The sequence below is a fragment of the Pelmatolapia mariae genome, linkage group LG4, assembly GCF_036321145.2.
Source record: "Pelmatolapia mariae isolate MD_Pm_ZW linkage group LG4, Pm_UMD_F_2, whole genome shotgun sequence".
In the NCBI taxonomy this organism is placed as follows: domain Eukaryota; kingdom Metazoa; phylum Chordata; class Actinopteri; order Cichliformes; family Cichlidae; genus Pelmatolapia; species Pelmatolapia mariae.
In genome coordinates this window covers 11,337,531-11,478,071 of record NC_086230.1, presented here as the reverse complement: position 1 = coordinate 11,478,071, position 140,541 = coordinate 11,337,531, and the positions used below count along the sequence as shown (strand labels likewise).

Below are 140,541 nucleotides of genomic sequence, written 5' to 3'. Positions count from 1 at the left end.
ATAATAATATATTTTGCATTAAAATACTATATAAGTTTCTACATTTATCCAAATGTAACACCCGAATATTCACATGTTTAAACATGTTTAATACAATTTAGATAAGAATATTTGAAACATGGTTACGAACCCCTGATACCGTTTTGGTTCTCAGAGGTGAAATGTTTCATTTTAATTTTCTTATATTATGTGTGGTTGGTGGACCCCACAGATTGGATATAAAAGACAGGCAACATGTCCACCATGATGTGAGCAGAGCTGTTATAGAAGAAAGCGATATGGGGTTATAGGAAGTGTCACCCATTTGCTAATCAGAGGGTTGGTGGTTCAAAAAGTCCAAATTTTCAAAAATTTCCTTTGTGAGATTAATTAAGTATCTGTAACTTGAAATAACTGTCCAAGTACATGTCGAGAAGCATTTCAAGATAACTTCCAAGTGGAAAGACTAGGTGAAAGCCATTGTTTCGTGCATTCTTGTTGCCATAAGTGACCATGTTTGGGTAACAGCTTGGAGTTATCAGCAAATACTACAAATCATAGGCCTTGGCCACAGGCTTTGAGTCTGGTTAGCAACACCCTGGTGAGCTCCACTAGGGAAAAATATATTTCGTGAGTGGTTGCTGGATATTATTGGCTGGCACCGGATGAAATTGGTTACTAAAAGATTGCTGCACCAAAACTTTCTATCTTTTTGCCTTGGTCACTAACAAATTGCCATGATTACCTGCAGTTTGCATAGAAGAGGCTGATTTGTCTGCAAACATTTGCTGACCACAGGCCTATTTAGTGAAACATGAAAAAGCATGATGCAAACTAGAAATGGACACTGTTTACCTTCAAAGTAAAAGTTGGACCTTTTGGCTACAACACACACTTTTTAAAAGGTCTAACTTTACTTAACTTTGAAGGTAAACAATTTCTTGCAAACTGCAGGTGACCGTGTCAATCTGCTAGCAATCAAAGAAATCTCCAAGAGGTTTTCAGTGCATCATGTATACCTCTCAGCAACCAGCTACACATAGCAATCTGTACTCCTCCATGAGGAGTACAGATTTTAGACTTGCAGTCGGTGGCTCCCAGATGATCACTGACCAATCTCTAGACTTGTTTGACTTGAGCCTTAGTTTGCACAGCGTATTCTTGTACGGGTGCATCATGCAAACACTGACATACAAATGAAACAAAAAGTTTCATTGACCCAAATTGGAGCAGAGGTTTGGTGGATGGTTTGCAAGTTAACTGCAAAGACACCGGTGTCTGTGTTTATTCAACTATTATTTGCTCTAAATACAAAAACAAGAGCAACAGTTAACTTGAGTTAGATAGTGACACTTCAACACAGTTTTTATTTATATAGTGCCAATTCACAACAGCAGTCATGTCAAGGAGCTTCACATTGTAAGGTAAAGACCGACAATATTAGAAGGAAACTTTTTCTTTTACTACCTGCTGAAAATAAACCTGTGACTGCTTGATGGAGTTTGATGTGCATTTAGCTTTAGCATTGCTCTCCATGTGGGGGTTAGCATGATGGATAGTAACATTTGCTTTTGCAAATGCTCGGTGCTAGCTAGAGTCTTGTTAGCATAGAGGTGGATAGCCGTTTTTGCTCTGCACACACTTTGCACATTACTGTCACATTCTTGTTGTTTTGCAAAACAAATTCAAAGTCATGTGCGTATCTCTACTCCTCTGCTATCTTTGTCCTGCAGAGGAGTTTTAACTTGCCTACCCATCAAACAGATTATGGATAAACTTGTGCCTCTCAAGTAACAACATGATTGTATGATTAGGAGCTGCAACTTTATATTATAGTGTTACAGAGATATGTAATGTGATTACTCGTTACACCCAGCACTGGTCAGCACTCGTCAGTCAAAGAAAAGGCATTTAAAAAAATCTAAGACCAGGTTGTAAAAAAGCAGCAAAGGTTTGATTTTTGTACTCAGCTTCAAGTAGACATTCGAAGAACTGCAATTTTTAGCCTTTCCACTTTGTCCTAATTTTTCAGTCCTGGAGAATGGAGCTTGTTGGAGCCCCCAAAAAAGTCCCCACCTCGTCGTCACATATCACATTCTCTGATCCCTGCCCTGCCACGGAGTGAAGGTCATTCTATCGACCCACTATTATTCTCTATCGTGACAATCTGGTCCTAAGTGCCGCAGCTGGAGCACACACACCCCACACACACACATTCTGCCGCTGCCTCCTCTGATAAGGCCAAACTCTCCTCATTGTCTGATAACGTAAATATGACACACCAACACACCATCTGAGGGTCCCTGTCTGCCACCAGCCAGCCTAATTATATAATTATCCCTTGTCTGATTGTGCCCGTGCAGCTGAGACGAGGGAGGGCCTTTGTGTGGCTGCTGGAATGTGGTGCACTTGGCATTTTTCAGCGAAAGGGCAGTTTTCTGGAAGACGGTGCCAAAGAGTGGAGCAGAGGGTGAGAGCATGGCTGCTGGTGCCCACTCTTATTTTTCCATCTTTATCACTCACACTCCATCTTTCTGGGACTCTCTTTCCTGTCACTAGGTCTCTGTATCTGCTTGTGGATCTCTCAATTCTGGACAATCCCATCTCTCTTCTGTGTCCGTCTCCCTTGTATTGGACTCACCAACTGTTCTCCTCAAACAGTTTACTCCCAGTCCTTTCCCCGAGCCTTCATCTGGCAGATTCTGCTGTCTCGCTGATAGAGCGAGCCTTTTCGATGTGAAGTGCACAGGATTTGGCTCGTCGATGATAAGGCCAGTGTTAAAGAGAGACCGGAGCGTCCGAGGGTTGCCGGTTGCGTCTGATAGCGAACTTGGAGGCAGCTACTCCGCTCCACGATAGGAAAGCAGTGCTTTTGTTTCTGCTCAAGAGGTGTTGCCGGGATAAGACAGACTAGGGCATAACCAGGTGTTGGGGGAGATTACAGCGCGGGCCTTGAGAGCATGTGCGCTCTTACCTTCTTCTTGACTCAAAGTCAAAAGCAACAAGGCAGGCGTCACATAAACCATGTTATCCCATATTACAATAGAGGATTCAGACCTTTTTTTCTGACATTTACATCAAGGGCCTCCCAGTCTTTGCATGTCGCTACCGGTGGTTTTATGAGTTTTTATTACTTTATCAGGAGCCTTTTATACTCACTAATGAAAACAGCAGGGTTAAGGGTGTTTTGGCACCAAAAGGCCTCCTTCTGAATTCCTTATTATAAGCAGCAAGAACTCAAGAGCATTTTTGTCATTTCGGCATAAGCAGACAAAGACCGGCATAAGGGGTGAACTTATTTTAAATCATGCACTTTGCAGTAATGTCAGGAAGCTAAATCTTCTTTCTAATCTGCCCTGGACATGAGACTGTAATGTTCAAACCCTGCATGCTGCCTGCAGCAGGAACACTGGTAATGAACAGCACTTTGAAAAATTCCCATAGAATTCCGGGCTTGTCCGTCTGCTCCCTGTGCCCGCTCATCAAAGCCCCCCTCTGGTTACATCACACAGTGTGGAGTATGTGAAAGAATGCTCCCGAAACATAGCAGGACACCGGGGGCCCACTATTCCCATCTCGACTATACCCCTAGTGATTTTTTGTTGACATAAATAAAGATACAAACAAAATTAGATATGTTGATGTTCACAAAGCGCGACCAAGACGTTACCAACAGACCCTGAGATAATATTCTAAAATAAATAAAGAACTTGGATGAGAGAAAGAGTTTGCATGCTGGAGCCAAGAGTAGGACCTCTCCCACTATCAGCATCAGCTATGAGAGCTTCATTGTTTTGCCCGCTGCAAATACCCCTGACAAATTGCAGTGAATGCGAAACCTCCTTCTAAATTGGAGGTATCTTCCAAAAAAACATGCTTGGCATTTTCCCAGCAGCCAAATGATCAGCAGCCAGAAATGCTCAACAACCCTCGCTGGCCGGTGGTTTTTCTGATAATTATAAAAAAGGAAGTTTAAAGTGCAGGTATAACTCAAGAGTGAACCATTTTAAATGTATCTTACAGTACTCTCTCATGTGTTACGTCATATGAAGACCATTTTATCTCTCGTTTTCTCAATAACCCAACATTTCCTATATACTGCCATCCTTCTTTTCCAGTTTCCTCTATTGTGGCGGTCCCCAACCCCCGGGCCACGGACCGGTACCGGTCCGTGAGTCATTTGGTACCGGGCCGCGAGAGTTGAGACTCGGGTGTGAAATGTATGGTTTTCAAGGTTTTTATCGGTTTTCAGCGTTATTTTGTTATCGTTTTTATCGTTAACTCGGTTTTCCTGGGTCTTTTCACGTGTGTTATGAATAAATCTTCTTTTTTTCGGTACCGGTACTAGTTTTATTTTGTTGTATTTATCCGCGACACCTTGGCCGGTCCGTGAAAATATTGTCGGGCACAAACCGGTCCGTGGCGCAAAAAAGGTTGGGGACCGCTGCTCTATTGGATTATCCAGCTGACAGGTGGACAGTGCTGCAGAAAAAGAGCTGAGTTTCCCTGGTGTTCACTGCGTGCAGTCACCAGTTGATTTCACATCATGAAGATGAAAATTAGAAAATGCAAGAAGGGACTCAAAGTTAATCAAAGCCATCAGGAAAAGAGGGTATATGAATGATTTTAAGAAGTGGCTTAAATAATAATAGAGTGATCATGTAGAGGCCGTTGTAGCAGATTAAGATTGTTAAACAGCGCCATCATGTGTTAGTCTGTGGTTATTGCTATTTGGGACGAAGCTCTTACTGCAACTTCCGCTGTTTTATTAAAGTGTCTGATTTTTTCTATTTTCTGTATTTAACATGAGAACAAAACCTAAAAACTAGCATTCACAAAATTTTCAAAAAAATAAAAGGATAGAAACGCATCTCTGTACCCAAGTTATTTATTTGAAATTCTTCTAAAAATATATAAATAGAAAATGCTGCCTGTATGGTAGTTGACTGTGTAATAGTAAAATAATTTAATAATAATAGTAATGACATAAACATGATGAATCGCATCAAAAGATGCTGTCATAGATCATGAAACAGATCTGCCATACTGAGTCTTCAAAATGGAAAACATGCAAATAAATTAAAAAGCAGTTCTATATATAATAACTGAACATAATGCATTCTGAACCATGTGTACTAGCACACAGATCCAGTACAGTGTTTTTAGCTAATTGTATTTATAACATAACCGTTCATTTCTATTGATGCGTGGCTGCGGTCATTCGTAAACATTTGCTTCTGTACAGTGAGGCTGTGGCAGTCGATGTGTCTGAACTCGGCTGCAAAAAGGCCAAAGAGGCAGAAGAACGACATCACCAGAATCCATTCACACGCAGCAGCTCCAGAGGAAAAGCCTGTGATGTGGAGAATGGACACTGAAGGAGAGAAGAGCAGTTAAGGAGCACGATGCTGAACAACCGCACATCAGAGTAAATTCAATAGTAAGCCTAACACTAGTGTTGCTGCTTCATTGATGCTTTCAGACACTATAGTGTTTATTCTCAGTTCAAACACTGTCTGTGTATGATTGTGTATAGTCACAGCAGTGAGAGGGTTCATTTAAAATGCATGTGAGAAATAGCTCTTCACACACAGTACGGTTCGATATGAGCTCAATTACAATTCAGTCATTTAAAGAAGTTCAAAGAAATGGGAAATCACAGTCACAACAAATACTGCATGTATCAGTATTTTTTTCATGAATCTACAGCAGTCCTCAGCACTTATTGCAATGCACTAGAAATATAGTGTTAAAACAAACGTATCAACACTCACTTGCCACTCTGTTAGGTACACCTTGCAAGTACTGGGTTGGACCCATTTTATCCGCTTAAATCGTATTCATAGTACAGATTTCCATATTGACATGACAGCATCACACAGTTGCTGCAGATTTGTCGCTTGCACATCCATGATGTAAATGTTCCTTTCCTCAACATGCAGTGGTGCTTTATTTGATTCAGATCTGGTGATTGTGCATGTGTTTTGAGAGAATTGATTGAACAAACCAATTATTGATGATTTGAGCTTAATGACATGGCACTGGTAGGATAACGTGAAAATTGGTATGCTGTGGTCAAAAAGGGTAGACTGTAGGATTCAAATGATGGTCATTTGATACTAAGGGGCCCAAAGTGTAGCAACAGAAACCATTACATCACCCCGAAACCATTACATCACCAGCAGCCTGAACCTTTGATACAAGGAAGAATTAGGCCATGCTTTGATGTTATTTGTGCCAATTTCTGACCCTACCATTTGAATGGAAACAGAAATTGAGACCAGACAACGTTTTTTTCAGTCTTCTGTTATCTATCTTTGGTGAGCCATGTGAATCATACCCTCAGTTTCCTGTTCTTAGCAGATCATCGGTTCCGAAATACTCAGACAAGCATGTTTGGCGCCAACAACAATTCAATGTTCAAAGACATTTAAATCACCATTCTTCCCCTTTCTGATGCTCAGTTTGAACTTTACAGGTTGTCTTTACCGTGTCTTCTAAATCCATTAAGTGACAACCATGTGATTGAACAACTGGATAGTTGCATTAACAATAAGTTTTAAAAAAAACTAAAGAAAAATCTTAATTTAATAGATATATTTTGAAGTTAGGTGATATAGAAATAGGTAGCACATTCTGGACACATTCTTTAAAATTAAAATCACTGAAAATGTTCTTAAAATGTAAAAAAAAAGAAAAAAAAAGAAAAAATACAAATGGAAAAATTCTCCACAACTGAATATTCTTACTATGGGCAAAAGCATATCTTGGATTTGATATTTGCATGAAGCAGTTTGAAGACAGGAAGGATACTAACAATGACCGTGATGGTACAGATGATGCAGACAGTCGCCCTGACAGGCCCCACCCACCATCGGTCCTGCGATGGTTGAGCCCGATAAGTTAGATACAGCTGTACCCAGAAGTAGGCCAGGCCAAGGAAGAAAGCCAGGACTGCTCCCACAGTGTGAATAATCATTAAAACTGATTGCTACACAGGACAAGCAGAGGGGAGTGGAGAGTTTGATTAGCATACAGTCATCTTCATGTTATTTTTCACGGATAAAGTTTTAATCTTTAACAGAGTAAAACAAGTTGACAAGATAAAAGTGCTACCTGGAAGTTCCCAGTGACGGAGATCGATATGGAGGAGGTGAATCCTAAAACAATGCTGGCAATGTTGGCTTTTCCATGATCACCATAGTCTCTGACCTGCTGGAAACGGATCGCCACAACCCACAGGGCTGAGAAACACGGAGAGAAGGTGGTTACGAAACAAGCGAAAAATGACAAAAGCTGCAGAGAATCAAAGTGAAACTACAGCTCTGACAAATGGCAGCTGCTGTTGAATTTAAATGAACTAATTAGGGAAATCAGATAGCAAGCACTCTTCCTCTATACTGGGATATTTATTTGAATAATTTTTACCTAAAAAGCAGCAGATGTTGCAGACCTGGGAGAAGAGACAGCTCTGCGGGTTGTAAGTGCCACACTGGCTAGCAGCAGAAAGACAAATTAGTGAATCATGAGGTTCCTTTAAGGCTGTGAACATGATGACAGCAGCCTGCCAGTTCACTGTTATTTCAGTTTAAGTCCTTTATTCTTTACTCGGCTCTCGGAACAGAAAGGATTTACACCGACCTGATGTACGGGATTCCCTCTGTTAGGTTGACTGATCCATTTGTTACAGCTATTGCAAATCTGATGGAAAGAAATAAGGCTGTTGGTGACTGCTGAATTTTTGTGCCTTTGCAAGGGTATAATTAAACATTTTTTGTATACATATATAACTGTTTGAGAAGCCAAGCATACTTATTATTGCAGATTCCCAAACTTGAGTAAAACTACACATCAGCTTGTGACCATGCCAAGCTCTTGCACAGTCTTCATTTTAATGTCATCCACAAATCTGATAGGTTTAGTCATTTTCCCTTATAGTTGTCGTGCCATTCTGTTAAACTCAGTGCACACACAGACAGATGTGTAAACACCTGAAAACCACCAGGTCTGAGTAGAAAAAAATCAAGCACCTAGGCATGCAGACTGCTTCTACAAACATTTGTGAGAGAATTTAATATAACATAAGGACATAAGGACATGTTCTCTGGAGATACGAATCACACTTCTCCGTCTGGCAATCTGATGGACAAGTCTGGGTTTGGCAGATGCCAGCAGAACGACTGTGACTGCAATGTGCCAGGTGCAAAGTTTGGTGGAGGGGGGATTATGGCATAGTTATTCAGGAGTTGGTCTCAGGCCGTTAGTTCCATTGAAGGAAACTCATAATGCGTCAGCATACCAGGACATATTGGACAATTTCATGGTCCCAACTTTGTGTAAACAGTTTGGGGATGGTCCCTTCCTGTTCCAACATGACTGCACACCAGTGGACGAAGCACAGTCCATAAAGCACAGACATGGGTGAGCGAGTTTGGTGTGGAAGAACATGACTGGCCTGACAGGAGTCCTGACCTCAACCCAACAGAACACCTTTGGGATGAATTAGATCAGAGACTGCAAGCCAGGGCTTCTCGTCCAACATCAGTGTCTGACCTCACAAATGTGCTTCTAGAAAAATGGTCAAAAAGTCACATAAACATGGAGAGACTTCCCGGAAGAGCTGAAGCTGTTATAGCTGCAAAGGGTGGGCCAACATCATATTAAAACCTATGGATTAAAAATGGGATATCAGTCAAGTTCATATGAATGTGAAGCTAAATGTGTAAATACTTTTAGCAATATAATTTATATTAGCTAAACTGTTGCAGTAAGTATGTGTTTATACATTAGCTAAAGCTAATGTATAATGCATCTATACCATGAAGACCCTAGGCAGTTCTGAGAGTAAAAGTTGGTCCAACATGGTGGTAACCAACTAAATAACTAACTGAGGGGTACCTAACGCATGCATATACTACAAGAAAAAAAACATGTAATAATTCTTATTTTTAGTTTTAATGTGGTCTTGGTTAGATTGGAACACATCTTATAAAATATATTTTAATCAACAGTTGTATAGCTGACATCAAAATGAAAGTTCACAGAGAGATGTAGTGCAAATCCTGCAGGTGTGGAAGCAAGATGTTTAATATAAAGTACCTTAAGGCACCTCTCCTAAGACAAATATGTACTTTAAACTGAAGACAAGCCTTATAGATAACCTATACTGCATGTTTTATTTCTTTATCAGTTTGCTTGCCCACAGCTTTTCACAGAGGCATGACTGAGCTCAACCTCAAGGCACCAATAGTGGCATTTATTGACACCAACACAACACATGGGTTGTGAATACGTCCACATTTGCTGTACTGATTTACACAGACAAGAGGTCTGCATAAAGACCACTGCCCATGTGTTTGGGTTTGAGAAATAAGGTAAAACATTTTATGAGAAGTGAGTTAAGAAAGGAGATGAAACACTCACACAGTCCAAATGCCCGCAGTGCCAAAGAAAGCCAGGCAGACGGGGAGCAATGCCCACAGCTGCATGCTGCTATAGAGCATGTGGAGATAGATACAACAAAATCAAAGCACCCTTCTCTACAAAACAAAGTTTGAACTGTAAAAAAGAAACCTATTAAAGAACATATCGACTACAGCAGAAGACGTGGCTAAAAGTAACAGTTTTACAACACAAAAACATTAAGTTAGAGTAACAATGAGTGAAAGAGGAGGCATTTGTACTCACTCTGTGAAAAGGGATGACTGATTGCAGGTTGAATGGTAGCTCTCTGTTAGCTTTTAAATAGTAACTCAGTAACTTCACCATTCCCCTAATGACCCTAGGACATGACATATTGGACGCTATTCCATGACATTGCACAATCAAAATCATGACTCAACTTTCTCCAACCACATTCAGCAAATACGATCACACTGGTTATGTAGAATATGTGATGTGTGATATGTGTGGTCCCTGGGGAGGGATGAGCAAGTCAAAAATACTATTTATATAATACCTAAAAAAAAAAATATATGAACAATTAAAATTATTCTGATCATTTGTAAATTATATAGCGGGGCAATACGTCATGAGCTACGGTAACTTGACTGCGTCGATTTTAAGGGCTGGGCTGAACTTCATCCCAGTGGTAATTTAGATTTACAACCTCTTGTAAAAATTTCCTCTCATTTCTAGCAGCGGGTTTCCTCACCGCTACAGTTTCCCTTTTCCTTTCCTGAAAACAAACCCTTAAAATCTGTCACAGCAACCACATTCAGGTCCTGAATAAATGATGTGGAATTAATTAGCAGTACTGAGATAAAATTATTCAACTGATCACCAGTGCTGTAAAATGCCATCATGGACACAGAGCCTTTGCTTTCTGTTTTTAAAGAGGGCAGGAACTTAATAAATTGATTTAACCCTTGCAGTGTTTTCAGTCATAATGCTTTATTTATATTTATTCCGCATTTTTAACTTCAACAATATGAAATGAAATACTGTGATTAGGAGAAATTAAAGGAATGCCAAGGAGGCACCACAATGAAGACTTTCTAAGATTGATCTATGGGAGGACGGAGCAGAGAAATCCCATCAGACAGAAATGACAGTGAGGACGAGTAGAGTGGAGAGGTTGGAGCAAAATAATATTTTCTTTTTTATAAAAACTGAAGACACACGTGGCAGTGAAGATGATGATTTGTATGAAGATGACAGCAGTTCTTCTAAAACCCCTCAATGTCAAACATGCCTTTCAAGTATTGCTTGAATGGCTACTTTGATCCATGATTGAGCAATTTTTAGCCATCAAAATGTGTTCAGGCGAGGCTTAATAAAAAAAAATAAATAAAAAAAAAAACAAGCGCACAAACAAAATCCAAGTAAGAAAAAGTTTTTAATTGTTAAAACCACAAATAAAAATGATTTGTTCAATAATTTAAAATGTGATTTTATGGGGGCTCAGCCCTGGCGCAGGATGCCGCCAGTGCATCGAGCCACCTGGGGGGCTCTTCAACTGGTGGGGGAGGCTGTTATATCTTGCAGGAGGTCTCCTCTCTCCAGGAACTCACTCTGCAGGTGGAGGAGACATAGGAGAGGTGGAGGAAGAACTCAGCCTGGGTGTCTATTGTCTTGTGTAGTCTGGAAGATACGTGGATGATGGGGTGGGTGCAGTTTTATGGTGGGGTCGGGTGGGCTGTCCCGGGCTCTGTGGGGCCGGGCAGCGCTGCTGAACTGGGCCCCTTGCCCTGGTGGGTTGCAGAGTATGGGGGTGCCTACTGGGGTCAGGGGGGGAGCTGGCCCCAGGGAGGGGCCACTTGCCCCTCCCTTCCTTCCCTCCCCATCTCCAGCTGCCTCCCTCTTCCCGCTCCACCACAATCACCCACACATGCAGGGCCTTGGGGTAAAGGTGTGTCACCAGGGTGCAGGGGAGGCATCCCCCCCCTCTGTCCCCTTCTGGCTGCCTGTGCCTCAATTTTATCCCACAACTTAGACATTCACATTACTCACACTCTCATAACGCATACATATAAGACCTTGGGGGTGGGCACGCTATACGGCATCCAGACCATCAGGGTGTACAACCTCACCCCTGGCGCCGTTCCCGCCCTCTCAATTTTAAATACACGTATACATTGAGGGCTATCAGGAGGGGCTACGCGCTTACCTGCTGCTCTCTGGCAGGTAGCTCCATGCCCTCCTGGGCTTTAAATGCACCTTAGAACACACATACATCAACACTACATATGAGCGGGCGGAGGGAGGTTTGGAGTCTTCACACACCCCCGTTCTCTGTTGCCTGTTGGGGCGGGGGGGCTGGGAGGAGGAGTTGGCCGTCCGATTGTGGGGCCTCCCTGCTGCTGCAGAGTCGGGGCGGTCTGCTTCTCTCCACCCCAGGGAAGAGGGTAACACTACCTGGGTCTGGGTGCAGTTTCCCCCTCCAGTGGCAAGGGTACCTAGACCTGGGGTATAGATAGAGTACGCTTGGGGAGTGTGATTGTGTGTACAGTGTCTATTTATGTCTGTCTCCAGACGCCCTCAGACATCGGTGCATTGGTGGTTCTTTGTGTCCGGGGATGGGCGTCCAGGTACGCACCGGTTCACTCCTGGTGGAGGGTGCCCTGCTTGTCGGGGCCTCAGGCTCCAGGCCCCGACAAGCAGGGCACCCTCGGCCTCTCGGCCTGGCGCTTGGTCCCTCTGGCACAGCTGGCTGCCAGCGGAGCTCACGGGCACGTCACTGCAATCAGTCCATTCCCTGTCTGAACAGAGTTTCGTCATGGTACTTTTGCACTATCATGTTCCAGCACATGTTGTTATTACATGGCTTGATTAAGGTACACATTAGGCCAGGGGTGGGCAATCTCAGTCCACGAGGGCCGGTGTCCCTGCAGGTTTTAGATCTCACCTTGGGTCAACACACCTGAATCACATGATTAGTTCGTTACCAGGCCTCTGGAGAACTTCAGGACATGTTGAGGAGCTAATTTAGCCATTTAAATCAGCTGTGTTGGTTCAAGGACACATCTAAAACCTGCAGGGACACCGGCCCTCGTGGACTGATATTGCCCACCCCTGCATTAGGCTGACATCTGGGGCCAGAGCTGAATCCACACATGGGCCATCACAGGACCTCCACTGTGTCTGCAACTGGCCTTGTGATGGCCCATGTGTGGGCCACCAAAGGGCTGTCATTTTTTGCGTTATGTGGGCCATGTGTAAGCACATTGTGTGGGCCAGATCCGGGCCATACCAAGTTTCGCTATGTGGGAAGGAGACATGTGAAAAAATTGAGAAAAATTAAGGTGGAGCTAACTTTAACAGCCATGTTGTTAGGTCTCCAAGTCAAGTCTGGTTATTGGTAATCAGCTTCTTGAATTAACCCTCTGGGGTCCAGGGCATAATTACCAGCTACACAGTTTACAAAAAGTCTTATTTTCCTTCGCATCAAATGTGAAACGTGTACATATGTCTACTCTTCTCTTCCTTCCAAGCATTCACATTTTTTTGCATTTTCATGAGAAACTGGGAGCATGGGAGTTTCCACCACCCTGTTTGTCGGCAACAGATCAAATTGTGCACGGCTAACTTCTAAAATCACCCCGCTTCTCTACACAGTTTCAATTCTGATTGGATCTCATCCCTGTAGAATATTCTCATCTTTTTTTTAAATCAGCGATAGAGTTTCATCATAGGTTTTGTCCTCGTACATTAGTATTTAACTATCGTCTTGTTTTTGTCAGGAAAAAAAAAGAAAAAGAAAGAAAAGAAAAAAAAGAAAGAATACTGCTGTTGCTACTCCAAAATTTAAGGGATACATAACTCAATGTGTGTGCATGACTTCTGGGCAAACAGGTGAGTCTTACCTTAAGACAAGAGGATGCTGAAACCATCATGCAGTGCAATGAGATCCAGAAGAAAACAAACAACAAACATGATAAGCTTTAACTCCAACTCGTGGCTTTAGAGAGAACTCTGAAGTTCTAAAAAGAACTCCTCCCAGTACCTGGAGTTCAAACTCCTCTTGGCTGAGGAACTGATAAATACATTCTCTCCAGAAATCAAGAAAAGGAAGCCCCAACCAGATGAGAGTGTAGGAGAATATGATGCAGTCCACATGCCTTTCAGGCCTTTCAGGTGTAGAATGCTCGGGTGCATCAGTAAAACAAATGTGAGATGTGTGAAGTACCAAATATTCTTCTGTGTCTCCAAAAAAATCAGTGCTTCCACAGATATCATAGATGAATGGACTTTTGTGAAATAGAAAGCCCAGTGTAATCATTTCTTCCTAGACCAGAGGCCTACAGCTTGTGAACTGTCAATGACTTCTAAGTTGACCCATGATCTACTATTTTATGATGTTGTTACTAGGGGTGCAACGATACACAAAATTCACGGTTCGGTTCGGTTCAATACTTTGGTGTCACGGTTCGATATTTTTTCGATACAAAAAAATGTTCATGCCTTTTTAATTTGTCATTTATTAAAATTATAAATATATATTTTAACTCAAAAGTACAGTTTTTAAATTTAATGTTGCTGAAATGACAAAGTAATAAAAAAATAAATATCTGATCGAGAAATCCCTCATCTTTGGAAAAGAGAGTTTATTACAGAGAAATGGCTCTTTCCAAAATAAAAGCTATACTATACGCTTCTTCTGGGGTATACTTTCAGCAGCATATTAAACATATCAGGTCCCCATAAGGAGAATCATGTGCTAACGGCTGTCTAAATGACTCGGGTAAAGTCTGTAGCATGCGTGCTTGTTGTTTTTGTCTGCTTCCACTTGTCTTTGCACTAGGATGATGTCGGAGTAAATGTGCAGTCATATTCATTGTGTTCCCACTAGTGCTGTCAGCGTTAATCTGAAATGACGTTAACGCCACAACACGGCAAATCTCCGTTAACGAGCTACCGCGGATCGCCCCGTGCGTGGGGCTGGACAGCGTCAACACGTTAACGAGCAAACTGCACTAACGCAGTAGTTCCCACCAATGTAATTGAACACTGCGTGGCACATCCGACATACTGTTTTACTTTTGTCCATGATGCGCTTACCTTCAGGGTCATACTTCACATGAAGACCAAAATAGTTCCAAAGGCCAGATCTGAATGAGGGTGGGGGAGGTTCAATTTACCATGTTGCAACGAGCTAAGCTTCTGTCTTGCTAGCTTGCGCTGTGCTCAGTGGATCTGCGCTCGACAGTGCAGCCTAGGCGGAGTAGTCGAACGCAGATCCACTGAGCTCTCAACACAGACAGCATCGTCAGAAGAAAAGTTGATAAAATAAATTAAAAATCTTGTATTGATCGATACACATGCGTACCGAACCGAAAGCACTGTATCGAACGGTTCAATATCGATACGAGTATCGTTGCACCCCTAGTTGTTATTTAAATGTGTTTTAATATCCTGCTTACAAAGATTTCAGTGGAGCATTTAATTTTCTTAACCAGCTCTTAAATTTTGTTAGTTTCACATTCGTGATCAATGAACTCTTCCTGTGCACTGAAGTGCACATGTTGTAAACTTTAAAATTAGTTAAAAACAAAAGTTTTTGCAATGTGGTTTTTAACATCCTGCTACTTGATTTATATGAGAAAAAAAATCAAAATACCTTTTTTCCTGGGTCTGAGGAGAATAAAGGAGGTCTTAATAATCATGTGCATGCTGTTAAATGGTTTAGCAGCTGGAAGTAGTAGATTACTGGTTGAATTGGTGAGATTATAACTAAAACATTTAACCAGCTATAAGTGAGACATGCTTGGCTGAGCTTCAAATGACGTCATGATTGTGTTGATGAATATGGAGTCCAGAGTTGTTGTAAATCTCTACAATTAAGGCTCGAATGATTGTGATACAGTGTTCATTGCACAATGTTACCCAGGATTCAGTGGTTGAGTAAAAAGCTGTTACTTGTCGTTACTGATGGTTTCTTCCTTCATTTCCCTGCCTTGCTCCTGTGCAGGAGGATCTCCCTGCCCGAGTCCTTCCTGACAGCAGACATCATCCTCAGCACGCTGCATAACATCACAGAGGGTCTTGTGGTCTACCCCAAAGTCATTGAGAGACACATCCGCCACGAGCTGCCCTTCATGGCCACAGAGAACAATATTATGGCGATGAACAAGTCAAAAAATACATAATAGATACAAAAAATGAATTACTGGCAAATTATGTAGTGGAGTGTGAGATAAAGCAACTTGACCTCATCTGTTTAAAGGACTTCGAGTCAGTGTTATGCTAGATTTGGACACAAAAGGATACAGCTGATGACGAATGTTGTTAAACCCCATCATGCACTCAGAACGTTTGCTTCCCGTCTATAAAGAGGGCATAGCTTTAATAAATTCACCCCACAAAGTTTTAGCATTCATGTTTTATTTATTTCAAGCAAACAATAATACTGCGTCAATGACAAATGAAACACCCTAACACAGGCACCGGCAGGCACCGGCAGGTTGCAATAGCACCAGTTGGCTATCAATGTATAGTCAACAAGAACAAATTACTGTTGTGCTAATAATGTCATGTGATTCTTTTAGTAACACAAGATTTCATCAGTTGTAAATCCACTGTGAAAATACACAGCGGTTAGCTCATTAATGACCGGCAGCTGGAGCATTGTGCAGCTGATGCTTTCTACCTTCTTCCCAGTAACAAAAAAAAAAAAGAACATACCTTCACAGAGCTTCCTGATTGGCAGAGCCATGACTAAATTTTAGCTCATTAGTTTGAAATTTTGAAATGCATGACTTGAAATTTCACGTTATTTCCCCCCCCCCCAATTTACTGTTTTTATCAATCTTGCTTCATCTCATCTGTTATAACTTCACTCTCCACTGTGGCTGGTTGACCAACAACAGTACAAGCAAGAGCGGCCCACACACTGGTTGTACCACACACTTTGTGCGCTGCCTCCATCTGACAACAGAGCTCACTCCAGGCAGACAGACGGTCAGTCCCTAGAGTGGAGTGGACAGCAAACTCTGCTCGACCATAAAACCAGCTTAAGACATCACTGATGTTTTAAAGCACAAGCTCAACCTTGACATCCATATTGGCCTTATACGGCTCCAGTAGGGGGCGTACTTCTTCAGCCAGGAACGTTTTCACCTAGAGGAGAGGAGCAGGAACAAGAAAAGAAACTGTCATCAAGGGGGGCAACAGACACAGCTGCAGTAATAGGGGAGCTGCGGCTTGGCTGAAAACATTCATCTGTTGCCAGACTGAACAAAAATAAGGCTGTTCATGCTGTACCTGCTGTGGAGCACGCCCAATAAAGGTCTTGGGGTCCAGCAAAGCATCCAGCTGCCCTAGAATGGGTGCAAAGTAGGGGTCTCGCTGGATTCTGGCCAGCAGGTCATTGTCTCCACCTTCCTGTTTAACCACAGCTGCTGCCTCTTGGGAGAGAACACGGATCTTCTCGTGGCACTCCTGAAGGAGACACAGGAAAAAACAAACAAAAAAAAAACAAAAAACAGAGAAACATTAAGGTGGAGCTGACTTTAACAGCCATGTTGTTAGGTCTCCATGTCAGGTCTGGTTATTGGTAATCAGCTTCTTCATTTAAATTGTCAAAACACTGGTTACTAGTCAGTAAGATGATCTCATTTCAGTCATCTGTTTTTCTGGTTACCACTGGCATTTTCTGCCCAGTAAACCATCTCTCCTGATTAAGCAAAAATGCATTCATCCAGTTATGTTCAAAACTTTTATTATTGTGTCCATTCTGACTCACAGAGGAGAATTCCTCACAGGGTATTTTCTCCTACCTGTCTGTTGCCTCCTGCCTTCACTATCGCCATAATAATGTTCTCTGTGGCCATGAAGGGCAGCTCGTGGCGGATGTGTCTCTCAATGACTTTGGGGTAGACCACAAGACCCTCTGTGATGTTCTGCAGTGTGCTGAGGATGATGTCTGCTGTCAGGAAGGACTCGGGCAGGGAGATCCTCCTGCACAGGAGCAAGGCAGAGAAGAGAGGAAAGAAACCATCAGTAATCACACGTAACAGCTTGTGAAAAAATGAAGGAGAAATCCACTTTTAAAAACAGTCTCCTTAAAAAAAGTGGGCAGTCACTGTGGCACTCAACTTGGGCTACTCACTCCTAATTGCAGGGTTCATACGCATTTTTCAGGGTCAAATTCCAGTACTGTCAAGGTCCATTTTCAAGCTTTTCCAGTACATTACAAAAAAATAAAATAAAATAAAATAATGCATGTTTTACTTAGCATCACCTCAGTAAGACCATGTAAAAATTAAAACAAATCATCTTAGGTTGACTTAAATGTCCTTTTTTTCCCCCCTTTAAAATAGAGAAAAATGCACTGCACAAAAATACTGAGAAAGGAAATGGTTGTGTTATATGCATATAGTGTACAAACTAAAAAAAAAAAAAAAAACATTTCTCTTAATAATTAAGATGTGCAAATGTGAACAAATCAACTTGTAAAGATATTCATCTCCACTTGAAGAAAAAAAAAACAAAAAACACACACACACACACACACACACACACACACACACAGCTCAGAAAACCCCTGGAGGCCTAACAGGTTAAAGTTAAAGTTAATTCCCAATAAAACTAACTGTAAGTTGTTTAACTACATTGCTGTCTGTATTATTGTTAAAGTCCTAAATGATTATCTTTAAAGTGTTTGTGCTAATAACATCATGTACAGTAAGACAGGATGGAGAACAGCACTGTGCAAAAGTAACATGACGAAACTCCGTTCAGACAGTGAATGGACTGATTATTATATAACTTGACCTTGAAAAATATTAAAATTCAAGCATTTTCAAGGATTTCAAGCACCCATACAAATCCTGTAATTGGGAATCATTGTTCACTACTATTTATTGTACGCATCTACACTGATGTGATATCTACTTCACAGAGGAGAACTGCATCATACCAAATTCACAGCAGTGTAAGTGTGTCTGTGTTGGCTGACCTGTTGGCGCTGTCATCCAGAGTCCTCTCCAGCCACTGAACTGAGGCAGTCTGCAGGGGGTCGGCCATCAACGCTATCAGATGTCGGGCCAAGCTACAGCAGCGTTCTGCACGCATGGGGTTCCTCTTGTAGGGCATAGCACTGGAACCTAGAAGAGGAGCAGGCAAAGCTTTAGGCTGAGGCACAGTTTAACAGGTAAAAAGTGCTTTTGAATGAGCGAACGTACCAATCTGCTCCTTCTCAAAAGGTTCCTCAATCTCTTTTAGGTTGGCCAGCAGGCGGATGTCTGTGCAGATCTACAGCATACGACAGTATAAAGTTTAGACTCAGTTACATCAGCTTTTTGAAAATCCTGAGCTCAAGACCCAAGTTTCTTTAACCACCACTAAATGGAGACATTTCCTCACCTTGTGCACAGAAGCTCCCAAACTAGCGAGCGTGGACAGGCAGTCTATGTCCACTTTACGACTGTACGTCTGCCCAGTCACCAGGTAGGCTCTGGATAAGAATGAAAAATTAGTTATAGCCCGTGTTTCAAACTGTTCCTGCTTGGACCATGTTATAAAAACATGTCAGTCAATATTAGAGACAGGAGTTTGATACTCACTTCTTAAAGCCAGCCATCTCTGTCACCATCTTGTCAAGCTCTTCCACCTGGTGGCACAAAGGGAAAACTGACATTAAAAAGTCATCACAATACGGTGCTGTGGGACTTCAGAAATCACCCACGTGGTTCTTATGGTTGTTTATACCTTGTCATGGTCCCCTTGAAAGAGCTGCAAGAAGCTGGCCTGGGTGCCTGTGGTCCCCTTGACTCCACGGAAACGAAGATCATCGCGGGTTCGCTCCAGGTTCCTCACATCCATCACCAAATCCTGCAGCCACAGACACGCTCGCTTCCCCACTGTGGTCAACTGGGCAGGCCTGTACAGAGAGGAGGAGAGGGGCACAGTGAGTGTGTTTGACATCAAAGTTAGACAGCTCCATCAACCTGATGAAGGCCTATGAAAACACTGCAGCTGCAGTCGGACTCACTGGAAGTGTGTAAAGCCGAGCGTGGGGAGATCAGCGTATTCCTCTGCAAAGTTTGCCAGCCGGTCGATGACTCTGGCCAGCTGCAGGAAAAACAAGCCTTTAATGATGCAAATCAGGGTGTCAAACTTATTTTACATCGTGGGCTACAAACAGCCAACTTTGATCTTTAGCTCCCAGAAGCAGTGAAGATGCATAATAAATGTGACCAATGTTGCAAAGCCTGTCCTGTAATCTTTAAATATATTTTTTCATGAATTCAATTCAATGAAAATGTCCTGTTAGTTTTTTTTTTTTTAAATGGACTCACTGTAAAAACAAAAAACTAGCTGACAAGCTTGTTTGATATTAATATATTCATTTGCACTGTTTTCATAGAATTTCTGGACAAACAGGTGAGTCTCACCTTAGGCAAGAGGATGTTGAAGCCATCATGCAATGCAATGAGATCCTGAAGAACAAAAACAACAAACATGAGAAGCTTTAAAGAGTCAAAACTCATCACTGCTGGGTTTATTTGTGCAATAGTCATACTTACAGTATTGTCTCCCACATAGCATGACGTAGCTCCGAGGTGGATGATGGGAGCAGCTGTTGGGCAGCAGTGTGCAAAGGTGTGGACGTGCGCCATGACATCGTGCCTCAGCTTTCGCTCTTCTTCAGCCGCCATGGCAAAGTCAATGTCCTCTGCATGGCTCTCCATCTCTGCAATCTGAGCATCAGTGATGGGCAGACCCAGAGCCTGAGGAGGAGAACATTGAACACAGAGACATGATGACAAACAGGAATGGAGGTGGAGCTTTTTGTGGAGCTTTTTGACTCTTGATAATACAGTTTTTTACTTTTAAGATATTCATTTATTAACAGTTACAAATGCAAATACATGTTTTATTATAAATACACATATTTGCAGCATTGGCTCTTCTGTTGATGAAAAGGATGTTTGGGTAAAAGTCACACAGTGACTTGCATTGCTAAGCTGATAGCAAACAGCCTGCTGTTTATTAGTCATTAGTCTGTCTGTCTGCTTGCCGTTTCTCCAGTTTTGATCATCATGTGCTGTCCTCGTGAGGAGGCACAGGCGCTCAATATGCTGATTAGACTGGACTATATTCTGTTGGGACACCGTAGTCACGTGATCATACTTGCCAACCTTGAGACCTCAGAATTAGGGAGACATTCAAAAGGGGGGGGGGGGTATACATATATATATACACAAAAAACTTGAATTTTACAGTGTTTATTTATCGGATAAAATAAGTTGAGTTGTCACCGTTATTATTTTCCGGCGGACCCGGCCTTCGCGGTCTAAGTGGGCCAGGTCCTCTGAAAGCCGGGTAGACCGGAAGTGAGCAACTGTAAAATGGTACGGTCTAGCCTTCAGAAAAACATGTTTAAGTTATTTAAGTGACTTATATATCATGTTATACATCATGTCAAACCCCCGCGAAAGACCGCGGGGGTTTGAAAACGATGTGCCGGGAGTTTGCGGGAGTTCTCGCCGGCTCAGATATTTGAAGTTTACACAGCTACATTCTCACCTGGAAATATGTTAAAAGTTTATTTTGCGACCCAGAAAGAGTAATAAGAGTAATATTAAAACTAAGTAGCTGCAGTAGTAGTAGCCATTGTTGTAAACTGGAATTGGCTTGGCTAATCTGGGATATGGTTTTTCCAATTTTGTTGTCCGGGTGGAAAATCGGGAGAAATTCGGGAGAATGGTGGACCCGGGAGATTTTCGGGAGGGGCACTGAAATTCGGGATTCTCCCGAAAAAATCGGGAGGGTTGGCATGTATGCCCGTGATTCCTACAGCACTACAGATTGGTTCCAGACAATCAAGTACCTCTCTCCTGTCAAAGGGGTCATGGGTCAGACAGGTAAAAAAAAAAAAAAACCTCAGTAGAGAAGATACCACAAACACAACAGCATTTAGCCAGAGTAACTGTTACTAATTTTCCCACTTGAAGAGCTTTTCGCTTATTTCGCTCTGCGATGGGAAAATACAAACTGCAGATTTTCAATTTTAGAATCTCATAATAATGTTAACAGATGTTCATTTAAAATATGACCTATGACTTCCAGACACCTTTGACGCTGCGTTTTCTCCGTTTTCCTCGTCCACACATAAATACAAAAACGGAGTTTTCGAAAATATCCACCCTGGCAGGCGTTTTTAAAAATCCGTTTTCAGTGACCGAAAACACAGTTTACGTGTGGACGAAAGGAGCAAACGCATAGAAAAATCTCCGTTTTCAAAAATACCCGGGTACGTGTGGACGTAGCCAAATGTTCATTTAAAATATGACCTATGACTTCCAGACAAAGACACTGATTACTGTATGGTAGCAGCCTGCTCAGTCAGCACCGGGTAGCTTGCGCACGACTCTTAAGACCTCCTTATAACTATGTTTAGAGCAGGAAACTTGATAGGGCTCTGTAAAGGTCGCGGACTATATCAAACCTTCTCAGCTATGGCGAGATAAATCCACAGCTTCCTCCAGGTGGTGAACTTCTTTTTGTCGCTGAAGTTGTAGCTCATTTCTTTGCTGGCGTATCTGGACACCAGAGGTGAGCGATACTTATTCATCTCTTCTGCTCCGGCCATGGTTGCTAGAAAAGTGAACACTGTGGGGGTACGGACCGGGTAGCAACAGGGTCTTTAGCTTCTTTCCTCCCCCCGCCCCGCTCTTTTTCTTCTTCTTCTGTATAGGGTTTATTGGCGGTTGGCAAACAGCAAAATGGTGCATTACCGCCACCAACTGGTGTGGAGTGTGGACCGAAATGACCAAAAAAAAAAAATAAATAAATCGCTCTTTTTCTTCTTCCTCTGGGGTTTTTTATAGCAGTTGAACCAACTTACAGTTGCATTACTGGCCCCTACTGGACTGCGAAAGTAACACCTACCTTATTTCGTGTAATTTGACTGCATTTTGTGCCAAGAAGTCAGTCTTTGATCTCGTAGACTTTTCTATGTGAAACGGCTCAGCTTCTTCTTCTTGGCCTCAGCACCAAGCTCTGGCATCCCGAGTGGCACTCTCACAGCTGTTTATGATGAGTCCTTGAAATGATGCCACAAGATGCTGTGGCACATGGCACAAGATGCCATGGCTGCATTTTTAGATAACTAGTTGTATATGTTTACAACAAGGGCGTAGATTTGGCATGGACGGAAGGGACGTGTCACCACCAATATCCAGCGATTATTGAATTGTCCCCACCAATAATTTGATCTCTTCGAGTAAAGAAAAACAAAACCGATAGAAAGAAAAAAAACGATCTGTCAATGTCTCATTCACCTATCGGTGCAGAGTTAAATTACGTTCTCTACTGGAGTCCTACCTCGTGTGACAAATATGGCCAATGTGATTGGCTGTGCCTTTCAGGGAGCTCTGTTTAGTTTTAGCAGCGGCAAGCCTGCGCTGGACCTGCAAGGAGGAGAGGAGGATGGCAGCAAAAAGGAAGAACCTGGATATAAGATAGTATTTTTCAAAGAAACCTGTAAGTCACTTAAAGTCAAGTTCGCTCATAAAGCTGCGTCCGGCTTTCGGAGGCCGGGTCCTCCGAAAGCCGGACGCAGCCTCTGAATTTGGACACCCCCGGCCTGTTTCCGGCCGGACAATAATAACGGTGACATTTAACTTATTTTATCCGATAAATAAACAATGTAAGATTCAAGTTTTTTGTATATGTATATGTATACTACTCCTCCCCCCAACAGCCCTTTTGAATGTCTCCCTAATTCTGAGGTCTCAAGGTTGGCAAGTATGTGCTAGGCTTTGGCCCACATCAGTCTAAAATTGTATGTAACCATGAATAACGTGTTGACATTTCCACCAGAAGAGACTGGACAGTATAGATGTAAAACAAATATGCTAGCAGTTTATCTCAGTTAACGAGAGGAGAAGGCTGCCTCCTTCACATAGTGGACATTGAGTTGTTGTGTGGGGCACCAGTAGTCCATGTCTGTTGCTGTAACAGTAGTTCATGTTTAGAATACAAAAATCCCAGCTCACTGATTTAACCGGGGCAATAGTATGCATAAAATGTTGCACAATGTTGCTGAGAGATCTTTTAATTTGTGGTAATCTTAGATGAGTAGTTTTATGGACAAAAACCACCAGGTCATTCAGTGTTCCCTTAGTACTAATGTATCAGAGATGTTGGTGTACTATAACTGAAGTAATGTTGTTAAGTCCTTAAAGTCATATTCTTTTATTGTCATGACTGTATTTGAAGCTATTTTTATTTTTGTATGACACCTGATTTATATGGAATATGGCTGAAGTAAACTAAAGCCTAAAATACTTAGTCATTTGTTTAATAGTAATCTAACATTATATAATTCACATATAAAACTATGAATTGTGATTTCAAATGGTTTAAAAGCATGCAGAATAGCATATGTAGGCAAGTATATTTCTCCTTTTTTATCAAAAAGCAAAGACAAAAGGGGGGGGGGGGGGACAGGGCAGGGTTCAGTGGTTGAATCATCCGTCCCCACCAATGCCAAAATCAAATCTACGCCCTTGGAGTTTTATAGTTTTTGCTCTCCTTGAACAAAAATAATAGTGCATAATATTCAACGTTGATGTTAATCAATTAGATGTCCCAGACTCTACTATTAATAATACAGCAGTCCCTCGTTTATCGCGGGAGTTACGTTCTAAAAATAACCCGCGGTAGGTGAAATCCGCGGAGTAGCCAACTTTATTTTTTACAATTATTATAGATGTTTTAAGACTGTAACATAAGTCCAGCATTTCAAAATGAAACCGTGCAAAACGTTTCGTGGGCAGATTTATATAAATTCGACAAGCTAAACGCATTCTGTAGTGTACAGCAGTGGTCCCCAACCTTTTTTGCACCACGGACCAGTTTAATGTCAGACAATATTTTCACGGACCGGCCTTTAAGGTGTTGCAGATAAATACAACAAAATAAAATGATACAAACAAAGACAAAAACGGTGGTATTTTGTAAATACAATAATAAACTCGAATTCGGCTGTGTAATTGTGTAACTTTATGAGCAGCGTCCTCCTGAAATGCGCCAACAACATTGAGAGTAACACCCTCCTCTCAGCTTCTTGATGCTCTCTGGTCGCTATGGTAATGGTAAATAGTTCTTTCAAAATAAGACACACGACCACAACACGGGAAAAGACCCAGGGAAACCAACCAAACGGACCGGTACTGGTCCGTGGCCCTGTTGGAGACCGCTGCTGTACAGGAGACACTGTACTAGGTTGATTGACAATGGTCTACAGCAATCACAACGCACAACACAATGTATTGTAAAATAAATAAATAAATAAATAATTGAAACAGTCCGCGAAAGGTGAACCTCGTTATTGTGAGGGACCACTGTACAATAATTTCCAGTAGCACTGCTGATATATGAAATGGTGAGTTTTGAGGTTGTCTTCAAACAAGTGCATTGTACTAGTAATGACTAGTTTATATTTATGCAGTAAATGTAGCAAAGAAACAAATACATAACACATGGACACTTTTGGCCACGAACAAGCTGAAGGGATGGTGATTTTTTTTTTTAATAAACCCAGAGTGTTAAAAAAAACACTTAGAACCAAATTTATTTTGAAGTTACGTGTTTCCGGTTAGTGTGGAGGTCACGTGTTTCCGGTTAGTGTGAGGTCACGTGTTTCCGGTTAGTGTGGCGGTCGCAATATGGCGCTCCCCAGTGGCTTCAGCCAGGTGCTCTTGTACTGGACTGCAAAAATAAGACCTCCGTGACTTTTAGTTAGCAGTTAGCATTAGCAGCACATGCTGCGTCTGATGTGAAAGGACCTGCAGTTCAAAAAAGCGCCCCTCCGACAGCCAAACCCATCTGTTCTCTGATTGGATTGTTACATTTGTGATTGATATGACATTGACCAATCAGATGAAAGGAAGAAAAATAGGGTCAAAATTCGTACTTGTAACTTGCAGAAAAATAAATTGGCTTAGGTCATTTTTAAGAAGTCAAAATAGCCTTTGGTTTCACATTCCAAGCAAAATATTCTCAGATCTAGGCGGAATTAATCTTTTACTTAGATGTGACTTTGACATAAAAAAAACTCCCCATAAAGCTCTCTTCCTTTCACCAGCAAGTTTTATTATACTGGAAATTAATATACAAACACAACTATAGCCCACACAACACTCCCCTATGGAACTGTCGTTACATAAAAGTTGGAAACAAATCAATCTTTATTTGAAAAAATAGTACGATAAGGGCATCTGGTCAGTGATGCACTTGTTAAATGATAGAGGTAAAATTTTATTAGAAGATTTTACCGCCAATTATGATCTGCAAATAAATAACAAAGAATTTCAAAAAATTACTAAGGCTATCCCTCAAAACATTCTATGTACAGCATATAATCTTTTTCAAAACCCTGACTATAGATCCCCTGATCTCCCTGAACTGTTGGTAAATGGGCATAACATAACAGCTAACAGTCTAAAATACTCCCAAATAAGGGAATTATTTACTAATGTTTTTTTCCCTTATAGATCCAATCCAAATTCCATCTCAATTCTGTTCTCCGGTGATCAAAAGAAAGAGATCAGAAAAAATTACCTAAAACTTCCCATTCCTCCCAAAGCTGAGGAGGTCCACTACAAAATCCTCTCTGGTATTTACCCTTCCAAAGAATTTCTCAGACGTCGCTTCGCTATTGATAATAATTCTTGCTCTTTTTGTAATGGGGATATTGAATCAACAGAACATTTATTTTATGATTGTATATTCTGTAAAGCCCTGTGGAACGATGTGCACTACTGGCTCTTCCCTAAGATCCCAAACTTACTTGAATTTTCTAAAAATGATATTATGTTTGGTTCTCTAAGAAAAGAAAAGAAGCTTGAAAATGTTTTAAATGTAATAATTATTATGGGCAAATTCTTCATTCACAAATGTCGTTTTCTGAAAACAAAGCCGTCCTTTTTTACTTTACACAAAGAACTCTGCCTCTTTCTCTCATCTGTAAAATTTATGGACAAAAAACAAGCTCTGGATTTGAATCATATCATTGTTGAACTAGATCTGTTAGAAAACCCCTAAGGTATAACTTATTTTATGTTTTTTAATTATCTGTCTTTTTTGTTTATTTGTTTGCTTATTTGTTTACTTTGATTCTGTTTGGGGTTTGTTTTTATTTTATTTATTTATTTATTTGTTGTTTGTACTTCCTGTTCATTATCCGTCCTCTGTATGTTGGAATTCAGCCTGTTCTGATACTATTTCATGTTGGAAAAACTGAATATTTGTAGAGATTGCCATAATTGTTGTACATTATATTTTGTGCAAATAACAAAAAAAAAAACAAACTTGCAGGTGTTTTTTTGGCTAAGTCCACACACAAATCTTTTTTACGCACACACAAATTCTTTTTACACATACAAATCCTGATTTACAAGTACAAAATATTTATGACCACATTTTGAGCCCATAGCTCTGCTTCTTCTTTGTGGCCTCAGCACTAAGCTGTGGCATCCCTAGTGGCACTCTCACAGCTGTTTATGGCGAGTTCATGAAATGATGCCGAGTGATGCCACAGCTCTGAGGTCGATCCAAAAGATATTCTGGCACGTTATGAGAGCTTGGTCCACATTGCCAGCAAAAAGTCAAACTCGTTGAATCACCTGGTAATTATATTCACATTATTCATTCACTTTGTCCTTGTAGGAGCCATATGAGTTGTTCCTTTTTTGATTAAGTGGGTTGGTTAAATGGACTCGCTGTATTGGTGCAGGGGTGTGGGGCGTGTCTCATGGGTGTGTTAGATGATAAATGTGGTTGCACTCACCTGTTCACCGCACCTGATGTTGATGAGCAGAAAGGTAGGGTGCGCATGAGGCAAAGCCTTCTGGTGAGCGCAGCTTGAATTATTTTGATGTATTTTGACTGTAACTTGATGGTTTATGCATATTTATGCACTAATTGATGCCATAGGCCAAGTTGTAATTTGGCATAGTAATTGGTGCAGTTCTTTGTGAGTTGCAGTTATTTGTTTGTGCAGTATGTGCATTTGTTTAATAGTTAATCCCATGTGCTGATTTGCATATTGGACATTTGCATGTGGAATAAAAGGAGCAAATGGTACAGAAGTGTATCTTATGCGTTTACTGTTGCGCGTCATCTGTGTCCTCATGTTTAGCCTGCGGCGGCCGTTGGTTGGAGGAGATGCAATAGTCCTTTTGAATTTTATAGCTTATTATAGGTTGTAGTTGAGCCAGTGGCTCCTTCACTTGTTGCTCCTGTATTTTCCTCAGTGATCAGTGTGTCAGATCTTTTGCTACTTCTCTGCCTCGTTAGGTAATAATGGTACTTGTAAGGCATGTTGTGTATTTACAGTTCTGCAGGTCAGGCTCACTAAATTAGAGACCCAGCTCCGCACCCTGGAAAATCCTTTCCACACCCCTGCACACAAAGATAGCTTTGCTACCATTAGCGCTGACCCAAGCATATAAGAATAATGAAAAATCTGTGCTTATCAGCTGCATTTATCTAATATCAAAAAACTCTCAAAAATGCAATTTCACCTATTTTATTTTTTCAAATTTTCAGTGTATTGCTGTATAGGGTATACACGGGGTTCCTTATGATTTTTTTCTTGCTATTATTTTAATAAAATGCAACTCTGGAACTGCCGAGTGTTTCCTGACTTATACACCATTTCTTTTTACTGTGCGCTAACAGTCTATTAAGACCAGGAGACTTGATAGGGCTATTTAAAGGTTGCAGAATTTACTTCAGAATATTTGCAAAATTTGCCACTCAAAGTGTTCCCCAAAGAAACAGATAAATCAAGAGTATTTCAAACATTTTCAGCTTTATCATATGTGGATCTACAGCTTCAATTTGTGAATTTCTTCCTGCTGGCCTATTGTAGTTTCTTGAGCTCTTTTTAATACCTATAATATTCAAGTTTTTGAAACAACTGCCTTCTGTTGTTGTAATTTTGGAAAATAATATTTGTTCTTTGTTGTTTGAAAAACTATTTATATTCAATTTTCAATTCAATTTTATTTATATAGCACCAAATCACAGCAACAGTCACCTCAAGGCGCTTTATAATGTAAGGTAGACCCTACAATAATACATACAGAGAAAACAACAATCCAACAATCATATGACCCCCTATGAGCAAGCACTTTGGCGACAGTGGGAAGGAAAAACTCCCTTTTAACAGGAAGAAACCTCCGGCAGAACCAGGCTCAGTGAGGGGCGGCCATCTGCTGCTACCGGTTGGGGTGAGAGAAGGAAAACAGGATAAAGACATGCTGTGGAAGAGAGACAGAGATTAATAACAAGTACGATTCAATACAGAAGTCTATTAACACATAGTTAATGAAAAAGGTGACTGAAAAGGAAAAACTCAATGCATCATGGGAATTCCCCAGCAGCCTATGCCTATTACAGCATAACTAGGGGAGGATTCAAGGTCACCTGGTCCAGCCCTAAGTGTATATGCTTTAGCAAAAAGGAAAGTTTTAAGCCTAATCTTAAAAGTAGAGATGGTGTCTGTCTCCCGAATCCAAACTGGAAGCTGGTTCCACAGAAGAGGGGCCTGAAAGCTAGTGATGGGCAGATGAAGCTTCATGAAGCACTGAAGCTTTTCATCCAATTGGTTCACCCCAGCGCAAAGCGTCTTGAAGCTTCATTTGCTCTAGTAGGACATCTACTGGACGTAAAAATATTAGTTGGCATGAATTTGAAGAGTGTGGCATTTTGCACACAGCCTGTAAATGTCAACAACAAAAGGAGTGTGTAAAACATGTATATTGTAGTGATGGCAGTATACTGTGTATATTTATACTGGCAAAATGGAAAATGATTATTTGGAAATGCTTAAAATGGAAATGATCATTTACTGTGAGGTGTGGTTGGGGTATGGACAGTGGTTGTGCTATTGTAACGTTGAGGTATGGACAGTGATTAGTGTTTAGGGGACACATTGGTTTTTATTTAAAAACAACAGTTTCTCCACTGTGGCAGGTCGTAGGCGATTTCTTTTTTTTTTTTTTTTTTTTTTTTTTTTTTTTTTTTTTGACAATATTTCCCCTGCTTTTGAAAACACTCGCTCACAGGGCACAGATGAGGCAGGGGTACACAGGTATGTCAGTGCTAACTTATATAAGTGAGGATAGACATATTTTTGTCTCTCCCAGTATTTAAGGGGGTCCTCCAGCCTTCCAATATTTGGCTCCATCATGTACCGTTGGACCTCAATATTCGCGTTTGCTGTCACATTTTGTGTCTGCCTGACACTTTCATCCAGGCGACGCCACAGGTTGTTACCTAAATAATGAGAGTTTTATGTGATACTAACAATTCAATTTCCAATTCAATGTTATTTATATAGCGCCAAATCACCACAACAGTTGCCTCAAGGCCTCAAGCCTCAAATGCAATAACAATAGTACCGTGGGAAACAGCCTCAACAGTTTGTGACGTTGATGGCTGTGGTGGTGGTGCGGAGGAGGAGGTGGTGGTGGTGGAGGCCCTCATTATGGAAGCACATTCTGCTTTCAGTCTTTTTTCTGCTTCGCTAGCTCTTGCAGGGCTGAGAAACCCGAGTTTTCTGAACCTTGGGTCCAGCAAGGAACATAATGCTCATGGTTTGTATTTTATCCAGCATCTCTCAATAGCATCCTCAGCTTCTGAGCCAGAGAAGACCCAATGGATGGTGGTTTTTCCATTTGTTCATTGAGGCAATGATCCAGCATAGTGAGCAAAGGTATGACCTTTGACCCAGACACCCTTTTTTCCTGAGAGAGCTCAGTGGTTGCATTGTTAAATGGTGCTAGGACAACCTGACACTCTGAAATTATACCAAATTCCTCAGATGAAACAGGTGGGATGTCTGTTGTGAGACTTGCCAAAGCAGCACCCACTGGCTCCCTTTGCTCGAACAGTCTTTGCAGCATATTATAAGTGCTGTTCCAGCGGGTTTCCACCTCCTGTATTAGTTTGAGTTGAGGCTTCCTTAGTTGTTCCTGCACCACTGAAAGCCTCTCCTTACAAAATACAATTAAAAAAGCATACATTAGATTGTCAAAGGAGCAGAACTATACACTTAAGTAGCATTAAAGAAACTGTAATTAAGCCACTTAAGAACTTACCTAAGGGTGGCACGGTGGTTAGCACTGTTGCCGCACAGCAAGAAGGTCCTGAGTTCAATTCCAACATCAGGCCGGGGTCTTTCTGTGTGGAGTTTGCATGTTCTCCCCGTGTTTGCGTGGGTTCTCTCCGGGTACTCCGGCTTCCTCCCACTGTCCAAAGACATGCAGCTTGTGGGGATAGGTTAATTGGATAACCCAAATTGTCACTAGGTGTAAATGTGCGAGTGAATGTGAGTGCGAATGGTTGTCTGTCCCTGTATGTTAGCCCTGTGACAGACTGGCGACCTGTCCAGGGCGTACCCTGCCTCTCGCCCTATGATAGCTGGGATAGGCTCCAGCACCCCCCGCGACCCTGAAAAGGATAAGCGGCAGTGGATGGATGGATGGATGGATGGAAGAACTTACCTAGTCCTCAATCACCATGCTAACCAGGTCTTCATCTATTTGAGATTGTTTTTATTGTCTTTCCTCAGGAGAACAAAGCACAAATATAAATATCACACACGTAACTTATTACAGTTGTATAATATTGTTATATCATTTAGTAACATTACAGCATGCTATATTATCATGGCATTTGATGGCTCACCTGGTCTTGCTCCACAATCGGTGTTCCCCTTATTCTCATGCAAAGCTCTGTAGTGCCTAAGCATGGATGAGGTGTTGTTGTTATATCCCAGCTCCCTGGCACATAGCACCAAGCTGTGGCATTCCCATTGGCACTCTCACAGCTGTTTATGGTGAGTCCATGAAATGATGCCACAAGATGCCGAGTGATGCCACAGCTCTGAGGACACTCGAAAAGATATTCTGGCACGTTATGAGAGCTTGGTCCACATTGCCAGCAAAAAGTCAAGGTAATTATATTCACATTATTCATTCACTTTGTCCTTTTGAAATTGCTGGCTTATTATAGATTGTAGTTGAGCCAGTGGCTCCTTCACTTGTTGCTCCTGTATTTTCCTCAGTGTGTCAGATCTTTTGCTACTTCTGCCTCGTCAGGTAATGATGATACTTGTAAGGCATGTTGCGCAAGAAAGCTTTACCACCATTAGCGCTGTCCCAAGCCTATAAGAATAATGAAAAATCTTTGCTTATCAGCTGCATTTATCTAATATTTAATAACTCACAAAAAATGCAGTTTGATGTATTTTATTTTTCAAATTTTCTGTTTATTGTTGTATAGGGTATATACAGGGTTAGGACTAGAGATGGACCGATCCAATATTATGTATCGGTCTGATACTGACGTAAATTACTGGATCGGATATCGGAGAGAAATTAAAAAAAAAAAAAATGTAATCCGATCCATTAAATATCAAAAAAGCACCTCACAAAACTTGCAACATGGCTTAATTAGGCTCATAACCGTAGCACGTCGCAGCAGTATGCGTGAGGTGATAGAGCGGCTGTGTGTATTTGTAGCCTCGCTACCAATTCGGCATTTCATCTCCAAGGAAGTTATCCCAGAGAGAAGTAAAGCAAATGTGTAAGTTCATCTCTGAATGTTTGTAAAGCGTTCCCGCGTTAAGCTTAACAACCGATATATGGAGCGACTGCCTCTCGCTCTCCTGCTGCTACTTCAATCATGAAACTGATCAATTATCAGCTGGTCGGCTTTTCTGTCACGAGTCCGTCTCTCTTGTTTGTTTATTGCTCACTTCGCGCCAGAAAGAGGAAACCAGCGGCTGAACAACAGTAGCACGTTTAACCTTGATAAGCTGTTGTTAGAATTTATGCTCTACACCAGGATCCTTTTCTACGTAGCTGACGGCTGGTAACTGTGCAGGGGCGGATCTAGCAAAGTTTAGCCAGGGGGGCCGATAGGGCAGGGAAGGAGGGGAACAGGGAGAGGGGACACAAAGACATACTTTTCTTTCTTATTCTCATTTAAAATGTCTTTTAATAAATAATTATCCGAATCTTACACCCAAAGTTTTAATCTGATGTAAAATGTATAGAAGTCCATTACTGTATATAGTAACTATGAAGTCTAATATACCCTAGTAAGCTATAGTACTTTTTTCTTTGGGAAGGTACGATCTGTGCAGTCTGCAATTCTGTTGAAGAAAGATGTTGAATCCATTTAATTATTCTTGGAAAATTTATTTCTGTGCTTTTTTTTTTTTTTTTTTTTTTCACACTGCATCAAATTAAAGTTGATTACGTCAATTAAGCATCATGAAGTGGAGGGTGGGTGGTTCCTTTTTCTTTTTTCTTTTTTTTTTTGCTGGGAGATTTAGAACCCTATTAGTTAGGTTGCTTACTCTTTAAAATACCAGAATAGGGAGGATGGAGTAGGTTTAAGTTTATTAGATTGATCAGTATTGCTGAACTATGAAATATTTTGGGTGCAGTGTATTTTTTGCATACAAGTATAACAGAATAGCTTTAGTGGCTTTTTTTTAACTTGAGTATGAACTTATACAAAAAGCAGCAAGATATTAAAAAAAACTGTTTTATTGATTAAAAAACACACTATATCGGATTCATATCGGTATCGGCAGATATCCAAATTTATGATATCGGTTAGGGCTGGGCCATATCATACTGTTCACGGTAATACTGGTATAATGTCGGGCAACGAGAAGAAAATGAAATATCGCGATAGAATATGGGTAAAACGCGCATGCGCAGTGCCTTTTGTTTTCATACGCACATGGCAGAAAAAGCGTGCCGGCGACGGAGTACGAGAAGGGCGAAAGCGGATCGTTGAATGAAACAGATGAACCAGAATTTGCTTGTAAAAATGCTGCAACTTCAGTGGTGTGGAACTGGTTTAGCTTTCGTCCATCAGATACACAACAAAGCACTATTTTTGGTAGCACATGCTAGCAGGCCGTCGTTATTACCGTGTTTTGTTTTGTTTTTTGTTTTGTTTTGTTTTGGGGTTTTTTTTTTTTTTGGGAAAATACGGCACACTTAAAATAAATCCTTTGATATTTCTGAAAATCGACAGTGCCCCTTATAATCCTGTGTGCCTTATGTGTGAATTTTGGTTGCGTTTACTGACCTCGAAACGATTTTATGGAGTATACGGCGCTCGAAAATCTGTCAAATGTTTTAGTACGACTTTGCTAAGCTACAAACTTGCACCGCTTGATGGATTGTCGGAGCATTACGGCTATCGTAGGCAGGAGCCTCGCAGAGTAATACGTACTGTGCTTCAACATAATATTACCGTATTGTGTGTCTTTTTAAGTTTTGTGGATATTATACACGGTTATGCTGAGGATATGTCAGCCAATTTCCACTGGAAATGCCTTTTGGTTAAACTGTCAGCAAGGAATTTGCATTTGCACTGTTAAATTTTTATATAACTTTAATGCACATTAAAAAAAAAAAAACAGCTGCTTGTTTAAGTGAAAATACATTGGGTTTTTTTTCTTTTCTTTTTTTTTTTACACTAAAGTTGTGGAGTTGTAAAGTATTTTGTCTAGTGTCAATTATATCGTCAGTTATATCGTTATCGCAAATTTTCAAATGTATATCGTGATGAATATTTTTAGTCATATCGCCCTGCTCTAATATCGGTATCGGACATAAAAAAGTGGTATCGTGCCATCTCTAGTTAGGACCAGGAGACTTGATAGGGCTCTATAAAGGTTGCAGAATTTACTTCAGAATATTTGCAGTTTGCCACTCAAAGTGTCACCCAAAGAAACGGATAAATCAAGAGTATTTCAGACATTTTCAGCTTTATCATATGTGGATCTACAGCTTCCTTCAACAAACTGACAGAAATTTACACTTAAACTGTTTGTATAACAGCAATCACACCACCCCTCCTGTTTGTATGGATGCAATAATAAAAACTCATTAGTGTTTCAATCAGCTCTGTGTTAGCAGCATTGTCAAGTCAGGTTTCAGTTTCCGTTCAGTTTTCAGTTTATTACTAATAATAATGTAATTAATGTCTTGGTTACTAAGGATCTAACATTAAGAAGCAAGAGTTATAAACTGCATAGGGTGATGGTGCCATTAGTGCGATAAGGGGCCTTTAATGTGTGCAAGAGCAGTGGTTTTAAAAAAAAAAAAAAAAAAAAAAAAAGGTTCGCAGGAATACAGAGCTGACTTTATCTTCACTGACAGAAGACATGATCCGACAGTGTTCAGCCAAACCATAGATCATTAAACTGTAACGCACTCTTCTGCTGGTTCTTTGCTTGTTCATCTCATTCCTAATTCTCTATTGTAAAATCATTGCCTTTGGATCATCCACCAGAATTTTAAACATCCACTTTATGTGGACACTCTTCTACTTTTGAAATTGCCCTTATAGCTGTCAAAGGGCCCCCGGGGGCCTGTACGTAATGCAGGGGCGGATCTAGAAGGGTGGCATGCGCCACCTTAAATTGATCTCTTGCCACCCTAGTTTTGCATATTCTTAAACTAAATATATTACATAGTGTTACCCCCCCCCCCCCCCCCCCCCCACCGTTAACAAATGGTTCAGCCCATAGCGAAGAACTGCTTTATTTCTTGTTTTCAGTAGCAACAGATGCCTATGATTGTGCCAAAGCACATTTTGAACAACACCATGGGAATTTTAGATTCCACACGGGTGGTTGGTTGTTGCACTCTGGAAATGGAATGAAGGTGAGCGTTATTAACCCTCTGTGGTCCACGGTCACGCTGTACCTCACATGACTGATTTGTAAAGGTTGCAGACTTCTTTCATTAGCTTGAATCAGCAGGTCGTTAGATCAAACCTGCCCAGCCTTGGTGAGGAAAATCCACAGCTTCCTCCAGGTGGTGAACTTCTTTTTGTCGCTGAAGTTGTAGCTCATTTCTTTTCTCCGGTGTGTCCTGGGTCTGCCCCGGGGCCTCCTCATGGTGGGACATGCCCAGAACACTTCACCTAGGAGGCGCCCAGGGGGCATCCTTGTCAGATGCCCGAACCACCTCAACTGGCTCCTTTCAATGTGGAGGAGCAGCGGCTCTTCTCTGAGCCCCTCCTGGAAGGCTGAACTACTCACCCTATCTCTAAGGGAGAGACCAACCACCCTTAGAGATGGTAGCTGGTAATGTGACCGCTACAGCTCCCACATCACTGCAGCACCAATCCGTTTGTTGATCTCCTGCTCCCCTCTCCCATCACTAGTGAACAAGACCCCAAGATACATAAACAATTTGGGCAGTTAATCAGGTGGAGTTACGGAAACCCTGATATTCATTTATCAACAGTTACAAATGCAAATATGTTTTGTATAAATACATGTTTTATTATAAATACACATATTTGCAGCATTGGCTCCTCTGTTGATGAAAAGGATGTTTGGGTAAAAGTCACACAGTGACTTGCATTGCTAAGCTGATAGAAAACAGCAGGCTGTTTTCTATTAGTCATTAGTCTGCATGTCTTTTCTCCAGTTTTGATCATGTGCTTGTAACAAACGGGGGCCACTAAAGCAGTCGCGCCAGAATGTCGTGCTAAAAAGAAAGATTCTTTAAAATACAACAGGGAGCAAGCGAGTCAGATCAGAAACAGTTTATTACTAGGCCAGGGAGCACAAATAAAAACACCCTTAAAATGTACGTAATAAAATGTTAATCTACTAAAACTAAATAAAACAATTCTAAAACCCGTAAAACTACCATTTTCTACATTCACTAAAAACCCCCTGCTATAATTATGCCACATGTTCATTATGGGTCCATCAGCAGGCCAGGAATTCCTTCTTTAGAGCAGAGTCCACGCCAGCCCCGTCTTCGGCAGACAAGAGCCTCCCATCTTCTTGTCCTTCCACGGGCCCATCACATCCCAGCCCAGCTTGCATTCTGCACCCGAATCCATCATGCGACCACCGCCACAGCTCCCCTTGCGCCGGTGTACTGTAAAAAAAAAAAACAAATGGGGGGCCAGAACAATGGTCCCAGAAGCAGCCCTGGCTCATGGCCATGGCGATCCTCTCCCAATCCAGCTGCACCCAGTAAACAACAGTAGAGACCCTATTCACAAATGCTGCCAATCACACGCGTTGTCTCCTACTGTTGCCATTCCATGAGGTCAGGACTGGGTCGCCGTGTCACGCTGGCCATCTAGCATTCACCTTCCAGTCTGGGGCCTCTCTCCTTCAGTGCTCAGCTAGCCTGCTTTTGAAAGGTCTGTACACAGCTGACAGGCCACCTCTGGACACACCCATGCCTCAGCAGGTGGTCCCTATCAGCTAATTTGTCCCATGTGTAGCCAGTCCACAGTGGATTAAAAACTGTCACATAAAACACTAAAAGCCATGCAATAGAAACAGAATAAAACCATGCAAATAAAACGACACTCATAAATAAACACTAAAAATCAGAATAAAAACAATATACAAGATAAATACAAATGTCCACAGTGTGACATGCTGTCCTCATGAGGAAGCACAGGCGCTCAATATCCTGATTAGACTGGACTATATTCTGTTGGGACACCGTAGTCACATGATTCCTGCAGCACTACAGATTGGTTCCTGATAATCAAGTACATCTCTCCTGTCAAAGGGGTCATAGGTCAGATGGGTTAAAAATAAATAAATTAAAAAAAAATAAAAATAAAAACCTCAGTCCAGAAGATGCCACAAACACAACAGCATTTAGCCAGAGTAACTGTTACTAATTTTCCCACTTGAAGAGCTTTTCGCTCGTCACAGTAACATTCGCTGTCGAGAGAGCAGCAGCTGTTCAAATGATTCAGAACATGTATGCATGCGTGTCAAAGCTCACGTTGCTCTGCGATGGGAAAATACAAACTGCAGATTTTCAATTTTAGAATCTCATAATAATGTTGACAGATGTTCATTTAAAATATGACCTATGACTTCCAGACAAAGACGCTATGATTACTGTATGGTAGCAGTCTGCTCAGTCAGCACCTGGTAGCATCCACACGACTCGTAAGACCTCCTTATAACTAGAGCAGGAAACTTGATAGGGCTCTATAAACGTCGCGGACTTCTTTCATTAGCTTGTATCAGTGGGTCATTATATCAAACCTTTTCAGCTTTGGCGAGATAAATCCACAGCTTCCTCCAGGTGGTGAACTTTTTTGTCGCTGAAGTTGTAGCTCATTTCTTTGCTGGCGTATCTGGACACCAGAGGTGAGCGATACTTATTCATCTCTTCAGCTCTGACCATGGTTGCTAGAAAAGTGAACACTCTGCTTCTTTTCCCCCCGCCCCGCTCTTTTTCTCCTTCCTCTGGGCCAGTGTGTCAGATCTTTTGCTGCTTCTCTGCCTCGTTAGGCAATAATGATATTTGTAAGGCATATTGTGTATTTACAGCTCTGGAGGTCAGGCTCACTAAATAAGGCTACGTTCATACTGCAGGTCTTAATGCTCAATTCCGATTTTTTTTTTTTTTTTTTTTTTGTCTGCTTGTTCACACTACACATAAAATGCGACATCAAACGCGCTCTAGTGTGAACGCTCAAAGCGGCACGCATGCGCAAAAGAAGACGTCACACACAACGCGCTCTGTTTAGACCCAGAGCAAACAGTATTGTTTGACTGATGGCCCTTAATATAAAGACTTCGGACTTTATGTTTCCAAATTTTTGCTTAAAGTTATTTTTTTATTTACATAATAATGTAGATGCTCCTTTTTGCTGTTTTAGAGGAGCGGTGCTTCAAAGGATAGTTGCAGATTTCTGTCAGAATCTGCAGAAAATACAGTAAAAATAAAATGTCCACATTTCTCCAACGTGGTCTTCCCAACAGTTTCACCGGATGGCAAGAAATCATTCGCGATGTCCTATCGGGCGCTTCTCCGGCGCCGATAATTGGCGTCTGTCTTGTGTCAGTGACGTAAAAGACGGATTTAATGCGACTTGACCGTTCACACAGCAGTCGCTTTCTAAAACATCGGATACGTATCGGATTCAGGACCACATACGAAAGTGACCCAGATCGGATTTGAAAATATCGGATTTGTGCCGTTCATACTGTCATACCATGATCGGATATGGGTCGCATAGGGTCAAAAAAATCGGATTTGATGCGCTTTCGCCTGCAGTGTGAACGTAGCCTTTGAGACCCAGCTCCGCACCCTGGAAAATCCTTTCCACACCCCTGCACACAAAGATAGCTTTGCTACCATTAGCACTGATGTGGAGAATGACATACAAGAATAATGAAAAATCTGTGCTTATCAGCTGCATTTATGCAATTTCATCTATTTTGTTTTTTCAAATTTTCAGTGTATTGCTGTATAGGGTATACACGGGGTTCCTTAATTTTTTTTCTTATTATTATTTTAATAAAATGCGACTCTGGAAGTGCCGAGTGGTTCCTGACTAATACACCATTTCTTTTTACTGTGCGCTAGCAGTCTATTAAGACCAGGAGACTTGATAGGGCTATTTAAAGGTTGCAGAATTTACTTCAGAATATTTGCAAATTTTGCCACTCAAAGTGTTCCCCAAAGAAACAGATAAATCAAGAGTATTTCAAACATTTTCAGCTTTATCATATGTGGATCTACAGCTTCAATTTGTGAATTTCTTCCTGCTGGCCTATTGTAGTTTCTTGAGCTCTTTTTAATACCTACAATATTCAAGTTTTTGAAACAACTGCCTTCTGTTGTTGTAATTTTGGAAAATAAAATTCAACAGTTTGTTGTTTGAAAAACTATTTATATTCAATTTTCAATTTTATTTGTATAGCACCAAATCACAACAACAGTCACCTCAAGGCACTTTATATTGTAAGGTAGACCCTACAATAATACATACAGAGAAAAACCCAACAATCATATGACCCCCTATGAGCAAGCACTTTGGCAACACTGGAAGGAAAAACTCCCTTTTAACAGGAAAAAACCTCCGGCAGAACCAGGCTCAGTGAGGGGCGACCGGTTGGGGTGAGAGACAGAAAACAGGATAAAGACATGCTGTGGAAGAGACACAGAGATTAATAACAAGTACGATTCAATGCAGAGAGGTCTATTAACACATAATGAAAAGGGGTGACTGAAAAGGAAAAACGCAATGCATCATGGGAGTCCCCAAGCAGCCTATGCCCATTGCGCAAATGGAAGTAAACAGTCCTATATATTGGTTTAATATATGCATTGAAGGACATGTCTTGGTCAAAAATCACTCCAAGGTTCCTCACAGTGTTACTGGAGGCCAAGGTAATGCCATCCAGAGTAAGAATCTGGTTATATACCGTATTTTCAAAGAGAGAGAGATCTAATCTATATCTAGATATATAATCTATATCTGAGAGATTTACACTTAACAGCAATCACCCCTTCCCTTGTATGGTTGCAATAATAAAAACTCATTAGTGGGCAATGCTTCAATCAGCTCTGTGTTAGCAGCATTGGCAATTCAAAAAAAGTCTTCAAAATGTTTTTTTTATTTTATTATTTTAACCCCCAAAATGTTTAAAAAGACAAAGTTCAAAATATAATTAGCAGGCCCATAAAAGAGGTTAACTAAATGTAACTTGACAAAAAGTAATTTACAGAAATGTAATCACACAACTTCAGTCACAAACTGACCTAAACACAAAGACAGGAGGGGTAGCTTTTATAGTGGTTTGGCCAAACCATTTACACACAATAGGGGGAAACATAAACAAACACCAATACTAACTAAGCACAGAATATCGTAAGTAAACCTAAAACACCCCCGTTTCTCACAAGCACTTGGTTGGTCCTGCTGAACAGGTGTTTTCAAAGTCCTCAGGCCTTGGCAACACCTTTTGCCCAGACAGAAAACAGCCACCTCCCCAAACCAGGTAACTCAAAGAAAGAAAAACATAATATTAAAGAAAACATTTTTTGAAAAACCACACAATGCTATTATGTGCACGCTTCATAATATCAGTGTTAGGTTTAAGTGAAGACATTCATGAATTATATTACTAAAATAATTGCAAATCAATATAATGATGTGAATGAAGGGACTGATTTTACCCATGTGTGGCTGATGCCATTACAATAGACGTAGCATAATTTTTTTTCACCCAGCCAAAAGCATATACATGTTCAAAGCACCATATCAGCCTCATGTTACACAGAGGCTGTCAATTCAGCGCTGTAAAGTGGCCAATCATAATGAAGCAGTTCATTAGAAGTTGTAGATTCAAGCCGCTCTTCATATTTTTGGCCACCAGATGTCACCAAACACAACGGTGTGTGAAAAGCTTTGAGTAATGAACAGTTTTTCAGTATAACCTTCAATGCTTCAGATGGCTTCATTTGCCCGTCACTGTTCAAACCGCAAGGTCAACCTTGACGTCCATATTAAACTTGTATGGCTCCAGTAGGGGGCATACTTCTTCAGCCAGGAACTTTGACACCTGGAGGAGAGGAGCAGGAAGAAGAAGAAAAAAAACTATCATCAAGGGGCAGCAGACACAGCTGCAGTAATAGGGGAGCTGCGGCTTGGCTGAAAACATTCATCTGTTGTCAGACTGAAGAAAAATAAGGCTGTTCATGCTGTACCTGCTGTGGAGCACGCCCAATAAAGGTCTTGGGGTCCAGCAAAGCATCCAGCTGCCCTAGAATGGGTGCAAAGTATGGGTCTCGCTGGATTCTGGCCAGCAGGTCATTGTCTCCACCTTCCTGTTTAACCACAGCTGTGGCCTCTTGGGTGAGAACGCTGATTTTCTCGTGGCACTCCTGAAGGAGACACAGGAAAAAACAGAGAAACATTAAGGTGGAGCTGACTTTAACAGCCATGTTGTTAGGTCTCCATGTCAGGTCTGGTTATTGGTAATCAGCTTCTTCATTTAAATGGTCAAAACACTGGTTACTAGTCAGTAAGATGATCTCACTTCAGTCATCTGTTTTTCTGGTTACCACTGGCATTTTCTGCCCAGTAAACCATCTCTCTTGATTAAGCAAAAATGCATTCATCCAGTTATGTTCAAAACTTTTATTATTGTGTCCATTCTGACTCACAGAGGAGAATTCCTCACAGGGTATTTTCTCCTACCTGTCTGTTTCCTCCTGCCTTCACTATCGCCTTAATAATGTTCTCTGTGGCCATGAAGGGCAGCTCGTGGCGGATGTGTCTCTCAATGACTTTGGGGTAGACCACAAGACCCTCTGTGATGTTCTGCAGCGTGCTGAGGATGATGTCTGCTGTCAGGAAGGACTCAGGCAGGAAGATCCTCCTGCACAGGAGCAAGGCAGAGAAGAGAGGAAAGAAACCATCAGTAATCACAAGTAACAGCTTTTTACTCAACCACTGAATCCTGAGTAACAATGTGCAATGCATTGTAGGATGTGTAGTTCTTTAACCATTAACACAATTATGTACATAGTCTTTTACTCTTGATTTCTTTTCTTTTTTCCCTTTAGGTTTTCTCTTTTGTTGCTTTATGGCAATGATTCATGTCTTAGCTGTTTGGCTTGGTTCACAGTCTAAAACTCTGGAAGATTTCCTGAAGTGTCAGTGGAAAAAAAATGAAGGAGAAATCCACTTTTAAAACCAGAGTCCTTACAAAAGTGGGCAGTCACTGTGCCACTCCATAAAAGCTACTGTGGGCAAAAACCATAGGCCTGTTACTAACAGTTAGCTCTCCAAACTAGCCTAATTTAAATTAAGCTACTTCTTCTTCTAACAGGAAAATCATCCATCCATCAATCTTCTTCCGCTTATCCCGGGCCGGGTCATGGGGGTAGAAGCCTAAGCAGAGAAACACAGACCTCCCTCTCCACAGCTACCTCCTCCAGCTTATTCTGGGGCAGCTGAGAGATATAATTTCTCCAGTGTCTGCCCCGGGGCCTCTTCATGGTGGGACATGCCCAGAACACCTTGCCTTGCCCAGGAGGCATCCTTGTCAGATGCCCGAACCACCTCAACTGGCTCCTTTCAATGTGGAGGAGCAGCGGCTCTTCTCTGAGCCCCTCCTGGATGGCTGAACTACTCACCCTATCTCTAAGGGAGAGACCAACCACCCTTAGAGATGGCAGCTGGTAATGTGACCGCTACAGCTCCCACATCACTGCAGCACTAATCTGTTTGTTGATCTCCTGCTCCCCTCTCCCATCACTAGTGAACAAGACCCCAAGATACTTAAACTCCTCCACTTCGGGCAGTACCTGGCACTCCACCCTTGACCAGCTGACCGCAATGAGTGGAAAAATATAGGGAAGAGTTCACCCTGCCCAGGTTAGGGTTACCGGAGCCCCACCCTGGGAGTCAATCCTGGGGAGGGTGCCAGAGGGCAAGTGCCTCGTGACTGGGCTTTGGCCCATGGGGCCTGGCTGGGCACACCCCGAAGAAGAGAAATGGACCCCCACCCTCCTGTAGGCCCACCACCTGCAGGAGGCACCATAGGGGTCAGGTGCAGTGTTTTCCGGGCAGTGGCCAAGGGCGGAAACCCCGGCGGACCGATCCACGGTTACTGAGACTAGCGAGGAAGGAAATCATATTAGCACTAATTTAGCAGTGAACACACAACTGTTTCACCTTGGTTTATCTTATTTTTTTTACTATTGAACTATTCAACTTTTTTAATATTTCAGCTATATTTACATTATGTTTAACTAACAAATTTACTTCTTCCATACTACCATACAATTGTAAAATGTTAAGCTTTTGTTCTCTCAGTTATAGGATTCTTTATTCCTCTCAAGTCTTTAATTTTTTTTAACAAGACCTTGCTGATGCAGAAGCAACACTCGTAACTGAGAATCATTGTTCACTACTATTTATTGTACGCGTCTACACTGATGTGATATCTACTTCACAGAGGAGAACTGCATCATACCAAATTCACAGCTGTGTAAGTGTGTCTGTGTTGGCTGACCTGTTGGCGCTGTCATCCAGTGTCCTCTCCAGCCACTGGACTGAGGCAGTCTGCAGAGGGTCGGCCATCAATGCAATCAGATGTCGGGCCAAGCTACAGCAGCGTTCTGCACGCATGGGGTTCCTCTTGTAGGGCATAGCACTGGAACCTGGAAGAGGAGCAGGCAAAGCTTTAGACTGAGGCACAGTTTAACAGGTAAAAAGTGCTTTTGAATGAGCGAACGTACCAATCTGCTCCTTCTCAAAAGGTTCCTCAATCTCTTTTAGGTTGGCCAGCAGGCGGATGTCTGTGCAGATCTACAGCAGATAACAGCATAAAGTGTACACTCTGTTAGATCAGCTTTTTGAAGCTCAAGACCCAAGTTTCTATAACCACCACTAAATAGAGACATTTCCTCACCTTGTGCACAGAAGCTCCCAAACCAGCGAGCGTGGACAGGCAGTCTATGTCCACTTTACAATTGTACGTCTGCCCAGTCACCAGGTAGGCTCTGGATAAGAATGAAACAAATTAGTTATAGCCCGTGTTTCAAACTGTTTCTGCTTGGACCATATTAAAAAAATATATATATGCCAGTCAACATTGGAGACAGGAGTTTGATACTCACTTCTTAAAGCCAGCCATCTCTGTCACCATCTTGTCAAGCTCTTCAACCTGCTGGCACAAAAGGAAAACTGACATTAAAAAGTCATCACAATACGGTGCTGTGGGACTTCAGAAATCACCCACGTGGTTCTTATGGTTGTTTATACCTTGTCATGGTCCCCTTGAAAGAGCTGTAGGAAGCTGGCCTGGGTGCCTGTGGTCCCCTTGACTCCACGGAAACGAAGATCATCGCGGGCTCGCTCCAGGTTCCTCACATCCATCACCAAATCCTGCAGCCACAGACACGCTCGCTTCCCCATTGTGGTCAACTGGGCAGGCCTGTACAGAGAGGAGGAGAGGGGCACAGTGAGTGTGTTTGACATCAAAGTTAGACAGCTCCATCAACCTGATGAAGGCCTATGAAAACACTGCAGCTGCAGTCGGACTCACTGGAAGTGTGTAAAGCCGAGCGTGGGGAGGTCAGCGTATTCCTCTGCAAAGTTTGCCAGCCGGTCGATGACTCTGGCCAGCTGCAGGAAAAACAAGCCTTTAATGATGCAAATCAGGGTGTCAAACTTATTTTACATCGTGGGCTACAAACAGCCAACTTTGATCTTTAGCTCCCAGAAGCAGTGAAGATGCATAATAAATGTGACCAATATGTTGCAAAGCCTGTCCTGTAATCTTTAAATATATTTTTTCATGAATTCAATTCAATGAAAATGTCCTGTTAGTTTTTTGTTTGTTTTTTTTAAATGGACTCACTGTAAAAACAAAAAACTAGCTGACAAGCTTGTTTGATATTAATATATTCATTTGCACTGTTTTCATAGAATTTCTGGACAAACAGGTGAGTCTCACCTTAGGCAAGAGGATGTTGAAGCCATCATGCAATGCAATGAGATCCTGAAGAACAAAAACAACAAACATGAGAAGCTTTAAAGAGTCAAAACTCATCACTGCTGGGTTTATTTGTGCAATAGTCATACTTACAGTATTGTCTCCCACATAGCATGACGTAGCTCCGAGGTGGATGATGGGAGCAGCTGTGGGGCAGCAGTGTGCAAAGGTGTGGACGTGCGCCATGACATCGTGCCTCAGCTTTTGCTCTTCTTCAGCCGCCATGGCAAAGTCAATGTCCTCTGCATGGCTCTCCATCTCTGCAATCTGAGCATCAGTGATGGGCAGACCCAGAGCCTGAGGAGGAGAACATTGAACACAGAGACATGATGACAAACAGGAAGAGTTTCTACAAGCAACTCGTAAAGTTTAGAGCTGGCAAAACAAAAGTGCTTGTAGTTACAGAATGAATTTTGAACCATTTCCTGCAGGGTTTCATTCATTTTCAGAGTTTATTTATATGCTGCTTCCTACTTACTTACTACTTTTTATATGGCGCTTTTTGACTCTTGATACAGTTCTTTACTTTTAAGATATTAATTTATCAACAGTTACAAATGCAAATATGTTTTATATAAATACACATATTTGCAGCATTGGCTCTTCTGTTGATGAAAAGGATGTTTGGGTAAAAGTCACACAGTGACTTGCATTGCTAAGCTGATAGCAAACAGCCTGCTGTTTATTAGTCATTACTGCCTGTCTGCTTGCCTGTTCTCCACTTTTGATCATCATGTGCTGTCCTCGTGAGGATGCACAGGCGCTCAATATCCTGATTAGACTGGACTATATTCTGTTGGGACACCGTAGTCACGTGATTCCTACAGCACTACAGAAAGGTTCCAGCCAATCAAGTACCTCTCTCCTGTCAAAGGGGTCATAGGTCAGACTGTAAGCAGGTCAAACAAACCTCAGTGCAGAAGACACCACAAAGACAACAGCATTTAGCCAGAGTTACTGTTAATAATTTTGCCACTGGAAGAGCTGTTTTCTCATCACAGTAACGTTTGCTTCTATTTTAACACAGCAGCAGCGGCTTTAAATGATTCTGCACGAGGACATGTACGCATGCGTGTCAAAGTTCACGTGGCTCTGTTATGGGAAAATACAAACTGCAGATTTTCAATTTTAGAATCTCATAATAATGTTGACAGATGTTCGTTAAAATTATGACCAACTGCAAGTTCTGTCACATTCAAATTTTTCAGAAGGAATTTCAGGAGAATGTTCTGTCATTTAATAAGATTTAATTTGCATTGGCAGTTGAAATTACAAGTTTACACAGCTCTGTGGACCTTCGTGTGAAATCAAGGGTCTGGTTCACAAAAACAATAACCTTGAACGGGCTTTACAAAAGCAAAGATTATCCTGGCTATCTTGCTCCCACAAGAATGTGGCATTCTCGCTCCTTGTACATCTGTGACCTTGTCTGGTATCTGCTCCATCTGCTGTAAGAGACAGAAGAAAAAGACACCTGCCTGCCCTGCCTTGATAATTTAATGTTATTATCCATTGCTCTTCTACTGATTCTAAGTTCTGGTTCAGAATATCTTGTCCGGACTCTCTGACCCAGAGACTTATAGAAAACCCATTATCTGTGTGTGTAAGCGTGCTGCTAACAACTGTTTGCACTTTATATAATCACTCTCAATATATCAGTCCGGACAGTCGGGCTGAACAAAGCTCTCGACGTTCAACAGACGTAGTGCCAAATCGTATGAGCACATTTGCAGTGTGTATATAAAATAATTAAAACAGCTTTGTTTAGTAGAAAAATCAAAAGTTTTCAAGCCTAAAGGTTCTAGCACAAAAACGGTGAGACTGAATTGTGGAACATATAAAAATCAGCAGATCGTTATATCAAACCTTTTCAGCTTTGGCGAGATAAATCCACAGCTTCCTCCAAGTGGTGAACTTCTTTTTGTCACTAAAGTTGTAGCTCATTTCTTTGCTGGCGTATCTGGACACCAGAGGTGAGCGATATTTATTCATCTCTTCTGCTCCGGCCATGGTTGCTAGAAAAGTGAACACAGTGAGGTCTTCAGCTTCTTCCCACGCCCCCCTCTTTTTCTTCTTCTTCTGGGTTTTTTTTTTTTTTTTTTCAGCAGTTGTACCAACTTGCAGTTGCATTACTGGCCCTACTAGACTGCGAAAATAACATCTCTGTGTTATTTCATGTAATTTGAATCCAATTTTTGCCAGCAAGTCAGCCTTTGATCTTGTAGACTTCTCTATGTGAAACGGCTCTGCTTCTTCTTTGTGGCCTCAGCACCAAGCTGTGGCATCCCTAGTGGCACTCTCACAGCTGTTTATGGCGAGTCCATGAAATGATGCCACAAGATGTCGAGTGATGCCACAGCTGTGAGGACGCTCCAAAAACTATTCTGGCACGTTATGAGAGCTTGGTCCACATTGCCAGTAAAAAGTCAAACTCGTTGAATCACCTGGTAATAATATTCACATTATTCATTCACTTTGTCCTTTTGAATTTGCGAGCTTGTGATGTAGTTGAGCCAGTGGCTCCTTCACTTGTTGCTCCTGTATTTTCCTCAGTGCTCAGTGTGTCAGATCTTTTGCTACTTCTCTGCCTCGTCAGGTAATGATGATACTTGTAAGGCATGTTGTGTATTTGCAGCTCTGGAGGTCAGGCTCACTAAATTGGAGACTAAATTTTGTATAGATAAGAAAATGTACAGGTGTGTGTGTGTGTGTGTGTGTGTGTGTGTGTGTGTGTGTGTGTGTGTGTGTGTGTGTGTGTGTGTGTGATAGACTTCAGCAGACAATCAAGGACAGAGCTGGCCCAGACTCCTGTCTGCTTGCCTTTTCTCCGGTTTTGTTCATCATGTGCTGTCCACGTGAGGAAGCACACGCATACAGGAGTTTGATAGAACCTCCTTAAAAGAGTCCTGTCGTCCCAAAGGATCTCAGCCACCGTAGCAGGTGAAGACAACTTAGACCCTTTTTGCAAAGTGCATTTGTATTCGTGGACCAATCCAGTTTGTTATTGAGGTGAACACCCAGGTATTTGTACTCCTCCACTATTTCAATGTCCAAACCCTGGATGTTCACTGGTGTAATAGGGGGTGACTTCTTGCTGAAGTCAATCACCAGCTCCTTCGTCTTGCTGGCGCTTCTGGATATGGCAAATGTCCGTGTTATAACTGAAGTCCGCAGTGTACAGGGTGAAGAGGAAGAGGAAAGACAGCAAGTATTAACGCTGTCCCAAGCATATAAGAATCATGAAAAATCTGTGGTTATCAGCTGCATTTATCTAATATTAAATCACTCACAAAAATGCAATTTCATGTATTTTATTTTTCGATTTTTCATTTTATTTTTCTGTTGTTGTATAGGGTATATACAGGGTTCCTTAATTTTTTCTTATTATTTTAATAAAACGCAACTCTGGAACTGCCGAATGTTTTCTGACTTATACACCATTTCTTTTTACTGCGTGCTAACAGTATGTTAAGACCAAGAGGGCTCTATAAAGGTTGCAGACTTTACTTCAGAATATATGCAAACTTGCCACTCAAAGTGTCACCTAAAGAAAATCAAGAGTATTTCAAACATCTACAGCTTCCTTCAACAAACTGACAGAGATTTACACTTCAAATGTTTGAAGCTGAAGCTCCGGCATATGTGTCAAAAAAAATCAACTCTCTGCTTCAGAAACACCGACAGTTGGTTCGGCTGAACAACGTCACGTGATCAATGACTTCCGAAGCTTCATTCGGCACGTTACTGCTTCAGTACCTGATTCAATGGTTTCAAAGAAACGGAGCCATTGGCGAGGTTTATGCTGTGTTTTGGTGGTGATTTTGTGCGAGTGGTGGCGAACCAGTGTGCGGCATAATTAGAGACACGGAGCCAAGAAGAGAGGACGCTCTCGGTATTCCTAAATAAAAACCAGTTCATTAGAAATTATCTTCCCATGTCTAAAATAAACATAAGAAATGCACGATACATATAATTATAGAAGTTATTAGTTATTATTAGAATAGACATCACATAATTTGGATATCACATGATATCAAACAGAAGCTGTCAGCTCTGTAATGTGGGCAATCAATAATAAAGCAGTTCGTTATTGTTGTAGATTCGAGCTGCTCTTTATATTTTTGGCCACCAGATGTCACCAAACACGACTGTGTGTGAAAAGCTTCAAGTAATGCAGTGGTTCTCAAACTTTTTTTGCTGGGCCCCCCTTGTTTTACAAGAAAAATGTCCGCGCCCCCCCTCGCGCGCGCGCGCACGCACGAACACATCCTCCAACCACACACCCCCACATTTTGCTCCATTGCGGTTTCTTTCAAACATTTAGTAAACAATTAAGCAAATACAAGTAATCTGCAACAAATTACAGGTAGTAATAAAATAAACTACTAACTCTTTTACGCTACGTCCACACCTATACGGGTATTTTTGAAAACGCAGCTGTTTCGTCCACACGTAAACGGCGTTTCGAATCACCGAGAACAGAGATTTTTTAAAACTCCTTTTTTGCGTTTACGTGTGGACGAGGAATACAGAGTTCGTCACGCAACGTCAAAGGTATGTGCCTTTTTTCACGTCACGCAGTGCACCACGTTATTGTTTACATGAGATGAATTGCAGAATATTATATTATATTATTATTTGTATCCCACTGTAACTTTACTTTATAAAGAGCTAACATCTCCAAAATGTCAGGAGTAGTTAGTCATTACAACAAGTGTTTGTGAACTAAAAATCAAGAATGTGGGATACTGTTTGTCCGTGATTTGAACAGCCCAGCGCGTGCTCCCGACGAAGGGAAAACCAATTCTGCAGGGAGACCTACCTCAGCACTTGTGCAGGTGAAACCAAAGGGAAGATATGCTTCACCATATTTTAGATTCTTTTTCTAGTCTTTGGCTTAGAATGAAGTTGGTTTGGAAACATATTCAGCGATGCTTCCTCGCCTGCTTTGCGTTTGTGTGGGTGCACCGTGCTAGCAGTGTCCAAGCGTTGTTTTTTTTTTTGTTTGTTTTGTTTTTTTTCCCCTTTTCATGCCGCGCCCCCTCTGTAATGGCTCTGCGCCCCCCCTAGGGGGCGGGCCCCACACTTTGGGAAGGTCTGAAGTAATGAACAGTTTTTCAACATAAGCTCTAATGCTTCAGATAGCTCCATTTGGCCATCGCTATTGAAAATCTTTCCCTGGAGAGGGAGCGTGAAGCTGGGCGACTAATCCAGTGAGTGTGTCCGGTGTCCGAGTGGCGGAACCAGAGAGCTGTAGCACAAAGAAGAAAAGGTAAGTACATAGACTTGGGAGCACATGAGTCGTAAAAGCCAGTTACCTACCTGGATAAGCTGACGAAGAGACAGCGAAACTGGTCTTAAATACCCTCAGTAGATTGCCCCAGATTAGCTCCAGGTGAGTTGGACAGGTGAGGAGGTCACAGCTCCGCCCAGAGGCGCACACCGGAGAATATGGAACTCAGTGGTAATTTACCAGCAGCGCACCCGGACCGTGACAACAGTTTCAGTAAGCGAACTCTAAATTTCTTAGAAAATAACTTCATCATCTGTAAAAAGTGAAAACCCCGACCCCTTTTTTTTCTTATTTCCTTAAATACGAGCTCACCTTACTTATTTATAGTGTTTATAACTCCAGACAGGTCAGTCCCCCTCATCCATCTATGGCCTACTTCGACCCAGATTACAGATATGGTGATAAATCCTTCTCTCCACATTATAATAATTGTTTTTTGTTTGTTTGTTTAAAAAAAACAGGGTCTGAATGTCCTCTGTTCACTTTTAATCTCATGCTTTGAACATCACCATCCTTTAAATAGCCGACTTCTGGTAGGATCACGTGGCCAAGTGGAAGGTGTCCTTTTTTAATGTGTGACGTGACTGTACAGACTTCAAAAACGCTGGGACGTCGAAGCGCTAACTTTGCCTCGATACATGAAAAGACGTCAACAAAACCTTTAAAACGTGTTATGATCGCTGCAATAAACACGAGTACGTCAGCGAAGAGTTTGGAGTCATATTAGCACTGTCACCCACGTCTTTAAAATCTACACAGCAAATGTTGCTTCTTCTTTTTTTTAACCTTCTGACTTCCATGATTTCCCTAGGTTCCCTGAACGTACCTCCCCATATAGCGGACATAATTCAACTGGTAAGGAGCCAAGGATGAGCTCAGACATTCAGGATGACTTTTCTGCTAAACGTGTTGTATTCTTCAGGCAGTATCAACACTAAGGCGGCGAAGATTTGACTCCAAAGCGATCGGACAGCGTCTTACAGTCATCTGCTATTTATAGAAGCTCTTACTTATTATGTAAGCCGTTTCTTGTATCAAATTTAAATGTATTCATGCAGCATAAATCCCCTTCCTGCCTCGCACAATACTCTCATGTCTAGAGGCGTCATATATATTATGAATAGCTGTGTTCATGCATGATGCAACATCTGGGGAACACATCCAGCTGTAAGCCGAGCACAAAGTACTGACTCTCTCTCTCTGTCTATCCATCTTTCTGTCTGTCCACCTGACTGCAGTCTGCATACAGTGCCACACTGCTGCTGCTGCTGCTGTTGCTGCTGCTGCTGCTGCTGCTGTCGTCTGATACAAGCGAGTGGGAGGCACAGCTTCCTCTGTTTTCCCTCAAAAAAATGAACAGACATCTTATTGGAGCAGCTGCTGAAGGGGTGGATTTGGCTTCCAGTCTCCTGCATTGCACAATCTTTTCCCTCAGCTCGGACAGATAAAGAAGACAAAAGAAAGGAGCACTGGAAGGGGAGGAGGACTGGGAGCGGAGGGGATATATATGTATGTATCCATAAAGGAATAGACTAGGAAGAGCCACGGTGAGGTGAAGGGGGTGTGAAAGAAAACAGATTACAAAAAAAGAAGGAAGGGAGAGGTTTAAGTATGAGGAAATGAAGAGAGGAAGGGGCAGGCGCAGGAAAGTGAAGATAGAGTGACTACACTGCAGTAGAATGAGGGTTAGAGTGAAAGCAAGAGCTGGGAAGCATTTGAGCTCCGCGTCTGTGGCTTTCTGAAGAGGCACGAAAAAGGAAGGCACCGTGGAGGTGAGACGGAGACGGAGGAGGGGGGCTGAGGAGGAGGAAGCCAGAGGTTCTACACACAAGATGGCTGCTGTGTCCTCTGCCTCTGACACCGGTAAGTGGCTTTTTAATATTTTGCCGGACACCTCACAGCGAGCTCGACATCATCACCTTTACTTTAACAGCAGCATCCTTTCTCAAACGTCGGCTGGAGGCGGAAACTGTTGCTCGTGTCAACTTCTGTGATTGGTGGCATACATGAAAAGTCAGTAAGCATCATTAATCAATAAACTTCTCTCTGCATCTCATACTCTCCTCCACCTCCTCCTCCTCATGGAGCACACATCACTCCTCTGAGCATCTTCTGGATATTCAAATACTTCTCTGATGCCTTTGAAAAAAAGAAGAATCGAAACTCAGAGTGCGTCATGTTTTTGTTCACATGACGGAGTGGTGTGTCTGCCTGTGTTTTTCTGAAATCTGAGGACAGATGAAAAGATGAGGGATGCTGGGAGATCAGCCAAAGCGGGACAGAGACGCGAATGAACGAGGAGCCAGGGAAAGAGACGAGGTATAAGGTAGCAAGCTTCTCAGATAAGATGAGAGCAGAGAGGGAATGGAAGGAGGGAGGCCAGGAAAGAAGGGGGGAATGTAGAATTGCATTGCAGTGTGAAGGATGCAGAGGTGCAGTCATCTCCAAAACACAGTAGGAAGACTGAACAGCAGGTTTAAACAGATTAAGAACCAAAATCTATTCAGACAGAATGTTAAAAGTATGTTACTCTACCTAGGTTTGATCCCTGGCTCCTTCTTCTTCGGGCAAGATGCTGAACCCCGAGTTGCCTCTGATGCATCCATCAGATTATGGCTGTTTCTCAATAATCGAGTACACTAGTCTGTACTTGATAGTCTGTATTTCGTAAGTTCACACGGGAGTTCGGACTTCCCAAGAATGCGAGAGAGACATCGCAGCACCAGAGCTTTCACTGCCATCCGCTTTTAATTTAAATGTGATTAATATTTGCAATGAAAATTACACATGATCTGGTAGATTTCTTTAAGAAAAAAAAAAGGTAATTTACAAAAGTATTTTAAGCACTTTGGCAAAATTCGCTTTTACATATGAAACGACCTGTGTGTGTGTGTGTGTGTGTGTGTGTGTGTGTGTGTGTGTGTGTGTGTGTGTGTGTGTGTGTGTGTGTGTGAGAATGTCCAATTATAAAAAAAGCACTTGTGTGTGTGTGAATGGGTTGTAAGAAAGCGCTTTGAGTGCTCAAATTCAGTAGAGAAGCACTGTTCTGATGTCACTGTGTTACAACAGGAGACCCCCGGGGCCGCCATCCCCCAGAGCGCAGATTGCTGCTCCTCGGGGGTCCACGGTCCGGTAAGACCTCCACTGCCAACACCATCCTGGGAGATGAAGTCTTTGATGGTGGGACGGAGACTACACACAGCAACGTGGGCCACACTGAGATCTACGGCCGCCGCGTCACCGTGGTCGACACCCCGCCGTGGGCCATCCCCGCCGACCCGGGTGACGACGCCGAAGCTGACAACAACGACAACGCGGGGGCCGAGTCAGACAGCCCACGCCGACCGCCGCCGAGCCTGGACAGCGAGGGCCCGTGCATGGGGGCCATTCTCTGCCCTCCGGGGCCGCACGCTATCCTTCTGGTGGTGTCGGTCACCCAGCCCTTCACCGAGACTGAGCGGAGGGCTGCGGAGGAGCAGCTCGGCGCCCTCGGGGGAGGGACCTGGAGGTACTCCATGGTCGTGTTCACCGGGATAGACAAGCTGCCCAAGGGGGTTTTTATTGAAGAGCACATAGCAAACACTGGAGAGGCCCTGCAATGGCTGGTGGAGAGATGTGGAAGCAGGTATAATGTCAGTTTGCTATCTTCTTGTTTTTCCCAGTGTCTCCTCTGGTTTCTCAAAAGATACTCAGTGTTTAGACTGTGCAGCAGGAGTTTGATAGATAACCTAAAGGGAAACAGCTGCAGATGTTGCGCTTCAAACCTGATTTACGCTGAACATCCTGCCTATGGAAAAAACAGTTGTGCAAATTTGATAACATCTCCAGCAGTATCATTTCAGTCAGCTTTGGCTGCAAGCTTCAATAACAATAAAACTGAGTGTATGAAGCTTCAGGGTGGATTAGTCACTACTTCAGGGTTTTTAAGCAGGAAGAATGCTTAACTCTCCACATAGAAGAGTGCCATGCTAAAACGTCTGCATCTGTTCACACTGGATTGCTTAGTTGGTGTTAAACATCAAACTGGCAGCACCAGAGACTGCTTAGCTTATAGTGAATGTAAGGTTCAAGATCTAAAGGTTCCTGATTTTCAGTTCAGTTTTGTCACCAACCAACAGCAACGCTGTCAGTAAGACAACAATTCTGACATTTTTGAAAACTGTGGAAAGTTTCTTTCAGGGCAAAAGGAATCTGTATGCTGCAGTTGTTATGTAGTTCTAAATAAATTTAATGTCATGCCCCTTTTAAAGCTGGTTTCCCCCCTGCAGGTACCACGCCTTTGATAACACTCGAAAAGAAACAGAAGAAAACACACAAGTACCCGAGCTGATGGAAAAAGTGGAGGAAATGATCACTGACAACCAAGGTTTGGCTGGATTTATTAAAGTAAAGACCATGTAAAGTTCATGAGTTGAGAAGCGTTTTAATTCTAGTTTTAATTAAAAACAGTACGGAAACATCTAAAATGCTGGAAATGAAACACGTTTATGTTTTGTTTTTTCAAGAATTTATATTAATGTTGAAGCCAGCGACACAAATAAAAGACGACACAGATTATTTCACCAGTATCCTGTGGTGTTTATGTTTGAGGAAGGAACTGCTGTCGTTTTATTGTTCAGAGTTTCCTTTGTTGTATTTTGTTCACAGTACCACAAATGTTTGTGGTCAGAACTGCAGTCGGGTTCATTTAACACCGGTCTCTGCCAGCAGCATTGTGGGATGTTGCTGAAAATAAACATGGACTTCCCATGAAAAGGCTTGAATGGCTTTATATGTGGCATCAAACCCTGGATATAATCGTAACAGAGCCAGATGTGCAGTGTGCATTAATATCCCCCCCTCCTCACTCATGCTTGTTTATTTAATGTGTTCTGATAGCAAGCTGTGCAGTCCCTCTTCACTTTAGCCCAGCAAATGCAGTCTCTATCATTTCAAACCCTGATAGTTCAAACAGAGGAATACTTATTTTTAAGTTAGTTTAATTTAGATATGTGGATGTAGTGATAAACTGTGATCACAGGCAATAATTCAATCTGGTTTTATTCATATAATGCCAAATCAAATTTATAGTTGCATCAGGGTGCTTTATATTTTAAGGTAAAGACCCAACAATAATACAGAGAAGCAGACAAGCAGTTGGTGATAGTGGGAAGAAAAAACTCCCTTTTAACCTCCAGTGCAACCAGGCTCAGGGAGGGGCAGCCATCTGCTGTGACCAGGGGATAATACAGAATCACGATGTCTGGATCCTCTAAATCTTTTAATAACATTGTGCACCATAGATGATAAAATCACCAAATTCTCAAAAGTTTTACATTGCTCTTATTTGTCTCACAGAGCCTGTTACGTGATTTATTTCTTTATTTCTCTCTTGATAAAATTTCAGTCGAGAGATGCAAGTAAATAACTGTCATTTGGTATGTAAATACTTTTTAAAAGATGCTTTTTTTTGTAAAACAGTACATTTGAAAATGTATGGATAGCAACTATAATAATATTTTGGTTTTAAAAATATCATTCAGATGAAAGAGCAGGCAAGTACTGGTGCATGAACTATTACAGACGCATAAAAAATATATTTTTATAAGTACCAGTGATGTTACTTTGTGACAGCTGTGGCATAAATGTTACACTGGATCATCAGGTTTTTGACAGATTTCTAAAATATTTGTGGATTCTTGTTTTTATGATCCTATTTTCAGTTAAACACAGGTAGGTGTTTTTACACAAATTTAAAAATTTAGAGCTGTGACACAGTAAATAATTACACTGCACGTGCTTCTCTAGCTCATGATTAATACTCCAGTTGTGTTAAAGAGCTGACACACAACAGTTCGGTGAATAATTTATGGGTGCTTTCATGCAGGATGGTACTTTGAGGTGAATGAGCTGATTTTACTGGAGGAAGAACAGGCCCGGAGAGCTCTGGAGGAAGAAAGGATGAGGATGGAGGAGCATGCTCGACAGAGGGAGCAGATGATCGGAGGACCTCCCAGAGGTATGAGCGTTTGTGTGTGCTGAAGTGTGTAATTGAGTGAGTCATGTGGTGAAGGAGAGTTGAATTCACATGTGTCACGATTCTACCCTGGGGAAAACAACCCCCCCACCACCCCCACCCCTCGAAATGGTGTTGTAGCAAATTGCTTACTCATTCCTGATGAGCTTGCATTGCTTTTTATTCAGAGTGTTTTCATTCTCTCCGCTTTGTTTACCTGACTACTCTTCTATTTCTAATCCTGTCCTCGTCATTCTGTTTAGAACTGAGGTTGCTGTTGCTGGGTTGGAAGGGTGTTGGAAAGAGCTCAGTGGGGAACTGCATCCTGGGTCGCCGCTACTTTGAATCGGGCCAAGAGACAGAGCTGTGCCTCAGGCGGCAGGCGCTCGTATCTGGTCGTCGGGTCACTATTGTAGACACGCCGGGCTGGGACTGGTTCTCGGTGAGGCGAACCCCTAAGCGAATCCGCCAGGAGTCCCAGCGCGGGGCTGCCCTCCTGCGACCCGGACCCCACACCCTGCTGCTGGTCCTCCCCGTCGTCTCGTCCCTCACCGCCAGGAAGCGGCGAACGCTTGTGGCACACATAGAGACTCTGTTTGGCGACAGCGCGTGCCTCCACACCATGGTGCTCTTCAGCTGTGGTGACTGGCTGGGACGCACGCCCATTGAGGAGCACATCCTCAGAGGCGGACGCGAGTTGCAGAGACTGCTGGAATACTGTGGGAACTATTACCACGTACTGGACAGTAAGACGCCTGGCAAAGACAGGAGTGTGTCGGTCCTGCTGGATAAGATAGAAGAGATGATCAGAGAGAACGGCGACAAGGCCTTCCTCCCCATACAGACAGAGTGGTGTAAGTCCTTTTATTCTATATATTTTGCAACGATAGCTAATGTTCAATGGCTTTTGTCTCGTGTTGCAGTTGAAAAACACATATGTACACAGCTGATCTGCTTATGAACATTATGCACACTAATAAAATGATGTTGCATTTGACAGTGAGCGAGGAGAGCTCCTACTCCTCTGACAACACCGAACCAGAGGACGACTGCCGGGGATGCCAGCTACAGTGACACAATCAGACTAAAGGGAAAGGTCTTTTTCCTCCTTGTGAGCCTTTTAACGGGGCATGAACATCACCTCATAAAACTAAAACCTCATTGAGATATCCCTCTCTAACTCTCAAGAGTTTCAGGGACAACAAAGGGTTCAGATGACTAGGTCTGGAGAGTGAGACGTTTAAGACGAGCTCCTCATGCCGAACAGGAGGAGAGATGTTCTGCTTCGAGCGACCTGAGCTCAAAAACACACCCCGAGCCTGCGAGCATGTCCACAGAAGTCAGCTGCTGCTAATCTTTGTAAATCTTTATTCCGTCCGCACTGATCAACTTTGTATACGTGTTGCAAAAAAAGGGCAAAATCCAAACCAAAAAAGCTACACGTTAAAAAAAAAACAAAAAACTGCAATGTCCGGTCAGGTTTGAGGGTGGATCACATGTGTCATTAGCAAGTTTTGGAAGATTGTTCCTTCTGATGTCAATCAGTTTGAATCAGAAAGGATTTACAAGCAAAAGAAAAAAGCTCAAGTGAAAGCAAGCTACTTAATACCAAATCCAAACATGGACAAAGTGTGCTGGAAATGCACGCACGATGTTAAAAACAGGAGGCAACGCTTGCCTCTCACATGAGTGAGACTGAAATGATCTCCGTTAAAAATGCATTCGTCTCTGCTGCTCAGGGAGTCTGAGTTGGATTAATTTAAAAAGGGGCAAAATCTGACACAGCCACAGAGACGCAGATTAATGTTGATTGCTTAAGTGTGGACGTGAGTCACATGTTAATCCAAATTTGGGCCTTTCTCCTAGTGTTTGTTTTAGTTTACTGGGAGCTTAAAGGGAGTGAGTCTTTAAGAACCAACTAAAAAGCGTAAGTCATTTTTATCACACCTCTGCATTCATGCTCAAGAGGAGCTGGGAAGACAGTTTAAAGAAGGCTGTGTCAAAACTTAGCGCAGCCTCAGATCCCCGTGGAGCACCCGGGCCGGCTCTGCTTGGCTGCTTATGGTCACGCACTCAGTGCGTGTATTGACAAGGCAGATTCAGCTACGTGCCTCAGCATCAAAGCGAGACAGCGGGAGCACACCCTGCAGCAGTAGCAGCAGGGCAGTATCCTATAGGCTACATCAAGCTTTCGCATGCTACAGAAACAGCATAACCTCATGAACCACTCAAGCTCTCATAGGGCTCTTAATACCTTGTAACTTTTTCTACATCCTTGAGCTATCAAACATCAGTAGTTTAAAAAAAATACATATATATATAAATATATACAGCCATCAGAGGCATGTTAAGACATAGCATGTGGAAAAATGAGTGCCTATAGAGCTGAAGGCAACCTCACTTCGTTCTTCTTGCTTGAATAAGCGATTTCTTTGGTATCACATCCCATCCTTCTACCTTTACAACTGCAAAAAAAGAAAAGAAGAAAAAGGAGGGGATAAAATAGAATTCACCCTCTGAAATAAAAACATATACATAATATGTGACCGATAGCACTGCCATGCTGTAAAATGTAATTTTCTACAAATGACGTAGCCTGTAAACGAATCCGCAGCACTGCTCCTTCTCAACGCTTCAGCAACCTCTGTGCTTCATCTAGCCACATAGACCACCGGCAGCACTTAAGTGTGACACGCATGACTTTCACATTTTAATACGAGGACGTCCCGCGAGTCCCAAACCACCTCAGTATATCAAAAGTGTAGTAAACAGTGTAAAATAATGTACCATTTTAGGCTCTTAGTGAAGCATTTTTGCACTGTGTAAGTTCTACCACTTTACTGTAGCCAAAGTGACGTTACTTTCTGTGGTCCCTCTTTATGTGGAGATTGCAACATCAGTACTTTGTTCATCCTGAGACAATGATAATAAAAGATATGGATATATTGTTGTGTATTTTTGGCTTTCGTCTTATTATTTAACTGTCATTTCAATTTGAATGCAATTCCTGTCTTTGAAGACAAAAGATCTCACTGTTTTACCTCCGAGAGGATCTGGTAGTGGGGTGATAGCATCACTAGGTGGCAGTGTAGTAAGCAAAATACTGCATGTGAAGCTGAAGGCAGATAAAAATGATCTCTGGAACGGTTTGTTTCAACTTGAGTAATATTTCCATTACTGGGAAAGGAGGTTATTCCAAAAATAATACAAAAAAGGTAATTTCAGATCTGTTTTGCATTGGCAGACAAAAAGAGAGCCTAATAATTCTTGCTTCCTCTTGAAAAATGAGGGCATTTACACAAAGTTAGCAAAGGTTTTCGCCTGTAAGGAATATTTTGCCTATTAGTGCTGAACTGCTGTGACTTTGGCGCTTGTCCAGAGAGGTATGGTAAATAGTCCCTGAGCTATCTGGAAACGAGCCCAGGCCAATTACAGAGCGCACACCTAGGTCCCGTCGTAGGATGAATGCACACATTTCTGTTGGGCAACATTACTCGAGTTGTGCCTAGGTCAGCACCAGTCAGCACTCTCACTTTTTTCTCCCCCTCCTGTACACTAGCACAAATAAAAATATGCTCAATTACATGACCAGCATAAACTTTTGAACCACCTTAATGAGCTGCAGAGGGACTGAACACACTATTACATCTTTTGGGGTTGTATCATTAAGAGTATCCAGTGTAGAAAAATCTGCGCAATCAAACGTGTTGTTATCCACTGGGAAATAAAGCAGCACCCAGATGGGGTTTTTGTGAATGTGAAACTGTTTTACCGTGTACTTATAAATAGAATTAACTTCACATGACTGTCACTTGAATAATCATGCGTTTCGACAACATGACCATCAGGCGGGCCCCATTATCTTCAGTTCCACTTCAAAGAAAAGCCTGAGATAGCTACCAGCCTTGTTTGGCGTTAGATAACAGATAAGAGCTCATTTGTAGTATTCATCCACATTACTTTCATGCTTCTGACTCAGGTCAAACTCATTAAACACTAATGAAGGAATTCATGTTCTCAGAAACCAGCACCAGTTCCTACTCAACATTTGGTTTATGTTAAAGCATTCTCTTGTCAATATCATGCAAAGAGAAAGAAACTGCCATAATTCATTTAAGCACTTTATTACTCTTTATTGAGAGAATACATGTAGACTGGTTATGATATAATATAGACAAGTTGAAAGGTTAAAAAGTCAGTTCCTAGGTTACCAAGGTCCAAATATATGCAAATACATACAATAAAATATGTTTATACTGGGAGAAGATTACTTAATTTTCAACTACTTGCTTCTACTTCTACATGAGTATTCAATATTTAATACCAGTGTTGGATACATAAAAGGTGATCATCTGACAAACACTTCTTTTCTTGTGCATCCTAGTCATGCAGTGCAGATGCAGCTTCAACTATACTGATGTTCATTTTCAAGAAAAAAAACAAAAAAAACCCACTGAGCCCACTTTCTAGTCATCACTTCCTATCACGCATGATCAGTCACTGCTAGGTCCTGCCACTAGGGGTCAGCACTCAGACCCTTCTTGAGCCTGGCCATTCGAACTTCCTCCATCAGTTCTTTGAGATACTCGATCTCTCTGGCCATAGATTCGGCCTTCTCTGTCAGCTCTAGGTTCTTCCTCTCCAACAGCACGTGCTCGTCAGTGAGGGCGTCCTTCTCCGCTCTCTTCTTCTGTCTGTAGCGTGTGGCAGCCGTTTTGTTCTGCTCCATCTTCTTCTGTTTTTTGTCTTTTGGAGGCCTCAAAGCTGCACGTTCAGGTCCACCTGCACCCCGTGGGGACTTGACCTTGACACTGGTGGTGCTAGGAGAGGGCGGACTAGCTTTGTAATTTGGTTCCGGGTAGGGTCTGCTTCTGGAGGGTGTTTTTGGAGGGGAGGATGGTGGGGAGCAACAAATGACCTTTGACGTGGTGGCCGTGGTGATCCCGACTTCCTTTTTCGGGGCAAGCACGAGGACGATGCGAGTTGGTGAGAGTGAGAGTACAAGCTTTGGGACCTGAGGGACCACAGTGGCTACCACTGGCTTCACCTCACTCTCTGACACATCCACTTCACTGCCAAGGTCCAGGGTAAAGGTAGGGGAGGAAGGAGACTCTACTACGGGGGATTCAGGGTCTGGGGAAGTAGGCTCTGATTTGATTTCGAGCTCCTCTTGAGGCTCTGGGATACAGAGTGGAGAAGAAGGAACCTCCTGCCCATCGATGCAGGATTCAGGATCATCCACAGTGATGACAGCAGTATCTGAACAGACAGTGGAAGATGAAGGGGGCGGTATACTTGAAAGAGAAGCAGAGGGAGGATTCATGAGCACAGGAGTTGAGAGAGCTGGCAGGGGGAGGGAGTCGAGCTCCATGGGGCAATCAAAGGAGGCCAGGAGGTCTTCTGGAGAGCTGTGAGACTCTTCAGTAGGACTGCAGGAGCCAATCAGTGAGTCCAGGTCAAGGTCACTAAGATCCACCTTCTCAGCCATCCAGTCCAAGTCACTGAGCGCATCCTCTGTGGAGGCAGAGCAAGCAAAACATGAATGAGCTATTAATTTATACTTCGTTACACTCTGACATCAGGTGTCTGAACTTTTAGGTGTCACTAGATATTTGTGCTCAACCGTTAGTCGTTACCTTTGCCGTCACCTGAGAGCGCCTGGCTACATCTCAGCTGACCAGGGTGGCCCAATAAAGGGAAGAGCAGATCAGACTCCATCCCGACTTTGTCCCCATGGAGGAGGAGGGCCGGCGGAGAGGGAGGAGGAGAGTAGAAGGGCGGAGGAGAAGAGGAAGACGACAGCGATGAGGAGGTGAGGGGGGAAGCGGGTTCAGCATCCCCCTCCAAGCTTCCTCCTCCTTTCTGTTGTTCTTTGTCAGGGCGGAAAAACAGCGAGTCCATGGCGTCAGCCATGGGAGAGGAAGGCCCCCAGAGAAGGGCCTCCATGTCTTCCTGGCCAAACTGTGAGCTGGTCATCATCATGGTCATAGTGGCTGTTGTTGGTCACAAATGGGGAGCGTGACAATGCTAGGGTAGCTTCGAATTCTATTATGCTGTCGAATGCAGCAGTGCTGAGGGTTTCCACGTAGGACCTGAAGACAGAAAGATGAACAAATGCTTTTGAATGCCTGAACACCATTTTAGACCCCCCCCCCTTCACATTTATTACAAAAAAGTGTGTTCAAAGGATAAACAAAATCATCCTGAGTCAAATTCTTTTAATTTTTACCAACACTGCCCCCAAGACTGCAATACCAGTGATCTACATCACGTGTTTCCGCCCAGCTCCCAGTCTTATGACTCTGACGTAAGTCTGCTAGCAAGCGAGGTCAAAGAGTCCGTCTCCCTCCCCACAAAAAAACAAAACAGCTACACTTTTGTTCTCAGTCCGCCTACAGAGAGCCGCCATTTTGACACAAAGAGGAAACGAACCATTTTCTGAGTGCCACGTTGGCGCTCGGAGGCCGGCATGAGAACAAAAGTTTGATTAATCAGTCTCACGATGAGAGAGGCTTCAGCGTTTTCAGATACAATGTTACGAGCTTATTTGCGAAAACTGCGTCAAATGTTACAAATCGTGACAGTAACACGTCTTGCGTCACTTCAGTTTTGTCGTCATTTGATTTAATACGGTTTCAAATAAAGGTGTTTAACGTTCTATTAAATAACTGTATGGCGTATATATTCACACTTCCTATATATATATTAAAAAGATAACAGCAGACTCGTCAGACCGGCTCCCAGGCCACACGGCTGTCCCCGACAGCTGGTATGTTAAAAATAATACTTACGACATTTTTGCTGAATTAGAAGTGACTCAGTGCACTGGCTGGATGCACTGTTTTGTTGGCTGCTGCTGGGTCGCGGCACAATTTCACACTGCCATTTCGGCAAATAGCGCGGTGTCCAACAATGTCTGCTCGTTGTCTGTTCCGCAGGAGGGAAAATGGCGATGGTTGTGAGCAGTTCGCGATATAGAGCTGATGCAAGGAGTGGCAATATCCATCCGCCGTGCCCACATTATCAATCCGCGTCACACCCACTGTCTGCTGGCTGTCTGAAAAAGTAGTCACTGAAAATAAACTTCTGAAAGTGACGCAGTATTTATTAATACCACATCTTTCAATATATATAAGCGTAACTGCCATTTATCTGTATAGATAGTGACTAAATGACTAATTGTTATAATAACATGTTTAGCAAAAGCTTTATTATAAAGGTTCCTCTAACAGCCCTGTAGGAAGGTTTCTTCAAAGAACTACTTTTGGGTGGTTAATTTTTTTAACAGAATTGAAAAGGATGAACTGTGCTGTTGTTATACAAGTGCCACTGGCATCCCTCCTATACCCATCAGAAAAAGAATAAATAGTAACAAAAAACCCAAAACAAATAAATAAATACATTATTATGCCAGATGAAGTGATTATAGAGTGTAATAACAGTCCTGACAGTTATTATAGTGTATGTGGGATTGGGTGAGGGTTGCTGGAGGCCACAGCTCAGTGGAAAACCAGTTCCTCACTCTGTTGTGCTAGATTGCATTAGTCTGTATCTGTGTGTCTATGTGATGGCAAAAAAGTTCAGATAGATAGTGTTTGAGGTGTCTGAAATGATGCTGCTGACCTTCTTCCTCAGACGTTTGTTGTAAATATCTAGGTGTGAGAGCTCCAACCATTCCACACAGTGTTCACCACACGGTGTAGGTCCCACAGGTGGGACGTTTATGATCAATTATCTGGTCTCACTGGTGTTAATGACAAGGCTTTTCTTCTCATAGCATTCAACTAAGTGTGCCACCTAAAGCTAGTAAGCTGTTAAGCATTATGTCAGCATAAAAGGTACTCTATATTGCCAAAAGTATTTACTCATCTGCCTTCTCATGTATATGAACTTGAGTGACTTCCCATTCTTAATCTGTAGGGTTCCCTGTGATATCATCCTTGTGACAGACTGGTGACCTGGGCAGGATGTACCCTACCTCTTCTCCTATGGCAGCTGGGATAGGCTCGAGCCCTCCCACAAAAACTTGCTCATCCGTGTCTCTATGGGCCTTGCTTTGTACACTGGTGCACAGTCATGGAAAGGACCATCCCCAAACTGTTCCCACAAAGTCGGAGTATGAAATCTCTTGGTATGCTGAAACATTAAGGGTTCCTTTCACTGGAACTAAGGGGCCGACCCCAACTCCTGAAAAACGACCCAACACCATAATTACATTTGCAAACATAACAAATGTTTGAAGAAGCAGTCTGCATGCCTGGGTGCTTGATTTTATACACCTATGAAAATGAAAGTGACTGGAACACCCGAATTCAGTGATCCAATGGATGAGTGAATGCTTTTGGCAGTATAATGCACATATCTCCAAAAGTTGAATCTGTTCATCTAGACGTAGCGTTTTGTGGGAGAAACGTTTCGTCACTCATCCAGAACACCCTGGATTTTGTTGAGAAGGTGAGAGATGTCATTATGGAGGCAGATGAAACCATGGTCTCGTACGACGTTACATCTCTCTTCACTTGCATCCCAGTCACGGAAGCATTGGAGGTAGTCCGTAAGAGATTACAGGATGACACCAACCTCAGCAACAGGACCACTCTCAGCATCGACCAAGTGTGTTTGCTTTTGGAACTGTGTCTTCATTCCACCTACTTCACATACAAGGGTCAGTTCTACAGGCAGAAACATGGGTGTGCCATGGGCTCCCCAGTTTCACCCATTGTGGCCAATTTGTACATGGAAGAAGTGGAAAAGAGGGCTTTGCTATCCTACCCTGGAACACCACCAAGCCATTGGTTCAGATATGTGGATGACACCTGGGTGAAAATCAAATCTCAGGACGTACTACATTTCACGGATCACATCAACTCGGTGGACCGACACATCAAATTCACCAGGGAGGATATGAAAAGTGGCAGGTTAGCCTTCTTAGACTGTGAGATTTCCATCAGTAATGGGGGACATCTAAAAGCTGACGTGTACCGTAAACCTACACATACGGATCAGTATCTAAGGTTCGACTCTCATCATCCACTGGAGCACAAACTGGGTGTCATCAGGACGCTACAACACAGAGCAAACACCATCCCCACTGACACAGCGGCCAGGGAGGCAGAAGAACAGCACATCAAGAAGGCCCTGAGTAAATGTGGTTATCCCAGCTGGACTTTTGTCAAAGCGGGAAAGGCACCTAAAGAAAGCTCCAGTCGATCCAGGAGAGAAGGACAACCGCTGCCCAGGCGAAAACCTGTAGTGATCCCATATGTGTCAGGAGTATCGGAACAGTTGAGACGCATTTTTTCTAAACACCGTGTCTCTGTGGCTTTTAAACCCCAAAACACGCTGCGCCAAAAACTGGTCCACCCCAAGGATCGGGTCCCCCGACACAAACAGAGTAACATAGTGTACGCTGTTAAGTGCCAGGAGGATTGCCAGGATTTATACATCGGGGAAACCAAACAACCTCTAGCGAAGCGGATGGCACAACACAGAAGAGCTACCTCGTCAGGCCAGGACTCTGCAGTCTATTTACACCTACAGGCCAGTGGACACTCTTTCAACGATGAGGATGTACACATCCTGGACAGGGAGGAACGCTGGTTTGAGCGCGGAGTCAAGGAGGCCATTTACGTGAAAAGGGAAAGACCATCTCTGAATCGAGGAGGTGGCCTAAGGGTACATCTTTCGCCATCTTACAATGCTGTGATTGCAGCCATTCCCCAACTCTCTGTGAATGGTACTCATGGCCATTGATCAGTGTTCTTTGATCAGTGGGTTTTGGTCAGTGATTGTTGATCAATGGTCATGGGAATTTGCATAATTATGATTAAGGAACTGACCTCACAGCCCATTGTTCCTTCAGTGGGCTGGTTTCAGTCATTATGCAAATGTACTGTTTATAAGGTTTGGGGAAACCTGCAGTCAGCTGAGACTGAAGAAGTCACTTGGATGAGTGACGAAACGTTTCTCCCACAAAACGCTACGTCCAGATGAACAGATTCAACTTTTGGAGATTTACTTTCCTGGATGATTGAGCATGCATCAAGACATAATGCACATATGATCTATATTATGAAAATATTGAGATTTTTGAAATTGTTATATTTTGAATGATTACAACTATACAACTATCAGCCTCTTCAGCATCAGTTAGTCCTGCACTGAACTTTATAAAAGGATCTTGATCTTGAGCCCCTCAAGCATTAATACAGGTTCCTCCAGTAACCTTTTTATTTTTCCTAAATTGAGCTATTAAAGGTTTCTTAAGAAAACCCCAAGGTGAACAAGGTTCTTTGAATAACCCCAAGTTCCTTGAGATTATCCGAATTCTCAGGGAGTGCTGCGCTTAATGAGTCAAACATTCATCTTTTTTCCAGTTATACCATAACACAGGTGTAGCGAGGAGAAGAAAACCAGGTGTATGTTGTGAAGCTAAAGCTAAAGCAAGGAGTGTGATATCCTTCTGCAGCATATCCTTATGATTTCTGCATTGCAGCCACTGTCACTGACTGGTGTCCTAAAAAAATAAAAAGTAATTACCGATACTCAACTTTGCAAGTGATGCAGTACTGTTTATTGATACCACACGATTAAATGCATACAAGAGTAACTTTTGTTAATTTATATAATTTAATCATAATTGTTATCATGACTTCAGTAGTGACTCCAACATAAGCGTTTCCAGTTTTACAGTGACGTAAATGTCCAGGAACTTTCAAATCAATCAAAAAGAAGTCAAACACATCTCTGTCACACTAACACATACACACACACACACACACACACACACACACACACACACACACACACACACACACACACACACACACAAAGGACAAACACAGTGTTCTTTGATTCAAGATAACTTTTTCCACATGTCAATCAGATAATCCAGTCCTTCCTGTAGACCATCAACCAGCAGGCAAACTTTACCCGAAAAAATGCTCTTATTTGACTTCTTCAGCTTCTGACCATTCTTTTCTGTAAAATAAAGATCCATTTCCTTGGTAAAAGCTTGAAGTAATTTCTCAGATGACGTCCCACCTGGTTGTGCAGCTCTACCCCCATGAATGTCTGTGTTGCTTTTTCCATCACATAATATGTATAACATCCTCACCGCATCCAGATGAGCGCCTGCACTCTCTAACCTAGCAATGCCGTGCCTTCGCAGCTCCATCACTGTGAAGATAATATAATCTAGACAGCGTTCCAGATCAGCGACGCCTTCCATGTAGTCATTTACCAGTTTCTCAACTGCCGTCCTCGTCACCGTCTTCTTGCTGACTATAGCGGCGTGAGCGCCCATACCTCCAGCAGATGCAATCATGCCAGCGCCGACAGCTGTCGCAATCAGCGAGGCACCCATGGTCACCGGAGCTAGGACGATCCCCACCACCGCAGCTACCCCTCCCACAGAAGCTGTGGTCCCTCCGGCAATACCCATGTTTTTGTTATTCTTCTTGATCTTGTTTAGCTTCTCACAGATGGATTTGAAATCTGTGATGATCTTCTGCAGGTCTTCTTTTCGTTTACTCATTAGAAGGTTGTAGAGACGCCAAGCCTTTGCAACATTCATGGATCTCTGACTGATTGAGCTGCAAAGAGCAGTGACAGAAGAGACAAAAAGTTGTAGCTCATGTAATTAGGTACACAACAGCTTATCTCACTGACTTCCATCATCACGCTTATGCAGATTTTCATGTTTTTCGTTACCTCATTTCATCCTCTTTGCTGACACCATAGAGTGACAAAGACGAATCAGAGGACGCTGAAATGATTGCACAGAAATGAATACGATAAACTGGACATAACAATATAATAATGCTCTGTGTTACCAAGGATCATTTTTCACAAATCTTTTTCATGTTTTTTTACATTAATTACTACTTCTTGGAATAAAGGAAAGAATAAAAATACCTTTTTTCAAGGCAATTATGGCAAAAAAATTTTTCCTTACTTATCATTCTGTTAAACCAGGTCAATAGCCTGTTGAGGTCCTAAAGAAAACAGATCATTTTATGTGAAAATCGCTCGCTGACAAGGGAAAGATCACATTGTACTAAATCACAGTTAGATAAAAGATCAAGTAGACTTTACAAGAAAACCCTGATCTTTGTCATGCATTTGTCTGCAAACAGCAACTTGCCATTGTCATTTGTAAAAACAATGAACTGACTTACATCCATGTCCTTTTTATCATAACAGTGACCAAAAGACACCTTTTAATACATGTGTATATTATGAAGTGTGTGTGTCGTATAACTGCAGAGTGCGTTGTCTCTCTCACCGTCTCATCTGAATCATCCTGAAGGATCTCGAGGTACTGAGGTGTCTCAGAGTGCACTGATCCTCCAGACACTGAATGTGATGATGGGTTCAGTGGAAGCTGTGGTGGTCTGTTCTGTAATGGACATAATATTTTGATTGTCAGCTTTCCTATAACAGGAATACTCCAGTTCAGGTAAATAAAAGAAGCCATTTCCATAGCTGGAAATTGTTATAATCAACTTCAAGATCATTATTATTCCCATGAGTTTCACAGGTGACTCTGCTGTGGAAATTTTCCAGCCATGAAAGCCGCTTGGCTCTTGCAGTTGTGTTATTGCTAGTCACAGACATGGTACACAGAGGTGAAATCCAATCCAACTGATTTTTCCTCTTATGTCAGTGTTTATACATTTATGTCACTGATATTATACAATGGGTCCAGATTAGGGAGATAAGTCTGTGTAGTCCCAAAACAGTTGATTCTGTTCATCTGGCGTGGGAGAAACCTTTTGTTTTTAAGAAGATTTTATATGTACTACTAGATATAAGATCCAAGTGCCTTAGTTTTAAAATGACTTGCTGTTCAGGACTGGCAGGCCTTTCAACAGTACAGATCATGAAAGAAAACCCACTTCTTCAAAGAGGCCAGTTGCCTTGAATGTAAATGCTTGGAAAAGAATTTGTGGCTTGTAACTCTGAAACACAGAGATATTTTTTTAAAGTGATCAGCTGGTAGCTCAAAGTACAGACTTGAAACTTGGAAAGGTTAATCAGTGGACTGTCACCAGCTGTTGTGCCAAATTTCAGAAATTTTAACTCACAAAAAAACATGTGAGCTGCTATGGACCTGCATGGTAGAGCAGGAGGGAGATAATGTAAAAACATATAAACACTGTGTAGCATTAGTTTGTGAAACCAGAGAGAAGTCTGGGTCCTTATTGCATGACTTTTAATTTGCGGTTTACCCGTGTACTGTAGTTGTTTCCAGTGACGTTCAGTGATTCTTGAGAAGGAGCCTGTGAGACAGGAGTTAGATGCGTGGAGCCAGCAGGGGAAGGTGGGGACTGACATTCTGGCTTGTTCTAGTCACACACAAAAAGTTAACATAAGACAAATATTTCATATAATACTATTTTAACTAGAGAGAGTCAGGTCCTATTTATGTCCTCTTATTGTTATACTTATTTAGCTCCAGCTTAGAAAATATTACAATTCACATTCAGATGTCTCAGAGAAGTCTGTCTTTACATTTATGACCTGAGGGAAATATCTTGTTGAGCATGGAGCACTTACCTTGTATCTCTGACTCGCAGACTGAGTTTCATAATATTGGGGGGTATTTTGAAAACGATGAGGCCGAGGAGGGGGAGGAGGAGGCTGTTTAATACGCAGATCTGGATTCTGTGGCAAAAAATAAAGTGCAAATTACACATTTATTTAGCATTTAGCCAGAAGAAGATCTTTCAACAGCATAATCCTCCAAAGACAAAACCAAATCCACAAAAGGGAATAAAAACAGAACTAATGGAAATAAAAAAGCATTTTTCAAAAGGAATAAATGGAACAGGTTGGATCAGGAAGTCATTTCTGAAACCAGTGGCATATTAGGTTTTTTACAGATAAGAAATATTTGATTAGTAATCTTAATGCTTAAAAATAATCCCAAAAATTCCCTTTGTGGGTTGACCTTGATAAAGTGTGCTTGTCAGTGCTCGACACGTAATATAAGTGTAGTGTGAAGTCTTTATTATCTGTCATTCCATCTCTTAATGATGAGCGCATGCTTTTCTGCACTGTTAATCGCTGTGATGGCGTGCATCCAAGTACCAACTCTCATACCCGTGAAGGCGAAGAGTTTCTCCCTGAGATAGAGCTGCTGCTGGGGGATTCCTGGAGATGAGATGAAAAGGAAAGTTCGTTTGTCCGGTTTGTGGTCTGAGAATCAACGACCTACTTCCTCTCAAGTTGTAGTTGCATGATGTGCTTGAGTATGAACACAAATCTGAGTGTAGTCCAACATTTTATAGAGCTGAGTATTTCTGCTGTTTACTGCTGGGTTGGACGAACATTACCACAATATTACTAAAACTCTGGTAAAATATTATCTCGATTATAGTTGTAAGCAACAGTGAATAGCCAGGCAGTTTAGCCGGTCAAAGTTGACGTGGCAACTGTAGCCAGTGATCACGAAACAAAGTTTTGTGGCAAGAGATGTAAACAGTTGCTGAAATATAATCTCATTTCCTGTGTGAGGGTGTCTCCACCTTATTCATTCGAATTTAGTCAAACTGAAACTCATTTGCTTCAAAAGGGATGTGCATAAATACAGGTCCAGCTTTGACCAGCTTTGGCTGGTAGCTCAAGATACAGACACGAAACTTGGAGAAATTAATCAGGGGACGGTCGCCAGCTGTTGTGCCAAATTTCAAAAATGTTCCCATACATTTAATGGGCTGCCGTAGAGTTGCATGGGGGAGCAGGAGGGAGATGAAGAACAGATCTATAACAACGCTATGTTTGCTTGTATAGGTTCAGAGAAGCTCAGAGAAGAAGCTTCGTCTGTAGTGCATCACTTAAAGTTTGCAATTTAGTTTGCTTACTTACGTTTGGTGATTCCTGAGAAAGAGCTGGCAAAACAGGAGTTAGATGTGTGGAGCCTACAGAGGAAGGCCTGGATTGATGATCCGATGTGTTCTAAAAAAAGGAAAAAAAGAAAGAAAACAAAAATCCATAATACTATTTGATTCAACAAAGATTCAGGTTCCATGTATGTGTTTTTGTTCCAATAACAATTTAACTCCAGCTTAGAGAATAATATATTGCACATTCAGATGTCGAAGAGAAGTCTGACTCTACATTTATGACCTGAGGGAAATATCTTGATGAGGATGGAGCCCTTACCTCATATCTTTGACTCGCTGATGAACACGTCTGGCCATAACTGCTGTGGGATGCTGGAAAACGATGAGGCCGAGGAGGGGGAGGAGGAGCCTGTTCAATGTGTAGATCTGGAGTCTGTGGCAGAGAAATAAAGTGCAAATTACACATGTAGCATTTAGAATTAAATTCAAACAATTTTCTGGACTGGCAGGCATATCAAAGTCAGTCAGATCATTTAAATTAAAAAGATACACTCTCCACAAACTCCAAATTTCATCACAGGATACATCTACAAATAGAAAGTGATTATGTGGGAATCCAGGGGAAAAGCCATTGCTAGTGGGAAGAGCATTAGGAAAAACTTTCAGGTTAAAAAATTAAGCTTCCAGTCATTGAGTCAGCTATGGATCATATCAGAGACGCATTGAAGAAGAAGTGGACCTTTGAACAGGATAAATATTCAAAGACATTCTCAAATTCACAAAGGAATAGCGAGAAAAGGACTAAATGGAACAAAGGTTTGGCCTGATCAAATGCAGATTGTGTTCTCCATTAGTAATTCTATGGGCTCAAATTGTGGTCATAAATATTTAGTACTTGTAAATCAGGATTTGTATGTGTAAAAAGAATTTGTGTGTGCGTAAAAAAGATTTGTGTGTGGACTTAGCCAAAAAATACGTGTGAAACTCTACACTCAAGTTTCAAGTTACAAGTACGAATTTGGACCCTATTTTTCTTCCTTTCATTTGATTGGCCACTGTCATGTCAATCACAAATTTAACTATCCAATCAGAGAACAGATGGGTTTGGCTATTGGAGGGGTGCTTTATGGAGCTTCAGGTCCTGAGGGAATAAATGCCCTTTTAAATGCCAGCCCAGCATTTTCCTTCATCACCACAAAGGAAGAAAGTCTCTGGTGGTCCAAGTTTGGTGATTTTTGTGTCACAGGTTTACGTGCTTAATACAGGGACCTCCAGAGCCTTTTCAACAGCGCTGCAGACCTGGGGGGGCAGTCTTGTGGAAATGACACAGTCTTCACTAGTGGGGATACTTACAAAGCTTTCTTCGTTATGAATTAGCGATACATGTTTTTATTGAATATTTGAAGATAAAAAACACTGAAACTCTTGTAGAGGACATAAAGTAAGAGAGCTGCTGCAAAAACCCACAGAGCTCAGCAGCCAGCGCAACAAATTCTGGATCCTTGGCTTTTAGTTAGCAGTTAGCATTAGCAGCACATGCTGCGTCTGATGTGAAAGGACCTTTATGCTGCGCACTGTGACTCACAGCAATGGTCCCGGGTCAGCCCTGACTTTGTGTTTAACTAATCCTAAAGTACTAATGGTATTTCTAACCACTGATATACCACAACTTTATCCTTTCAACAGCTACTGAAAGTTAGGGGACCTAGCTTCTATCGGATATTTATATAGAGATCCTCCAGCTTCAAACTGTATTACCCTTCAAGGACCTGCAGTTCAAAAAAGCGTCCCTCCGACAGCCAAACCCATCTGTTCTCTGATTGGATAGTTAAATTTGTGATTGACATGACGTTGACCAATCAGCTGAAAGGAAGAAAAATAGGGTCAAATTTTGTACTTGTAACTTGAAACTTGAGTGCAGAGTTTCACATGTATTTTTTGGCTACGTCCACACACAAATCTTTTTTTACACACACACAAATTCTTTTTACACAAACAAATCCTGATTTACAAGTACAAAATATTTATGACCACAATTTGAGCCCATAGAATTCCTGTAACTTTCTGGATTCTTGTAACTAGCACAGAATGAATGTAAAGTTAGGCTTGGCCTTGAGTTTGAAAAGTGAATACAACACATGGTATCTTAAACTTTCAGTCTTTCTAGGAGCCTGCATGCGGTGACTAATGTGGTTCCAAAACAACGTGAAAATGTACAGAAATAGATGCTTGCTTGTTCAGTGACCTCATTAAACACCTCCCAGCTGAGTTTTTGGTCTTTACCAGCACTGCATGATATCTATCTTGATCAATTCTGGCCCCAGCTGGAGTAAAATAAAACTAGTGATTGATGTCACAATGGCTACACCTTTTCTTCTATATGGTCTGTGGTTTTAACACTGACCTGTTATATAATACGTCAGCACAACTCTGAGAAGTTCACATTTAGTTTGTGTTTTTGTCTTATGTTCACGGGGCTTGTCTAACAGCCATGAAAAGGCATTAGCTTCCTTGTCACAAAACCCACAAGGACGCATAGTTCCCCAAGTATTCTTTCTAAAGATAAAAGTACTTTTCTACCATCACGGGTGAATGAGCATTTGAAGTTTGACCGCTTTCTGCGATTGCTGCTTTTTCAGCATGTTTTTTAGTATCGGTTGGTGGTTTGGGAGCAGGACGAGCAGGCTGAGGCCTCTTATAGCCCGCAGGGGATCCACTGGAAGTCTGGTCACAAAAAAGAGGAAATAAATCAACACATACTTATTAGTATCTGCTATCTTTATGAGCCAATATGTGATTAAGTGAAAAAAAGAGCTCAACTTACTGCTGTAGTTGCTATGCTTCCAGCCTTATTGGAGGACTCAGCTTTGTTACTGGTGCTATTGGTTTGTTGATATAATTTCAACCTGGGCGCTGGTACAGGCTTGACTTTAATTTCTGGTTGAGCTTCATGTGTGTCATCAGGCTGTCAAAAATAGCAGGCAATTAGCATTTCAGGGCAGAAACTGTTATCTGCTACCCCAGTGCCAAACAAGCAGGGACGCTGTGTAAAATGCAAATATTAATGCAATGATTGAGAAATTGTTTTCAAACTGTTTCAAACTGTTTAAACGGATAAATATACAATTTTTAAGAAAAAAATTGCGCCATGTTTTTTAGCAGCTCCTCTTGTTCATAAACGTCTGCTAGACTTTTGGGAACGAAACGTTGTCTGACTGTAGGCAGGCAAGTTCACAACCAGGACTCTTCTACTACTAAGTCATGGTACACTATTAGATGCAGTGTGTGGCTCAGCATTATCTGCTGAAATGTCATGCAAACTCTGGATGGGAGCATATGTTGCTCTAAAACCTGTGCATCCCTTTCAGCATCGACGCTGTCCTTCTAAACGTGCAGACTGCCAATGCCATAGGCACTAATGCAACCCATTAGAAATGCAGACTGTTGAACTGAGTGCTGATAACAAGACGGATGGTTCTGTTCCTCTTTAGTCTGGGGAACACGGCATCCACGTTATCCATAAAGAATTCCAAATTTCTATTCGTCTGACCACAAAAAGGTTTTCCACTTTGCCTCAGAGAAGACAGCAGCATGATAGTTTGCACTCTTGTGAATAAAATATGGGTTCACAGGATTTGCGAATCATTGCATTCTGTACAACAGTTTAACAATAATATTGAGTTTAATTAAAGGAAAGCTGAAAGATTTGTTTATTCACATACAAGGCCTAAAATTCCATTTTTTATACCGCTATAAATGTTCAGAATTCTTCTAGAGAATAGATAAAATGTTTAAATTAGAAGTGTGAACACCCAAAAAATAAAGACTCAGCAATTCATGGACTCAGGAGGTTAATGTGAATCAGTTTTTACCAGTAAAGCGTCCGGGTCTTCATAGATAGGCTGTTGGATTTCATCTGAGCTGGCTGACTCCATCATGTCATTTGTCCTTCAGGGACTGGATGACTTTGGGGTTTAAAGTGTGACAGAAATGGAAAAAAAAAAATTATTATTTTTGATAAGGAAAAAAGAATGCCTATTTGCCTCATAATTAGATGTTACAAGAAATTCTTCTGTTAACCAGGAACTGCTAGGAAGGGATTTTTTTTAACCTTTTTTTAAAAAGTTCAGTTTCTATACATTTTATCTCCTGACAATCTTTCAAAGACCTAACTTAATACCTTCCTTTCCCCAGCTCCACCTCTACAACATATAAGACTACACGTGCTTATGATAGTATGTGGCTGTCTATGGATTTTAGCAGCCATCATGGGCCAGTTATGCACTTATGGCCCTCTCCAGGATTATTGTTTAGTTGATATCTCAGGAAAACACACTTATAAGAACAGCAGTGAACCAGTGAAGGCCTTCATTCTAGATTTAGTGAGGATCTTAAAGACACGTGTCAAGATTAGAGATGAAAGCGTTTGTTATGTCATATTTTTAAGGACCTGATGTTCAGCCACACCTGACACTGCCGTTGATAATGGCATTAGACATTATTTTAGATGATTTTCTCTGACTTTATTAGCTCTGTTTCAGGCAAAGCTATTTTCAAGTCCAGTCCAGTGCAATCTCTTCTTGCAACTGGCCATCTTTACAGACAAGTTGCAGCAAACCGCGGCTTTCCTGTTATTATTTTATTTTTTATACTGTCTTCCTCAGCTAGACTATAAATACTTGTTTTGTTTTCTCATTGGTTAAAGCAGAAAAGTTTGGTTAGGCAGTTAAATGATCACGCTCATGCAAGGAAAAAACAATACATGCCTAGAATGCAATGACAAGTTAGCTTATGTGTGACTTGCATCGCTGATAAAAACTAATGTGTCTTTCCTAACAGAAGCCTTTACGGGAAGCGTGCGACACCTGTAAACACATCTGCAGTCTGGTTAAAAAGATGTGTGAAATCTTCTTTGAATGAACAATTATGTTCCAAAACATAATTGGAACATGGGATCCAATTATGTTTTACTATATCTATTATATCTTACCCTAAACTGAGTATTTAACTGTATAAGCTACAGCATATAGGTGATAGCTCTTCAACTCATGCTCAAACTCTTAGTGATGGTGACATTTTCTTTGTAACATTATGTAGCTTTTAGGCCTTTTAATATTCTATAATATTAATATTCTCTATAGAATATTCTTTTAATTCTATAAAAATAAAATAAATAAACACAAGAAAAGGCTATTCTTACCAACGTGCTCCCGTTTAGAAGGTAACTTTATCTGCTATTCCTTGTATTTTCCTCCATGACTCCAGTGTGTTAAAGGATTTTAACACACTGGATGCTGTACTGGTAGCACCTGTCGCGCCACAGAGCCCGCTCCTCCCACCAGCGTCATGATGGAGGCACAAATATGTGGGTGGATCCAGTTTCTAGACAGATGAAAAGTTGGATTATGAAATCCGCCGACTCCAACTTGCTACTGAGCTGACCTCACAGTAACCTAAAGACAACTTTCAAACCTGTTTGTGTGTGTGTGTGTGTGTGTGTGTGTGTGTGTGTGTGTGTGTGTGTGTGTGTGTGTGTGTGTGTGTGTGTGAGTTGGCCGCTTTGGTTTTGTTTTTTTTTCCATGTCTGTATACCTGTCAGTCGATAAGACACTTGTCCATGTAGGGGATTTAATCTAAAACTTGTTTGACAGGCTGAGTGTGCACCTGCTTTGACAGCAACTGCTTCTCATGCTTCATCGTTGGTTTCTCTCAGATTTCTGCCAGTTTGCTGAAAGGGTTTGAATTTCTTTGAACTCATCTGTGATTTCAGTCTGTGGCTTGGATACAAATGTGAGTGAGTGAGAGACAGAGGAAGTAATTTCTAAATCAAATTTTGGAATGATATGACTGTATGTGGCAATAGTTGCAAAGGATTAGGAGATCAAGGCCGCTGTCATGGATGTACAAAACCTTTACAAACACAGTGGTTGTCAGATGTTTTCTGATATTGCACAAAGTTTGAACAGCAAAACAGCAAGCCGGGCTCTATATGAATGTAACAAAACCTGAAGCTGAATTTCTACAATGTTTCATAAAACGTATTATTCTTCTTATTATATATATAAGCTGTTGTATCAATTAATAGTGCAACAAACAAGTACTTGACAACAGGTAGATTCGATTTTCAGCTCACTCTCATCGCTCATCATTTCTAGTTCACCTGACGTTGTACACTGACGTCAGTGTACAACACATTAATTAGACCAGCTGTCATTAATAAAGAGAAAAGATTTATTTATTGTTATTTATTAGGCTAATAACAAACTGAATTCAGGTTTTTAATACCCAAAATTTGAGCCTGGACACTGAACTCTCTGAAGAGTCAAAAATCAATCAAACATAATAATAAACCAAAAAAACTCTTTGGTTCATATATATGAATATATATATATATATAGCCCTGAGCACAAGATCCATAGAGGCTGGGGTCTATCACACCAGGCAAGACCCCAGGTGCAGGCTATGTAGCGATGCCCCTGAGACAATCCAGCACATAACAGCAGGGTAAGATGTAAGATGCTAGCAGGCAGGGCATACATGGAACGCCATAACCAAGTGGCCGGCATAGTATACAGAAACATCTGTGCCGAATACGGCCTGGAAGTCCCGAGGTCAAAATGGGAGACGCCCCCAAGGGTGGTGGAGAATGATCGACCTAAGATCCTGTGGGACTTCCAGATACAGACGGACAAAATGGTGGTGGCTAACCAACTGGACATAGTGGTGGTAGACAAACAGAAGAAGACAGCTGTAGCGGTTCCCAATGACAGCAACATCAGAAAGAAGGAACACGAGAAGCTGGAGAAATACCAAGGGCTCAGAGAAGAGCTCGAGAAAATGTGGCAGGTGAAGGTAACAGTGGTCCCAGTGGAAATCGGAGCACTAGGTGCGGTAACTCCCAAACTAGGCGAGTGGCTCCGGCAGATCCCGGGAACAACATCAGAGATCTCTGTCCAGAAGAGCGCAGTCCTAGCAACAGCTAAGATACTGCGCAGGACCCTCAAGCTCCCAGAACTCTGGTAGAGGACCTGAGCTTGAAGGACAGACCGCCCGCCAGGGCGAGCGGGGAATCATATATATACAGTCAGGTCCATAAATATTGGGACATCGACACAATTCTAACATTTTTGGCTCTATACACAACCACAATGGATTCCAAATGAAACGAACAAGACATGCTTTAACTGCAGACTGTCAGCTTTTATTTGAGGGTATTTACATCCAAATCAGGTGAACAGTATAGGAATTATGACAGTTTGTATATGTGCCTCCCACTTCTTAAGGGACCAAAAGTAATGGGACAATTGGCTTCTCAGCTGTTCCATGGCCAGGTGTGTGTTATTCCCTCATTACCCCAATTACAATGAACAAATAAAAGGTCCAGAGTTCATTTCAAGTGTGCTGTTTGCTTTTTGAACCTGTTGCTGTCAACTGCCAGGATGAGATCCAAAGAGCTGTCACTACCAGTGAAGCAAGCCATCATTAGGCTGAAAAAAACAAAACAAACCCATCAGAGAGATTGCAAAAACATCAGGCGTGGCCAAAACAACTGTTTAGAACATTCCCAAAAAGAAGGAACGCACTGGTGAGCTCAGCAACACCAAAAGACTAGGAAGACCACGGGACACAACTGTGGTGGATGACCAAAGAATCCTTTCCCTGGTGAAGAAAACACCCTTCACAACAGTTGGCCAGATCAAGAACACTCTCTAGGAGGTAGGTGTATGTGCGTCAGAGTCAACAATCAAGAGAAGACTCCACCAGTGTGAATACAGAGGGTTCACCACAAGATGTAAACCTTTGGTGAGCCCCAAAAACAGGCAGGCCAGATTAGAGTTTGCCAAACGACATCTGAAAAAGCCGTCGCAGTTCTGGAACAACATTCTATGGACAGATGAGACCAAGATCAACTTGTACCAGAGTGATGGGAAGAGAAGAGTATGGAGAAGGAAAGGAACTGCTCATGATCCTAAGCATACCACCTCATCAGTGAAGCATTGGGGTGGAAGTGTCATGGCGTGGGCATGTATGGCTGCCAGTGGAACTTGTTCTCTTGTATTTATTGATGATGTGACTGCTGACAAAAGCAGCACAATGAATTCTGAAGTGTTTCGTGCAATATTATCTGCTCATATTCAGACAAATGCTTCAAAACTCATTGGACGGCGCTTCACAGTGCAGGTGGACAACGACCCAAAGCATACTGCAAAAGCAACCAAAGAGTTTTTGAAGGGAAAGAAGTGGACTGTTTTGCAATGGCCAAGTCAATCACCTGACCTGAATCCGATTGAGCATGTATTTCACTTGCTGAAGACAAAACTGAAGGGAAAATGTTCCAAGAACAAGCAGGAACTGAAGACTGTTGCAGTAGAGGCCTGGCAGAGCATCACCAGGGATGAAACCTGGCGTCTGGTGATGTCTATGTGTTCCAGACTTTAGGCTGTGATTGACTGTCATGGATTTGCAACCAAGTATTAAAAAATGAATGTTTGATTTATGGTTCTTATTCTGTCCCATTACTTTTGGTCCCTCAAGAAGTGGGAGGCACATTTGCAAACTGTTGAAATTCCTACACCGTTCACCTGATTTGGATGTAAATACCCTCAAATAAAAGCTGACACTCTGCAGTTAAAGCATGTCTTGTTCGTTTCATTTGGAATCCATTGTGGTGGTGTATAGAGCCAAAAATGTTAGAATTGTGTCGATGTCCCAATATTTATGGACCTGACTGTATAAATTCCCCGCTCGCCCCTGCGGGTGGTTTCGCCTTTAAGCTCGGTGGTTTACCTTTAGATGTTGGGGATATTTTCTTGGCACACTTTGAGTCCCACAACACCAACTGAGCATCAGTTAAACTGAACGGCCTGAGTAGTGTGCTGACCATGTCCGTCCGTTCTTCAACACAGTGTATCGATCATCTGATGTCTGCTTCCAGCTGAATATCTATGTCATGAAGCTCAAATCAAATCATCACAAACTGGTTTCTTGAAGATGACAATGAATTCACTGTACTTAAATGGCCTCAGCTGTCACTAGATATAATTATCCAATAGCACATCTTTGGTATATAGTGGAATGGGAAATTCACATCACGGACGTGCAGCTGGTAAATCTGCAGCAACTGTGTGATGCTGTCATGTTAATATAGACCAAAATCTCTGAGGAAGGTTTCCAGCACCTTGTTGAATGCATGAAAAATTAAGTTAATGCAAAAGGGGGTCCAAACTGATACTAATGAGGTGTACCTAATAAAGTGGTTGGTGTTCTGTGTTTCACTTTCTATATTGAGTTGTCTCTGGATGAGGTCTCTTTGTCTCCTGCACATTTCCCTGCCTCCCCTGGTTTTTGGACTTTGTGATTCGGGTTTAGATCACAGATTACAGCTACTTCCATTTTGTTATATAATTATCTGTCATATGACGTGCTGTTGGGCACTCTACACCACACATCATCACATCCCTGCCTATATAAACAGTAGGAATAAGTGTCTGATGCTAACCCTTTTACTCCAATAATTACATGGATGTTTAATATATTTGAACATACCTAAAACAGTGTATCCAACCAACAAGTTCAACTGTGAGGTAACAGTCCTAAGTGAAAACAAGCCAAAAGTGTGCATATTCATATTTGAGTAGGGCTTTATATGGTGAGCTTCATTTGGACACTGTGGAATTACTTTCTTTTTTTTTCTTTTTTTCTTTTTTTTTTTTTTTCTTTTTTTCTTAAACCTGTCCCGTTTGGTTCTTTTGCCATCAGAATTATTGTCTAAAGGCGAAGAAAGATGCCCAACGGATTTACTTTACCAAATGGACCATCCCAGCCTTGCCGTAATGGTCCATTTGATTTACCTTTTATTGTTTATTTTATTTTATTTTTTTTTTTACTTGCTAGATACGGGACAGGGGAAAAGAAAAGGGAGAAAGAAAGAGGGGGGAAAAAACAAAACAAACAAAAAAAAAAAACAGCGGAGAAGAGGGACGGGGATAAAGGGCAAAAAACAAAAACCAACAAAATAAGCAGACAAAAAATACATATATCAATCACCTGGATCACCTGTTGAGAAAGAAAAAAGAAAACAAGCAGAAGAAAACGAGAGTAATAGAATAAACAACATCACAATGATATATGGGAATATAACACTAAATACTTAATATTAAACATTATTGTGCAGCACGTAAGATCGACAGCGCACAGTGTGCTTTGAGGTAGGAGCCAAAAAGGGTGTAGTTTGTGTGTGTGATCACCTGTGTGTACACCTGTGAGCATGAGCGCGCTTGTATTTAAAAGGTTCCTTAATGTAATGATCTGCTAGAGGGTGTGGGGGGCCACAGTCCCATCCTCCAGGGCATGAAGCAGGTATGGAGGAGATCAAAACTCCAGACATCCAGAGGCCCCCAGAACACAAGAGACCAAGGAAGACCAACAGAGGGGCAGCCGCGCCACTGTCCCAGAAAGAGCTGAGGAGAGTCCCAGATGAGGGATCACTCAGCAGCCGCGGAGCAGAAGCCAGGGGGGGTTGCAGTGACGTGCCCGTGAGCTCCGCCGGCAGCCAGCTGTGCCTGAGTGACCGAGCCCCAGGCCGAGAGGCCGAGGGCACCCCACCCCCGAAGTGGCCCGAGCGAGCCCCAGGTTCCAGGCCCCGATAAGCAGCCACCAAGGAGTGAGCCGGTGTGTACCCGGATGCCCACCCCCGGACACAAAGAACCACCAACGCATCGATGTCTGAGGGCGTCTGCCACCGGCAGGGGAAGTGGTGGGGGGAGATAGGCCTCCAAACCTTGGAGGGCCTGAGATGTCCCCAGAGAGGTGGCGTCTGATACCCAACCTGACATATAGACACAGACATACAGGCACACTCAAATACAAACATCCATTCCCACCCTCATGCTCTCATAGGCAATTACTCCACACTCAACCAACGTGGAGACAGACATAAAGAGACGCTGTACACACAATCACACTCCCCAAGCGTACTCTAAGAACCGGGTCTAGGTACCCTTGCCCCTGGAGGGGGAAACTGCACCCAGACCCAGGTGGTGTTACCCTTTTCCCTGCAGTGGGGAGAAGCAGACTGCCCCGACTCCGCAGCAGCAGGGAGGCCCCACACCCCAGACCCCAGTCGGACGGCCAACTCCTCCTCCTAGCCCCCCCGCTCCAGCAGGCCGCAGAGACCGGGGGTGTGAGAAGACTCCAAACCTCCCTCTACCCGCTCATATGTAGTGTTGATGTATATGTGTTCTAAGGTGCAATTAAAACCCAGGAGGGCATGGAGCTACCTGCCAGAGAGCAGCAGGTAAGCGCATAGCCCCTCCTGATAGCCCTCAATGTCTACGTGTATTTAAAATTGAGAGGTGGGCAACGACGCCAGGGGTGAGGTGTACACCCTGATGGTAATTTGGAGTCCGTGTTGTGAGCCCACCCCCAAGATCCTATATGTATGTGTTATGAGAGTGTGAGTAATGTGAATGTCTAAGTTGTGAGATAAAATTGAGGCAGGGGCAGCCAGAAGGGGACAGAGGGGGGGGATGCCTCCTCTGCACCCTGGTGACACACCCCTACCCCAAGGCCCTGCATGTGTGGGTGATTGTGGTGGAGCGGGAAGAGGGAGGCAGCTGGAGATGGGGAGGGAAGAAAGGGAGGGGCAAGTGACCCCTCCCTGGGGCCAGCTCCCCCGCTGACCCCAGTAGGCACCCCCATGCTCTGCAACCCGCCAGGGAAAGGGGGCCCAGGCCCATCCGGACCAGGGCCCAGTGCAGCAGCGCCGCCCGGCCCCACAGAGCCCGGGACAGCCCACCCGACCCCACTACAGAGAAAACTGCACCCACCCCATCATCCACTCATCTTCCAGACTACACAAGACAATAGACGTGTGGAATTACTTTCTAAAAGCAGCAGAAGAAAAAAAATCGAGTCCTTGTGGCTTGGGTACTTCCGTTTTTTATCAAAAACCACTGGCTGAATACTACTCACCATCTCAAGCATTTGTAAAAACCAACAATCTTATAAACACCAGTGCCTTTACCAAAGATGCAACTGCAGCAGGAGCCCATGTTTTTGAAACTCAATTGACACACACATCTCTCTAACTCTGTTTAGTCAGGTCTGTGTGTGAGGAGCCTCATCAAAAGCAGCCTTTCACCAACAGCCAGTAACAAACTGCATGTCTACAGAGTATTCACCGAGCGCTTTGTGGGACGTTTTCCATTATTTTAACACATCTGTGCAATGCGCAGTGAGCAGAGTAGAACTCGTGACCCGTCACACACCTAGTGCGCCTGTTTGTAGCTCTGAGTGACGGCCACACTCTTCAACCAATGGCAGCTTCCTTTTCATTATTGCCCTCCAACCGCGGAGCCGCAGAGCGGACAAAACCGAGTGAGAGCGGATGTTATCGAAGTACTTTCACTCAGCTTTAGTGCGTCAGTTGAAGTAGACGGTTCCGCGTTTCTGCGTCCGTTAGCCTCGGAAATTAAGTGGACTTTTACTCTGGAGGTCAGAAATGAGTCGACTGCAGATACTTTGTGTGGCCGGGGTGCTGCTGCTAGCACAATGCACCGCCATCCTGAGGTAAATAACATTTATCTGCTAGTAATGATGTAACTTGCGCGTGCTACTCTTGCCGTCCGTCCCTCTGACTTTAAATAAGGATTCATGAATGCGCGCGTGCTGTTGTCCTTTCCGGTCTGAGGCAGCACCTGTCGCAGGTGTACTTAAAAGTATTATTTACTGCCAGTTTTGTCCACTTGAAAGGCTTCAGTGTGAGAAGGGTTTCCGTGTGGACGGCACCAGGAAGCTGCATCTTTGAGCGCGTGACTAAGGCGCGCATCCTTTAATTAAATCTTGTTTTTTTATGGCAGAGTTCCTCTTTATAAAACAAGGAGCCTGCGCCGCCTGATGAACGATAATGGGATGTCCGTGGATGAGCTGCGGGCTTTGGCGAAGAGCACCGGATCACCGGACAGCGCTCCATCCCCACAGCTGCCCGTGGAAAGGCTGACCAACTTCTTGGATGTATGTGTCACCTGCAGGACACTTCAGTTAAAAGTTACAAATTAACAGTTCATGCATGAGCGTAAATACACCTAATGTTAGTGTGCAGGTCTTATTCAAGGGTCAATCGCATATTTTAGCCCCTGAGAGAGAGATTTTAAATTAAGTAAATATTAGACTTAAGCACCTGTGATAACACATGTTTTCCCCCCCTTTTCTTCTTTGTCCTGTATTTGAAATAATTTGGGGGATGGAAAAAAAAGTCTGAGATTAATGCTAAGATTAATTTTGTGCTGAGAACTAGTACAGCTGAAAGGCAAACTGTTATATTGGCAGTAACTCCTGCACGATCTTGCTTAACTTTGTCGGTACTACATTGTTTCCCGGTTTTGTCTCCTCAGTCTCAGTACTATGGGATTATAAGTATTGGCACCCCACCACAGAACTTCACTGTGCTGTTTGACACTGGCTCCTCCAACCTGTGGGTCCCCTCCATTCACTGCTCCTTGTTGGATATTGCCTGCTGTAAGTGTGAATATTTATTTATTTGTTATTTTTGAAAAGAGGACTAAAGATTCAAAAGCTTTTAGTAACTTTTTTAATGCCAAAGTTGATGGGTTCTTTCTCTGCCCTGTACACCACCTTTCCACAAGATTTTATAAAAATATAAAAATAGCGCTCAACAGTCAGAGACAATGTGCAGGAAGAATATAGCCTGCTATTGACTTACTGGGACCACATCCTCATTTAGATTTGACAGTATATCTGGTGGATAATGGCAGGGGCCTCTCAGGGGCCTGGGAGCAGCTCCCTGGCCAGCTCCCCAATATGCAGGAGTATGAAGTCCAACAAATCCATGAATTTTAAGTATGATTGATGTTTTTCTCTTATCAGGGTTTCATCACCGCTACAACTCAAAGAAGTCGAGCACATATGTCAAGAATGGCACAGAGTTCTCCATCCAGTATGGCAGGGGCAGCTTGTCTGGCTTCATCAGCGGGGACACTGTCACTGTGAGTTTGAGAAACACTCAGTCACTCTATCACTAAGCTCTTTGTTTGACTGCATTTCTCAGTTTTGGTGATCACACCATTCCTGGCATTCCTTCGAAGCATTTATTGTGTATTGACCATTCCCTCTTATTCCTTTGGCATGGATTGCAGGTTGCAGGTCTGTCTGTGCCTGGGCAGCAGTTTGGAGAAGCGGTGAAGCAGCCCGGGATTACGTTTGCCTTTGCGCGATTCGATGGGGTGCTGGGCATGGGCTACCCCTCAATATCTGTAGCTAATGTCGTGCCAGTGTTTGACACGGCCATGGCTGCCAAGCTACTCCCCCAGAACATTTTCTCTTTCTACATTAGCAGGTTGGTTTGCGATAAAATAGACACACAGGCCCCTGAATTGACAGTTTAGATTTACACTGCTGTATTATTTAAACTGTGTAGAGAAGTCAGCTGAGAAAATGTGTTTGGTGTTTTTTGCTAACACGATGGGTTCTTTTGACTTTTACCTTCCACCAGAGACCCGACCGCAGAAGTAGGAGGGGAGCTGACGCTGGGAGGGACAGACCCGCAGTACTACACTGGAGACCTGCACTATGTTAATGTGACACGTAAGGCCTACTGGCAGATCGGAATGAACAGGTGAGAAGGAACCTGAGTGGCTTTGTTGTTAAAAGTTGAATAGTCCACATGACACATGACAGACTTTCTGTTCCCTCTTTTCTGTTTGTCATGGATACCATCCGTGACGTCAAAGTGAGCGTGCATGCAAGAAAAAGTCATTTCAGATTAGATTAGGTTAGATTGTTATTATTCCTGCCTACAGAAATATATGTTTCCACATATATCTGAGCATATTAAATGCATCAACAAAAAGAGGTATGATATTCATTAAGTCAAAAGCAGCATAAAAGGGAGTAGAAGGGTGCAGGTGGGTAGCAACACAGCTTGCAGAGGGGCAGCAGCTGTGCGTGGGTTAAAGCAGTTTAAGCAGTGTGACATATGTGAGATTTGTCATTTGGATGTGTAGGCGGATGAAAGTTGGGTTTAAATGTGTGGTGAACAGCAGATAGCGAGCATAAGCTCATGCCCCTTCTTTCTTGGTCCCACCATGCTGGTTCCTTCTTACCGTCCCCACAGAATTGATGTTGGCAACCAGCTGACTCTTTGCAAAGCCGGTTGCCAGGCTATCGTTGACACAGGGACGTCCCTAATTGTGGGTCCTAAGGAGGAAGTCAAGGCACTGCAGAAAGCCATTGGAGCGATCCCCCTGCTCATGGGAGAGGTAAAGATGAGTGTGTAATTACAAGCCACCCACTGCATTTTTCCACCTTGATTTTTAACTTAATTTTGACATACATTTTCTGTCCCCTTCAGGCCTTGATCGAGTGTAACAAGATTCCAACTCTCCCCGTCATCTCTTTCGACATTGGAGGAAAGACGTTCAACTTGACCGGAGAGGATTATGTCGTGAAGGTATTGACTTAAACCAATAAGAAGTGGTGTTTTTAAGTCATAATAAAATCTAATGGCAGTTTTTCTTATTATTGCCCAAAAACTGTAAGAAACAATCATCAGTTGTCACATGTCCTTTTAGTGGTGGTGAGGTCAGAGATGATGACTGCTGAGGGTAAGGAGTAAAATCTTTCCCCTTGTTTGCAGGAGTCTCAGCTGGGTGTGACTATCTGTCTGTCAGGCTTTATGGCCATGGATATCCCGCCTCCTGCAGGACCCCTCTGGATCCTGGGAGATGTATTCATTGGGAAGTACTACACAGTGTTCGACAGGAATGCTGATCGCGTGGGGTTTGCCCCTACCAAGTAGACAATTAAACATTGTGTAAGATAAACTGCACTTCTCCTTTTTATCAGTAATTTCACTTTAAAAGTCCTGCAATGCAAAGTTTCATCGACAGTCTTGTTTTATTTGATTTGCAGAGATATCTGCCATTTGCATGCAGAAATGAGGTTTACATGAATCACCAAATGATTTGCAGTGAGCTGATAGGGATGCTACATTAATGACCACAAATCAAAGGAGTGATGTGAACAAAGGGACTACTACAACCCATTTCTTACACTTGTCAGTTTAAATACTTTTGATTTTTTTAGCTTTAACATATCATATTTTATAGAATACTATGCAAAGCTGTGCATTTCAATGTCTTTGGATGGTTTAAATTTGTGTGATTTGAAGTGTGTGACACCTTTTGTACACAAAAAGCACAATTATATGAACAAAAGTAGTGGGCTACCTACACATTACTCCTACAGGAGCGGCTGGAAATCCATGCCACGAAGCTCCCAACATACAATTTTGGTGCCCATGTTAATGCCAGCAGAGGTTTGGACCTCTACAGTTACGGAGCCAGAAGAGCAATGGCAACTTTAATGCTGTCAGTGACCCCATCCTACAATTTTATATGGTTTGACTCTTTGTGGCTTGTTTTCTGTGGTATCTAAACACTTTCACTTTGCAATACTGCTTATAACTGATTGTAGAATATTTAGGAGGAAAGAATTCCCCAGGCTGACTTGTTGCAATGATAGCCATCCTATTACAGCACCATGCTTTAAGGTGGGGCCCAGTACTGTTGTCCATACAGTGTATATGAGGATTTTTGTAACATGCATTTCTGAATTTGATTACTGACTTCTGACAAAATAAAACTTTAGAATAAATAAATAAATAAATGTTTTGTCACTTTTTTGGGAGACATGTTTATTAGTTTGTAACCCATCAGTGTGAAACCACAATATGCTTTAAGTCAAAAACAACAAGGTGCAGAATGTCATTTTCATTTTTAATGTAGTATACAAAGTGCTGCACTGTTCAATGTTCAACTTGGAAAAAAAAATTGCTGGGAAAAGTACATAGCATGCAACATGGTTTATGGCTAATATGCACTCCACAAGGTAGAGGTAGTGATCTACTTTGGGTTTTGTTTACGACATTACAAATGTGGCACAGTGACTCCCCTAGTTGTTTATAGCATAAACTAGGTCAGCAAAGGAAGACACTTAATTTGCAGAGAAAGATCTACTGTAGTCATTTTTTTGTCCACACATCCAGATCAGAGCACTTAATGAAGCACAACAAGGAGTACATTACATGTTGAACCTGCATCAGTGCAAATAAATATGAAGCTCTTTTTGGTTACAAATGTACAATAAATACAAAAATATTTATTTTTTTCCCCCCCTGTTATTGTTATCATCATGATCACCATGTAAGTGGTTATTAACTCAACGCGTAACGGAACTATAAACGACCCCTCCATTATGTACACAATACAAATAGTGGGATGGGGACTGAGGGGTCACTTACTCCATATCACTGCATTTTCTTCACTCTAAGGCTAAAAGTGACGGCAAACAGCGGTCATGTGATTATTTGGATGACATATTTTGAATACTGTTTTTGAGAGACACTACTTGCCAGTGAGGCAGCTATCATACTTACTCTACCGGTCACCTGACCATGAACTGATAGAATAATTTCACTTTAGAAACCCTGGCTATTACAGTTGCAGTTACATAACTGAAGATCTATGGGTAGATCCCTGTGCATCAGATCATGAGCCAAAACATTAGCACCTGTAATCTAGTCAAATTTAGGACGATCTGACAGGCACACAGATCTGTAATGTGTCACAGCGGCAGTACTGATAAACAGTAGTCGTCCTCTTGACCTGCTTGATGTGGACTTGCGCTGCTCTAATCTGTGTCTGGCAACTTACACAACAGACTGGCACCGACAAGTTAATCAGGGTTTATATGCAAGCACACAAAGACAACAGGCTCTACTCTGACTGTGATCTGAGGCTTCAGGTAATACTGAGACTAACACACCAAAAGGACAAAAAAAACCTCCTGCAGTTTAGAACCATGTTTGTTGTTTGTTAACTCTCAAATTGCACGGGGACAACGGCGGAAAACTGCCAACACGAAAGAACCATCTTGCTACAAAAGACACGGAGGCCCAGATGGAGCAAGTGAATGCAACACATACTGGATATAGTTTAGAGCAATAGCAGGAAATTAAAGCAAAGGCCAAGAGATACAGCGCTTTCAGAAAGTCCTCCTGAATGCCTAACGTTGTTCCAAATTTACAGCAGGACACTACACATTTTTATAGTAATGAGAGAAAATGAACAAAATCAGGATTAAAGCATATCAGACCTGTGGATTAAAGCAGCAAACATGAGTCTGGAGATGAGCAAAAGCAAACAAAGAGCAACTTTGTATTCAATCATCACATGAATCCTTTTTTTTTTTTTTACTTCTCCTTTTGGGGAATTTCATCAACCAGAGACTACCCAGAAATTTCCTCTTTCTACTTCTAGTAAACTTTAAATCAGTTACCTTGGTTGAACGGTGTGAAGCAAGACATGGACATACAACTCTGTGCATCTTAACCTGTTCCATATTAACACATGCAAGCAGCAGACGTTCCAAACACACACTTAATGATTGTTTTCACATACCCGAGGTAACGTAAAGCATACAATAAAAAAGCAGCCACTGTATTAATGACGATTTCTCGCAGATGTCATTCAGGATGATTAACGGTTTATTAACTTTTGAGTTGGCATACACACACGCAGCATTACACTCTGTTCTTTGAATCAAATCCCAAAAACTGAGTTAGCAATCAGTTCATGTAACCCTGACCTGCATCAGACAAGTCTGTATTCCTAAAACACTGGACTTCAAGTGTAACACATTTCAAGTCTTCTGCAGGAACTCAACACTGGACCATAATGGTGTATCCATTCTTAACTTCATTAATACAATGGCCTTAGTGAGCGCCATCAGCACCAAAAAAACCACCTGTTCTCTGAGATTAAAATAATATTTGGATCACAACGATACGTCTTTAATGTTAACATATCCCCAACATTTGAGTAACTGCTACTGTGTGTACGGACCTCTGCATGTAGAGGAGGCCATGACTAATCAAGAGAGCGTGTGTTGCACAAGAGAGGATTATTCCATGCACATGTTTTTATTCCCTCAACCTCGTCACAGCTCAGCGTTACCATTCAGGGGTGTGGTGGCTGTGCTGCAGCAGTTCTCAGCAGCCCCCCGGGATCAGACAGCGCACAGTAGAGGGTATACCCTAGCTCGTCCACTTCTTGATCAGTCAGCTCACAAAACAAGTTCACTTTAGGGCTAAGGGCACACGGCAGCCTCCCAGCCTCCAAGTGCCCCACTAGCGCTCGTAGCAGCTGAAGGAAGCGGTCGGCCAGCGCTTCCTGAGTCCAGTCACCTTCTTTTTCGCTGAGCAACAGGATGGTATTAGTGAGCTGGCTGGAGTTGAGCCTGTGAAGGGCAGGGTTGAGCTTGCACACAGCCTTCACCACTTTGAGGCAGGTGCAGCGGCAGCCGCCATCCTCCTGATCTAGCGCCCTGAGCCGCGCGGTCTCGGCCACGCGGAAGCTCTGCCGCCACAGGTTTTCGTGGCGCTCTGCAGCAAACCGGTGCGGTTTGGCAATCAGTGAGGTTCCATCCTCCATCACGAGCAAAGGCAAGAAGTCCACATACAGCTTCCTGTCTGTCTCGTACTGTACCTCCAGAGTCAGCGTTTCGGCGGGAACCACAGGACGGATGATATAGTCGAGGACACTCCCTATAGCTGGCCAGTTAATAGAACCTGCAACAAGCTTCTCAAAGACTTCAAGCACTGATTTCGGGGAGAGATAACCCCCGACCATGCATCTGTCCCAATAGCTGCTACTCCGAGGGAAATATTCCAAATTCTCCCTACGAAGAAGCCAGAAACCTGGGACATTCATGATCGTGTCCTCTCCGGGGATGGACGACCACAGATTCTTCTCCAAGACAAGAGGCACCATGAGCTGGGCGTGGTCGGCTGTTACAACCTTGGAGGCAGAACAGGGGAGAATGGTTTCCAATTAAATTAATGTGTCATTATGAAAAAAACAATCCCCAAAAATAAGCGCCCTTACCTGAAGGTCATCGTACAGACTGCCACTGAGGTACATCTCTCTGAGCGGCATGTCAGGCAGTTTGGCATGAAGAAACACTCTGAGCTCAGCGCAGATGTCCAGCGCTGCCCTCCTGGCCATGGCCTGCTCCTCAGCAGGGATGTTGACATTATTTTGGTAGAATTCCCACAGGTGTTCTTGCAAAGACAGACGCATCCGGGCCCGCATCATATCTGACCGAGTGGCACCGCTTCTTCCCACAGCAGCTCGACCCACAGCCCTTCGCAGACAGTCTGGGGAGAAAACAAGTTACAGATACATTGTTTTAATAAGTGCAGCAGGATTTTGTGAGATCTCCTTATCTGCGGTTTCAGGAGGAAGCGATGGGTAAAGGTGTAATAGGATGGGAGTGGCACAGTTATGTTCCCTATATATTTGAATATGACAGAACTAAATCTATGAAGACTAACTGAAGGGGCTTCTACAGTTTCTATAACATTACAATTAAAGATTAGTATAAAACAGCTGGGTATCTAAACTTAAACGAGCCAGCACCCACTGTAAAGGAAGAGCAAGAATCCTCCAAACAGGCTGTCTGTCAGCAGATTAAACAAAAACATTTAAAAAAAAGATGAGAGCTGGCCGATAGTCTACCTCATATATAAGTTATAAATTAAAGGACAATTTGCTTCCCCTCACCTGGTTCAAAAGCATGTGAAGAAGTGGGCAGAGACTGCAGCGACCTGCTAACTGTGGACTTCATGTCATGGTTTAAAACCCTCGGGGACGACCCCATCCAGGCAGGCTCCTCCCAGCTTCTCTTTCCTGTCTGCTCCATCTTTGTGGGGCTGGTGGGAGCACTTATGGCACGATCATACATCTGCACATAAAATTCATTGTATTGGTATTTAGTTATCTCCCCACCCCCCCCACACACACACTTTTCATGATAGTACTCACTCTTTTGACGGCTAGTGTTGCAATGCCAAGCATGGCTGCCCCTCCCACCCCCAGCACAAGTTTGGCATTTGAAAGCATGAAGTCAATAGCTGTTCCAATCCCATTATCATCCTTCTTTCCTTTGCGGTCTCCGTTCACCCCCGCCATCCTGGCACTGGGAAAAAAAAAATTAAAAAAAGAAGTGGAGTCAGGATGCCTAGGGTGGGAAGAGCCGAGAAATCAGTGGATAGCTCATCACCATGTGATCTTGTTTACATCACTTCCTACAAACTAAACCATTACAAAGAATGTCTGTTTACTCCTGACGTTTTACGTGTAAACCCACCTGGAAGATGGACCTTCAGACAACCTTTAACCCACCACCTGATGGCCCCTGATCGCCTTCCTCCTACATAAGCCCACCCAGTCGGCTGCTGAGAAAGAACCGGCCCCTTTTCAGGGCCTCCTCCTTATCTTCTGCGACCGTCAGTGCCTGGCAGCGGCGAAACTCGCGAGCCACGGCGCGGCGGTAGTAATTCCGGTCTGTGTACTGAAGGTGTCGGCCTGCCCGGAGCAGCGCCCTGTAGAGCTCCAGCACGGCACTGCGAGACCAGCTGCCCATCAGGGATCACACATGGAGAGGAGGGGGATACCCTTGCTCCTGTGCAAAGGGTGAACACAGGGTAGATGATTAGAGGACTGAAGTGACAGTTAGAAATGGCTTCATCCGTGTAAAAATCCAACCTTCAAAGTGTAAAACCAAACATGCCACACGCTGCAAAAACACAGCTGCAGTGTCAGCTCAGACTGCCACATTAGCCTCTGTGTGAACCTGAGCAAGTAAACACTAAAGCTCGCAGTCTGTTTTCTAGCACAGGTTATGGGACCGTTTCATCAGCGAAAAGAAAGCGTTGCCGTGTTACATACCGAGACTCACTAGTCTTTAGAAAATGGCTGGATCAAGTCACATCTCTTTGTAGCACAACACGCTAACTAGCTGCCGAAGCAAGCGCTGACCTTACTTTGAGCCAGCTTTATGGACAAAATATGGTCATTGAAACGTTTGTGCGAGCGAGAGTAAACGAGCCACACAAAGACACAACAAAACAAATCTAAGCCACCTACTTTTCAGGAAAAAAGGACCAAAGATAGTTTGTCTTCTGCGCAAAGCAGACCTCTGCTCTAGCCGGGGGTCAGAGTCGATAGTGGAAACCGGAAACAAATAGTCTGCTATTCATACACTATATCCGGGTCAGTTTTTCGTGTTTTTTTTACGCTTTTATTTTGAATTAATGACATTTATTTTATTCAAATAGCGCCAAATCACAAAGACACAACATTTATTTATTTTATTTTATTTTATTTTATTTTATTTTATTTTATTTTATTTTATTTTATTTTATTTTATTTTATTTTATTTTATTTGAATCGATATTGAAATAAGGTTATGGCTGATACCTGTGTAGTACTGAGGTCATAAAGTTCAAAAGGGTCATGTTTTTCAATTTTGTGTTTTCACTATTTTGCTGTGGTAACAGCAATCTCCAGACAAAAAACTTTTTCTTAAACTTGATTTGGAAAAGGGTTATCTATCTATCTATCTATCTATCTATCTATCTATCTATATATATATATATATATATATATATATATATATATATATATATATATGTCTGTTGTATCTAAACACGGGTACTGTAATGCACTGTACACTGGAGCTAGTCAATTATTTCTTATCCAAAATGCTGCAGCCACATTACTGACTGGGACAAAAAAAGAGGGCTCACATCACTCCGGTGTTGGAAGGCTTTTTGTACGTTACAGAATCAAGTATAAATTGGCACTGTTTGTGTTTCAAGCCTTAAATGGTCTCGCACCTGCAAATGTGGTGGATATGCATCCCGCATTTAAAGCTTATTTCAAATGGAGCTCATGCATTTGCTATCATTGCACTAAAACCCTGGAATTACCCTCCAGAGAGACTCTGGACAAACATCAGCTGTGGCTGTTTTTTTAAAAATCTAAGCTGAAGATATACTTTTTCTTTCATACTTTTCTTTCTTTCATACTAAACTGCTGATTCTGGAATTCTGTGTGGAGGACTGGTTGCTGTTTCATGTTAAAATTGTGAATTCATGTATCGTCATTTTTTGCCCAAGTGTCACTTATAATTCTAATACATTTCATTGGAAGGATGGATTAAAATTGACAAACAAATAAACATTTAATTAACATTGAAAGATGAAAACTGATACACTCAATTTGAATGCAATCAAGAAAGAACTTTCTGTAATTTTTCTCTATTGTGGAGAACAGTATATATGTATAATATAATATGTATGCGTATGTAAGACTTTATAAGAACATCAAAGTCATGCTCTTTTTAGTTGCATCAACAAACATTTATTAAATCAACAATAAACCAAACAGCTCTGAACAATGTGAGACTATTTGGAGAATCGGTGAATCCAACCAACTTTGCCAAATGACACTGAGGCAGTTGACACTGTTATCATTTTAAACAGTTGATATATATCATTAAACTATCTTAAACGGGATTATTAAAGTATTCTGATTTGGATTCTGATAAACTCCAATGGCCTGAAAACATATATCTCTTAGTCTCAAGAATATAGATCTCTTATGAAAAGGGTCAATTGGATACATCAGTAATCCATACAAATCTGTCACTGATATTTATTTTGGATCCAATATTTCTTTTGAATATCGATACTACTGAGTGCAAACATCAGTGAGTCACGATCCATTTCATCTCAGCAAAAACATTTACATAAAAAGGTAATGTGATAGAAACAACAACAACAAAAAATATGACATCATGAAAAAAATATAAAGAAGTGACACTTAAAATAGTATACAACGTTTATGAAAAGTCGTCAAATTATCACTCAATTAAAATGTATTTACTTACTACAATTTAAACCCAGTAAATAATGATTTTGTCAGTAGTGAGAATCAGTCTCATTACAAGAACATGTATACATAATTCAAAATCTATTAACGGTTCATGCATTTCCACACACATTAATGCTGTGATCTTACCACTCTACATTTAAATATATGTTTTTTTTTCTTTTACAGCTTCTGCTGGAGTTTTAAAAATTTGCAGAGTGTCAATGACCAGGTTGCACTAACGGAGCTCTAAGAGATTTCTTCTGTCCAAGACATATGAGGAAAATTCTAGTAATCTAGGGATTACTGAAACATTTTAATGGTACAAATCCACATGCATTATAGTCATTTTTCAAGTCAATTTCAATGGCTTGAAAAATGTGGAAAACTCATAATCAAGGCATGTACTTAACCCCTTTCATCCTGGGGATGATATGTATATCCCTGATATCATCATGCTGGAGCAACCAACACAAGTAGCGCTCGGTCCCCATACCCCATCCGCTGGTGAGGAGTGGTTTCACTTGGCGCATGTTAATGTACCATTTATAAGATTGCTCTGACACTCCATGATGCCTCAGAGCCTCTTGTACCATCTCAGGAGTTGAATGGCGTTCACCAAGACCTACAGTCTCGCCCAGCCCCAGCAAAAGGTCGGCAGCTTTGGCTTTGCGTTGCCCAGTGCCCTCCACATATGCTTGGTAGAATGGAACTGCCAGATGGTCCATCTCGGTCAGCCAAACAGCTCCACCATATTTCTCGATTAAAACCCGCTCTCCTTTACGTGTTAACTTTCTGCCAAAATTCGGCTGACCATCTTGGACCCACTCTAAACAGTCAGCAGAGGGCATCATGGGGATGGCCTGGTCTAGAGGGACTCTTGAAAGTCTGGTTTTTCCCTCCAGCTTACTGAGCAGAGCTGTGACATGTGCAAGGGTCCCAGCAGTGTTCAGGATTATATCTGAGTGTTTCTTCAACATGGACTTGGTGAGATGAACCAAGTATCCCTCTGCTATGGACATTGCATTGTCCATGTCACCCTGCAGTTCACACTCCACATGATAGAACTGGTTCAAGTGTGTGGCATCAGGATCTTCCCCTCTGAAGCTGGGAGATATGTAGTAGGTCCCTGGCAGGTTTTCCTGGAAGCGAAGGAAGTATTCCAGTACAAATTGCATTGAGTCAGCAAGGTACACACCCTGGCCCAGGAGATTGACAGAAACTGGCTCTGAGTCAGAACCCAGGCCCATTGGTGAGGAGATGGTGTCAGTGGTGAGAGGTGTCAGAGCATAAGAGTACTGGCAGGAACTGTTGAAGTATTCCACTGTGCTGTGGAAAAGAGTGTTTTGGATCTTGAAAAGGTTTCGATACCACTGGCTCTTGATGGCTGCCATGGAGTGAGACTCAGGATCTGTCCAGGAACGAGCAGGCTTGCACTGGGTAATTTTCAAGTGGATGGTTTTGAGGGTTTCAGAGTCAGCGGGTGGGCCATTCAGTGATGAAACATATCCAGGGTAACTTTGGAAGCATTCTGTTTGCAGCTCAGCAGGTTTAGTGCCATCTGGTGAAGATAACAGAGGGATCAACTTGGCATGAGCATAGTCGATCTCAAATCCCTCAAAGATCAGTGCAACACTTGGAGCTTTCATCCCTTCTTCCAGCAGTCGAGCAACTTTGTAAGTGGCCAAGATCAGTGCTGTGTAGTCAGGTTCCTTCAGTTTAAAGATGTCACTGGACAGAGGTTTGCGTGGCACCACAACAGTTAGACCAGGACTGTTTGGATAAGGTGTCAGAAAGGCAACAAACTCACTGTCTTCCCACACTCTCCACTGTTGCTGCTCCCCACGAACAATGCGACTGAACAGGTTGTCATTGGATAGGTCCCCCAAAAAATCATAGCAAAAAGGTGCATTTGGTGTTGGCAGTGCACTTCTAATCTTATCTTGAACCCGAGCCAGTGCTTCATTATCCCAGCGTGGACCACTTTTTGAGGTGCAATAGCCAGGATTATAAGCGTGGAACTCTTCTTCACTAGCAAGATGGGGCTGCCATTTTGGCTCTAAGCCATGAAGAGGGAGGAGTCTGATTTGTGCTGGCTCACCAGGACTTGGATTGAATACCAAGGCACAACGTTGCACTCCCAGTCGCTCACATAGCAAGTTTGAGACAACTCTTGCTCCTTGTAGCATAGCAACAAAATCAGCTGTAGCTAAGTGGAAGATGCTGCTTGCCCCACTAAGAGTTTTTCTAGTCAGAATCGCTGCTCCAGGGATCCAGGGTTTGGGATTTAGATAAGCAACAAGCTCATCTGTTTCCCAGATAACATTAGGGGGATCTCTCAGGGGTCTGAGGACCTCTACTCGTGAAATGCCACGAATCATTGAGGCCACAAAGATCACACCAGCATTTGTCTCAATGACGGCATCACCTTTAGTGTCCACAGCAATGATTCCAGCACAGATCCCCTTCAGATCTTCAGCTATCACTTCTCTGCACGCTTCCCTAAGGCTGTGGCCTTTATGATGGTATAGACTTGCTATTTTCTGAGCAACTGTGTTCCTCAAAAAAACATCCCCATCTCCAGAGCAGGTAACGGCTAACTTGTCATCAGCATATATACCTGCTCCTACTACTGCTGTGTCCCCAACTCGCCCTTTCAGCTTTCCTACCAACCCGCCTGTAGAAGTTGCAGCAGCCAATCTATTCCAGCGATCCAAGGCCACAGCACCGACTGTCTGTGGATGATTGTTTTTGGAGTTTTTTCCACTACTGACTTTTGCAGTTAACTCTCTGTGACGTACATCAGTGTAGAAATACTCAGGACCAACAGACTTCTGCTTTTCCTCAAGCTCTTCAAGAAACTCTTCAACTCCGTCTCCCACAATCAGTGCATGTGAGCTTTTATCCATTACACACCTGGCTGCTTTTATTGGGTTCTTTAGACTTTGCACACAGGCAACAGATCCTGACTTCTTTGTACTGCCATCCACAATGGTTGCTTCCATTTCATTTTTGCCATTTTTGTTAAATACAGAACCTTTACCTGCATTGAACAGAAAGCAGTCTTCCAGAGCTTCCACTGACCTCTGAACTGCATCCAGACTACTGCCACCTTGTTGAAGCACTTGGGATCCAAGAGTTAAAGCTATTTGTAGTGCAAACTCAATGACCCCTATTACTTGGGAGTTCAGCATTATCTCTTCTCCAGCACCCCCATGAATCACTAGAGTGTAGTCTGGACTCATGCCAAGGGTACTACCAGCAGTGCTTTTGTCTGTTCTCTCTGGATAATGAATTTTCTCTCCACTGAGTTTCTCTCTTTGCCCCTGCTGAAGTAGACACTCAAGGGCTCCCATTTCACTTGCAATGGCATATCTCACAGCTAGAAGCATCAATAACTTCAGGTTCATCTTGAGGTTTTGTTGGAGCTTGTCTAGTTCTACAGCAAAGCTACCTTTCCCATTAAGCACTATGCGAACCTTGTCTCTCTTTCCAAGGTAGGTTACAGCCAACTGATCTTGAGCATAAACATTTCCTACCCCGCACTCTACTCCTTCCATGAGATCTGTACCTGTCAGATACACAGACGGACACCCAAAGGGGTCCAGGAACCTTTTCAAAGGATTTTCAGATGGTAAAGCTCGGCGCAGAGCAGCTAGGTGGGGGCCAACACCTTGACCACTTTTGGTGTTTTTTATTAGCTTCTTATGCTCCAGAAATGCAACATGGAACAACTGCAGTAGGTCAGTAGTGTATTGGATGGCGTTATCTGGACCAATGCAGGATGCCAGGGCACCTGCTAACTGACGAGAATGTGTGGTGATTGAGTATGTAGGATCACAACGACCATGTTTGTAGTGGCGCATATGGGAAGGTGTGACAAGTATGTGATTTGAAGCAGCTTCCCCAAAGGTCTGCCTCATGGAGAGCTGCAAAGAGAAGTTGATCCAGGCATCATATAGACCTCTGTGCCCTCTGAGAGTAGAGAAGACATCAGGATAGGAGGAGATGTCAAAGGTGAGAACTGGGTGGTTTGTTTTTAAATTGAGGCTCTGTTGGGGGGTATTTACACCCTGTAAAGGGAATGTTAGAGGATGGGGACAAACAGAATTAATATTGTTTACTGCAACAGATCCAGTCGTGTTTTCAGTGCCAGTATGCAGTGGGTTTAAGTCAACAGTCTCCGACAGATCATACACACATTCAGTCACAAGCCCAGCCACCATCCCATCCACAGCACTGTGCTCAAACACCATTCCAGCTGTGCAGTTTTTGAACACAACCAGGTTCAACACCTGTCAAAAAACACAGAAAAGAAAGGGATTATTTTGGGTTTCTTTGCCCTCCTTCACCCTGAATTGGATAAGTAGTATAAAATGGATGGATGGATGGATGGATGGATGGATGGATGTCCTCTACAAATCAGCAAGCAATAAACAAATTATTTAATTATAACTCTTAATTACTACTCTGAGGCTTTAAATCTTTTAACAGTCGTTAAAACTATAATAAAGTTTCGCAGTAAATAGCTGATACAGCTGAACTAAGCTTGTTTTAGTTTCCCTCCATTACCTTGTCATAGTATCTCAGAGATGGATTGTGTCCTCCTCCTCCCAGCCTCACTGCATTGAGGATATCAGCCAGTTCAGAGGGTGCATCATAGTCTTCCAGACAGAGCGTAAGTATAGCACTCTCCATCAGCCTCAGTGATGTCAGTGCTGTTCCTCCTTCCTCAAGGATCTTTTCCCTTCTTGCAGCCCAGGTCTTACGCTCCAGAGCTGTGAGGTTGCAAATGGATGAAGGATCATTTTGTTTCCCTGCCCTGGGTTGATCCATCACCTGAGCAAGCTGGTTATAGATGTCAATAAATGACCGCGCAGAAACTGGCCCACCAGTGCTCGGTCGCCACAGTATGTCAACAGGGAACACTCCGCCAACACAGGTAATGACAGCATGGAGGCTGTCGGGGAAGATCTGCAATTACAAAGACTACAGATTAGAAAATATTTGATATACCTTCAGTAGGTTAGTACATCAATAGATAAAGAATAAAGTCTTTTAGGATTCATCAAGATAGTTGTACTGCTATTAATCTCACCTTAATTTCATCTTGATGCCTCCCAGGAATACGGGTGGCAGCGAATACTTCAGCCTGCTGGGTGTGCTCCATTGGAATATTGCCTTCCAATAAGACGGGCTCACTGTAAAGCTTTGCTGCTGCCCAGAGCAGAGCAGCTGCTCTACTAAGCTGGTTACATTTCTTTGCTTTAGATGGAAGAAGAACTACAGGGAGTGCTGTGGAGATGGGGAGAGGGTCAGCACAAGACAACAGACCTCTTTTGAACTGCTTTGTCACCCAGTTCTCTTGGCCTGCAGCACTGGTTGCTAATTTCTGCTGGGCTTCTTCAAGGAGCTCTCTTTGTTGTTGCAACGTACTTTTGAACTCTGGGTAAAGATCGGGACCTAAAGTAAGCTGCAGAACACGGCTCACTTCTTGCAAGGTAACACCCAGATCTGGAATGGGGTAGTCGAGAAGGGTCATCCTGTTAATACGGAGGAGGCTTGACAAAGAGAAAGAAAAAGAGAGAAAGTCCATGACAATTCCAGGTACTTTGTGAGATTTTCCAAGCGTGCAAAGAACCAAGACAAAAAGAACCAGATACCAATACTTGCACACATATATCAAGTCAGATGACTCATGGATTTAGTTTAAACAAATGGGGCTGACGTAAAAGCTGTAGAACACTATTCTTGCAGCACAGTTACTTTGTAAGTACAGTAGTATTACTTATACGCCAAAGTTAGGTAGTCATTCAAAAGCTTTTTTTTAAAAAATCACATTTTGTAAGGATCTAGAGGTTTGGTTTATAACTAGATATTTGTAAAAGTAACTAAACTATGTACTTTCTGGAGAACCTGTAGGGGAATTGTTGCTACTGCTGGACTTCTCCAGCAACACACAGCAGACCTTCAGTATGTGTGTTTAAAAAATTGTCAGATTAAGACAATTTAAAACTGGGAACAGCAGCTTAAATACTTGAAGCTGTGATGATTTGTTTAAGCTGCAGTATGACCTGACCTGGGATAACTGTCCTAAAAGTATGTTTTTGTTCCCATACTGTAACCTCAAATCTCAGACCGTTAAGGACAATGACATGCAGATGGATGAACTGGTTTAAAGAGGGTGAAAATGCGTGCAGGTTAATTTCAAGGAGGGTCCTTTAATCATATTCAACTGTCAGTCTAAGAGAGAAGGGCAAGTTGTAAAACTATCCATCAATCAGAGACAGAAAGAGGAGATTCAGATCCACCAAAATGTTAAAAATGTGCTCACAGCAGCAAGACAGAAAGAGAGGTCATTTCTGCTTTTCTCCAAAAAACATTGAATATCTTATAATTGGTCTCAGAGAGGCAGTTGGATAACATCTCGATGCATGCTCAATCATCCAGGTAAGTAAATCCCCAAAAGTTGATTCTGTTCATCTGGACGTAGCATTTTCAGTGGGAGAAACGTTTCGTCACTCATCCAAGTGACTTCTTCAGTCTCAGCTGACTGCAGGTTTCCCCAATCTTATAAACTGTACATTTGCATAATGACTGAAACCAGCCCACTGAAGGAACAATGGACTGGGAGGTCAGTTCCTTGGGTCCTGGCCTTGTAGTCAGCTGAGACTTAAGACATGGGGTAATACAACCTTAAATATGTAAGCAGGTAAGGTTTTCTAACACAAGATTTAACTACATACACATGTGGTATTAAAACTTTTGTAGATCAATGTATTTATAATTATTAATTACCAATTACCAGTTCTGTCTCTCTATATTCACATGTTCCTATTTTCTGCTAAGCACTCCAGCGACTATCTACATGAACCACGTGACCACCCCTGACATAACTCTTACCATTCAAGGGCCCTGCTATGGATGTAACTTGCTAGCAAAGCTAGCTAACATCCATAATGGTAAAATTAGGAACTTTAAACAGAGCTTGACAAACAAATACGTGACATTGCATCTTTTGTATAGAGCTTCTACCCTAAGCTGTGCCCTTTGTGTCTGTACTGATTAGAAAATGTTAGCTTATCAACATAGAATGATGAATATTTCAAAATATTACTCTATATATTATAATATTCCAACATATTACTATATTACTGCTGTTTTGTTCCACAGTTTTTATTGGCAAACTACACCTCAGATCTCGCATGTAACACAAACCACACAAACTGGCACATCGCAGTGTATTTGTCCATATAGCTACTGTATAACAGAACATTTTCCCTTTACGGTTTCCTCACATGATGTCCAACCATTCTCACATTAGTGGAGCCTGTAAGTGAATTATCTGATTTATGTTTAAGAGCCTGCTGAGTGAAACACGGGTTTCTTTGTGCTTCAGTGAGGTGAACATGAATGGAATGCATCCAGATTTTACTTCTGTATTAGACAATACCCCCAGCACTCTACAGCTATACACACCCTTGTAATGGCTCATAACGAAGTTCATCTGCTCACACGTGAAAGCAGTTACTCCCTTTCCCTAACTTAAGTTGGCCAGGGTTGTTTTGTTACTGGTCGTCAAGGAAACATGTCCCTCGCCAAATGACTTTTTGGGAAATTAGATTTCTCCTGATTGGTCCCATCAGTTTGAATCACCCACACAATGCTGGCTGTCTGTCCTTTATCCGAATCTTGTGTTCCATCTGATGGATTTAGGTTCTGCAGGGAAGCAGGTCTTGTGATTCCAAAAGCTCAGCTACCAGAACTACTACTGTGTGTTACATCATAGAGTAGAAATAGCCAACTGATGGGCAATAAAGCAACAGTAACATAATTTTTGAAAAAATCTAAACGAATTAAGAATAAAAAATCTACTATTTTAACCTCATCACGTACTGGGTCACCAGCAAAGCTCTTAGAGGCAGGGCCTGGATTTCAGTTGAACCACAGTTTAGTTTAGTTTAAGAAACTAGAAAATGTTGCTTTTCAGATCAACTCACTTACAGACATTTTGGCCTTACAGTTCATCTCTTATAAGATTTTCATTTGGGTGTGCCAAATGGGCAAAAAGTCCCCATATAGGCTAGACTTGAACCTAACCCCGGCCTTAAACATCTCATTGGTGAGCTGGTGGGTGTTATTTTGTTAATATTTCTGCAGAGGAAACCAAAATATAAGAAAGGTTATTGTAATTGTGTTAAAAAGATATTTTTAAAGCCTCTGCAGCAGTATTTATTTCCAAAAACGTACAAAACTCATGCCACAGAAATAGTTGTCAAAAGCTTATCTGAAGAAAATGATCCACAAAAAATGGATTTTATAAAATTTCTTAATATTGAAGTCTGTGCATTAAGATCACAGACACTGGGTCAGTACTTCAGAAATATCTTCAATTCACCTTAGACGTTACTATAAAAACTGCTGCAGTGTAATCAAACTACAAGACCATTTATTTATTTATTTACACATTCACTGTAATTCCTTTTTCTTTAGTACAAGACTTGCCACGGAGCTCGTCTTGAGTGCTAATACACATGCTGTACATGTAACTGCATCAATACAAATCAAATCATTATCTCCTCATCACATTTGAAGGGCTATGAGTGCAGTAACAGTAGAAAACTGCTCCGTAAACACCAGAACATGAACCATTTACCTTTATTCACCTATACGTTTTATTTAGAATAAAATAAACTTACCTCACTATGAAGATGTCTCTGAGATCTGGCCAGCTGGTAGGGTGGAAGACCACTCAGTGGAAATAAAACTTGGTTGGACTGGAGAGACAGGGCTTTGTCTATAACGCACAGGCTGTGACTCCAATTAAGCAATTTAGTCTCTTGGCTGTCCCTTTTCTCCACCTCTCAATGCCTCTCACTCAGTTGTCCTCGTGCTCTCTGCTCTCAGTGGTTCTTCTCTAGTTTTTTTTTTTTTTTAATCTTCTCTCACACAGTTTGGACCCTCACAATGCAGCAAAAACTGCCAAATACACTCAGGAAAATAATTCCTGGAGTTTTATCAGGTAGCGTCTTAGGAAGTGAGAGATTCAGCAGTTTGTGTTAGTATAGCAGACAACAGTAGATCTGCATTAATGGTGTGCACCTTTTTTATACCGGGATCAACTTCTGCTTTACGTCATATGTATGTGTGTTTGTGTGTGTGTTTGCACTTTTCTGTTCACATGAATGTAATATATATGCATTTTTTTGTAGATCATAAATACTTTCTGACAAGTAGAATAATTAAAAAATGATCACATATAGTCAAGCTTACAGGAAAAGTTATATGACTACTTCGTTATATTGCATGTGAAAATAATGCGAGAATATTTTTAATGCAACTAAACATTTACAGATCGTGTTTTTGCTTGCTTTGTACATCATCATCCCCATCGATCTTTATCCCTTTAGGAGTTTTAGGAGCTCTGATTTTCTCCTTTCAAATGAAAATTATAAGAGAAAACCTGCTTTTGAAAAAAAGTGACATTTTCTCACCAGACAAGATGTCACAATTTTGTCACCAGGAGGACCTACAGTATGACAAAATGATGACATTTTGTCACCAGACGTTTTATCATCACACGTTTTGCCCGATGACTTTTGTCTTTGCGCAAAATGTGTTTGCATAAGAAGAGTTCCACCTTCTGGATAGAAATGATCCAGAAAGACTGTTGGATCTCTTCCACTGTTAAGAAACCAGAATAGATGTTAGGATAGTAACAGAAACATACTACTGTCTATGTTGCCATAATCTCACAAAGACAGCATTTCCATGCACAATTATGGATTATATCATTGCAGTAAGGTTCAATGAAATGTGCATTTAAATACATCCCCTCGCCATGCTTTAGTATGTATTTAATTAGACCGATTTTTAATTAAATGCATACAGCACAGCAGACAGGACTGAACCTGTGGACGACCTGTACATAACAAATGGCTAAAAACAAACATTAAAGCATGAAAACTGTAGAATAATACAGAAAGTCACCTGCAGTGTCTGAGATCATTAAAGTATTATTAAATTATTGAATAAAGACACTAATGCTGAACTAGCATCAATCCTATGAGAAAAAGAGAGAGTCCCAACGAAGTCACCAAAGTCTGGAGACTGTTCAGAACATGAGTGACAGAAATTTTCTTTATCATGAAAACTCAGAGCTCTTACTGTTGAACGTAAAAAAAAAAAAACCAGATTCAGTGTCACTTTTGCAGTAATACCACCTACAGTATATCAACACTCAACAAGACTGTGAGACATTCTGGAAGGGGAACTACCATAAACTGTTTCATGTGATGCTGATTATGAAAAAGAGTTTGCAGGACATGTAAAGTGTGTGGATGTCTGACTAAACAGCGCTACAGATGTGTGCAGAAATGTAAACTAGTGTTTTATCCTACAGGCGTCCAACCAGGTCGCATCCAAGACTCCAAATTCATGCATTTTTTCCAATTGCCTTGATAGTGACCGCATGATGCTTTCCACGCAGGAGCTAAAGCAGCTCTTTGAGGTCACAGGTGGACCTGAGTGAGCCGCTCTGTGGCTCCAGTGTGACGGCCTGTCACATGATGCTGGCTGCTCACATGATGCCAGCGCCCCTCCATCGTGTATTTCCTCGTCTGAGAGGTTCTCAGAGGCTAAAAGCAAACTTTGAGGATAAATAAGCAGTGACACAACTTTATTTAGAAATGTTTATCATCTTTATTTGTGATTTATGAATGATAAAAATAAAATCAGATTACAAATCTGACTCTGAGGTTCTTTAGTTCATTGTGACCTCGGTTTTAAACTCAGAAAGCAAGAAAGTACTTATTGGGCAATTTTCACACGAATATTAGATGCATAAGACGTTTTGTGCTTAATAAAGACATTTATTCATAACAGAAGAAGAAGGAACAGAAGAAACTGTCCCACCAAAGAGGGGAAATCTCATTGATGACGGTGCTGTGCAAAGTTTGAAAAATGCAGTCGAATCAGTCGAAAAAGTGACTTATATATTTTTTAAAGTGCACTTAAGCTCAGACTCTCCATCTTCTGTTTTGTCAATGAACTACTTGTTAAATAAGAAAAATACTTTTAAAAGAATTTAATTACATCTTCTAGTGTCTGGTAATTTTTTAGGCAAGTAAGGTAAGGGGTGTGTCTTTTACTAGTACATCCAGCTTAACCTTTTAAAATCGTACTGCTTTTTTTAAAATATAGTTTATGAGGTAAATGATTTACTGGTCCAGTCTACCTGAGATGAAACTGAGCTGTATATAGCCAGTGATCTAAAATGATTAACACTCTTACCTAACAGGAAGGGGTGACTGCAAATCAGTGCAAAGGTGTCCTGAGTGGTCATCTTTGTCTTACATGATGAATCATTTCTGTCCTGGTGTCTTCAACAAGTACAGCACGAGATGTCAGGAAGTGATTTAATGAATATGAAAATGAGGCTTTCAGTCAGTAGATCTCCGCCCAGCAGACCTTCTATGGGAGGACCATCGTGTTATGCAGCACTGCATCACCATCATCAGACACCAAAATAGGAAATAGCTCTTGGAAAACACACTGAAGCTATTCTAGTGCGCCAACACTCTAATTTAAAAGTTACGACGCTTCTGATTCTTTGATTTTAGTCCAGATTTTTTGTCCTTATTGGCATGATAGTGTCACAAAGTTGCTGCACTTCCATGATGTGACTCTCCAGTTCCACCACATACCAAAGGATGTGATGACTTTGGAGTACAGTGAACTCATTGTTATGTTCAAGAAACCAGTTTGAGATGATGTGGTGCGTTAACTTGCTGTCGCCACAAGGTGGGTACACTATGGTCAAAAATGGACACGGTCAGCAGCTGTACTCCTAAAATGTACACCGTAAGGTTGTGGACGCAGTTTGTGAAATACAAAGACCAACCAGTGTGTCTAATGTTCAGAGTCACTTGAATTAAACTTTCATCCTCATTTTGCTTAGTTTGAGCATGTCTACATTACATGCCTGTGTGCACTGAGTTGCTGTCATGTGATTGGATGATTAGATATTTCCGTTAATGAGCCGCTGAACAGGCGGTTAGTCTTAAATTAACCGTCTTCATCTGGACTGCAATTCGAAATTGCGACTTTATTCTCAAAATGATCTTTACGTGCCGAACTTGTTCGCTCCTCAAAAACAACAAAAGTGCACAGTGACATCCCTCTAGCGCTCCGGGTTTGTATTTCATGCAGAGGAACGTCATGGCGGCTCAGACCCGTGCTCTGGTGTCAGGTCAGTGGCTGGCAGATGCTGTCAGAAATAACCTGATCGGTCCCAAGCTTCGCATTCTCGACGCTTCTTGGTACCTGCCGAAAGTCAAACGGAACACCATAGAGGAGTTTGCGCAGAAGCACATCCCGGGCTCGTCCTTTTTCGATTTGGACGAATGTTCCGACAAGAACTCTGCGTTTGATCATATGCTGCCAACTGCCAGCTACTTTTCGCAGTATGTGGGAGATCTGGGCATCGGGAATGACACGCACGTTGTCGTGTACGACACCAGCGACACCGGGGCGTACAGCGCGCCCCGCGTGTGGTGGATGTTCCGGTTGTTCGGGCACAGTTTGGTGTCGCTGCTGGATGGTGGCTTCAAGAACTGGCTGGCTGACGGCTATCCGGTGACGTCCGAGTACTTGAAGCCGGAGATCAGAGAGTTTAAGGCCACTCTGAACCAGTCGTGGGTTAAAAGCTACGAGGACGTGCTGGAAAACATCAGAACCAAGCAGGTTCAGGTTGTGGACGCCAGGTCTCCTGGCAGGTTCAAGGGTATTGAGCCAGAGCCCCGGGAGGGTGAGTCAGACTTTAAGCGTTTAAACTTAAGAAGAGGCCAACAGTTTGTTTATCTGTCAGTCGTGTTAGTTCTCCAAGGGTTAAAAAACAGCTTTGAGCATAAGTTACAACATGTAGGGTTCTGCATCAAAACAAGAAAGATGAGACTGTTGCTGCTGTCATTTATCGTGTACACAGTGCTGTGTGCAATACTCCAAAGTGAACATGCTTTCAAAAATACTACTATCAGCACGTTTTATTTAATAGCTACTTTTACACAAAGTGCAGGAAAAGAAATTAGCTTCAGCAATCTTTGCCTTTGACACAGCACTGGGTTTTTAGAGGTGTTTTTAAGGTACTCCGTATACACTGGCTGTTATCTTGGAAACCTTTGGCTGTTATCAAAGGCCGTGCCCTGTGGTGGCCGTGCCCTCTGCTCCTGCTTTTTGTCACTGAACATAACTCTTCACTAAGGTTACTATAGTGAACTTAAACTAAAGTAAAATCTGAAGTAGGTGCGGAATGTGAAACGAAAAGAAAAAAAATCTAATGATAATTGATAAATTAAAAAACAAATATTATTAAAATAAAGTAAAACTGCAGAAAACGTTTGGCAATCCAAACCGCTGAAATGAGTGTCCCGTGCAGGGCGGGTTGGCTCACCCTCAGAGATAGGGCGAAGCAGCTGATCCTTTGTGCCAAAACGAGCCAGTTGGGGTGTTTCAGGCAGCTGGTTAGGATCCTGTAGTTTTCCATTTGGAAGTTTTCCAGAAACACTGCTCCACCTGGTTTGGAGACCCCAGACCCAAAATCAGCTGGAGAGATTCTATATCCCCTATGGCCTGGGTATGCCAGGTACCATCGGGATGCCCCAGGAACTGTAAAGTGTTACTGGGGAGATGAGCAGATGGATCTTAATCGGCACCGGGAATGTCTGCATGACTGTGATTAAAGTGCCCATTTGTCCTTTAATATTTTTCTTAACTTCTTGAATCTCGCCCTTTGTGTTCTAATAGTTAAGGAAAGCAGATTTTATGTTGAATCTAATAAAAACAAAATATTTTCAAGCAAAAAAAAAACTGTCACGAGCAAAACCAATCTGGACGTGAAGTAAAACTAAACTGAAAATAAAAACTGTGAATGAAATGATAAAACGAATACAGTACAAGAATACAAAACTATAATAACCTGGATACACTGTGTAATAGGCACAAATTTAGCCTTTACTGACACTGCTGAGCTTGTGATATTCCCAAGCCCGACCCTGCTCGGCTTTGTCTGGATATCAGATGAGATTTCCACAGTGGAGCAGTGGTTAGCACCGTTACCTCACACCCTGCCTTTTGCAGTGTGACAGCTGGGATAGGCTAAAACCTACCCATTGGAAAAAGTAGAATAAAATGGCTGGATGGCTGATTGGGTTGACGTGGCTGCCTCAGCTCAGGGATACTGGGACACAAAGCAGCTGCTGATAGAAACTGTGAGCCGTGTAGAAAGCCATCACCCAAATTTTATTTCAGCTGCTAATTACAGCTCTTGAGCCACATGCAGATAACCAGCAGATACTGTTTGCTCAGCTTCTATCTTGGTGGTTCACACTGAAGCAAACATCCACTGATGACGTCCAGGAGATACGGCTAAAAGCTATGGAAGAAATTTAAGCTAAAAATCTGTCACATGTTGATACGTCCCCTAAATTTCTCACTCTTCTCTCTCCCGGTCACAGACATACTGCCTGGACATTACCCCGGAGCGATCAACATACCATATACAACTTTACTGGATCCCTCTGGAAAGGTGAAGGATACCGAGAGCCTGGCTAAGATTTTCAAGGATGCAGGGGTGGACATGACGCGACCGTTCTGGGCTTCTTGCGGCTCAGGCGTCACGGCGTGTCAAGTCATTCTGGCCGCCCACCTGCTTGGGCACCCCGGGGTTTGCCTTTATGATGGTTCCTGGTGTGAATGGTTTCAAAAGGCATCACCAGAGCTTATTATCTCAGAGGGGGAGGGAAAGAAAGCGTGAGGGGAAAGTCACTTCTTTAGAGAGAGATAAGCTACAGGTGTATCTGACCTGACCGTGTTGGTGTTTCTCCCACAGCATCACAGTGCTGCTCTAGGACCACGATCCCAAATGACCAGTTGCATAGATGTGTGAGGTGATTGCTTTCAGACTTTGGCTTTCAAAAGTCATGTGAGGTGACATAAAGAGCAATCTGACAGCTTGGTTGGCTTGAACTGTTTAGTTAGGCTTAGGAACAAATTTTTTCACAAATGTTATGAAGGGGAGACAAATTGCTTTGGGTTAACAGGAGCCCAGGTGTCAAGACAAGAAGCAGAGGGAACACCCTCGATAGGTCTAAGGCTAAGCAGCACAGACGGCCAGTCATGTTCGCACCGGCACATTTAGAATTGCCAGTTAGCCTAGGACTGTTGGACTGCGAAAGAAAGCTGGAGACAACCCACAAAAACAGGTGAATAACACCCAAACTCCCCCCAAGAGGTCGGTCCAAACCCAGGACCTTCTTGTTATGTGGCACCAATTCTAACCACTGCATCTCCCCCATGACACACCCATATTTGTTTTACATAGTTTTAAAAGTTAGAGTTCAATAAAAAATGTTGGTTTTTTTTCCCCCATCTTATTTCTCAAAGTCGCAGAGCTGTAACTGGTCACTTGCACTGATGGTCCTCGAGCAACATGCATTATTATGCTGTAGGAACAGCACCAACACGGGGACCGCAGATTGTGCCTGAACTTTAAACCTACGCCTTAACGTCCTTTTTTTTCCTGAGTATATTATACACACTATAGGTTGTAAGGTTCCTCAGCTGTAAGAAACCTTTCAAATAATTGAATAATTAATGTTTTAAGCAAATGTAACATTCTAAAGTTCCACTACATATGTATTGTTTTGGTTCTTTCTTTAACCAACAGTGATGCATTAGTTTTCCATTACAATAAAAGAATATGTTATGTGCTTCCGTTTTGATGGGGTATCACCACAGGTATCTTCTTTTTCTTTTAAAAGTAAGTCTAGCTCACGAGGTGGAGGAAAACGTGCATTGGGTAACCAGTAAAGTAAATATTTAGCTTTGTTAGAAGGCCACACAGGGCAAAATTCGCTGTTGATCAGATATAGCTTCCTCAGGCGACCTCGCAGGGTTGTAGGAAACATGTTGTTTCAGATCATGGCTTTTGTTTTTTGTTTTTTTGTTGTTGTTTTTTTTTTTTGGGGGGGGGGGGGGTAGGTTAAAATGTCTCGATGTTTTGCTTTCACTTCATGGGACTGTGTAAAAGTTGCAAGTTTTGAAAACGTAATTCACTGTAATTCATTGTTATTGTGCACCCAAGAAATAATAATAATAAAAATCTAATTAAAAATACTGCAGCTTTTTCTAAAACATGCACAGCGTTTTAAAAAAAAAATGGATTGCTGACACAGAGGAAATGGAAACCAGTTTGAGCCGGTTCCTGCAGTTTTATATGAGGTGTCTGGAAAGATGCCCGATTTACAAAATAAAGTTTATGGATTATAGCTCACGCCAGGATGAGCTACGTGCAGCTGTTCTGTGCACACCATGTAGGTCATCGGGAAGTGTAAGTGCACTAATACGCATTTACAGTTTGAGAAAGAATGAGTAAATCAATCATGAGGACTGCTGTTTTGAAAGCTTCATAAAAAATTGATCAGAGTATATATTTATTCCAACTCTATTCTTCCTCGAGTAGCACTTTGTTTCTCATTAACAATGTAGCGATGGGGTAATCTTAGCCATTGTGTATGATGTCAGCTGTTGCTATGTCTCATTGAGGTAAAAAAAAAAAAATGCAGAGTCCGGAATAAAAGAGCGCTCCAACTGGGCGAAAAGGAACGAACAGCTCATTTCAAATGATTCTTCTCAGGCTGAAGATGAGGCAGCAGATGAACGCATTGTCTAAAAATGAATCAAACTTTAGGCTCTGTAACTGGCAGCAGATACATCACTCTTGCTCTTTATTTTGACCCTCATTAATATATATTGACCTTAAAGGTATGTTGTGATATAGATTACATGCAATCATATGAAGGTTAAATTAATCTATTGTAAAGATTCATAAGGAAGGAAAACAAAATTTGCTAATTGGATTTCTGCGGGGAGTCTTTGGAGAGCCTACAATCAACTTCCTAAGTGGCTGACGTGTTTGTCTTCATTTATGTTCATGTGTGGTGCATTACTTGTTAATTATTGTGCAGTTGTCAGGTTTTTCCACTTCTTTGTACCTTCCTTCATGTGCATTCTGGATCTTTCAGCAATCTCCCTCCAGGAATCTGATATTTGTGAGTCCTTTTATCAGTGCTATGATTATTCTTCATACTGCAGCAAATTACAAGCTGGAAATGCTCAGGAGGAGTCAACGATGCTGAACAGGCCAATCGCAGTAGTTCCAGGCTGCATTAACTGGAACTGTAGTTACATTTTTCAGGAGGTGCACGTTAGGTTCGATTTTACATTACAACATATATTTCCCGCTGAAGCATAAGCATAATTTTTGTCCATAGGATGAGGAACTCAAGAGCCTGTGCACTGAAAGGTGACAGCTTTCCCTGGGACATTTTCTGGGCATGTAAAGATTTATGAAGACCAGCAGGTAGAGACACAAATAGCAGGTTTCACCTGTCCTGGAAGGATCTTCGGATCACACAAGATAAAACTGGGAGAGGTGCATCTGCAATACCCTGCTTATCATGCATCAGATAAGCAGATATGAATGATGCACAATAAAACTATGACTGATAGTAATGATGCTATCCAGGTGATATGAATATCAGTCAGACAAAGGTGGCTTTTTATTAAAGTAAATATAAAAACGTGACGTGACCGGTGATGCATTTTGGGTTTGGACGTGACTCAAAAGGATGAAATCACTAGACGGCTGTGAACTACGCATCACGTCATCTCTGACGTGTGTCATTAGGCTGCCCGTTACGCTGCCTGAAGGTCCTAACGAGATAAACAAATTGGGGTCCTTCCTCGCGATAGGCTAGCAAGTCGAAACGGTTTTCAGAGTCACATTGTTTTACAAAACTGTGGGAAAAATTCCTTCAGTGTAATCTGAGTAAAGTGTTTTTAGTAATGTTGATAAAAGAAACTGTTCTTCCGGTTTGGTCATTAGTAGCCTAGCTAGCCCGGTTGTATTTTTTTTTTTTTTTTTTACCGTCGAAGGGTGTGTTTTTTTCGGTCGCCGTCGTAACGGGGGCAACGTTAGCATTAGCGAAGCAAACAAGCCACTTTTGAGACTTATATAACTTCACTTTTGGTATTTAGTCAAATAAAACACGAGGTGAGTTTACTAGAAGTGATGTTATTAGACAGCGGATCCACAGTAATGCGAGGTGATTCATGTGTAGCGTTTGTTAGCATTGTGGGAGCTCACCTGCAGTTAGAGTTGCGTTACAGCAGGACTCATAAACAAGTCATACTTGTGGTAATAACAAGCTAAACATGTGTCGCCGTTTTAGTAGAAACAAGGACATTACCCGCCTGTTAACGATTCGCCTTTAATCAATTTGTTTTGGGGTTGTTTTTCCACAGGGGGGCGTTGATGAGCAGCAATGTCTGGCATCGCTCTTAGCAGACTGTCCCAGGAGCGCAAAGCCTGGAGAAAAGACCACCCTTTTGTAAGCATCTGTCATCTGCAGCAACTTCATGTCCAGTGTTTTTGAAACTAACTGTTGTGAGTGTTTCTGACACAAACCAGACTCGGGTTGGCAGCTGATGTTTTGCGTGTCATGTAAACCACACAGGGATTTGTTGCTGTTCCCACTAAGAATCCAGATGGGACCATGAACCTGATGAATTGGGAGTGTGCCATCCCAGGGAAAAAAGGAGTAAGTTACCTGGAGCTGGATGTAGAGTAGGAAATAACCAGCAGGAGGCCTTCTAAGATGCTGGATTTTAAGCACAAACTTTGTGTGCACACACATAAAATGCAAACCCCATTTCCATCACCAACTTTATTACCCAACCTGTCTGCACATTAGTACTAAACAGGATCACACTGAGCCTTTTGCATGTGCCCATGCACGTAAGCACCAGGAGTCCTAGATCAGTGAGAGCAATTACAGTCTCCTCTTTTGTCTGAAATCTCTACATGTTCTTGTGTTTTTGATAAGTAGAAATCTCTGCTATGCTTTAGTATAACTACAGTTGTGTATGCAGGACAGAAACCTGCTAAATTACAGGATGTCTTCATTGCTGATCAGATACATTTGACACATGAGTAATTTGCTTCTATTTGAGGTTCTCTTTGGAAGTATTACACATAGGCTAAATCATCAAAACAACGTCAAGCCACTCTTTTCTCAAATAAAAAGTAACATTGCTTTTCTTCACACGCTTTAATAACAAAACTTTACAGTCAAGAGTTTTGCAAGTAGTGGCAACAATTACTGTGAAGGCAAAGTTGGTGTTAACATCTAGGAAATTATGCTTTTAAAACATTGTATGTATTTTTCTTGTACTCCCAAAGACTCCTTTGCTGTTGTTAAATAGCCTTGGAATGTTCTCAGTGACTTTGCTTACACAGTTGTTTTCGTTCTTCTTCGTTAGACGTTGTGGGAAGGAGGACTGTATAAACTCAGAATGCTGTTCAAGGATGACTACCCTTCATCTCCACCCAAATGTGAGTACCTCCTATCTCTTCTCTCCACTCTCGGTTTGTAATAATAATAACAATTTTATTCAAACAGCACCTTTAAAAACAGGGTTTACAGAAGCAAGTGAAAAAAGCAGAACATTAAATTCATACAGAAAGTCACACATTAGAGACAAAAAGAGAACAGGATTAAAGGAAAGTTTAAAGCGATGGCACGAAACACTGCAAACAAATAAAGGAAAACTACAAGTTATTTTATTTGAAAATATAAAAGCTTTTGTAGCAGAAATAATCCATTAGGACAATGAAAAAGATACATGGTTAGAAAAAGGAAGGGCTCGGTGTAATGTCTGATGTTAGAACAGGGGTGGGCAATCTCAGTCCACGAGGGCCGGTGTCCCTGCAGGTTTTAGATGTGTCCTCGAACCAACACAGCTGATTTAAATGGCTAAATTAGCTCCTCAACATGTCCTGAAGTTCTCCAGAGGCCTGGTAACGAACTAATCATGTGATTCAGGTGTGTTGACCCAAGGTGAGATCTAAAACCTGCAGGGACACCGGCCCTCGTGGACTGAGATTGCCCACCCCTGTGTTAGAAAGTTACAGACAGCAGAAGCAGAAACGTTAAAAACAGCGTCGGGCTACAAAGCCGGTGTGGTCAGTAAACTGCTTTGGCCAAAGCATGACTCTAAAATAAATAACTGTATCATCTCTACATATATAAGACAGCGTCATGTTTTTAGTCACAACATAAGATTTGAAAGTGTATAACCAATGCTCAATCCCAGAATTCCCTGGTGTCATTGTACTGTTAACTTCTGAAGCACATGTTGTATATTATATGCCTAAATGTCCCTCTCTGATGTTGGGAAACAGTGCTACGATAGTGCTACAATCCCATGATTTACTCAAAGGCCTGTTTTTGATCTTTGAGACAAAATTAAAGGAAAATAACACTATTGTGTAAATTCACTTTCACACAGCCTCTTGTGTTTTTAGTTCCAACTAATGCTGGGCTTACACTGTGCGATTTTTTTTTTTTTTTTTTTTTTTTTGGCCCATTTTGAGCCGATTTTTCAGTTGTGCGACCGTTTTGGTGATCGGCCCGATTTTGGCCTTCATTGTGCGTCGTGCATTGTGTAGTATACGTGGGGTAACGAGAAGCGATTAACACCTCCCAACCAGCTCCCGATCATCAATCGCTTGGTCGTGAGGGTGTCACCGCAGCCGCTCACACTGCGCACGCGCAAACACATAAATGTCGGTGAAAAAGACGGAGTACCATGGCAGTGCAGCGTGTGATCTGGACACAAGCGATGGAGACACTTGTAGAACTTTGGAAAGCTCATCCGAGCCTTTTCGATGTGGCCTCACAAAATTATCACGATCACAACAACCGTGAAAATAGTTGGATCTACATTGCTGCTCAATCACAGCTGTCTGATCAGTGTTTTTCATTAGCAATTTAGCAAAGTTGATGGTGGTGGTGTGCGTGTCTGTGTGAGTGAAAGACAGAGAGAGCGAGCGACAGATTTTCTGTTATAACCTTCATTTTTATGGACGCACAGTGTGAGCACTCAGGTCGCATCAGAGCATCGGGCCATATAGTGTGAGACCCTGCATCGTGACCTACGAACTTCTAACCCCTGCGAGTCAATCGTGCAGTTTGAGCAGGAGCTGAATGACGCGACTGGAAAAATCGCACAGTGTATGCCCAGCTTAATGATGGTTTCTTATAGTGATTCTAATGTACTTTGTGGCCGATGTCGTCAGTGTTCCCGTGCTTCATTGTACGACTTTGTCTTCAATAATTTGTCCTCAGGCAAGTTTGAGCCACCGATATTCCACCCAAATGTCTACCCATCAGGCACTGTGTGTCTGTCCATCCTGGAGGAGGACAAAGACTGGAGACCTGCTATCACCATCAAACAGGTTTGAAGGCTCCTGTGTTCATAGTCCCGTCCTCCATACTTCACCGTGAATGCAGCTTCGTTTTTGTGACTAATAAACTCATTACTTTCACAGTGTTGGAGCATAAAAGGAGTGCATCTGTAATTTCTCTATACAGCCATGTGTTCCTTAATAATGATTCAATTTAATGGCATTGGAGTTGGCTGCTTTGCTTTTAAGTTATATGTAATTATGGTTGTATTGCTGTGTTTTTTAGATTCTTCTGGGAATCCAGGAGCTGCTGAATGAGCCCAACATTCAAGATCCAGCACAAGCGGAAGCTTACACAATTTACTGGTAAGTGTGGTTGTTTGATTTACTCAGTGGATCCTACAAAAAAAGAATCAAGAAAGAAATGATTTATTTTTATTAAGCAATGTTGTGATATTATTAAGTAATGTCATGTGGTTCGATAGCGACATGATAACTACTAACAACCACATTTGCTTTTTAGTTGATTGTGGTTTGCAAATTAGCCTAACAAGTGACTGATCCCCAGAGATAGACATTCTTTTGGGGTTGCATCAGGAGGGGCATCCGGCTTAAAAATATCTGCTAAATCAAACACAGAGAGCTACCCGCTGTGGCGAACCCTTGTAAAGCCAAATGCTAGCTCTCTACATTATCAGGTGTGCATGTTTAACTGCACCAGCCTCTTTACAGGAAGAACAGGCCTCTATTTGCCAAAGGCCACTTATGTATTCAAGTTAAAATTAATATAGTAACACTGTTATAAGCTTTAAGGGGAAATCACACCTGTGTTTTAAACAATGATGTGTTATTAGTGTGGTTGCAATGCTGTTGTATCACTTTCTTTTCGTTTGATCATTCAGTCAGAACAGGATGGACTACGAGAAGAGGGTAAGGGCGCAGGCCAAGAAGTTTGCCCCCACATAGAGGGGAGAGGTGGCCTCGACTCAGCCTGAGCAGCCTGAACCGAGAGCTCACAAACAGGTGGCAGGCAGCACCTGAAGGACCACTCCAATAAGAATCCACTTTTAAGTATTCTAAATATATTCTAAATATATTTTTTGATACAGGCTACAAGTGGGCCTGTTTTTCTTTTCCCTTCTTTTGACAATTCAGTAATATCATACATTTTACCTGTCCTCAAAAAAAATGAAATCCAGTCTTTATGCATTGTCAGTGCATAACTGATAATCCTGCTGTCAGTATGACATTTGTAATATGTGTAATATCCATATCCAGTTTTGGTCATGCCTCCAAAGAAACTGCTGAGACTAATGTGCTGACAGAGCTGTAAAAGTAAGACATCATGCCCAACCCACTCAGTGTGATGTTCAGCAGAGATTTGCCCTTTTGGTAACCTTACACGCTTTATCAAACCATCAGAGGCCAGGAGTACTGTAGATAGTGTTTCATGAATGTGGGCTCTCACTGTGACAAAGCAGAAGCACAACAGGAGTCTGTTCTTCCTTTGTTCTCTCGGCCCGCTGTTTCATTATCATGACAAATACACGGGCATACCATCTGGCACAAAGCACTTAAAGAAAACTGGCAGTGACCCATCAAAAACCATCTAAACGTAAATGCACCTAAAAGACAATCCTGGCACTTCTTATGTGCTCAGCTAAGCCGTGCACTTAGGAGGGTAACAAGAAGCAGCAGGATGGGAGAGAGTGCAGACTTCCACCAAGGCCGCTAAAAGTATTTGAGTTTTCCAAAACAAGTTTGACAGGGATCAAATACCCCCTGTTGAAAACACAGCCTCCATGGCTTGACTTCGGAGTAATAAGGCACTTGAGTCAGGCCTTTGGTTCCTCCCTTGACCCTTGATAATCTTTTATTGCAGTGAAACCACATGGTGTTAAAAAAAAAAAAAAAAAAAACACCTGAAAGAGAAACTGTCACCATAACAAACTTTACGCCCATCTGACATCAGTGTGTCATCACCTTCCAAACATGCTGTGTAGAAAAGTTGCATCGTAAAGGTTATAAACTACTGCTGTGTGTTTGTTTTTGGCCCCGTCCACCCAGTTATTTTATGCCACAGTGCTCACAAAAAGAAGTCCAAACTCAAGTCCACGTGGAAAAACTGAAGCTGAGGGATCTTCATTGGAATGGCCTCTCAGCCAGCAAAAAAGATAAATGAAAGTGCACTTGAGAGTGAGAGATGGCCTGAGATATTTTTCTTTCTTTGCCTCTAAATATATGAGTGCATGTACATAATATAAATAACGGAAAATTGTGGAAGTTATGTTTTATATTGTTTTAGCCAGTTGACATTTGTGTGTGGTATTATAACAAAGGACACATTAAATGCATCAAATTGTGAAATAAAATCAAAGAAAAACATTTCTTTTGCAGATCTCTCTTTTTTTGGGGGGGGGGGGGGGGAACGGGGGGTGTCTGGCCATTTATCGTCTCCGTATTTATGAAATTTGTTATTTACTAGTATTTTAATTTGTATTAATCTGGCTTTAAATAAAGGGAAAATCCAGTATGAGGCTGATCTTTGAGCCTTTGCACACCTTTGCAGCCATTTCCCAGACATGGATTAGCTTGTAACCATTACAGGCTGAAAGAAAAATGCAGTCTACTGAAAAATGAAAAGGGAAAACTGAGCTGTGGTGCTTTAGTTGTCAGTCAAAGTTGTTCTTTGGAGATTTGAAAGTAGGTGCCTAAAGGGATTTAGCAGATTCCAGCCCGTCTCATTGGTTCTCCGGGCTCATTGCTGCTAGCAAGGATCGTTACCACTACAGTTCAAAGTGAATCTGGAGCACAATTCCTTTGCGGACCAATATGTTTTTCTTGTTTTTCTTATTATCGTCAGAAGGTGAAAGGGTGTAATGTCCTTGGATGTCTTGCATGATATTCTTAAGAAATCTAACACCTTTTGTTTTGCTTCCCCTCTGCTGTGGGGTTTTTTTTTTTTTCGTTTTTTTATCTCTGCATGATCTCATCTGACCAAAAAAGGAATCAAAATGTTGCGAAGCGTTTTTTTTGTTTTGTTTTCTTGTTTGTTTCTTCTGACCACACTGCTATAGGTTTAGGGCAGTTAAAAGTTGAAAGCCGTTATCACGTCGCCAAGTTTGTCCTGGATCAACCTCGTGTCGCCACGCCTGCGGCAGCTTGGGCCACTTTGCGCCTTTCTTTCCTGGTTTGAAATGCATTCTCAACTACCAGAGGTCTTTTCACATCTGAGCTAAATTTATGTTAAGCACATTGCTGCCAGTTACGTGGGTAACTTTCAGTTTTGTCTTTAGAGTTCTTGTGTTTCATCAGCGGCCTCCTTTGAAGTAGAAATGACTCTAACTTGGCAGGTAACTGCACAGAGACTGGACCATCCTGTGAGGATGAATAGATCCTCAGCTTCTGTGACAGTGACCATCACTTCTACCAACATCCTAACATGACATTGACATTATTTTAAGAAATCTGTCTCATCGGTCCTGCTGAATATTTAATATAGTGTCATGCAAAAGATAAGGTTAGGGTTAAATTTTTTGAAAGGACTGTTCAGCCCTATTGAAAATTAAGTAAACGCCATGTTTCAATAGCTTGTAGAAAAACCTTTAGCTGCAATAATTTGCAGTTATCATTTTCTTTGTGACTTTATCAGTTTCTCGCATTGTTGTGGAGAATTTTGGCCAAGTGTTGCTTCACTTCATCGAGGTTTGCGGGCATTTGTTTATGCACAGCTCTTTTAACGACCAACCACAGCTTTTCAATCTTTTTTTGTTTTTCTCTTCCGTTGTAGATTTGCTGTTGTGTTAGGGATGATTGTCCTGTAGCGTGAGCCAGTCTGAATCAAGCTGGCTGTCAGACAGTTGGCCTCACGGTTGAACCATTAGAATACAGTGGTATGCAGAGGAGTTCATGGTTGACTCAATGACCGCAGTGGAAAATAATATGAAGTATTTGTGCTGATATGCTGGGTTTGGTTTTCTTCAAACATGGCGCTGTGCATTGTGCCAAATATTTCCACTTTTGCCTCATCTGTCCAAAGGTCATTGTCCCAGAACTAATGTGGTTATTTCAGATGCAAATTTGCAAAGCTAAGTCATGCTGCCATGTACTTTTTAGAGAGAACAGGTTTTCTCTATGCAACTCTTCCAAACAAACACTATGCTTGTTTCGCCTTTTTCTAATTGTGCTTTCATGAACTTTAAATGTTAACGTACTAACTGAGGCCTGTAGAGTCTGAGATGGAGCTCTTGGGTGTTTTGCAGCTTCTAAGCATTGCACAACCTGACCTTGGACTGAATTTGCTGGGACGTCCATTGCTGGGAAAATTGGTAACTGTCAAGTGTTTTCCACTTGTCAGTAATCTTTCTCACTACAGTATGACCGACTTCACGTTGTTTGGAAACGTCCATATAACCTTTCCCAGGATGATGGGCAGTAACAGTTGCTTCTCTATAATCATGGCCGATGTCTTTCCTTCTATGCATTGTGTCAACACAGTTGGATATCCCCGTGATGGTGTTGTTTCCACATCATAACAATGTTGGTCCAGGAGAAACTGACCAAGGACATTGTGTAATCTTTTAACATTAGCCAAGACATTAGCTAATTAGCAGACCCCACCACACACACATTGCAAAGCCAACATGATTGGTCAGTTGCAATGTTGATCCTGGATCAGCATTATTATGATGACCAACACCAACACGGGGGCATGACATTCACCCTGTTAACACACCTGAATGCTCCAGAACAGCAAACTGTCGAAACCTCTGCTTTTATAGAGGCGCTCTGCTTGCTGATGATTCCTGCTAATCAAGTATATTTGATTAGCAGCATCTGGCTGCTACTCACCCTCTTAATTCCTGTGTAAGCAGTAAGGTGGTACTTTTTCACACCACTGTATGAGTATCAGAATAGTCATGTCCACTGCAATGTGCAACAAACCGAACTGCCTGACACACTTGCTTATGACTCATTTGTTTTCCTGTATCCATGTTAATGTTTGACCAGCATTTAGAAAAAAACCCCCAACACATTAGCAAAAGAGTGCGGTCTTTCTCAACTGAGGTTTAACTCCAAGGTTTGTTTAGTGTTAGAAGTTTGTGCTGACCACAGTAGGGGGGGGAGTCCTTTGAATTTTCTTGACTTTGATCCGTTCACCAGTGCTAGACGATCAGAAGATGGTGAAATAACATTATTTCTCTTTTTCTTGCTAATGTTTGCTAGCAGAAATAAATTTAAGGATTTAATTCACATAAGAAAATTATCCAAACACTTCTTCTTCCTTCTTTAGTTCGGCTTTCTGTATTTTTGTCAGAGCCACACCATACATCACAGAAGGGCTCCATCTTTTAAACCTTTGCTTTCTTGCTGCTATCCTCATGTTAACACTCATCTCCACCCACACCCACTGTTGCTTTGTATGGTTGACCCCAGGTTTTTAAACTGATCTACCTTCACTAACTCTACTCCTTGGCTCTCCACTTTTCACACAAATGTATTTCTTCTGCTTCTCTCCAAGTTCTCTTCCAAATACTGTTATCTTAATATCTTGACACGCCAAAATCCAACATTTCAATGGAATGAACTAAATCTCTTTAGATGTAGGATATATATATGTAGGTGAATTTCCAAATTCAACAACCTACCAGTTGATATTTTTTCAGTCCTCAAGCTTTAGATAGACGTTGATGGAACACAAATATTTTTTACGTTAGTTAATATCCTTAATGGCTCACTGCTTGTAAGGCTGCTAAACTGCGATTTTACCTTCAATCATTTCAGAGTTTCGACCACAAATTATATCCATGTCATAAGATTCCACATGACTAGTTTTTACTGGTGTTACCCAGGGCTCTGCCTTGGTCCCCCTTATATTTATCATTTCTTTTACCTTTAGGTCACAGTTGTAGGTAATTTGTCATATTTTTTCATTCTTATGCTGATGACACACAGCTCTGTCTCTCCACTAAGCATAATTCCACTTTCCCGCCTTATTCCCTTGCTGAATGTTTACGGAAGATTAAACTGTGGTTGTCAAATTAAACAGTGAGGTTCTTCTGGTAGGAACTGTTTTGGATATATGTGATAAATTCTCTCTGTGCATGACTTTTCGGTTTGCTTACCGTGCACACAGAGGTGTCGATGATGCAAAAATCTTCATCTTGGACTCCATCCACAAACATCTGGAACTCCCTGACTCCTCCGCCAGACTTCTGTTTGCTGATTTCTCATCAGCGTTCAACACTCTGCAGCCTCATATCCTGGCCACTAAACTTTCCTCCCGATTTCACCTGGATGATCAGCTAATCCTTTGGATATTGGACTTTTTGACCAACAGGACTCAACAACTCTCTTTCCGGTCTCCGTTCCACCTCCACTGGCTCCCCCCAGGGCTGTGTGCTCTCCCCCTTGCTCTTCATCCTCTACACCGATGACTGCAGATCCACACAGCCCAACTGTCACCTGGTGAAATATGCTGACGACACAGTTCTCCTGTCACTGCTGTCAGGCCCCTCACAACACCATGGGCCCGCTCTGCAGGAGTTTGTAGAGTGGTGTGACAGCTCCAAACTTGAATTGAACGTGAGCCAAACCAAAGAGATGGCGGTGACCTTCTCCAGTAGGCAGAGGGATCTGGCTGCTTCAGTCACCACCACCATCCATGGGAAGCCAGTGAAGGTAATGAGGAGTACAAATACCTGGGAACCATCTTTGACAACCTCCTGAAATTCTCTGCCAACACAGAGGAGATTCTCAGGAGGTGCCACCAACGGCTATACCTCCTTAGAAAACTCAACTCCTTTGGAGTCAGCACACCCATCATGATGACTTTTTACTATGCCTTCCTGGAAAGCATCATGACCTTGTCCATCACCTTCTGGTTCCACTCCCTCAGCCTTCAGAAGAGGAACAGACTGAAGAAACATAAACTACTCTACACTCTTTTTATACTGCCGACACTTTACTCACTTTTACTCACTTACAGTTATTTATTCACCTTTCAGTCACTTTAATTTTAATATTGTGTAATTTTAAAACTGTGTAAAAAAATATTGTGTAACCCTACTGCCTGTTTATGCCCTGTCCTTATCTTCAACGTCATGCTGCTCTGTTGTATGTTAATTGCCCCTTGGGGATAAATAAAGTCTTTCTGATTCTGATTCTGATTTTCTAATCTCTCCTTCCTCGTTCCTCCTTTAATGAAGCACACATCAATATCTCCACTTACATAATATTAATTCACCCATTCATGACAGTGCCTCGATTCTCACTCATGCTCTGCATTACTTCATTAATATAATTCTGTCCCCTCTGGGTTACCGCACAAAAAACTGGTTCAAAGTATGTGGCTGCTTGTGTTACCAGACCCTCTTCCATAGACCATATGTGTGATAAATGTCACATTAATTTTAAGTGTATGCTTCTTATTTAGTCTCTCTGTAACCTCACACCTTCATATCTCTCTGATCTTCTGCACAGTGGCACTCATACTTCCCGTATGCTGAGATTATACCGCCCTCTTACCTGACCACTGTGGGCTTTACAGCTGAGTGGCATGTCCTGCACCACATTTACAATATTGGCATTAAAGGCAAACCTTTAACCTCCTAGGACCTGGCGTCCACATATGTGGACATCACATTTTGGGTTATTTAGACCAAAATACTCAATTTTGCTCTACAAGGACCTGATATCCACTTACGAGGACATTATACTGCTACTGTTCTATCAAAATTTTAAACGAATATCCTCATATGTGGCTCTTATTTTTCTTAAAAACAAAAATAAGGTAAATAAAATCTGGTAATTCTTTGTTTTTACATTCATCGGGCCCCAATATGCCCAGATATCAAAGAGAAATTAAAAATGCATGCCATGGAAGAGTTCAGGTCTTAGGAGGTTAAAGCTCGCTTATTCTGTTTGATTCTGCATTGTTGTTAATTTATGAATACTGTGAGTTTGGTATTTAATTGCTTGTAAGATGTCTTTGAGTGTGTTGAAAGGTGCCTATAACTATCATTTATAATGATAATAATACATTATTATTGAAAATATTTTTATACTACCACCTGCAGCCAGAGTGACTTAGATTTAAGTCACCATTTACTCATACACTAACAGGTCCAAATGACTGTCTTAGTCAGATTTTCTCTTAATTATGTTACACAAAATATTCTGTCCTTAGACTCCCCTGTATCATAGTAACTCCTCGCTACTGCCCTGTGATTGGCAGACCACATCTGTCGTAGCGTCACAAGACAGATGAAGTCAGTAGAGACATTCTCTTCCTGTTCTACTTTGTCGCTTAGCATATATTTATTTGACCTTAATTTTCTACTTTTTTTGGTCTACTATTACACTATTTTCTATTTTGAATATATCGTTTGTTTTGTCTGTATAACAGAAAGAAACAGCAGCTCACCAAGCATGTGATGAAAATGGTAAAAAAAAAAAAAAAGGGCACTGCAAAACGAGGTCCTGTTTCCTACTCTGATACCACAACACACACACCAGTCTTATGACTCACTGTAGGTTACTTTGGAGATGGTGTTGCTTGCACTTTCAGCGTGCTCATAACAGAGATAAATATTGCGCTCGAAATAAAAGCTTTCTGGTTATTCAGGGGAAGTTCTGTAATATCTGGCTCAATTAACGTAAGTTTTTTAGTTTGCAGAACAAAAGCAATATGATTCGTGTGCACATAAAGTAAACAAAAATGAATGAATAAAATAACCGCTTTTATGAAATGCAATCCCAATTCATATTCTAACTTGGAGAACTGGGTCTGTAAATGACAGTAGTAGCAAAAGCGGTTATTTGCCTCTTTGTGTGATGTGTAAAGGCAGTAGAATGGAGGTGGTTTCGACACAAACCACTGAAACTTGTGTTTTTGTCACAACCTCCTGCCTCTCCTGTCAACCCAGACCTATATAATAAGTATCTGTAGTAGCAATCTGATCTATCCTTTACTACACAAAGATAGGAGGTGGAGGGGTCTCTTTGAAGTTGCATATGCTGACTAGACAATGCATAAACTGTCAAATTCAGCTCTAGCTGAATGTGTTAAGTGTGAACTGATCAGCAGATAGTACAGCTTTCATGTCTGAGCTCATCTGTTATGAAGCCTGTGTGAAGCTAATTTGACGTTTTTGCAGAAGTTTAATGTAGATACAAAATGTCATCAGTTCACTATGATGAATTAAAAGTCCAGTGGTTCATGCTTTCAGTGTGTAGTTCCGTGTTGTGGTGCCATGTTCCCTTTTACAGAGAATCCAGCATTGCTAGCTGCTAGCTTTGGTTTATCACAGCAAGCTAACATGTTTTAAGGTTTGTTTTTTCTCTCTTTTAAGTTGCATATGAATTTTGTGTATATACGCACACACATATATATATACTTATATATATGGAAACTACACATATATACACCATATACATGTGTAGTGCATGAATTCTGACAGGATTGTGCTATCTTTGGCACAACACATTGGGTTGTTCACTTGATGAAAATACTGATAAGATGGCACTCATGCTATCTACCACATTTGTTTTGAACATTTGCAACTTATCTTGTCTTTGGCCCCACACCCTGTTGTTGTTCATCAGTGAAGTCGATAGTCCAAAACTTGAATAACGCTGCAGCACATTTACCATCAATGTCTGGAAACATCTGTTAGTTGGGGATGTTTTGCATGGACCCTGCATTTTGTCCCTGTCCCCAAAATATCCCATATTTCTCTCACAGCCCACCAGTTAGGTTAACTGGTGAGTTTAGCTCTGTTAAAGCATGTACAACAATGCTGTATATGAATGTATGCATCTGTGTAACTTTGTGCTGAACATTGGGGGGCAACTATTTTGCTGGTAATTCCTGAAATGAGTAAAGAAAATCAACAGCCTGTTTATGCAAGATAATTCATAATTTTATTTTGGGGGGGGGGGGGGGGGGGGGGGTTATATTGGTTGGGTCTGATTATTGGGGGGGGGGGGGGGGGGGGGGGGTCATAACCCCCCTGGAAATTACGCCCCTTACGTATGGTTAAATCATTTTGGATGAAAATTGTAAAGGTCATAAGTACAGATGAGTCAATAAATGATGTATTTCTGTCAGTTAGGGGAACTAATCTTGAAACAGTCTAAGTGTTAACCCAGTAGTTTTCAAGAGCAGCACTGTGCTTTGTTTTATAGAGCTGTAGGGTTCGTATTATGAGTATATCCTCCCTTGTTATTCTTCTCACCTTCTCGCCACTGAACATTTCCCCACTATGGTTGTGGTATGATGATTTTGTTGCCTTCCGAGCACAAACATCTCTATGGTCTTCTCGACGACTTCCTGCCACAGGCACAGCGGACTTTGACCTTTCAGTGAGTGTCATATACACTCACCAACCCCCCCCCCCCTCCCCCGCTCCTTTGCACATTTAAACCCTCCCCTGCTCTCGTCTCGCTGGTTCTAACTGATGCCGACACCTAAGTAACTGCAGGAACCCGTGGCGGCTGCATCACGCCATCACCCTCTGGCCTACTGCTGCAGGCCTAAGCCCACTCAGGCAGACAAAGTATAGCTGAGTTCAAAAACACTGTGTCGCAACAGTTGTAATGTTCTGCATGAAAGTTTTTTTGTGCGTGTGGTTTGTAGACCTATATGTTTAGTATAAAGGCAAGTTACACAATGGCCTCCAATGACCTTTAAGACAAAGATGAACAAAAACGTTCTGCAAACTTAAATTGATCTCACTGATTTGGTTTGCACAATCACTGTGCTCGCAACCTACAAACCTACAAAGGTTTGTGTGTGTTGTTTAACAGGGGATTCTCTGTTTCTTTTCTTTTTTTCAACTTTACCTATCACGTTTAGCTTGTTTGGTATTGTTTTTATATATTTTGGATTTTACTGGCAATATGAACAAAGACAAATTCTGGTTTCTTATGGTCACTTTTCTTGTGACAACCTTTTGAAGTGCAAATTATCCAGATTGTGCTGTATAACAAGTGATGTTCTTCCAGCTCGTCATTTTGTATTTCTAGAAACTCCCTTCCCTACCGTTTTGCCCCATATCACCATTAACAACTGCCACATAGCCCTCACTGTAAGGGTTAACGTTTGACACAGTGAGACGGAATAACAGGTGGCCTTTGACTACAGAAATGCCTGGTGGCCACTAACTGAAGAGCTGTCTGCTGCTTTAACTTTCAACCTCCTTTACTCTCTGTCTCTTTGGAAGTACTTCAGTATGTGTCTGCAGCGGTTGCGGCTGTAACAGCAGCGGTTTTCATGCACAGCTTCTCGCGTTTGCATTTTTAAATAACCCCACGATTCTAAATCGGGTAGCTTTAGCCTATATAATCCTTTGAATGTCCTTTTTAAGATGAGTTTCATTGACATAAACCACTTCATAGAGCAATTCGCGAGTTTCTCTTTATACAACCCACTTTACAATTGTGATTGAAACAGGATGTGGTTGGATTTCTTGTTTTCGGTACAATTATTATTACCTTAAACAAGGCAACGGGGCCTCAGGTAGCAGTTGCAGCTGGTGGCGAGCAGAAGGAGGTGTTGTACAACAAGCCAAGCCCCCACCGCCCCCACCACCACCATCATCATCTCACTCTCCACCCCGGCCCATCGTCTCTCATTATCACTCACCGCTGCACGAAGCTTCCTGTAAGCCCCTGTAAGCTGTGGTTTCAAGTGGAAAATATCACTGGGCACTTAAGAGAAGAGGGAGGGGTGAGGAGGAGGAGGAGGAGGCAGAGGGATGACTGTGAGTGACAGAACGACAGCACCAGAAAAGACGGCGATGTTCAAATAGAAAGGAACAGAAGGAAATCTTCTCGTCAGTCCAAAAGAGGAAGCAACAATGTGTTTCCTGACCACCTGCTACCAAGACTCATGAGGTAATTTATTACTTCTTCAAACATTTTTTATTAGTCCTGTTTAAGGGGAGGGGGGGGGGGGGGGAATTACTATGTTAATTAATAAAAACAATCATTTGCTTTAAAGTACATACACACAAACACAAGTTTGTCTTTCAGCTTGGAGTTGATGATTTTTTTCTGTACTAGATAGTTTTAGTGAGTTTTTGGAGTCAAAACAGCGTGATGGGAAGATTAATCTCTTTCAGGTCACATAATGTGCCCCCGAGGTTTTTTTTAGACTGGTTTGTTCATTTTCTCTCATTTGTTTCATTAGCATAAAGCCACACACACTGCAAAGTATGAAGTCAGCTACTGTAAACTAAATAAGGTGTTGCTTGCATTAACAGTATGCCTTAGAGGAGGTCCTTACTGTAAAACACAGTTGATATATTGCTACAGCTTTTCAAGCTGTGAATGTAGCGTTTCCTAGAAGCTTTGTGGTGATTACATTTAGCTGACTTCCAGGTCTAAGCTGGTGTATTTACAACTTTTTATTCCTCTCGCCCTTCTAATGCACAGTGCATGACCGCTCTTCTCTGCCTACAGTCATACCACAATCGCAGCGATGGAGGTGCTGCTGCGCTCACACCTCCTGATAGTTATCATTTCAGTGCATGCGGCCCACTCCCACAGAATCTCACATGGTATGAGTGTATATATCTGCAATTTGAGTGCACACAGAGTTCAGTCTAATCTGAATGTAAAGTCTCGTGATACTGATAAAGCAACACTATCCCAACTCCTGTTTTCTGTTGTGTCTCTGTTACTCAAGGACTTTCCTGTGCAAATGACTTTTACAACAATGTCAGCTGCACGCTGAACAGCTCTGCCGTGGGTCCTGGTGCAGACTGTTGGCTTTCGGTTGTGATGAAAATCTGGATACATGGCCATTCTGTCCCGTATAGGTAAGATATTTCTGAAATACTGAAAAACTGTGTGGATTAGTTGGGGGACAAAGGTTTTAATTTTACAAAAAGAAACATCATGGGTCACAGTTTGGCTACAAAACGTCAGTGCTAAGTGAAGATTTTGCCCTTTTTTTGTCCTTTTCTCGTCTAGCCAAAAATGCAAGCTTGAACAACATGAGAACTCTCTGTTTGGCTGCAGTATTGTCTTTGAAAACAAAGTAAGTATCGGACACATGCAAACATGGCAAATTGGATTACTCACACAAGTTCTATCCTCATTGTTTAATGGTTTATTGCCTTCTTCCAGACTTTAAATCCTTTTCAAAGACTGAACTTTAGTGTGAATTGTAATGGAGTGTTAGTGGAGGCCCTAAAAAACTATCGCCCAGGAGATTGCAGTGAGTAGCTCTGACTTCTATTCAAATTGTTGTTGATACACCGCACAGTTGGATTAAGTTACAACGATGGATTAATAACTGCAACAATTACCAACATTTAATAATCTGCCTTGCAGTTATAATGAATCCTCCAAGTGCTCCCAATGTCAGCATCAACGGCACAGACCTCTACATAACGTGGAGCCCAGGCGAAAAAATCACAGAGTACTTGTCACACCTTTACTTCCATATCCAGACCAAAAACAGTGACCAAGAATGGATGGTGAGCATCTACATACATGCAGTAACAGAGTTTTTACACAAATTACTGAGTAAATCATTAAAGCATGTGCAGTGCTGTGCAAAAGTACCTCATGGCATCCAATGATAGACTTTTTTTTTTCCATATTTAACCCTATAATGCCATTTGTATCATATTTGCCACATGTTCATCAGTTTCTGAGACCTCTATCTCATCAACATGATCAATACTTGCCATAATTTCAAAATGTTATAGACAAAACTCTTTTTTTTTGTCTAAAATTAACATTGTTCTTAACGAAAAGTTGCTAAAAATGCCCAACGTATAAAATGCGATTAAAAAAAATATAATAAATAAATTATAAAAAGTATATCATAAACAACATGATACAGCAAAAATGTTTTGTAGATTTTGTTATAAGGATTGTTAAACATCTCAGTTTCCCAAAAACAATTCTAGCTATTTTTTGATGGGTTACAGGGTTAAAGAGGAGTTGAGCAAAGTTTCCCAGGTTTTCTCAAGATTTTTCAGGCTTCATTCATTTTTAGTCCAGTCCTTGTATTTGATCATGTTCAGATGAATTTGGCAAAAAAACGTTTTAAATGGTGTTGACAGAACCCTGTTACAAAAACACATCAGATAATACAGTAGGACAAGAATAATACCAAAGACTCCAAAAACCCATAAGCTTAAAAAACTGATAAACGTGTAGAAGCAAAGGACAAAAGAGGAAGTTGGCAGGCCTAAATACTATCTGCAGTAGATGAAGACATTCTTAACAAAAGGAAAAAGGGAGAAAATTTGAAATTTTTTGATTCAAAAAGGATGTATGGAGGAGGTGATCTGTAAAACGCAGAGGAGGCTCTGTCGTGGATTAGGGCTGCTTTTCAGCCCATGGTGTTGGAGATCTTGTCAAACTGAATTATCAACAAAGAAAACCACCATCAGGGTTTGATTCAGCATCAAATACCACCTGGAAAGTGTCTGATTGATTTTTCAGCATGACAATGATTCCAAACATACTCCCAATGCAGTAAAAGCAAACATGATAGAAAAAAACACACTATGGAACATCAGTCGTGGCTTGGCCTCCTCAGAGCTCGGACCTCAACATTATTGAAGCAGTGTGGGGTCATCCTGACAGAAAACAGAATAAAAAGGCAGCAAACATCCAAGGAAGAGCTTTGATTGTCCTTTAAGAAGCCAGGAGAACTATTTTTGAAAAATACTTAAAGAAATGACAAGAAAGTTGCCTAAGAGAGATCAGACTGTGAAGAATAAAGGTGGCCGTACCAAATACAGATTTTCAAGCTGGTTAGAATTATACAAATACCTCATAACTGGTTCTACTTTCAGTTAAAGTAAAATTCTTTTGAGACACACCTTTATTTTGACCCTGTCTTGAATTTTCTATTTTTCAGGAGGCCAGAGATTTCAAAACACAAGAAAGAGAGCTGCGATTAGCTCTGTCTGAACTAAAGGGGCATGGGGACGTCAGAGTGAGAGTCAAAACTGAAAAATATGCTAACAGCCACTGGAGCCACTGGAGTCCAGCGTCATCCTGGAAAGTGAATTCATCGAACAACCTTGGTAACAACACAAACAGTGTATTTAATGGTGGTTGGTTGGGTGAAAACTCTGCTTATCTCTTGTCAGTCTTAAAAGCATCACAGTTCAGCTTTTTCATTGGGAATAAGTGCAGCTGGAAAAAAGGATGCATCCAGTCTGCTTCGTTGTCTAGGCAACAAAGTAAAGGTCGACTGAATATGTGCATTTTACGGTGTCTGCTCTCTGTTTCAGAGGGAATTAGTCTGTCTTCACTGGTGAAGATGGGACTGCTCGGCAGCGTGTGTTTCGTTATTGTTGTTGTGCTGGTCGTTTACAAAAGATGCAACACCAGGGGGTGAGTAAACTGTGACTTTGGCTGTTATCGGAGTGCGCATGTTTGCATGTATGTGTGTGTATATCTACACACTCTGTATATCTGATATACGCGCTCGACCCCATGTTGTTTCAGGCTGCTCAAAGGGAAGGCAGTACCGAACCCTTCAAAGTATTTCCAGTCGCTGCACTCTGTCCACGAAGGAAACCTAAAGGTAAAAATAATAAATGTTCTCAGCTAACAATCCATTTACCAAAATATCCAGCCGCAAGCAACACAGACCGCTTTGCTGCACAGGTGTCAACACACAACAACACAACTTTTTGTAGTATATTATGTGGTATTCATGGGACCTGTAACTTTTTAAGTGTGAGGCGCTGTTCGCTGGCTAACTTTGTTCACTTTAGACGTGGATCAACACAACATATAAGCATATAATGCAAAGGCCATGGTGTTAGTTTCTGACCTACTTCTACTTCTCAGTAGTGTTCATTAAATGAAGACAATGAAGTTTGGTTAAAATGATAAAATGTCATAAAGTTAGCTCTTCATCAAAGGCTCTGATTCCCACAGCCCACAACAAAGGGAGAAAGACGTGAACCGCACTCCCGTCAGTTGTCTGTGGCGATGGGTTTGGATACCCGCCACACCTGAAATAGTTTGTAAAGTTCTAGTTTTCTGATTTCTGGCACATTCCCCAAGATTCAACCAGTTAAACTCTAACTGCGCATGTTCACTCTGGGCTACGTGATACAAACTGTAAGCCTGGTATCCCAAAAGAGAAGCGCTGACATCCTTTTATGGGAAAAAAACGAGTAATACCATCACAGAAACATACGCACAACTTAAATTCTGCATTCAAAATCTCACACAAACTTCTACTGAGCAAAGTAACTACCTTCATAAATACATATAGCATTTGAATAAATGTGAGTCTGAGCATCCAAAAAGCACCATATTTCATAAAATAATCAGTGATGCATACGGATCATTAAGAATGAGACATTTTTAACAGTTGTTCTCAAACTGAACAAAACGAGAACAGCATTTTTATTATTAGAGCAGTTTTTCCCATGCTGCTGTAACTGTCTGTCTGTCCTACACATATGCTTAAACAGTGAGTGCAGGTACCAAGAATCTTGGATTGCAATTGGTTTGAAGCCTTTTTGTTAAGTGGACAGCCTAATTTCTGCATGAGTCATGAAAACAAAATGAAAATGTGAAATTCAAACAATTTGAGGGGGAAATTAGAACAGATGTTAATAGCTGCATCAGTGGGAGCAAAAGCTCTGTCCTGCTCTGTGATTTTGACCCTTGTTCAAGCAAAATATTCTAAAAATGCACTTAAGCTCACTCTTGAAACCTGTCCTTACTATGCAAAGTGCTAATTCACCTTTCAGTTCATGCAAAGTGTGATGCACATACACACATTCTGATACTGTTGTGTGATTCTTTGGGTGAATATTACAGTCTGAGTGTTTTTTCCCCCACAGAAATGGTTGAATCCGCTCTCAGTTTCAGAGTCGTTCTTCACAGTACAGCCCATCGACCAAATCTCCCCCGTGGAGGTGTGTGAGGACTTTGATGTAGTCCCCTCCACCTCTCCCTCCTCCAGCTCCAGCAGTGCCCTGCTTCACTTCCAGAACTCAGACACCAGCGGCATCGCCAACAATTCCGCCTCTTCGTCTGTCTTCTCAAACCGGAGCTATTTCACCTCCAGCTCCTCCGGTGGCTTCGCTTGCATTGACCCCACCCCGGCCTACTTTACCTACCACGACGATTTTCACCCGTCCCTCTGCCCTTCGCTCTGCGGTTTTCCAACCTACGAGAGTTTGAAGAGGGAGCCGCAGAGCCCAGACTCAGGCTTTGGAATCGAACTTGAAGCTGACAATGAGGAAGAAAGGTACATGGAAGGAGGAGAGCAATTTCTCTTGGATGATCACAACATTCCTTTCCTCATCCTTCCTGTACGCTTTCCTCCACACACATGTCCCGCCTTCTCTCCTCCAACACCTCCCAGCCTCCTTGTTGAACCACAGATGTCCTCTGACAGCCATCAGGAGGATACACCCATGACAGCTGCTAGCGATGATAGCTCTTCAGCCTGGCTCGTGCCTGGCGCCATGTGCAGATCTTCCTCCATGCCCGTGGAGCCCGGTAAAACCGGCTACCTGACACTCAAAGAGCTGCAGGCAACATTCAGCAACAAATCCATCTGAAAAGTTGCGATTAGAGTTTCTATGCAGTCAATTAAAACTTCTTCTGTTTACACAACAAACAAAGTGTAACTTCTAGTCTGACAAAGAAACGAATTCCACGATCGCCTACATGATTTATTCGTGTACGAGTTATTTTGCAGACATTAGAGCACAACAGAAAATGCAAAATTGACATATCAACAAAGATGTTGAGCACGAGCGGGATACACAGCAAATCGCCGTGCATTTTTGATAACAAGTGCCTAAATAAGTGCCTGAATGTGTTTCAGCATGGCTGCTGAGTGCTTAGACTTGCTTCCAGAAGCAAAGCGTTACTTTATAAAGCTTTATGGCAAGTGTGCCGGCAATCACCCAGTGTAATCATGGTGAAAGCGAGCGTAATACTCTTTCTATCGTTTCCTTCCATCAAACATGTAGCTGTATAGCTGCTGAATGCTAGTGGTGAATGTATTTTTGTTGGAAAGCTCCCATTCAGCAAGCTGATCTGAGTTTTGGCATTAAGGAACGTTAATAAAGGGGAAAAAAAAGCTACATAGGTCTAAGGGGAACTCCAGTGATATTTCTGTGCCAGTAAACTATGACAAAGGGCAATTTTATATAACATATATAGTCATTTAATCAGCTGTTGCTATAAAAGTAGAGAAGCTTTCCTGTTTACATGCTAATTGGTTAATGTAGGTTTCACTTTCACACTTCTGGTCTTTTGTTTAGATGTTTTGGAACCTATAACTGGTATCATAGCAAGAAACATATGCACATAAATCAGTGTTTCTGACAGAGCATGCTAACCAGCAACCTGCTCCTGAAAGCAGTACAACGCTGCACAGTTAACCAGCATGTAGGCTGCTGCGGGGGCATCATTTAGCCTCATACTTAGCATCTCATCATCATGTCGTACTTTTAGAAAAGAGCCTTAAACAAAAAAAATATGTATAAATGCCACTTTTTAAAAAAAGCAACAACACATAAATGCCCTTTTAAAGTTTGCTTTTTATTACTTTAAATGAATTCCAAATAATCAAATAGTATGAGAGCGCTTTAAAGCTACTTCTTTTTTTGTTTTGTTGTTAGACAGAAAATGATTTGTTGCTGCAGGTTGATTTTGAACATTTGAAGTAGTGAAATGTTCTTTTTTTGATGAAGTATTGTGTGTGCTTATTATGATAATCATGATGCGTTTCGGCTGCATAAAATTGAAAGGGAAGGGACCAAGTCTACACCAGCAGTAAGCATTATGTTGATTCGAGTTAACACTGACCTGTTGTTGAGAAAGAAAAAAAAGGCAGCTGGTTTGCCTTTGTGTTGTTTTTAGTGTGTATTTGCTATTGTGCTGATATAGCCTTTATTCTTCTGTCTGTAATGATGAACATTTATAATCACTCAGAGCTGACATCTGCCAATAAATCTAAATAAACTTTACAGAGTGAGTAATTGTGTTTGTGCTTACAGTACAGGCTTAGCAGATCTGCTAAACTCATTGGACTGCTCAATGTAGATTTGTGTAGTGTAAGCCGTTGAGGTCAGTGTAAAATGTCGCCTTGCCTCTACGCATGCAGTATGTTTCCATTACACTCAGTGGCATCTGTACAGACGCCAAACAAAGTAAAAGCTCTAGTAGAAATGGGTCACCCTTTGACTTCCTGTGTCTCTGTGGAATGAGGGCTGAGGGGTGGGCATGTACCGACTTGAGAAAGAGTGTGGGAGACAGCCTGTGTGTTTGCACGTTTCTATATATATGTGTGTGTGTTTGCCTGTGTGTACTTTTGAGTTTTTACATGTCCTGTCAGGTGGTCCTGGTAGCGTATGTGTGAGTGAGCGTGTGTATTAGAGTGTGGTTTGACATTTAACTTTGACACAACAAGCAACATCCGCTCACCTCACACAGAATTTACAATATTTAGCCATGTCAGTGCTGCCGCACAAGACTCTGCTCCTCACCAGTTTGTCTGCCTCAGAGTCACAGCAGCTTCAAACGTATTATATCAGGGATAAATTACATTGAGCCCCCTGATTCAAATACACAGAAAATAGCAAGAGTTGTTTTAAAAAGAGCAATTTGTGTCTGTATATTTTTAGTGTTGCTCACTATTAGGTGCCCTATTATGCTGACCAACAGTAATTCATTATGCAACTAAAGTATCCAATCTATAGTGAAGATACAGACACACTAGAGGCAAATACTCATATGTATTGTATTTGCACAAATTAGAAGGCATTTCGCACAGCATAGAAAAGGCAAACTGTCACAATATGTGATGATTTAGTAGTATTACATAAACACACACAGTTGCACATCGATTCTTTTGGAAAATGATCAAAGAACAATGCAAAACAGCACTAATGCTTAGGTAAAACAGGACAGCTCATTGAATTGAAACTGACTGGTTACCCAGTAATTTTATATCCAGTGACTTTGTGCATGCTGAAAAGATTTATGCCCAGTTTATTTTTAGTGTGCATTTCAATTCTCATCTACAGTCAAGTGTAAAAAAAGAAGTTTTCACCAACGTCTTTGAGCCCTTACTGCTTCCATGGAAATTAGGAGATTAAGTAGCAGCCAGGTGCTGCTACCAATCAAATGCATTTGATTAATTGATCATGAGCAAGTATGAACAAATCTGCTGGTCTGAAGCATTTAGAAATGTATTAATGCAATCCCACAATCTTCCCAGGAGTGGACGTCTGAGCAAATTCACCACAAGGTCAGACTGTTCCCACGAGCTACATATCAGACTCTACAAACCTCAGTTACCGTGTTAAATGTCAAAGTTCGTGACAGTAGACTGAACAAGCGTGGTTTGTTTGGAAGGGTTGCATGGATAAAGCCTCTTTACAAAAAAACATGGCAGAACAGCTTTGAAGGTTTGCAAAGTTGCATCTGCACAAACCACAAGACTTCTGGAACGCTGACCTTTAGCCAAATGAGAAAAAAGTCAAGATGTTTGACCATAACACACAGCACCATGTCAGGGGAAAACCAAACACAGCACATCAGCACAAACACCTCACACCAACTGTCAAGCACGGTGGTTGAGGGGTGATGATTTGGACACCTTTAGTCATTCTCACAGCAGAATCGAGGTGCTGCAATGGGCCTGTCAAGGTCCAGACTTCAACCTGAGTCTGAACGCTGTGTTGGGCCCTAAGACAACTGTTCATAAACAAATGCCCACAAACCTCAATAAACTGAACGAATGGTAAAGAAAAGTGGGCAAAAATATCCTCCGCAATGATGTGGGAACCTGATAGTCATACAGAAAACCAAAGTGTTTTGTTGATATTAGAAAACTGATGAAAAAAGAAAAAGCGATTCCTTCCCCTCCTTTGAAGTCTGTTGGGTTTTATCGTTTCCAAAATGTCTTTGTCGTTATTCATTAATTTTTCCACTTTTATTAAAAAACAAAATCTATGTTTATGTGAAGAGTATGCCAGGAGTATCCATTTAGCATTCAGCTTGCAGTCTTTATGCGTTTAAATCCACCTCGCTTCATTAAGTTTCGATTTTCAGCTGGCCAAGATTTTTTTTAAAAGCAAGAGAGAAGAGCGAGATGTGTGCAAAAACATAAACCGAGAGATTGAAAAAGAACTGTAGATTCTGCTGAAAAACCACAGGCTGTTTTGTGTTTTGGATCTAAGCCACAGTGAAATGGGAGGGTGCGAGGTCGAGGTGACCATGGGTTTCACTCTCCTCACGAAGCAGCAACAGAAACCAGAAAATGCACAGGAGTCGTGATCACGTCCGAGGCCAAACACTTTCTTAACAAATACATCTCGTCCGTTAAACGAACACAGCAGCCTTGCATTGCTGCTTTTTAAAAATTGCTTCCCCGTATCGTTAAAAAATCTGAAAAAACACTTTGAATAGTGATTAAGCGTCTTCTTATAAATCAATAGGGTTTTGTTCAAAATAGCAATAGTGAGCTTTGTCACCAACTTTCTTTGTTTTTCCTGAGCTGAACCACAAGAATGCTTTGAGGTCTGAAATTTCAACTCTCTGTTGGTTTTCATATTTGAATGCAGTTCCCCATAATTATGTCAGAATGAAACAACAGGTTTTGCAGTCATCTTCCTGGTTGCCTACACAACTGCAGTCGCTGTAAAACAAATGCAGGTGCTTCCACATAGGTGAGCTGCACGCTTTTAATCCTGCTCTGTGTTGTGGATGAAAGTGTTGAGCAGTCAGATTCGGATTCTGTGCGGATAGGAGACGAAGAGGAAAAGAGTAAAGGGTCAGGAGAGGCATTGTGGAAAATGTAAATAAAATCAGAATACAGTGATGCGCAAATCTCACAAACCCATATTTTACTCACATATACAGACATGTAAAACATATCAAATGTTTAAAGTGAGAAAATGACTTTGCAAAGACCGAACATCTTATCATCTACACTGCGTCGTATCAGCAAAAGATTCTGAGAATTTGGGGAAATCTCTGTGCGCAAAGTAAAGGCTGAAAATCATCATTAGATGTCTGTGATCGCCTGGCCTTAAAAAAAACAGGAATTATTCTGTTATGTAAATCACTGTTTGTGAACTCGTTTACCGCGACACCCACACATTCAGCTTAAAGCTCTATCATGCAAAGAAGAAACCAACATGATCCAGAAACATCGCCATCTTATCTGAGTCCAATTTCGTTTCAATGGACTGAGGCAAAGTGGAAACAGTTCTGATCAATAAAAATAAATCAAACAAATCAAAATTATTTTTGCAAAATATGGACTCCACGTCCTCAAGACTAAAGACATCCAGTTTGGTGTCAGTACTCGGTTTTAAAACCTGCATGGAGGTTATGGAATTAAATAAAAAATACAACAAAAACGACTCGGGACTGTTGAGCTGCTAAAATCTTTCATCAGACATGAACGAGACAACATGCGTCTCCAGCAGCCGGTCTCCTCAGTTCCCACATGTTTACAGACTGTTAAAAGAAGATGTGATGCGACACGGTGGTAAACACGGGACTGTCCCAACTTTTTTGAGACTTGTTGCTGCCATCAAACTCAACATGAGCCGGTACTTTTCTTTAAACTGTTGCAGTTTAAACGTTTGACACATTTTCTATCTTCTATCATCAATAAATGATGGGTTTATGAGATTTGCAAATAATTGCTAGTAACTAGTAAGCGTAGTCGGTGAACGGTGACATTGAGAGGAAAGTAGGGTTGCAATGCATAAAGTCCTCATTCCAAAAACATCGACATTTAGGCAGCAAAATAGCAGTAAGGTCAAATAAAGTATCTTTCATATTTTAAAGTATGTTTTAAAGCCGGGTGTGTGTGGTTCACCTGCAAGGCCAAACGTCAGTGACATACGATATTTATCACCCCAGCTCCTTAGAGGATAAGCTGTGTGCAGTAGCATGCTGCTTCTGAGATGCTCTTCCTGCTGCTTGAAAAATTAGAGTTTTTATTTAAGACCAGATGCTTCCAAATAAAATATCCTCTATAAAAAAAAGTCTACAGGAAAATACTTGATGCAGCTATCAGAAAGACACCAAAGTGAGGAAATGTGAGCTGTGCTGGGATGTCAGTGTCTGATTACTCAAAGACTGCAGACACTAAATGAGATGCATCGGCTGATTTCAGATGTCGCTCTTTATCAGTCAACAGTGGCCGGAAAAAGCACAGGAATTTTCTGCGGGCGTAACCAACACAGAAGAACAGTCTACCTCAACCCTCGGGCCCCACAGGCAGTAATGCTCAACAGCTGTTCTCATGCCACATGTGCACAAACCATCCCTAACCTCCTCTTACTTTACTTCTAAATACAAACCAATGCAACAGCAGTAAGGTGCTGATGTTTCATCCTCCTCCACATCTGCTACAATAGATAATGAGGTATTATTATTACTACTATCACCGTTTTTATGAAGGCATTGGTATTCAGGCTATACAGTGGCTAAATGCCTGGTTGAATGCACATAGTGGGGAAGTTAAAGGGAGACAAAGACATTCTTCTTCTTTGAAAATCTGGATTGCATCCTTGTCTTTGGCTAATGTGTGCTCAACATAAAACAGATCACCTTGAGGTATTTCAGGGACTCCACAGGAGTAACTGTAAAAACAAAATAAACACAAATAATTCAGTGATAAATCACCATGAGCTGCATTGACTGTAAAGGTATTTTAAAAAAACAAAAACCTTTGACGTAACATAGCATGTCGTCTGAAAGTGAAGGGACATGGACTTGTTTCCAAGCTGAAGAATGAGGCTCAAACATGTAATCGTTTTCTAAATTTGGTGCCAGTTTTCATTGTGCGCATGAAATGATGAAAAAAAAGAAAGAAGAAAGTGTTGTTTTATTTCACTTTGAATGTTAAATCAATCCTATATTTAAAAAAAAAAACAACTTCAAATAACAGCAAAGTAGTTATTTTAAGCTTTAGCTCCAGTGACTCCTTCACTGAGGACTCTCTGGTCAGCGCCCTTCGGGCTTTGCAGCCATTTTTCTGGGATTCGTCTTGACAGAAAGTGAACTGGCTCTGGCAGATACATCCAATCTGTCCAGAGACTGCAAAATCCACCTGCTTGAACCTAATAAATGTTATATTTTATTGTGTTCTTATTATTCTTGGTCCTTATAAAGATAACAGAAACACAAACTGTGCCTGTTTTTATAACAACGTGATTGTCTGACCTTTTGACCTATGACCTTTAAGCATTACATACTAAAGCGGTGTATTTTATTATCTTTACCCATATGATTAAAGCAGAACTGGCTGAAATCTTTAGCTTCTATACGCTGTAAAAACTTGAGATTTTAAAATCTATTCATGCCGTGTGTAATTTTGAAAAACTTTCTGGTGTCACTGTAAAGTTGAATATATAAAAAGTGTGTTGTACAGCTCTCTCTGTGCCCTTTCATGTGATATAATACACATTATGACGGTAGGTTACTTAAGCTTTAGGACATTCCTTCTTTTTTTATACTCCTGCTCTCTCTCTGCTCTCCCTCTCTT

The 140,541-nt window shown here is 41.9% G+C and overlaps 12 protein-coding genes across 15 annotated transcripts; 5 read left to right on the top strand and 7 right to left on the bottom strand.

The window, feature by feature from the left end:
- Nucleotides 1-5,141: 5,141 nt before the first annotated feature.
- tmem150b (transmembrane protein 150B) lies at nt 5,142-9,477 on the bottom strand. The gene is made up of 6 exons (XM_063470551.1): nt 9,403-9,477; nt 7,621-7,680; nt 7,408-7,475; nt 7,096-7,223; nt 6,793-6,970; nt 5,142-5,353 (listed from the first exon to the last, which is right to left on the bottom strand). Exons 1-6 carry the CDS (start codon nt 9,465-9,467, stop codon nt 5,142-5,144), a joined length of 711 nt encoding a protein of 236 aa, XP_063326621.1. The 5' UTR covers nt 9,468-9,477.
- A 6,319-nt stretch (nt 9,478-15,796) lies between these two features.
- LOC134625324 (adenylosuccinate lyase-like) lies at nt 15,797-22,107 on the bottom strand. The gene is made up of 12 exons (XM_063470550.1): nt 21,872-22,107; nt 19,947-20,150; nt 19,815-19,859; nt 19,412-19,491; nt 19,129-19,300; nt 18,984-19,030; nt 18,784-18,874; nt 18,603-18,672; nt 18,377-18,524; nt 17,196-17,376; nt 16,681-16,857; nt 15,797-16,536 (listed from the first exon to the last, which is right to left on the bottom strand). The coding sequence occupies exons 1-12, from the start codon at nt 22,013-22,015 to the stop codon at nt 16,450-16,452; spliced, it is 1,446 nt and encodes a 481-aa protein (XP_063326620.1). The 5' UTR covers nt 22,016-22,107; the 3' UTR covers nt 15,797-16,449.
- Nucleotides 22,108-40,377: 18,270 nt separating this feature from the next.
- On the bottom strand, nt 40,378-46,865 carry LOC134625322 (adenylosuccinate lyase-like). Of its 3 annotated transcripts, XM_063470547.1 has the most exons (12): nt 46,640-46,865; nt 44,867-45,070; nt 44,735-44,779; nt 44,324-44,403; nt 44,041-44,212; nt 43,896-43,942; nt 43,688-43,778; nt 43,515-43,584; nt 43,289-43,436; nt 41,467-41,647; nt 40,974-41,150; nt 40,378-40,828 (listed from the first exon to the last, which is right to left on the bottom strand). In XM_063470547.1, exons 1-12 carry the CDS (start codon nt 46,781-46,783, stop codon nt 40,742-40,744), a joined length of 1,446 nt encoding a protein of 481 aa, XP_063326617.1. In that variant the 5' UTR covers nt 46,784-46,865; the 3' UTR covers nt 40,378-40,741. The 3 variants fall into 3 exon arrangements, with proteins under 3 accessions (XP_063326617.1, XP_063326619.1, XP_063326618.1); XM_063470549.1 differs by lacking the exon at nt 40,974-41,150; XM_063470548.1 differs by lacking the exon at nt 44,735-44,779.
- Nucleotides 46,866-50,918: 4,053 nt separating this feature from the next.
- si:dkey-110g7.8 (GTPase IMAP family member 8) lies at nt 50,919-58,999 on the top strand. The gene is made up of 7 exons (XM_063471464.1): nt 50,919-51,083; nt 51,305-51,929; nt 53,136-53,691; nt 54,335-54,432; nt 55,933-56,064; nt 56,325-56,915; nt 57,062-58,999. Exons 2-7 carry the CDS (start codon nt 51,899-51,901, stop codon nt 57,133-57,135), a joined length of 1,482 nt encoding a protein of 493 aa, XP_063327534.1. The 5' UTR covers nt 50,919-51,083; nt 51,305-51,898; the 3' UTR covers nt 57,136-58,999.
- Nucleotides 59,000-60,169: 1,170 nt separating this feature from the next.
- atf4b (activating transcription factor 4b) lies at nt 60,170-63,022 on the bottom strand. Its single transcript, XM_063471463.1, has 3 exons — nt 62,853-63,022; nt 61,698-62,153; nt 60,170-61,575 (listed from the first exon to the last, which is right to left on the bottom strand). Exons 2-3 carry the CDS (start codon nt 62,047-62,049, stop codon nt 60,578-60,580), a joined length of 1,350 nt encoding a protein of 449 aa, XP_063327533.1. The 5' UTR covers nt 62,050-62,153; nt 62,853-63,022; the 3' UTR covers nt 60,170-60,577.
- A 20,276-nt stretch (nt 63,023-83,298) lies between these two features.
- napsa (napsin A aspartic peptidase) lies at nt 83,299-87,579 on the top strand. Its single transcript, XM_063471461.1, has 9 exons — nt 83,299-83,480; nt 83,771-83,924; nt 84,305-84,428; nt 84,798-84,916; nt 85,067-85,266; nt 85,423-85,545; nt 86,044-86,188; nt 86,281-86,379; nt 86,566-87,579. Exons 1-9 carry the CDS (start codon nt 83,413-83,415, stop codon nt 86,725-86,727), a joined length of 1,194 nt encoding a protein of 397 aa, XP_063327531.1. The 5' UTR covers nt 83,299-83,412; the 3' UTR covers nt 86,728-87,579.
- On the bottom strand, nt 86,999-91,960 carry mief1 (mitochondrial elongation factor 1). 2 transcript variants are annotated; one of them, XM_063471458.1, is made up of 5 exons: nt 91,814-91,960; nt 91,553-91,733; nt 91,413-91,448; nt 90,875-91,146; nt 86,999-90,787 (listed from the first exon to the last, which is right to left on the bottom strand). In XM_063471458.1, exons 1-5 carry the CDS (start codon nt 91,958-91,960, stop codon nt 89,948-89,950), a joined length of 1,476 nt encoding a protein of 491 aa, XP_063327528.1. In that variant the 3' UTR covers nt 86,999-89,947. The 2 variants fall into 2 exon arrangements, with proteins under 2 accessions (XP_063327528.1, XP_063327529.1); XM_063471459.1 differs by lacking the exon at nt 91,413-91,448.
- A 241-nt stretch (nt 91,961-92,201) lies between these two features.
- On the bottom strand, nt 92,202-93,058 carry LOC134626010 (mitochondrial ribosome and complex I assembly factor AltMIEF1-like). Its single transcript, XM_063471462.1, has 2 exons — nt 92,918-93,058; nt 92,202-92,453 (listed from the first exon to the last, which is right to left on the bottom strand). Exon 2 carries the CDS (start codon nt 92,412-92,414, stop codon nt 92,202-92,204), a length of 213 nt encoding a protein of 70 aa, XP_063327532.1. The 5' UTR covers nt 92,415-92,453; nt 92,918-93,058.
- A 1,114-nt stretch (nt 93,059-94,172) lies between these two features.
- Nucleotides 94,173-103,516, bottom strand: si:ch211-256m1.8 (uncharacterized). The gene is made up of 4 exons (XM_063471457.1): nt 103,405-103,516; nt 99,804-100,266; nt 99,278-99,679; nt 94,173-99,000 (listed from the first exon to the last, which is right to left on the bottom strand). Exons 2-4 carry the CDS (start codon nt 100,245-100,247, stop codon nt 95,101-95,103), a joined length of 4,746 nt encoding a protein of 1,581 aa, XP_063327527.1. The 5' UTR covers nt 100,248-100,266; nt 103,405-103,516; the 3' UTR covers nt 94,173-95,100.
- A 3,277-nt stretch (nt 103,517-106,793) lies between these two features.
- Nucleotides 106,794-110,878, top strand: mpst (mercaptopyruvate sulfurtransferase). Its single transcript, XM_063470546.1, has 2 exons — nt 106,794-107,513; nt 109,219-110,878. Exons 1-2 carry the CDS (start codon nt 106,910-106,912, stop codon nt 109,515-109,517), a joined length of 903 nt encoding a protein of 300 aa, XP_063326616.1. The 5' UTR covers nt 106,794-106,909; the 3' UTR covers nt 109,518-110,878.
- Nucleotides 110,879-112,483: 1,605 nt separating this feature from the next.
- Nucleotides 112,484-118,053, top strand: LOC134626006 (SUMO-conjugating enzyme UBC9-like). The gene is made up of 7 exons (XM_063471456.1): nt 112,484-112,817; nt 113,069-113,154; nt 113,281-113,364; nt 114,086-114,158; nt 115,954-116,063; nt 116,299-116,378; nt 116,915-118,053. The coding sequence occupies exons 2-7, from the start codon at nt 113,089-113,091 to the stop codon at nt 116,976-116,978; spliced, it is 477 nt and encodes a 158-aa protein (XP_063327526.1). The 5' UTR covers nt 112,484-112,817; nt 113,069-113,088; the 3' UTR covers nt 116,979-118,053.
- A 9,768-nt stretch (nt 118,054-127,821) lies between these two features.
- On the top strand, nt 127,822-134,965 carry il2rb (interleukin 2 receptor, beta). Its single transcript, XM_063470545.1, has 10 exons — nt 127,822-127,910; nt 128,478-128,575; nt 128,704-128,836; nt 128,991-129,057; nt 129,147-129,237; nt 129,354-129,499; nt 130,900-131,068; nt 131,279-131,381; nt 131,496-131,574; nt 132,854-134,965. The coding sequence occupies exons 1-10, from the start codon at nt 127,906-127,908 to the stop codon at nt 133,577-133,579; spliced, it is 1,617 nt and encodes a 538-aa protein (XP_063326615.1). The 5' UTR covers nt 127,822-127,905; the 3' UTR covers nt 133,580-134,965.
- The last annotated feature ends 5,576 nt before the right edge of the window (nt 134,966-140,541 follow it).

Bases quoted from the DNA above. Each gene is read 5' to 3' on its own strand.
- LOC134626010 (XM_063471462.1), bottom strand. From the start codon at position 92,414: ATGGGCAGCTGGTCTCGCAGTGCCGTGCTGGAGCTCTACAGGGCGCTG.
- mpst (XM_063470546.1), top strand. From the start codon at position 106,910: ATGCAGAGGAACGTCATGGCGGCTCAGACCCGTGCTCTGGTGTCAGGT. The intron at 107,514-109,218 runs GTGAGTCAGACT...TCCCGGTCACAG, and splicing joins TGAGCCAGAGCCCCGGGAGG to ACATACTGCCTGGACATTAC.
- mief1 (XM_063471458.1), bottom strand. From the start codon at position 91,960: ATGGCGGGGGTGAACGGAGACCGCAAAGGAAAGAAGGATGATAATGGG. The intron at 91,734-91,813 runs GTGAGTACTATC...TTTTATGTGCAG, and splicing joins CAACACTAGCCGTCAAAAGA to ATGTATGATCGTGCCATAAG. The intron at 91,147-91,412 runs GTGGGTGCTGGC...TTTTCTCCCCAG, and splicing joins ATTCTTGCTCTTCCTTTACA to ACTGTCTGCGAAGGGCTGTG.
- LOC134625322 (XM_063470547.1), bottom strand. From the start codon at position 46,783: ATGGCCGGAGCAGAAGAGATGAATAAATATCGCTCACCTCTGGTGTCC. The intron at 44,213-44,323 runs GTGAGTCCGACT...CTCTCTGTACAG, and splicing joins CTCGGCTTTACACACTTCCA to GCCTGCCCAGTTGACCACAA. The intron at 43,779-43,895 runs GTGAGTATCAAA...ATTCTTATCCAG, and splicing joins GAGATGGCTGGCTTTAAGAA to AGCCTACCTGGTGACTGGGC.
- il2rb (XM_063470545.1), top strand. The intron at 129,058-129,146 runs GTAAGTATCGGA...GCCTTCTTCCAG, and splicing joins GTATTGTCTTTGAAAACAAA to ACTTTAAATCCTTTTCAAAG. The intron at 129,238-129,353 runs GTGAGTAGCTCT...TCTGCCTTGCAG, and splicing joins CTATCGCCCAGGAGATTGCA to TTATAATGAATCCTCCAAGT.
- atf4b (XM_063471463.1), bottom strand. From the start codon at position 62,049: ATGACCATGATGATGACCAGCTCACAGTTTGGCCAGGAAGACATGGAG. The intron at 61,576-61,697 runs GTAACGACTAAC...CTGCCTCCACAG, and splicing joins GCTCTCAGGTGACGGCAAAG to AGGATGCGCTCAGTGACTTG.
- LOC134625324 (XM_063470550.1), bottom strand. From the start codon at position 22,015: ATGGCCGGAGCAGAAGAGATGAATAAGTATCGCTCACCTCTGGTGTCC. The intron at 19,031-19,128 runs GTATAAACAACC...TTGTGCCACCAG, and splicing joins TTCAAGGGGACCATGACAAG to GTGGAAGAGCTTGACAAGAT. The intron at 16,537-16,680 runs GTACAGCATGAA...CCTCTCCTCTAG, and splicing joins TTGGGCGTGCTCCACAGCAG to GTGAAAACGTTCCTGGCTGA.
- napsa (XM_063471461.1), top strand. From the start codon at position 83,413: ATGAGTCGACTGCAGATACTTTGTGTGGCCGGGGTGCTGCTGCTAGCA. The intron at 84,917-85,066 runs GTGAGTTTGAGA...CATGGATTGCAG, and splicing joins TCAGCGGGGACACTGTCACT to GTTGCAGGTCTGTCTGTGCC. The intron at 86,380-86,565 runs GTATTGACTTAA...CCTTGTTTGCAG, and splicing joins GAGAGGATTATGTCGTGAAG to GAGTCTCAGCTGGGTGTGAC.
- si:ch211-256m1.8 (XM_063471457.1), bottom strand. From the start codon at position 100,247: ATGACCCTTCTCGACTACCCCATTCCAGATCTGGGTGTTACCTTGCAA. The intron at 99,680-99,803 runs GTGAGATTAATA...TTGTAATTGCAG, and splicing joins GGCATCAAGATGAAATTAAG to ATCTTCCCCGACAGCCTCCA. The intron at 99,001-99,277 runs GTAATGGAGGGA...GTTTTTTGACAG, and splicing joins CTCTGAGATACTATGACAAG to GTGTTGAACCTGGTTGTGTT.
- LOC134626006 (XM_063471456.1), top strand. From the start codon at position 113,089: ATGTCTGGCATCGCTCTTAGCAGACTGTCCCAGGAGCGCAAAGCCTGG. The intron at 113,365-114,085 runs GTAAGTTACCTG...CTTCTTCGTTAG, and splicing joins CCATCCCAGGGAAAAAAGGA to ACGTTGTGGGAAGGAGGACT. The intron at 116,379-116,914 runs GTAAGTGTGGTT...TTGATCATTCAG, and splicing joins GAAGCTTACACAATTTACTG to TCAGAACAGGATGGACTACG.
- si:dkey-110g7.8 (XM_063471464.1), top strand. From the start codon at position 51,899: ATGGCTGCTGTGTCCTCTGCCTCTGACACCG. The intron at 51,930-53,135 runs GTAAGTGGCTTT...GTGTTACAACAG, and splicing joins GTCCTCTGCCTCTGACACCG to GAGACCCCCGGGGCCGCCAT. The intron at 56,065-56,324 runs GTATGAGCGTTT...CATTCTGTTTAG, and splicing joins GATCGGAGGACCTCCCAGAG to AACTGAGGTTGCTGTTGCTG.
- tmem150b (XM_063470551.1), bottom strand. From the start codon at position 9,467: ATGCAGCTGTGGGCATTGCTCCCCGTCTGCCTGGCTTTCTTTGGCACT. The intron at 7,476-7,620 runs GTCGGTGTAAAT...TTCTGCTGCTAG, and splicing joins GAGGGAATCCCGTACATCAG to CCAGTGTGGCACTTACAACC. The intron at 5,354-6,792 runs GTATCCTTCCTG...TCTCTCCTTCAG, and splicing joins TACCATCACGGTCATTGTTA to TGTCCATTCTCCACATCACA.